The sequence below is a fragment of the Macaca mulatta genome, chromosome 12, assembly GCF_049350105.2.
Source record: "Macaca mulatta isolate MMU2019108-1 chromosome 12, T2T-MMU8v2.0, whole genome shotgun sequence".
NCBI classification, from domain to species: Eukaryota; Metazoa; Chordata; class Mammalia; order Primates; family Cercopithecidae; genus Macaca; species Macaca mulatta.
The window spans coordinates 129,205,239-129,349,417 of record NC_133417.1 but is presented as its reverse complement, the minus strand read 5'-3'; the positions used below and the strand labels follow the sequence as shown (position 1 = coordinate 129,349,417).

General features: G+C 42.4%; 2 protein-coding genes across 3 annotated transcripts; one reads left to right on the top strand and one right to left on the bottom strand.

Moving 5' to 3' along the window:
- The first annotated feature begins 51,283 nt into the window (after positions 1 to 51,283).
- On the top strand, positions 51,284 to 116,593 carry SERPINE2 (serpin family E member 2). 2 transcript variants are annotated; one of them, XM_015111172.3, is made up of 9 exons: positions 51,284 to 51,468; positions 89,316 to 89,596; positions 92,908 to 93,135; positions 99,250 to 99,447; positions 106,497 to 106,695; positions 108,624 to 108,724; positions 111,002 to 111,088; positions 114,129 to 114,212; positions 115,847 to 116,593. In XM_015111172.3, exons 2-9 carry the CDS (start codon positions 89,338 to 89,340, stop codon positions 115,882 to 115,884), a joined length of 1,194 nt encoding a protein of 397 aa, XP_014966658.1. In that variant the 5' UTR covers positions 51,284 to 51,468; positions 89,316 to 89,337; the 3' UTR covers positions 115,885 to 116,593. The 2 variants fall into 2 exon arrangements, with proteins under 2 accessions (XP_014966658.1, XP_077813840.1); XM_077957714.1 differs by having other exon boundaries at positions 51,459 to 52,087.
- A 6,043-nt stretch (positions 116,594 to 122,636) lies between these two features.
- Positions 122,637 to 134,742, bottom strand: MRPL44 (mitochondrial ribosomal protein L44). Its single transcript, XM_015111171.3, has 5 exons — positions 134,534 to 134,742; positions 132,183 to 132,651; positions 127,908 to 128,086; positions 124,654 to 124,864; positions 122,637 to 122,867 (listed from the first exon to the last, which is right to left on the bottom strand). The coding sequence occupies exons 1-4, from the start codon at positions 134,710 to 134,712 to the stop codon at positions 124,693 to 124,695; spliced, it is 999 nt and encodes a 332-aa protein (XP_014966657.1). The 5' UTR covers positions 134,713 to 134,742; the 3' UTR covers positions 122,637 to 122,867; positions 124,654 to 124,692.
- Between the last annotated feature and the right edge of the window lie 9,437 nt (positions 134,743 to 144,179).

Genomic DNA, 144,179 nt, shown 5'->3' with positions numbered 1-144,179 from the left:
ACAGTACCAGACAGCCCAGAATCTCTAATGCAGTGAGACTGCTTGATTTTCATATCTATTTTCTCACCCACAGGAACCTGTTAGTGCAGCATAGGCTAGATAGACCTATCCATGGGGAAAAGGGGGTCCAGTTCTCATTATAGATCCATGATGTGTATTTTGAATCTGCAGCAACACTAAAGGTATATCTCAGAGCATCTTTTAAGAGCTCTGAGAGTTTGTTTCCATGGCAGGCTTGCTGATGGTGCCTACTGAGACGTTGCATCATAAGTCTGTGCCAGAAGAGCTTGATGCCAGAGCATTAACCCTTTATGGGGACTATCACTAACTCTTTAACACCAAAGGATAAGTTTGCAACAACCTCTGAGAGAGGTGAATTGGAAAGCAGCTGTCATGTGCTCCTTAGGCTGAACATATCTCACTTTTTTTTTTTTTAATGAAGATGATTCTTTCTTTCTGGCCAATGGCTGAATAAAGAAGCTGATGTTGCAGTCCTGGTTTACCAACCAGGAAACTGATATTGAATAAATTGTTTAAAGTCGGGTCACGAAGGAATTAAAATGAGAATCAAGATGAAGAGTTGAGAAATTCAAGCTAATGGTCTTACTTTTAGTGTCATTTTCAACAATTTCATAGCAAGAATATAAAAACTACCAACTAAGAGTCCACATTAAGGGACCATTTCTAGCTTTCAAACCAGAACGTCCAGCTCAGTTTCCTCTTATCAAACCATTTCTCTGCAAATCCACCATGAACTCCTAGGAGAAACCTGAGAGATACAGAAAGTGGATCCACAGAAACAAACTTGACAGGCACTCTGCATTAGTTGCTTCGGGTCGCCATAACAAATTGCCATGACTTGGTGGCTTAAGACAACAGAAATGTATTCTTTCACAGTTCTGGAGGCCAGAAGTCCAAAATCAAGGCATCGACAAGGTTGGTTTCTCCTGGAACTTCTGAGGGATAATTTGTTCTATATCTTTCTCTCAGCTCCTAGTGGCTCTGGCAGTCCTTGGTGTTCCTTGTCTTATGGACACATCACTCCAATATCTGCCTCTGTCTTCACAAGGCTTTGCTCTCTGTATCCATTTGTCTTCTCCTTTCTATCTCTTACAAGGACATTCATCATTTGGATTTAAGTGCCCATCCAGATCCTGGATGATCTCATCTAAGCCCCATACCTTCATTACATCTGCAAAGACCCTAATTCCAAATAAGGTTACATCTTGAGGCTCTAGGGGTTAGGACTTGGGCATATTTTTTGCGGGGAGACACTTCAACCCACTATACATTCTTAACCCGAACTCTCAGCAGGCTCCCAGTCTCAGTCACAAATATTAGTCATTACTTGATTCTAAAGCACAGACAGAATGGAGAGCATTGAGCCCTCTCTAATCTGTAACACCTCGACCCCTCTCTAAAGTACTATTTAATTTTTATTCAAAGCTCTTCTTGACTTATATCTTCCCAAATACAATCCAATAATTTCTATAAATATCAGTCATCCCCTCCTAAAAACCCACTTGTTCTTCAGACATCTCCATTTCCATACATCTGTATGTAGTTACAGAGTATGTTGAAAAGCATATGGGCTTTAGATCCTGGCTCTGTCACATGCAGCACCGTCCCCATCACCATGGGAATGGGGTACCCACCCTCTCTCAGGCTCAGTCTCCTTATCTATGAAATGGGAGTTGCCACAAGAAGTAATGGAACTGCATGTAAAGCACCCAGCTCTGTGCCTTGCTCATAGATAGTAAGAGCTCAATCAATGCTGGCTAGTATTTTGTTCTTCCAGGAAAACATATTTCATCTGTGTGTTACTGAGTGCTTACTCTAGGTATGGCACAGTAACAGGCATTATGGGAGCTTTTCTGAGGCCAAAAAAGAAACATCGTTGCTCTTAGAGAACTCACAAATGGATTTTTTCCATTTTCTGAAATTCTTAGAGGAAGGTTTAGTAATGTCCTCAAATCAGAATGCATAGATCGTGATTCTTTCTGTCTCTACAAAGGCTTAATGTTCTACCATTACCAATAATGGGCATTTATCCTAATTTAACATCTCTAAAAAACAAATTACCTTTCAAAAACAACCATTTCTCTCCTTAAAATCTGTTTTCTGTCACAGCTTCCTAGCTACTCCTGTGAACTAAACAAGCCCATCTCCTAGTTTTCTTTGTGATTGCGGATTTTCAACCATTGGGCACTTTTTAGCAATCTTCTGTTGTTTTAAGTTGTGGCATTTTGATTTGGCCAGCAAATTCCACAGGTCTAACCTGACCATGGCAAACTCATTATTAGCACTTGTACTGTTCAACAAGAAATGTCCCACTTTGAGTCTCTCTAGTATAATGTGACTGTTGGTCAAAATAATGTCAGGCCTCTGAGCCCAAGCTAAGCCATCATATCCCCTGTGACCTGTACGTATACATCCAGACGGCCTGAGGTAACTGAAGAATCACAAAAGAAGTGAAAATGGCTGGTCCCTGCCTTAACTGATGACATTACCTTGTGAAATTCCTTCTCCTGGCTCATCCTGGCTCAAAAGCTCCCCCACTGAGCACCTTGTGACCCCCGCCCCTGTGCGCCAGAGAACAACCCCCTTTGACTATAATTTTCCACTACACACCCAAATCTTAGAAAACAGCCCCGCCCCTTCACTGACTCTCTTTTCAGACTCAGCCCGCTCGCACCCAGGTGATTAGAAAGCTTTATTGCTCACACAGAGCCTGTTTGGTGGTCTCTTCACACAGACGCAAGTGAAAAAATAATGCCCCAGAAGCAGGGTTCCTCTAGAGTTCTCTGAACTATCAAACAAATCAATAATGATCAGGCTAGTTTGGATGATAAATATATTTCCTTCTCTGCTAATTTCATAGGAATGGCAAATCCGCATATTGTTTGTAAGATAAAGCTCACGGATTGTAATCTTGAATCCTAAATCCTGACACTGATATGCTGTTTCCTCTGTTCCCTGATCCTACGAGGTAGCAAAACGGCACAGTTTCCTAGGATCACTCTAGCTGCTATTGCTGAAATCATGCCTACACTTTTAAGGCTAACACAGAGCACATAGTCAGCCCATGTAACAATTCAGCTCACAAATGAATCTTACTTGGATGATATAGTGTAATTTCTTTGTTTTGCTTTTAGGGGGCAGGTGGTCCCCAAATTGAAATGGTCCTTTCTACTACTTCCTGTGTTTTTCTCAATGTATGCTATCGCCCGGTCCCTGAAGGCATAGGAATTGCATATCCTCTAGTGAAATATAACAATTTCACTAGAAGACGTGTGATAGTATTGGCTAATAGGCCCATTTAGTGTTACTAATAATTCTTTGTCTACTAGGCACACCCATGTAGAGCTGGCTTGGTCATCGTGACTCATGGGTTCATATTTCAAGCTTGCTCAGACAGTTAATTGTCAGATTGTTTGATTCCAAAAACCGCAGGCTAAATTTCACTGAGTTATGGCACTTTGGTATTTCCTAAGTTATGGCATTTTGGTATTTTGCTGTTAAAATGCTGGAAACAATATGCCTGAAATTTTCCCCTAGTAGAATATTTAATTTTTTAATTTAGCATTTTTATAATTTAAGCTGGCCCAATAAACCTCAGAACAGAGTTAAAAAAATGTACCCAGAAGCTTGAGTTTATGAGGCAGAACAAATACCAAACAGACTTACAAGTCTTTCTCACATGGAAAACTTGACCTACTGTTGAGTGAGTGTTCCACAGAATAAACTTTCCTTGGTCAAATATTCTGGGAAAACTCTCTGATAAATATAGGTAAATAACCTTTTTTGTTGGTCTTCAGCATGCTCCAAGAAGAGCTACAGTACACGTTAACTTCCCAAATACATTTGTCTAGTAAAGTCTTTTTGTACAAAATATAAAGTCTTGTACAAAATATAAAGTCTTTTGTACAAAATATCTGTTCACTAGTATTCTAAGGCACATGCTTTGAGAAAGGCTAATGGAAGCTGGTGAGTAGAAGGGGTGACAAACACTTAATAAACACTTAATCTTGGTGCCTGAGCTACCCCTAAACAACAATCAGACCTTTTGAGCAAGTCTCACAACTGCTATGAGTTACTCTTCCTTCATTTAGAAAGTTAATAGGTTATATTCTCTTCCAGCTCAAATAGTTTCTGACTTGCCTCAGAGATTCATAATATTATATTTGGTCATTTTCACTAAATGATTAATGGAGACAAAGAAAAAGAATACTACTGTATTGAACAGAATTCTAGGACTTTCCAGGCCAACCTGATTTTGCAGAACTACAGTTAATATTCCAAGGCAACACGGTAACAATTTCCCGAGACTCATGGCATTTTCTCTAAGTGGTGTTTCAAGTTGTGAAGCGTTAAGATCACTAAAAAAGTCTGCTGTTGGCTGCTTTATTAATCCAAGATTTTTCAATGGAATTATCACCAGAACCCTTAGACAATCTCACTTGTAGTACAGAAACTGAGAGAGGCTAAAGAATTTTATTATTCAGTTTCTTAACCTTGGTAGAAGTAGGTCTAAAGTTAGGACCCCCAGGGTTTCCAATTTATCCATATGGTTGGGTTTTCCTTCTTTACTGCAGTGAATGAGGATGGAAAAGGAGGTCACAGGCCCATCTCCTCTCCTTCTGAGTCTTCACTTCCTAGGGTTTAAATCTAATGACTCATCTTCGGTATTAGCTTAAGTGGCCTGGCAACAACCAGAACACTATTTTCAACAGCAGTTTGTCTTTCAATGGCTCAGGAAGTGGGAGCATTTTGTACAAGTCACAAATACAGGCCACCGAGCTCCCCAGTTTATGACTTTTCTTTTTAAATTCAAGATATAGGGAAAAAATATTCACTTGTTTATCAACCTAAGGAAAAATAGGTTTTCTTGTTATGAATAAGAACAAAGAGTTGACTGAAAATACCACTTCTAATTAGGTAATGAAGTTGTAACAAAGTACATTGAAAATGAAAATTAATTTCCATTAAGCAACTCACTCTCAACACTGTTTGTTCTTATCACAGATACAAACATATGCTTTGACTTTTCTTCTGGATAATAATCTGTGCTTGAAGAACGGAAAGTTTTCTGTTATATATTTGAGTCCAGAAAAACTTTCTAACTGTCCTACATGAGAAATGGCCAATGTTTGGTGGTGGATGAAAAGCATACGTGAATTGATATCTAATTTTTCCAACAAAGTTTGGTGGAAATGAATATGTGAGTGTGTGTGTGTGTGTGTGTGTGCACAAGAGATGGAAACAACTGAAACTAGCACTGAAGCAAAAAAAAAAAAAAAAAAAAAAGTAATATATTGGCTGGGAAATCTGAAATGTATGTCCAGTTTCAGTATGATAAGATCTGGGCCCCAGTTTGTGATTACTGTACTCTCTCCTCCCTCTCTCTCCACATACCTCTGCTGTGTTTCAATCTTAGGCTCTCTCTCCGTCTATCAGCAAGATGTCTGCTCATAGCCCCAAGCCCACCTTGTCCTTATAACTCCCGGCCCTCAGAGAAGACAGAGACTCTCTTTCTGCTTTCACAGATCACATCTCAAGGCATGGTTTTGGTGGGCCTATTTGAGTCATGTGCTCATGACTGAGCCAATCACCACAGTCAGAGTAATGGGCTACTCTGATTGGCCAGTCTTGGGTCATGTGCCCACCCTAGTGTCAGGGCAAAATAGGGCCCTTATCCTACCAACATGGAGGGAAGGACAACTTTCCAAAGGGAGAGAGGCTGGGAGCCACATACAAGAGACAGCTAGTCCAAAATACACAAACTTCCTGGCAATCACAGCACCAGAATGCTGAATGTAACCTCCAAGCTCAGTTATTCTCTTTCCTACACAAGGTCCTACTGAGGCACACAGCACATTTCCAAACCTCTTCCCCCCACTGACTATTCCCCTTCTCTGAGGTGCTTGCTAATTGGAGATGGAAACCCAGACACTCAAAAATGTAATAGAAACAGAAAGAGTAGTGAGACAAAGTTTCTAGAATTCAAGAAAAGCAAAAAGCATTCTTTATTTATTGGGAAATTATGTTTTGCTTAGATTTCAGGAATTTTCTATCTTTTTTTTTTTCTTTTTTCTTTTCTTGGCCTCTGATTTGCAATAGTACAAAATAAGGATAAAGAAAAAAATTAAACATAGCATTCTACTATCCTACACAAATGTTCCCCAGCCTACTAGTCAACTGGTTGGAGAACTATAAAACATAGTTTATAGTCCATAGTTCGTAGGTGGAGAACTATAAAACAAAGAGATGAATAACTGAGCTTGGAGGTTACATGTTTGTTTATTTGCCACACACACATACACACACACCCCCTCACATACACCCTCACATATTCATTTCTACCAAACCTTGCTGGAAAACTTAGATGAGTGAGCACTGACTTCTGGAAAACATTTGCTGAAGACTCAGGTAGAATCTATGATTCATGATTTTTATTTTTTCTTTTCTTTTCTTTTTTTTTTTTTTCGAGACAGAGTGTCACTCTGTTGCCCAGGCTCAAGTGCAGTGGCCCTGATCTCAGCTCACTGCAACCTCTGCCTCCTGGGTTCAAGCAGTTCTGTCATTCAGTCTCCTGAGTAGCTGGGATTACAGGCGCTGGCCGCCATGCTCAGATAATTTTTGTATTTTTAGTAAAGACAGGGTTTTGCCATGTTGGACAGGCTGGTCTTGAACTCCTGACCTCAAGTGGTCCCCCCGCCTCAGCCTCCCAAGGTAGTGGGATTACAGCCACTGCACTCGGACTTTTTATTCATTTTTCTTTAAATTCTGGCTTGCCCTCTGAGTCATGGTTTTCCACACTTGCTGGTGGCCCCATCTGGAACACCTGTTTTCCTGCCCACATGTGGCCTCTTCTATCCTCCATCTTCATCTCCACAGAGAAGCTCTTCTCCCCGGTCTATAATAATGACTCACTCATCGGTTTTACCAATCACAGAACCCCATTTGTTTCCCTCATGGAGAGAATCACAGTTGATTTGCCTATTTATTATTGGTCCTCGATAAAACTCCTTCACTGTGTCGTATGTGACTGAAAACAGCTTAATATGGTAACCCATGCCGGGGCTTCTTGAATTTTCATACAGACCAAAGCCTCAAAATCTTATCAGTCAATTTCAGCCATGGGACTGGGGAGGATAGGAGATATAAGGGGTGTCCTTAGAGTTTGGAAAAGAAGGCAAATATGCATAAGGTTGTCTATGATATCCTCAATGTGTAAGGTAATAAAGTATTATCTATGTTTCTATACTTCGTGGACTTAATCCTATATTTCCCATTATGTACATATTTTCTAACATATATACAATATGTAATGTATATGAGAGGAGTGAATGTTTAAAACTGACACTTTTAGAAGGTTCTAGGGCTAAAATGAGAGAAAATGGATTCCTCTTGACCAGACATAAAGAAGGGGCAAGACAAATCGCCTAGCACTCTGGAAAAAATGGTCATAAAATGCTGTGGGGTAAGACACCGGCAGAGAAATGGGAAGACACAAGGGGAGAATGAGAAGGACGAAAGTCCTCTTAATCTTAGACTTCTAAGAGTGAGAATGGAAATAAACATTTTTGCCTGGGGTAGATGGACCAGGATCTAGAGTGTGTTTACTTACACGTAGGAACCTATTTTGTTTTTGTTTTTATCGGGGATTGAAGCTGAAGTCGGAATAAATCCATCCTTAACCACTGTAATTTGGCTGAAAAAACTATCTAACCAACATTTGTGGAATTCAGGCTTCTAAAGAAAGATGCTTCTGCTGGGACACACCCTGTTGGATTACAGGTTTCTAATCTCCCTTGAAACAAAGAAGTGCATTTAATCTCTCTCTGGATGTGGAACCAAACTGGTGGGTAAGGCCCCATCATAGTGTCCTGTTAATAAAGGCACTAGGTCACCATGGTCACGTAGACAAAGTCTTTGCATAGTGGCCTGACCATTTTGTGTAAGAACTCACACTTCCAGACTGGTCATTCTCAGCTAACCAGGTCTTTTGAGTCCTTGCAGATGAGCTCACTTCCAACCTGTTACCTACCCCTGCACCTCAGCTGTTCAGTACTGTGAGTAGTATTTACACTACTGTGTCAACAAAATACTTGAATCCAACTTACTTAAGAAAGTGTAAATAATGCTACTAACAATTATAGGTGCTGGGCTTTAAATAACGTAACTTGCTTTTGAGTTTTTCTTTCTGGAAGTCCCCACTAGAGACTTAAGAAGGATGAAATGAATAGTTGGGTATTAGCAAATATCTTAATGCCAGAAAAAACTTTTTGACACCACAGACACCCAGAAAATCAGACCAGATATGACGTGTGGCACATATGAAAATGGCATCGACCTGTACAAAGGGACTGAGCCCAGTGTTCAACTGGTATCTCATATCTGGGTCATAAGTTTCCTTAAGCCAAGATGACCATTTTTCTGTGGTTTTCTGCTAGGCCTTGGATTAAAGAACAAATATAATGGTAATTTTATGCCCTTGTCCCTGCCAGTGAGCCTGTCAAGGGGATTTCTCAAGTTTCAATACCTCTGTCCTTAGCATGAAATAACAAGTTGATACCTCAGTCAATACTGTCATTTCTTCAAGCATTTGAAATATTTTGAATGGACCACAAAAGCTTTGGATTTCTTGTATCGCTTGTAACCATTTCAAATGGACCCTAATGCTTAATTTAATTTGTATTGGGGATTTCTACACTGACTGATCATATTCTCTCTGTAAAGTGGTTTTGGAAATTGTGAATACTGGAATTTAATTACACAGACATATTTTTCCAATAAGGGCTTGTTCAATTTTGGTCATAGATATGCCTCGGGTCAAAACAAGCTGCTCTGTGAAAAATGAGGTACATAAACCAGTTAGAAAGAGAAACTCCCGTCTTGAGGCTACAGCACAGAGTAATGCACTTACACAACTCCAGAATGTACACAGAAAGTTCTAGCTGCATATCCCTGGAATTAGAATGAACTCTTCTTAATTCCCATTTTATAGGCGAGACTGAGAGATTGAAAGTCTTTTCCAGTCACAGGGCTGGTTAATGGCAGAGTAAGACTGAGCTCTGCACCATGACTTTAAAAATGAAGCATTGCCTTTACCTTATGATCCTTTTTAAGTAAAACCTGTTAATTTTCTCAATCAACAGAAACATAATGACTCACTGATTACTAGGTTCCAGGTACTAAGATTTGATTGTGAAATAATGTAGACTGGGTCCCTGCCCCCCTGGAGCTCACATTCACATGGGTGAGACAGACAAGTACATAAAGTAATAACACGCTGGGATATGTACCATAAAGGAAACACTCAGGGGGCTGAGAGAGAATAATAGGGAGTATCCGCTTTACCTACCTAACAGTAACTCCTGCCTTTTGACAGAAGGGGCATTTAAGCTCAGAAATCTGAAGGATGAAAAAGAGATAGCCATGGGAAAAGTTTGGATGGCATAAGAAGAAGATTCCAGGCATTCAGAGGTGTCTTCAATGATGGTGAACATGAAACCAGTCTAGACTGTCTTCTGAAAAGGGCATGCCTATTGTTTCCAAGGATGGACCAACTTGCCTGACCTCCAGATATATTTAATACCTGGTCAATTCCTCCTTCAGTCCAAGACAATGCTTCTTATATCCATAAGAAGGGAGCTCCTCTTGTTATTTAGAATGAGATGCACACACTCTTCCATCTTCTCCCCACCTCTGCTATCTATCTGTAAAGTAAATGCACCTGACAGTGGTAACTTAAGCATAGCCTTCAAATAACGCTGTATGGCCAATGCACCTTGTATTAGTCTGTTCTCACACTGCTATAAAGAAATACCTGAAACTGGGTGATTTATAAAGGAAAGAGGTTTAATTCGTTCATGGTTCTGCAGGCTGTACAGGAAGCATGACCGAGGAGGCCTCAGGAAGCAGTCTTGGAGGAAGGTGAAGAGAAAGGAGTCCCATCTTACATGGTCAGAGTAGGCGGAAGACGGTGACGGTGGAGGTGCTACACACTTTTAAACTACCAGATCTTGTGAGAGCTCACTCACTATCATGAGAAAAGCAAGGGTTGAAATCCGTCCTCATGATCCAATCACCTCAAACATTGGGGATTACAAATCAACATGAGATTTGGGAAGGAACGCAACCCAAAACCATATCACACCTGAATGTGTGTTTTGAGTTAGGGAATTGGGTGTTGGCAATCCAGAGATTTCTTCCTTGTCCGTGAAGAATATCTGAGCCCTGGGCCCATCCCATGGAACACGGGCCATCCAGGGGATTGAGGCCCTGAGTCTGGGTTGGATGGAGGTTGCCAGGTGGAGGTGGTAAGGGGAGGGGTTAAGTGAACTGCGACATAAACTGCATGCTGTTTGCAAGTGGTTGCAGTTCTTCTGCCCAGCCCATTGTCACACCACTGGGCTATGCAGTAATCTAGTTCAGCCTGCTGCCATTGAACTGTAGGTAAGGTGGATACCTTGTTCTGCTTTCTGTCACTGGATTCTCTTGCCTGTATGTAAGCCTCTAATAAAACCTCTTGTTTGCTGGCTCTGGGTCTCCTTTTCTGCCTCTTGAAACTGGGGCCTTCCCTATTGAAGTTAACAAGGGTTTGGCACAACAAGTAATTGACAAGGCAGGCAGGAGGTCGGAGAAAATCCTGTGAGCACCAAGACAATGGGATCAGGGAAGGGGAAATCAGTGGGGGAAATCCCAGGTTGGCCATCCACATCAATGTGGGGCCCAATAGCTGCTATCTTTGATGGATAGGGCCCACCACATGAGTACAGGATGCCCTGAAAACGCTGAAGGATCTTAAAGAATTGTTGCAGGGGGTGGATCTGACTGAGCATGGGTCAGATGCCTGAGCAGTGGCAGCCACGGTTGGCTGGCTACTTCTGACCACTCAGAGGCTGAGCTCCTGGCACAGGCGAGGAAGAGTTCATCTATTACAGAGTGAACTGTGATTACCACGAGGTGCCAGATACCGCCGAGACCCTGGCTTGTTGGTTGGCCCATTTGAAGGGCCACCACCTTCCCCACACTCCCAGGGAGCAGACCCGCAAGATTTGTCCCTACCTGGAAGACAACAGCACAGCACACTGCAGGACTGCACCACTGTGGAACTGGTGGAGCTGAGGAATAGGTTCACGCAGAAGGGGAGAGTCAGTCATGGGGTGGCTTCTCCATCTATGGGACATGGGGGTGGAGGGTTTTATACTCTCTGAACTAGAGATGAATAAAATGGCACAGTCCACCCCGCCCTCAGGCAGTGCTGCTGTGGCACTGGTAATGGGGATCAAGCCATCCCCCTCAGCTGGGGGATGCCAGTGGTAAAGCAGCCGGGCTAAATGAGGGAGATGCCCCCACCTCCTTCACAAAAGCAGACTATGGAGGAATTGTGGGAAATCCTCCAGGAATAAAGGATGAAGTATGCTCTCTATGCTGAGCCTTACCGAGGTCGTCATGATGAATGTCTTCCTGCTGGCATGAAAGATGCTATTTTGCAGTCTGCACTTGGATAGAGCACCCTTGACATAACTAACTACATTTTAGAAAAAGGCTTCATTTTATATTTCATAGCATACTTTGCCAACAAGATATTTTGCTTAATAAACAAATAAAAACATAAAGACTGCATCCAACCAATAAGAACACAAACAAGTTCACTCTTCCACCAGTTCTCACCAGAGGACTCCATGACTGAAAAAGAGCAAGCCTTCAGCTCAAAACGGCTGTCTTAACTGACATCATCTTGCAGCCACTCATAAGAATTAAGCGTCTGCTGCCTAGGGCTCTGCCACATCAAAGACTCTTTCTTGCGAAACAGATAGCCTAGACCAGGACCCTTTTTGTCTTCTTTGGTCCCCTGGACTGGTTCATTAACTCTTTCTCCTGTATCTTTTTCCTCTTGATGTTAAAAGTTACTTTGTTATGGAATACTTAATCTGTAACGTTTATATTTTACACATACTATTATGTTTGGTTTGCAATATTGACTGACTGGTGGAGTGGCTTGAGCTGGTGCCCATGGCTCTGACCACTGAGTGAATGGGAAGTACTAAGAATTGCCTCCTTTGGAACTCCATGCAGTTCGTGACTTTTGTGACTGAAATAGCATCAGTAAAGCCTGACATTGTGGAAAGACACAAATATGCACAGACCTGGTTATCTCTAACCTTGCAACACTCATGTCAGTACTCAATCAATGGTTTGATTGAGTACTGGTCTATCCTGAGCCTCTAGTGTCTATCCTGAGCCTCCTGGTAGGACAACCATTGTCTCAGGTGGCCTTGGTGGCCACCAAATTAGGAAAAATGAAGAAACTTGTGTGGATGAGGGGTGCATGCTGCTGGGATGAAAGACAAGGGATCCAAAGGGAAGGAGACAGCCAAGAGGCCTGTTGGAGTGACCTGCAGACAAATGTGATATAACCTGGTAGTAGCAGGGACACCTTTTCATTAAAAGGCTTAAACAGCCTAATGCTGTTCTGGGGGACAATGGCCAAAGCTCAAGCCAGAAAACAGTGCTTCACTAAAGAGCTTCAGATTCAGCCAACTGCCCCTTGTGCAGAGGGAATGGCAGGTGCCAGCCCCTTTAGACTAGGATGAAGGCCAAGGCTCCAGAATTCCAATAAGAGAAATGGTGGCCAGGTGTCTGGGGACCAGAGGCCACAGGTAGCACTAACTACATATTGGTTCCCTAAAAATAAACAGACTGTGCTGGATACTGGAACCGAACACACTCTCACATATGTTAACATTCATCAGTTCCAAGGGTCTCTAACAGCAATAGATTGGCAGGGCCATGAAGGTCAGACAGGCTGACTAGTGTGACAAGTTGGGAGACTGCCACCAAAACTCTATTTAGTATACACAGCTCCCATCCCAGAATATATTTTGGGAATGGCTATATTATCATGCCTGAGCCTCCAAACAACTGCTGGGGGATTCCGACTGAGAGTTGGGTGGTGAAGCATGTGATTGGGGGAATGAGGAATGGACACCAGGACAGTTGCCAGTCCCAGGGTGAGTAGTAGCCCTGAAGCAGTACCGTCTGCGGCAGGGCATGATGAGATCACCGGGCTGTTAAGGAGCTAGCCTGGGTGGGCACTGGAAGGCCAGCGTTCAGCCCATACGGCAGCCCCATGTGGCCTCTGCAAAAGCATGATGGGACGTGGAGAATGAAAGTAGATGACCAGGAATTAAATAAGATGGTCTCCTCAATGTATGCAGCTGTTCCCAATATCACCTCCTGTATTAGGCCATTCTTGCATTGCCATAAAGAAATACCTGAAAAGGGGTAATTTATAAAGAAAAGAGGTTTAATGGACTCATGGTTCTATAGGCTTTGCAGGAAGTGTGCTGACATCTGCCCAGCTTCTGGGGAGGACTGAGGAAGCTTACAATATGGCGGAAGGTGAAGCAGGAGGCACATCACATGGCCAGAGCAGGAGCAACAGAGAGTAGGAAGGGAGGTGCCACACACTTGTAAACAACCGGATCTCATGAAAACTCACTGTCAGAGGATAGTTCCAAGGGGATAGTACTAAACCATGTGTGAGAAATCAGCCCCCATAATCCAATCACCTCCCACCAGGCCCCACCTCCAACAATGGGGATTACATTTCAACATGAGATGTGATGTGAACACGGATCCAAACCACAGCACCTCCCTCCTGACGAGGGTAGGAGAGGCCCTGGGCACATATGATTGTGTTATCGATTTAGCCAATGCCTTCTTCAGTATCCCCATTTCCGCAAAGAGTCAAGGCCAATGTGCATTCGCCTGGGAAGGAGAATGAACCTTTACCCTCTTATCCTAGGAAACTGTCCCAGATGGGGTACGTGATTTCCATTACATTGATGATACCATGCTAACTTCAGAGTATTTTTCCAGTTTACCAACTATGCCCCTGACCCTGCCACCTCAATTGGCTAACAGAGGGTGAGCAATTGGCACAAAGTCCAGGATCCAGGCTTGTCAGTCAAATACTTGGATGTCATCTTGTCAGGTGAGACTAAAGTCATTCTGTCTGAGGTTATGGATATGGTGCAGGCCTATCCACATCCCACCGCACCAAAGCAGAGCAAACCTTCCTAGGCCTTCTAGAGTAAGGGCTTCCTTCTATTCTTCATCTGGCCCAATTCCTTAGGCCCCCATACCACTTAGTCAAGAAGAGCACCTGCTAGGAGGGGCCCACGAGAAAGGATGCAGCTTTTGAATGAGCTAAAGCGCAGTGAAACAAACACAAGCCTGTGTGTTCTAGTGCAGGGACAATCCCTGAATTAGATGTGGCCAGTTACCCTGAGGGGTCTGAGTGGGGCTTGTGGCAAAGGCAAGGACATAAACGTGTACCTTTAGGATTCTGGTCCCGACTCTGGAAGGGGCTGAAGGTGGATTACGATGTCATGGGGCAACAACTCTGTGGCATGTCATGTCTTGCAACTGGTGGAGGACAGTGTGGAGGATGTCCTCGTGCTGATGCACATTCAGGACCCCATGGCAGGTTGGCTGGAGGATGCTTTTCAGAGACTGAGGTCTGGGAATACCCAGACATAGACTGTGGCCAGTTGGCATGCATGCCTGCAACAGAGGAGCATATTGACTGGTAGCCCCTTGAGTGCCAAGTTCCATTTGGTGCTTGTCCCTGTCATCTTGTGTGACAACTGAAGGATAGTCTTTGACAGAGACCACTGGACTCTACAGGATCCCCCCTTCATACAGGAGTTCAGGGCCCAATTCCTGACACACCTTTGCCCCAGCCTGGGCTCAAGGCAACCTGCTGTTGCCCTTATCACATGACCTGCCCACCAGGGAGCACATCATTAAGTAGCCGCAGAAATAGCAAACCAGCTCCTACCAGTTCAGTTTTCTTACCCCATGGTGGAAAGGCCTAGAACAAGTGATATATGTCACACCTATTTTGTACTCTACTCCCACTCTGGGATGGTGAGTCCCCTCATGCAGGAGGCCAATCATCCTCTCATTGTGGAACATGCAGTGTCCCAGTATCTTGCTCTGGCCTTCCACCACATGTCAAAGAAGGGGAACAATCCATTTGGACAATAAGCCAGGCATCAGGCCAGGGGTGATGTTCTCTCGGAAAGACATAATGAAATGGTTTGGCTGTGTCCCCACCCAAATCTCGTCTTGAATTGTAATAATCCTCACGTGTCAAGGGTGGGGCCAGGTGGAGATAACTGAATCATAGGGGTGTTTTTCCCCATACTGTTCTCATGGTAGTAAGTCTCACAAGATCTGATGGTTTTATAAATGGGAGTTCCCCTGCACAAGCTCACTCTTGCTTGCTGCCATGTAAGACGTGCCTTCACTCCTCCTTGCCTTCTGCCATAGTTGTGAGGCTTCCCCAGCCATGTGGAACTGTGAGTCAGTTAAACCTTTTTTCTTTATACCCAGTATTGGATATCTCTTTATTATCAGTGTGAGAACAAACTAATACACATAACTTCTTATGTCTTGCTAAATGGCCATGTTTCTGGTACCCACTAAACTTCTCACCTTCCACCCATTGATGGTGTGCAGCGAACCTCTTTGCCAACTGGTCACAGATGATGGCCTCTCTTGAGAACAAAACCGAATATTGGGCCTGCAGAGAGCTGCCCCCTCCTCCTCCACAGGCCTGCTATGGCGCATCCAAGATCGACACCCTGGTGCTTGGAAGAACTTCATCATTATTGTGTTTGTTGTTCTTTTTGTATTTGTAGTTTGTATTGCTGCTGCGGGCACCTGGCTGCAGTGCTCCTCAGCATACCTGGCCCGAGGAAAGTTGCAGAAAGATGGCATAATAAGAATGTGAGAGTCATGCAAAGGTATGCTGGATTGGAATGTAGGGTAAACTTCACCTGATGGCAATGACTTGAGCATGGCCTTGGAATGATGCTGTCTGGCTGATTCACCTGAACATGTGTTCTGAGCTGGGGAATCCAGGAGTGGCCAGCCTGAAGATTCCTTCCTTGTCTATGAGAAGTATCTGAGTCCCCAGCCTGTCCTGATGGACAGGGGATGGAGGCCCTGAGTTTTGGGTTGGATGAAGTTTGCTTAGGTTTCCACTACATGCCCTGCTTAAGGAGTCTTGACTCCTTCCTGATTTAATTGAGGACCCATCTTCCTGGCAGGAAAAAATATATATATGCAACAAAACTTAGGATTTGAGAAATTATTCAAATAGTTTCTGAGTTGAAGAAAATTCCACTTGCCCTCATCAGTTATATTTATAGCACAGTGAGCTCGTTCTCCTTATTTTACAGACTAAACTGACGTGTAACTGAAAAATGATGTTAAGAAAGTACTGTTGCATTGGGCCTGCTGATTTGATGACATGGAAAGTCCTGACCACATCCAAATCCATTGCCCTTCTTCAGATCTGTCTCATTAAAATGTCCTAGGGCCCATGATGCTCATCTCTATTTAAATATTTTGTTGTTCCTTTGGGACATAAATAGGAAAGGTTTCTCAAAGTTTCAGCTGACCGTCCAGGTGCGGTGGCTCAAGCCTGTAATCCCAGCACTTTGGGAGGTCGAGGCAGGTGGATCACGAGGTCAGGAGATCAAGACCATCCTGGCTAACATGGTGAAACCCATCTCTACTAAAAATACAAAAAACTTAGCTGGGCGTGATGGTGGGCACCTGTAGTCCCAGCTACTCGGGAGGCTGAGGCAGGAGAATGGTGTGAACCGGGGAAGTGGAACTTGCAGTGAACCGAGATCGCACCACTGCACTCCAGCCTGGGCGACAGAGCAAGACTCCATCTCAAAAAAATAAAATAAAATAAAATAAAAAAAGTTTCAGATGACCACACTCAGATCCCCTCGTGCCAGACCTCACATCCTATGATGTAGTGTTTTGTAGATAACATGGACAGACACCCACCCTGTCTGCCTGATGTAGTAAATAACTTTATCCATCCGCTGATCTTGGATTTGACTGCTGTTGCTTGCCTGAAGCCTGGGTACTCTCTAGCCAGTTGGTTCAGCTGGGATGATACTAATGAAGCTGTAGCTACAAACTCAGTTCCCCTGGGGACTCATTAGCTTTAGCAGAAAAAAAAGTTCCAAATTTTCCTCATAGCCCCAGCCATCTATTTTGGAAGCACACCCACTGGGGAACAAGGGGCTTCTACATCATTCTCCCTCTATGTAATCCCTCTTCTTCCCAATAAAGTTTCTTGCATGAGAGGTTTAGACTCGCCAAGCCACCTTATCTCTCAGTTATTTCTTAACTGTCTGGATTTCTTCCTCTTTCCAACATCATTGAAACAATTCCTACCAAAACCATTAGCAATCGGCTAACTGCCCTGAAATAAGGACTCTTCAGGGTCAATCCATTTCTCCAGAGAGGAAAGAAGAAAAGACAAACATAGTTCCTTCACAGAAGATAAATGAGCCCTAGTGGATGCTATGCAGCCAGAGCCCTCCCAGCTGCTGGGACATCTGGGGGCTGAAAGCTGTCAGCTGAGTTGGTCTTTGGCATCTGTGTCAGCTAAGGAACTTGCTGCTGTCTTGCCCAGTTTTTTGCCTTTCTTGGGACAGCCAGCATCCAATAACTGGTTGTTGTGGCATGGGTATAAAAGTCCAGCCCTCTTGCCTTAAATCATGACAACTCTGAAGGGCCATTCTTGCTCCCAAGCTCCCTGTAGGATCAACCGAAAACTTTGTCATTACTGCCCTGATATGACATCATCACTTGAGGAGACTGGCCATATAGTGACAATGTGAGTATATTGGTCCCTATAGGACATGAGTCGTATATAACATCACATTGGACCAAAGAACATTATTATGGTATCTCTGGGTCCCATTACTTACCACACTTTTCATCAGCTAGAGGCCCGATAGAGCAATAGCATGGACTTTTGAAGGTGCAATTAAGGTGTCGACTTGGAGATTATACCCTGCAAAGGTATCCCCTCCCCCAAGGTTCAACATACATTCTAAATCAGTTATGATTCTATAATGTTGGGTCTCCAGTATGCAGAATACACATATCCAGAACCAAGGGATGGAAGGAGAAGTGCTCTGGCCACCCTCGTGCCCAGCAATGTACATAAGTCTAGTTTCTGTGGATTAAAAGGTCCTAGTTCCCAGGGTGGAAACACCTGCACCAAAAGGCAAAGCAAGAGTCCCATTAAACTTTAAGCTACTGGGCTGTATGAAGGCACTTCAGGTTTCTCATGCCAAGAGACAAGAAAGCACTGGGAAGAGTGCTGGATTCTGATCCTCAAGAGGCAGTAAGGCTGCACAGTGGAAAGAAGGAAGAATATGTTCAGCACCCAGGTGACCCACTAGAGTGTCTCTTCACACTTCCTTGCTCGATTTTGACAGCAAATGGATACATGCAGCAGCCACAGCCTGAGAAGGGCATATTGAGCAGTGTTCAGACCCCTCGGGGTTGAGAGTCTGGGTCATTTACTAAGCGAACCACCTAAACCAGCAGAAGAGACAGCTGAGGGTGAGATACACCTAGCATGGGCAGATCAGGTGCGGCTTCAAGACCACCTATAGTGATGAAGCCTGTCATTCATCCCATTCACCTTTTTCTTGTACGTTTTCTCAGAGAAAAAGATCAACCAGAATTCTGAAGGAGTTGTTTCCACAACTTGTTATATGAAAAAAATCGGATCCCAGCAGCATAGGGGGTGGACTGGAAAGCATGTTTTAATGAAGCACCCAGATCCTCCCTCTCAGGGTGGCCACCCATTCACTTAATTGCTTGGAGTGGTGGAAACTGAAGACTTTCAGTTCAGTTGCCCTCCAGAAATTATCCTGTGTTAAGTAGAGCAACCCCACACCAGGGAATGCTGTCTTCTCACTTGCAGTGCATGTCCAATGACTACTTCATCCTAGGAGGGTATAAAGAACCAGCTCCTCTAAGCTGGGCGAGGTTGCTCATGCCTGTAATCCCAGCACTTTAGAAGGCCAAGGCAGGCAGATCACTAAGGCCAGGAGTTTGAGACTAGTCTGGCCAACATGGTGAAACCCCGTATCTACTAAAAATGCAAAAATTAGCTGGGCATGATGGCGCATGCCTGTAATCCCAGCCACTCCGGAGGCTGAGGCATCAGAATCACTTGAACTCAGGAGGTAGAGGTTGCAGTGAGCCAAGATTGCACCACTGCACTCCAGCGGGCAGTAACAAAAAGAAACAAAACAACAAAACAAACAGCCCCTTTGCCTCAAGACATGACAACTCTGAAAGGCCATCCCAGTTTCTGAGCTCCCCATGGAATGGGACAAAGCCTTTGTGCCTGTACCACAGTCCAACTCCTCCCTCTGATCAACCCTGCTTTCGTCACTCCCCTGTGAGTATTGATATTGGCCACACTCCCCAAAGAACTTTTTACACACCAATCTCTTAGAGTCTGTTTCTTAGGGAACCTAAGACTGGAGTTTTAATATTGGAAGATGCTACAATATAGTGCTCAGGGGCATTGATTTTGAAGTCTCATAGAGCTAGTTCAAATCCCAGCTTTCTGTTGTTTTAAGCTACCAAGTTTCTGGTAATTTTTATGACACTCTTCCATAAACTACAAACCTGTGAACGCTTAAACTTAAAGAACGCTTTATTTTCTAAGCTTCTGTTTCTGCATCTATAAAATGACAATAATGTGGGACTCAAAGGGCTATTGTTAACAAGCAAATTAGATACAATGAATTTCTTAGCACAATGCTTGGCCATAATACTCCAGAAATGGAAGCACATATATTTAAGTGCATCTCCTGTTGCATCCCCTCTGGAGCATACCCTGTGCCAAGTATTGAGTGCAGGTAGTTTATTGCAGAGGTGATCTCAGGAAGCATCCATAGTGGAGAAGGGAAGTGAGATGCAGAAAGGAAGGAAGCCAAGACTGAGTACATTAATGTGAAAGTTACTGCTGTGGACAATTAAAGCTCGGTCCCACTAGGGACCTCTGAAAGACTGAATAGAACTTGCTTTTCTCAAGTGGAACCACCAAAGTAAGAATCTAAGGTATTGGCCCCCAACTTCTATTCAATATCTTTTCCCTGGGGCATTAACGCTTTGATATTTTTAGCCGACCTCACCTGCCCCCGGGCCAAACACAATGCAGCAAGCAGAGAAAGCCCTTAGGCAGAGAGCGAAAGGTACTTACAGGTAGAAGCCATTGGCGGGCATGAGAGTGGTGAGTGCTGAGGGAATATGGATAGGGTGATGACAGCATTTGCTGTGACATGTGTCTGCACATATTATATAATACCAGAAACCTCATAGCTTTCACTGTATTTATTAACTTTCCTCTTCCCTTGGTTCCTTCACTGTCTTATATTTTGGGGGTGTAGTGAGTTGGATGATGTCTCCCCCAAAAGATATGTTCATGTCCTAACCCCTGGAACCTGTGAATGTGAACTTATTTGGAGAAAGGGGCTTTGCAGATGTCATTAACTTAAGGATCCTGAGATAAAATCATCCAGGTGGACCCTAAATCCAATGACAAATGTCCTTATTACAAGAGAGAGGCAGTGGGAGTTTTGAGACAGAAGAGGAGACGCAGTGTGACCACAGAGGCAGAGTCTGGAGTGATGTGGCCGAAAGCCAAGGAAGTCTTGGAGCTACCGGAAGCTGCAGGGAAGAATATTCTGCTGGAGCCTTCAGAGAGGACCTGCCAAGTCTGATGTCTCACTTCCAGAACTGGGAGAGAATGGATTTCTGTTGTTTTAAGCTACCCAATTTGTGGTAATTTTTATGACAGCCCTGGAAAGCTAATACAGGGAGTTTCCGGGAACTTGTTTCTGACCCTTCTTCAGAGTGCCAGCAGCCTTTATAGCAATTGAGCTTTCAGGGAGTGGCTTGCACACAGACTGTCTCTCCAGTCATAACCAAGTTTTTTGCTTGGGGGACCTGCACCAACTGTATTTCCCAGAAGTACTTTAGGAATTGAGATCCAGGAGGTTCTAGACCCTGGGCCCCTGGCTCTGAGCTATAGGTGTAGCCCTTCTGTGAAGTTCACTGGACATTTCAGAGAAGCCAGAGGACACAAGATCTCTTCTATACTAAGAAAGCTTGAAAAAAAATGAGTTAAATTAAAGCTAATCAATGAAGCTGATTATTCAAAAACACTTCAAAATTTTTCTTCAAAATGATGCACAAATTGGATACTTATTCTACAAACACTTATCCGCTTCTGCAGTATGCCAAAAATTTTGCTGGGTGCTGATATCTCACAGGCAGGAATCCCCAAGGAAAAGTAATCATGAGTTTATTAAATACACAGGTACTGAGGCTCATATTTCTACTCCAGGCAAAGGCTATGCCTGTGGTACATCAGGGTGGAGAAGATCTACTTTGGCTCTCTTCAGAGAGTTCCAGCTGTCTGGCCCTTTACCTGGTGTTCCTGATGTTCCTGAAATCCATCTAGTTCTGGATGGGCCATCTGAGATGTACTGGGAAAGCACTGTCCCCAGGCGACACTGGATGCAGAGGCCACAATGCTCCCAGAGCCCCACTCACATTTTAGAGGATGGCATCTCCATACTTGAAATAGAAGAAAAATATGACCCTTCTCACCTGTCCTTCCTGGACCATCTAGCATCTCCGAAATGCTTCCCAGACTTTTCTGACCCAGTTAATCCATCCACCTATGGTACTCTGAGCTGAACTACCAATGCTGAACATTTAGATTGTTGCTTAACTGCTTTGTTAACTGTTATCCGCCCCAGACAGTTGATGAGCACCTGGAAAGCAAGAACATTGTCCTAGCTCACTTGAATATTAATAGGTATCCAATAATTTGTTTGAATGAGTATTGAATGAAATTCATTCAACAGTTGAAAAAAATGAATGAATCTTGACACTTCTCTGCTCTAAGCCTCCCACTGTTTCCCTTCACACCCACAGGAAAAGCCAAGGTCAAGGTCATTACAGCTGCCCACAGGGCCCGCTGTGACCCAGCCACCTGCTCCCATCAGGACCTCACCTCCTATCAGTCTTCCCCTTGCTCACTCTCTGGCCTTCTTGCTGTTCCTTGAACACACCAAGCACACCCTTTCCTCAAGACCTGGTGACCCTTGCTAGATACAGCAAACCAAAATACAGCATTCCCGTTTCAAGTAGAATTTTAGATAAACTGACTTAATATATCTTATGCAACATTTAGGATACACTTACACTAAAAAATACTCGCTTTTTATTTGAGATTCAACTTGAACCAGCATCTTGCATTTTATCTGGCAGCCCTATGTTCTGGTTCCTCTGCAGGGAACACTGTTTTGCTAGATGACCACATGGCTCGGTCCCTAACTTCCTTCTGATACCACCTTAGTGCAGAGACCCACCCTTTGTGGCATGTCTAAAAGGGCACACCACCATCACCAGCTCTATCCCTCTTCATCCCTGTTTCCAGACTTAATCTTCTTAGCACTATGAAAACTGGACAGTATATTTCTATAGGCTCTTGTCTGTTTTGCTTCACTCTCAAGTCAACCCCATATGAGCAGGGACTTGTGTCATTTACTGATGTATTCAGTAAACACCTGGGACAGTCTGGCACAGTGAGCCCTTAGTGATTACCTATTGAATGGCTTTAAATTTGAATGGCTTTTAATTTTCTTTAAAAAGTTAATTCCTTGGTTATTAAAAAGTCAGATGATGCCAAGGTGGCAGAGAAAAGAAAACTTATTTCATTTTATTTTACTTTAAGTTCCAAGATACTTGTGCAGAATGTGCAGGTTTGTTACATAGGTAAACATGTGCCATAGTGGTTTGCTGCACCTATCAACCCATCACCTAGGTATTAAGCCCTGCATGCATTAGCTATTTGTCCTGATCCTCTCCCTCCCCACGCCCAACAGGCCCCAGTGTGTGTCATTCCCCTCCCTGTGTCCGTGTGTTCTCATTGTTCAGCTCCCATTTATAAGTGAGAACATGTGGTGTTTGGTTTTCTCTTCCTGCATTAGTTTGGTGAGGATGATGGCTTCCAGTTTCATCCATGTTCTTGCAAAGGACATGATCTCATTTCTTGAGAAAAGGAAATATTTATGCACTGCTGGTGGGAGTGTATATTAGTTTAGTCATTGTGTGAAGCAGTGTAGTGATTCTTCAAAGAACTTAAAACGGAATTACCATTCAACCCAGCAATCCCATTATTGGGTATACACCCAAAGGAATAGAAATCATTCTACCACAAGGACACATGAATGCGATTGTTCACTGAAGCACTGTTCACAATAGCAAAGACATGGAATCAACCTAAATGCCCATCGACAGTTGACTGGATAAAGAAAATGTAGTACATTTACACCATGGAATTTTATGCAGCCATAAAAATTAATGAGATCAGGTCCTTTGAAGCAACATGAATGGAGCTGGAGGCCATTATCCTTAGCAAACTAACACAGGAACAGAAAACCAAATACTTCATGTTCTCACGTATTAAGTGGGAGCTAAACAACAAGAACACATAGACATTAAGAGGGGAACAACACACACTGGGTCCTACTTGAGGGTGGAGCAGGGAGGAGAGATAGGATCAGAGAAAATACCTGTTGGGTACTATACTTATTACCTGAGTGATGAAATAACCTGTACAACAAACCCCTGTGACACGCAATTTACCTGTATAACAAACCTACGCATGTACCCTCAAACCTAAAATAAAAGTTAAAAACTAAAAAATAAACCAAAAACATGTTAATTCTTATAGAGACTCCTGGCAGGTAAATTGCCAAGTTTAAAATGTTAGTATGATTCCCCCTTTAAGAGAATGACTCCCTCTCAGTCTCCCCTTCATCCAGCCTGACAGACCTTCTCAATAAGAAAACATCTCAAGTGAAAACGGAATGGGCTTTGCCTCTTGGGCTTCTTCTGTGCAGTCTTTTCCCTCCTTTGTTCTATGCTGAACACCAGCTTGGAAACATAGATATTATTTATTTAGAAGTCACAGGAAAGCATTTAAGTTCTCATCCTTTAGTTGGCAGAAAAGTCCACCGATACTTGAATCAGAAGATGTGTTGGACCTTGAGTTTTCCCTGTGATGCTGTGTGAGCCAATTTATCCGTAATTGACAATCTGAAGAAGGCAATGATGAACATTAGTGATTGAGGGGATGACCATGCTATTCCATCCACCATGTTCCACTTTTCTACTTGGCCCTTGCCCAGAGATACGAAGAGAAACTCTTCTCTGTTTTATTATAGAGTTCAGCTATAAAGGAAATTTTAGCTATTATAACAAGCTGCCAGATGAGGCACACATTCTCATTTCTGTTTCTTAAACATTTGAAGGATGAGGCATTGCTTGTAAGCATCTAACAGGCAATACTCTGGCTTTGGAGAAGTTGGCAATAAGGAGAGGCAATCTCAGCTCACCGTGCCAGTATCCAACAGAGGACCTTTTGCCTTCTGAATCTTTGCCCAAAGCATATGAATGAGCCAGAATTGTGTTTGGCTCAATCTGGACAAAATGGGCTTAGAATCTACAGCTCTCTGATACTCTAATAGTAAAGTCTTTGAGATTTTCTTGTGCCCCTACCACCACCACCACCACCACCACCACCACCACCACTACCACCACCACCACCATCACCACCACTACCTCCATATTAGGCCAGGTTTCATCACCATATGCTTGACATCCTGCCAATCAACACATGATTCCAGGCTCTGAAACTAATCATGATTTCTCTCACTTGTTCAGCAATTGTTAGTTTGTGGTACTCTAGGTTTCTGCCCTATCAGGAGTCTTCTGCCTGGCTTTCAAACCTGCCATCATCTACCTTCTACTTACCTGATCAGCCCCTGCCCCCATCTCTCTAATTGTTAGCATCTTTTCTAGTCTATATTCACCTCCAGGTATCTTTCAGAGTGTTTCTTTTGCCACCTTTATACACTGAAAACCTGTCTAGCCTTCAGGATGTACTTCAGCCTTTACTTATCTCTCCTTGCCCTAAAACTCCACATTTATCATTTGAGTAGATACTTGCTGCATTTTAATGTTTTCTGTTCCTTTTCTCCCCAACTAAATTGTAAGTGTCTTAAGATCTGGAATAAAGATATGAAAAATGAAAACTATATCTGATTATTGATTAATTTCCAAATGGTCCCAATGGCACAGTTAGCCCCACACCTAAGTTGATAGCTATGCCTTTGGTTCTCTCCTACAAACAATAAGTAAAGGAAATGTCATTGTGGGTTCAGTGGCTTTCTGACACGGGACTTTAAACAAGCTTATGTGACCATTTGGAGAATCCGAAGCAACTTGACCCCAGCACAATAAAAGATGGTCTATAGCCTCTTTTGAGGAGTCTAAACATTTATGTGATCGACACTGATTATACGTCATCCTAATTTCTTGTAATAATCTTGAATTGTTAACAAAAGGATGGTTATTTCACTCTAAGGTTAAAAACAAGCTTAGACAGGTTAGAAAATGTGTCCAAGTTCACATAGTTGGTCAAGTGTGGATTTGAAGACATGGTGGGTTAACTTTCGAGCCTTTAAGCTGTGGCTTCCAAGGCACCTTCCATTCATACCACAGGTATTCTAGATTTCAAGCACCGACACTATCAGGGTAGAAACGAGTAAACAAAAGTGTGGACTCAGAGGAGCTATCTGCCAAATGCTGAAACACACTGGCAGCATTGTACACCTAAGAGCTAGTCAATAACATTATTTCTTTACATTTCCATGGATGTTTGAAAAAACTAAATTCACAAAGCCTTCAGAGAACACTGGATTTGCTCAAAATTTTGACGTGCTGAACTTGATAGTGCTCAGGAAATATTAAACATCTAAATATGATTGATTGTTCTCCTGAGGAAGGAAAAAAATCAATGTTTTACTTTTCCTCCAGTTTGGTAGAGTTTTCTTTTTTCAAGGCCTTCCTTTAGATGTCTAAATGCTTCATACAAATAAGTCCTAGAAACCTATATAACTCTCTCACAGTTGTGTTAAAAAGTAGGTGGTTCAGGCCGGGTGCGGTAGCTCGTACCTGTAATCCTAGCACTTTGGGAGGCCAAGGCAGGCGGATCACTTGAGGTCAGGAGTTCAAAACCAGCCTGGCCAACAGGGTAAACTCTGTCTCTACTAAAAATACAAAAAAGTTAGCTGGGTGAGGTGGTGCGCGCCTGTAGTCCCAGCTACTCGGGAGGCTGAGGCAGGAGAACCTGTAGGCAGAGGTTGCAGTGAGCCGAGATCGCGCCACTGCACTCCAGCCTGGGCAACAGAGCAAGAATCTGTCTCAAATATATGTGTATATGTGATTCAGTAGTCAAAAAGTAACTTAATGGAAATTCTACTCTTTGCTTGCATGTCTCAGAGAATATCAGAGGGGATCAAATTGCTAAACCACGGCCTCTCATCCCCATTTCTTTTCTATACTGAAGTTGCACCAAAGCCTCTCATTTGCCACATCCCCAAAATTCTTTCTGACATTCAACCCACAGCAATTCTCTGTGTTCCAGTTCTCTCCTCTCTAGTTGAGTATCCCTCTCCACCCATTCTTCTAGTCTGGCTTCACAAAACAACAACAATCAAAACCAGACTAGCAGAGTTGTTATATTCCCACCTACAGGAAATTAATAATGGCATCAATTTTGCATGCCTCTGTCTATCCACACTGTTTGCAATGTGATTTTGTAGCGCCTCCTGACAAGGGGTGGAAATGACTACATGCTTGCTCTCAGCTCAGACCTCAGAAGGCCTTGCATACTTCCTCTTCATTTCTCTCTCTCTTCTGCTCTTCCTCTTTCTCTCCCCTTCTCTTTCTCCGTCTCCCTAATAACCCTGACATCGCTATCGAAGATGAGTAGAGGACAGCCTACTTGTCCCAGCTGAAAACATCCCAGACCAACAACCAACCAACAAACCCAAACACACGAGAGCCCGCCAGCTGTCAGCTGGTCCACCAGCTCATCACAGATGCATGAGCAGGTCCAGCCAAGAGCAGAAGCAGCACTAGGCCAATCCACAGTTTCATGAGCTAATTAATGTTTAAGCTGGTTTAAGCCATTCCTTTATGGAGTGGTTTGTTACACCGCACTAGAAAACTGATATATTTGTAAAAGAAGAGATAAATCAGAGCTAGGAGCAGAGGGGAAATAGGGAATACTTGCCTGTGAATAAATTGTGTTTGCATTGAGTGGAAGCTGATATTTATCAGTGAGAGTTTCTAACAGCAACACGAGGGTTCGGTGTTATGTTTTTTTCTTTTAGTGTCACCTACCAAACTAACTCTGGTAGAACTAATGTAAATGTAAAAACTATCCATAGACTTCTTATTGCAAATGTGGAATTTTTTCTAGCCCTTACTTGACCATAATAATTTAATCTGCAATCTTGTCTATAATCCAAAGCAAAGGTCTTTTTCCACCACTCATGTGGCTTTTGGTCAGAGTCCATTGCTTAAGGATTTTGCTGAAAGCAATGCCTACTCTATCAAAGAAGCATTTATCACAATCTGTGAAAGGTTTATGTGTAAGCAACAGCAATGTGTATGTCACTGGGTCCGGACAGAGCTGTAATAAAATCTACATGTTGGCTGTATCCACTTAGGATATATTTCCCTTCTGAGAATATTCATTTGCTTTCAGATATTTTGGACATAAATTGTTTTGAAGTTAGGGTATACCCTTTTGAGGCATTGCCAAACAAGCTGCTTTCATTACATCCAAATTCTATCCCCATAAGAAAGTCTATAGCTATGTTTTTAAAAAGTAGAGCTACAACATAATGATGATGATAAAACATTTTCTCAAGATTTAACAAACACACAAACTTCAAGATAAATTGGATTAGGAAATTCTATGTAATGTCACCATCTGGTTACTCCTGCAAAATGTTACAACTAGCTCGACGCCAATAATCAACATTTTATTAATGCCTTAAAGCAAGAAAAGATCATTTTTTTAAAGGACCTAAGAGAATTGTTTTGCGGTCTTTGATAGTCTCATGAAGGACAACATATCAAAGTATCTTTGGGGATGCTTTGCTTCCAACACAGAAATCAACTGTAACTAAATTAACAAAAAGAAAAACTTATTGAAAGGATACAGGCTCTCATAATGATAAAGGGGAAAGCTTGAAACACACACACACACACACACACACACACACACACACACACACACACACGCAGATTTCAGACAGGGTAAGCAACAGAGCAGCTCCAGGTACGAAAGTGTCAGAAACTATTTAATGTGTCACCTCAAATTGCCATTGTAATGATGAACAATCTCCAGCTGTTTTCCATCTTTTTGTGCCATATTGTTTAAGATTCCAATTGCAGGAGGAGAGTATCTACTTGGCCTAACTTCTGTCAGCTACTCAATCTTGCCCAAGGGAGGGCTGGGCCACCTTGATTGGCAGACCCCCAGGACTGCTTCCAATGGAATCAAGTATCTGGGAGAGAAGGAGGTAGTTCCCTAAAGCAACATCAAGGTTCTGTAACTTGAAGAATGAAAAATGAGCACAGGAAAATGAAGCAATAGAAGCCAACCACAGAAGCCCATGCTCAAAAGACTGGCAAACCGATAAAACCTGAAGTCAAGACCCCATCTCCCATTCCTCTACCATCTTCCACTCTATGTGGAGACTTGTAAATAGCCTTAAAAAATACTCCATGGACAGTGCCTGGGGTGGAGGTGGGAGATAAAATATTTTAATGGCAATTTAAAAGAAAAGAGGGTATTAATTTTCAACTTAATTGGACCCTAACTCTCATTATCATCACAGAAGCAGAGTGAAAAAGAAAATAGAGATTATGGTGAGGTGAAAGTGAACACAATGCAAGGCAAAGAAGAAAGAAATAAAGTCATTATCAGAAAAAAAAAAAACATGATAATTATTACTTCCCTGTGAAACTACACAGACTAGGTAGACTCAGAATGGGTATTTGCCAGTGTTAATGTCACTGCATTCTATGCCTTAAATGTACCTTCAAGGATCCCTGGGACAATCCCAATTTTTGTATCTTCTGGGCTGGGTCTATTTGGACTATCTCTTCTTTGAATCTAACCTGACTCCTCTTATAACTTTACTTAATTTATTCTTGTGCTGTTATTGGCAATGGTGGAGAATAACATGTCACAAAACTTCCTATAAATATCTTCTCATATGCTTACGGTTCCTAATCCTATTGTCAATCCTGCTATGAACCAAGCAGCATCATTCAACAGCCTTCTCCCATCAGTCCTATGTACTGAGCCTTTAACAAGGTTTTCGGAAAAAAGAGGTGTCAATTTCACTGTGTTCCCAGAAGAGACAGGGGTCTGTTTGTTCTCCATTCAGAGTGGAAATAATAAAAAGAGGAAGAATCTCAGTGAACTGACTTGGGCGTTGATCACCAACCCTCCCTTAAAAATGTGTACATGTGAATGTCCTTTCACACAAACGCAATCACAGAATTTCCCTGGAGCACATTAGACCTGGAGATATGTTAGACTCTCAGCATCCCAGATTGGTGGGGAAAAGGCTAAAGTCATAACAAAAAGGAGCCAGAGCAAGGCCAGGGACAGCTCCTACCCCAGTTAACCAATTATGAAGCATACCAATATCAGAAAATAGTTAGATGTGCTGGACCTTATGCCAAGTGTTATATATGAACGATCTCATCTAATTCTCTTACCCACTTTTGCTTTAGAGTTATTTTTCTTACCTACAGATGAAGAAACTAGGGCTCATAAGGTGAAGAAATGCATTCAAGATTAGACTTGCAAGAAGTATCAGAGCCAGAATTGACACCAGGTCATCTAGTTCCAAGGCTTGGGCTGGAAAAACCAACATATTCTCAAGGGCCATGATACCCAATGCTGGAGCTGGAGAGGGAGTGCCCAGTCTGGTAGGCAGCTGCCTAGGGGATCTGGAGGAAGGTGGAAGGCCAGTACCCCAGGAAGGGATAGGGGGTTCCAGTTTAGCCTGCCAGGGCTTGGGCCAGCCTCACATCTCAGCAGGAAACTATATGCCAAGCAGTGTCAGAGCCTGACTGCCTTAGGCATGCCCATTGTAAAGACTGGAGACCTGTTACCTGCTGGGCCAACTCAGGCAGAGTTTGCCAGCCAATGAGAGGCAGCCTGACAACACATCCACAGCTCCCAAACCCTAGGGCCATGCTCAGTATCTGGCCCAGAGCCTAGATTAAAAAAAAAAAATTACCAAAGAGTCCCTGAGCCTGCTGTGTACTTCCTACACGAGCTACAGTGCCACTCACAACCAACACTACCTCCCAATCATTACGTCCAGCCAGGTTCCTAATGAGTCCTCCATTTCCTGCTGGACCAAAACCCTAAAAATATCCCCAGCATCTTCCTACCCGTTTCCCTCTCCAGTGAGCTGAATCCTGGCCCTCAACCCAGCAGTCATTTGTCAGTAATACTGGTTCATTCCAAAAGCACCTTCCCTGGACTCAAAATAGTACTTTCTATTGATGCTGGCTGCCATGACCACTCAGAGATCTTACTACCCGTAGCCATCAAACTGGACCACTTGGTTCCTGTTATTAGCCCAGATTAAATCCCATCTCACTCGGTGATTAAGGTGGCTGGCTTCCTCCCCTGGGCAGGCTCCCTGAAAAGGTCACTCCCAATTCTATCAGTCCCAGTGACCTCAGTCCAATCTGACTCAGTTTACTCCCCCCCTCTACCAGTCTGCTGGTTTGGGAGTTTCCAAATGCCTGAAGGCCAAGCTCAAACATGTCATCATAACACAGGAAACAAAGCAGTGTGCAGTTTTATTGACTGGCTCTACACAGGATGGGGCAGGCTATCGTGAGCAGCCACACAGGTTCACAGTAGTCACCTGCATGACTGGTCATTAGCAGATAGGCCAGGATAAGCTGCAAAAGAAGCCCACCTGACTCTTGCTATCAGAGCTAAGGATCACAAGAACTAATATGCCTCACTCCCTGTTGCATGCCCTCCCACTTCTCAGCGTCTATACTGGATGTTTGCTTATTGAGGACCTGCCTCCCCTTGCCTCTGCCCCAGGAGATATGGTTTGACTGTGCCCCCACCCAAGTCTCACCTTGAATTGTAGCTCCCACAATTCCCATGTGTTGTAGGAGGGACCCAGTGGGAGGTAATTGAATCATGGGGGTGGGTCTTTCCCATGCAATTCTTGTGATAGTGAATAAGTCTCACAAGATCTGATGGTTTTATAAAGGGGAGTTTCCCTGCACAAGTTCTCTTCTCTTGTGTGCCGCCATATGAGACTTGCCTTTCACCTTCCACCATGATTGTGAGACCTCCCCAGCCACGTGGAACTGTGAATCCATCAAACCTCTTTCTTTTGTAAATTGTCCAGTCTCAGATATGTCTTTATCAGCAGCATGAAAATACACGAGGTTTCCCCTGAATATCCACTAGCTTTTCCCATTTTGAAGCTGCATCTCTTCTCTGCTCTTGATTTGGAAAACAGTTATAAAAGCCTTTTTTGTGGCTGTCCCCATGGACCATCTCTGTGTGGGTGGCACTGCTCCATTCAGGCACCAGGCTGTTAAAACTGATGGCTTCACTCATTCTGGGCAACACTGGACTACTCCAGGCAACCCTCACAGTCTCAACCTGGCTGCTGCCCAGTAGCTCTCAGAAACTTGAAAGAGAGGTCTATCGTTCATTATTCCAGAGGTCTATGATGATTTCTCTAGAGTCAAGGCTATGAACCTCAGGACTGAAAAAGGGCTTCAGGAGTCTGTAGACAGGAGTCACCTGTACTAGTAAAATAATTTTTGGATGTGCATTTTTCTGAAAAGAGGCTGCATAGCTATGAGGATATTTTCTCTCTCACCCGCTCTTCCTAAGTCCTAGCAGTATTATCCCCTGGGATATTTTGCCACTGGCATTCCTCCATCATCATTCTGATCCAAACTCTGAGAACTGCTACCACAGCTTCCCAGTGGCCTTCTGACCTATGTTCTTGCCTGCCCCCTACAATCAGACTCAGACACTACAGGCAGAAGGCAAATAAAAATGCAAATTTGGTTGGGAAGGCCTGTTAACTTGAGTGTGTTCTTGTCTTCCACATCCATCTATCCACTAAAAAATTTTGCTTTTGCTGCCTAATTTCCTCCCCTTTGCTCTGCCTTCTAATGCAGTTCTGCTTTTCCGGCCCAGTTCCCGTGATTGTTGTGATACTGAATCAAGATGAACGTATGGAGAGGTGGTACAGAGAGATGTGAGGAAAAGGGGAGGCAATGGTAGAACCGTGGCCATTCAGTCTGAAAGCTGGGAAAATACTAAAGGTGAAAGAGGGACAGGGGAATGAAGTGAGAGTCATACAGCTGCCATGGGGGTCTGAGAGGAGAAAAATGGTATCTTTAAAGCAGCACTGCTATGTGTTATAAATCTGGGGTACCCAACCCTTGGGCTGCAGGCTGGTACTGGTCCGTGGCCTGTTAGGAACTGAGATGCACAGCAGGAAGTGAGTGGTGAGTGAACCAGCATGACCACCTGAGCTCTGCCTCCTGTCAGATCAGCAGCAGCATTCAGTTCTCACAGAAGCATGAACACTATTGTGAAATGTGCATGCGAGGGATCTAGGGTGTGAGCTCTTTATGAGAACCTAAGCTCTAAGATCATCATGCCTGATGACCTGAGGTGGAAGTTTCATCCCAAGACCATTCCCCTCCTCCTCCACTCCATGGAAAAATTTATTCCACAAAACAGGTCCCTGAGGCCAAAAAGGTTGGGGACTGCTGTTATATCCTGTATCATTCATTGTAGCAGGTAGAATAGTGTCCCCTCTGGAATGCATGTCCACCTAGAACTTCAGAATGTGATCTTATTTGGAAATGGAGTCTTTGCAGATGCAATTACTTAAGTGAAGATAAAGTCATACTGGATCAGGGTGGGCCCTTAATCCAGTTGCTATGGTTTGGGTATTTGTCCCCTCCAAATCTCATGTTGAAATTTGATCCCCAGTGTTGGAGATGGAGCCTAATGGGAGGTGTTTGGGTCATGGGCATGGATTTTCCTCATGAATAGATTAGTGTCCTCCCTAGGGGATGAGTGAGTTCTCACTCTACTAGTTCCTGAGAGGACTGGTTATTAAAGAATAACTTGGCACCTCACTCCTCTCTCTCTTGCTTCCTCTTTCACCAGGTGATCTCTGCACATGTTGGGTCTTTTTCTGCCTTTGGCCATGAGTGGAAACAGCCTGAGGCCCTCACCAGATGTAGATGCCCAATCTTGAACTTTCCAGCCATCAGAATCATGAACCAAATAAACTTTTTTTTCTTTATGAAGTACCCAGCCTCAGGTATTCCTTTATAGCAACACAAAGTGGACTAAGACACCAATACTAGTGTCCTTATAAGGTCATCTGAGCACACAGACATACACAGAGAAGGCTTTGTAAAGATGGATGCAAAATTGAAGTAAAGAAGCTACAAGTTAAGGAACACCAAGGATTGCCAATAACTGCTAGAAGCTTGGAAGAAGGAGGGAAGGATTCTTCCTTCCACCCTTCAGAGGGATCATGGCCCCAGTGATACCTTGATTTCAGACTCCTAACCTCCAGAACTGTGAGAGAACACAGTTATGGACTATATAATGACTTTTAGGTCAAAAACAGACCACATATATGACAGAAATCCTGTAAGATTAAAATGGAACTGAAAAAATCCTATCACCTAGTGATGTCATAGCCATCATACATTGTAGCCTAATCTTTTTATTTTTAAGTAAATTTTGTGTAGCCTAAGTGTATAGCACGTCCTCAAATAACATCATTTTGTTCAAAGTCATTTTGTTATAACATCGATGAGAAAAAAATAAAGTCTATTCCCAGCTCAGGCCACTGTCTGTGCGGAGTTCCCACATTCTCACCAGGTCTGCATGGGTTTTCTCCGGGTACCCCAGTTTCTTCTCACATCCCAAAGATATGCATGTTTAGTGAAGTGGTGTGTCTAAATGGTTCCAGTAAAGTCTACAGTCATGTACAGTTGTGTCTTAAAAGCCATCGTATTCATTTGCCACTTACTTAGTGACTCACCCAGAGCAACTTCCAGTCCTGCAAGCTCCATTTGTGGTAAGTGACCTATACAGGTGCGCCATTTTTTAATCTTTTATACCGTATGTTAGTGTGCTTTTTCTATGTTTAGATATAGTTAGATACACAAATACTTACAATTGTGTTACAGTTGTCTACAGTATTCAGTGCAGTGATATGCTGTACAGGTTCATATCCTAGGAGTAACAGGCTATGCCACATAGCCTAGGTGCATAATAAGCTATACCATCCAGGTTTGTGTAAGCACACTCCATGATGTTTGCACAATGAAATTGCCTAATGATGCGTTTTTCAGAATATATTCTCATTGTTAAGTGATGCATGACTGTAAATTTCTGTTGCCACCCAGTTTGTGGTAATTTGTTACAGCAGCCCTGGGAAGCTAGTGTAGTCATGTTACACTGCAGTGACAAACGCGGTGAAAACTCAGGACCTTAAAAGGGGTATTTTCTTGGGCATGTGGGGAATAACCCTTCTCCAGCTTCCAGCGTGAACTGAGAAAGCGAAACCCTGCTTTTGGAGAAGCTGGGATCTTCCCAGCACCAGAAACTTCCTCAGGCCCCTGACTGGCTCCCGGCTAACCTTTGGGTGGGACTGGAGTTTCCTGAACAAGGAACAAGGGAGCCTTCCGCAGAGCTCTGACAGGCAGGCCTCTGAGGGCCTGTGCTGTGTGCTGTTAGGATAGCTTGGTGTTGTCTACACCCCATTATTAAGTTCTGTCTGAGTGTGTCCTCGCTGTTCATTGTCTAATTTGGTAACATTTATTTTGGTCCTGACCCCTTCTGCTGCCGCTGGGTTTGAGTTTCAGGGCAGGTGGAATGACATTCAAATAAAGAAATGCTTTCTATCAAAAAAAGGGGGGGGATTTTATTTCTGATTCACTGAAGTCTGCTGCACATCACCAGCCATCTTACACCTTGAAGCTATGCCACTTGGAAAGATGGCCTCCAACATCACTGTGGCAGATGAAGCAAGGGCCACAGCATCATACAGAATATTTTTAAGAAAGAGACCTGGAAATGGCTTACATCACTGCTACCAGAACCCAGTCCCATGATCCCAACAAAACTGCAAGGAAGGCTGGAAAATGCAGAGAGGCACATAGATATTGGGTGAGCTCTGATATGGTTTGGCTATGTTCCTACCCAAATCTCATCTTGAATTGTAGCTCCCATAATTCCCAAGTATTGTGGGAGGGACTAGGTGGAACATAATTGTATCATGGGGACGACTTCCCCCATACTGTTCTCATGGCAGTGAATAAGCCTCGGAAAATCTGATGGTTTCATAAGGGGTTTCCCCTTTCACTTGGCTCTCATTCTCTCTTGTCTGCCGCCATGATTGTGAGGCCTCTTCAGCCACATGGAATTGTGCATCCATTAAACTTCTTTTTCTGTATAAATTACCCAGTCTCATGTATGTCTTTATCAGCAGTGTGAAAACAGACTAATGCAAGTTCTAATATTCTCTGCCCTTTAAAAGGCACAAATAATAAGAACTATCTTTGATTGCATTTCTCAATCCAATGATAGTGTTTTGCATTTGAATGCAATATTATGGCAAGACTGAGTCTTAAGGTACCCAGAGGGTACCTTAGAATATATTAGATCATATAATCCTATCTTTCCCAGATTAGAGTACTTCACTGTATTTCTTTTTTCTTCTAGGACAGAGAGAACAATGCTTACTATGGTCTCCAAGGTCTATCCTATGTCATCTGAACCTTGCCAACCTCTTCAGTGTTAGATGTGCTACTCCTCTCTCTGTCTTTCTCCTCCTGTCCCATAGATCTTCTTCAGGTTCCTCCAGGGCACCACGCTACTTCCCACATGGAAGCTTTGCACACGCTGCTGCCCGACACTATTGCAAGGACACTTTCCTCCTTCTCTTCACTTTCTGATGTCAGTTCATTCATTGCTTACTCAGTGAAGTCTTACCTTAACAGGGCTTCTTCCCAAGCTAAATTCTATCCTTCAGTTGTTCTCATAAAGTTTCTTATATTTTTTGTTCTTCTTACTGATCATACTTTGTCATATGTACGTGTGATTATTTGATCAATGTCTCTTTCTCTTACTCCCATATTTGAGTAAATATTTGTTTAAAATCAATGAATGAACGAATTCTAGAAAGGGCGTAGGATCTAAAAATATTTGGTGACTGCCTTAAAATATTTTAAAGTAGTGTGTGTTCATTAAGATGCTTTTGGCTGCAAGTAAGGGAAATAATAACTCAAAATTGCCAAGACAAAAAGGAGTATTTATCTTATCCAATGAGGGGGACCTTGGTAGGAGGCCTCCTGGGTTGGTTAACTCAGCAGCTCAGTGACATCATCAAAGACCCAGAATCTTTCTATCTTTTGTCTCTTCCATCCTTAGTATGTTGCCTTAGTTCCTCTCATGGTCACAAGATGGCTGCTGTTGTCCTGGGCATCAAGTTGAAGAATGGATCTCCTTTTTGCTTGAATTTTTTTTAATCCTCAACACAACCTTTCTCAGAAGGTGTCCAACCAATTGCCCATCATATACACAATTGGCTTAAATTAGGTCACATTTCCACCCCTAAGCCAAACATTTGGCAAAGAGAATGAAATGATCATGATTGGTCAAGATTAACCAGGATTTTCTTTTAAGGCAATTAGCAGAAGGATAGATGGATAAATGCCTCAACAAAATCCAGATTCTGCAAGCAGAAAATGTGATAGTATTTACAGATAAACAACCCTATCTCCTACACACTACTATAATCAGCGTTATAGAATAAAATAAGCCTTCCATGAATGTATTGCCAGATTTTTATCTGAGTATATAATTTATTACATGGATACCCATCTTGATGTGTTAAAAGGTATCAGCTAGAATGCTATATTGAGCTAATTGTCTTGATGTGGTCTGGCACTTTTTCATGACTAAGAAGCAGGAAGCATAAAATACTACCAAGCTATATGTACCGACACACATAAAAACCTTTTCACGAGTAAATAAGAGTAAGCGTTCAGAACAATGGAGACATAGGGATAAAGAGGGACTAAGTGGATTATTTCATACTTATGTTCATGACGTGTGCACCGAAACCTTGACATTCAGAAGTGTGCCATGCCTCAGTGGCAGCAAACACACATAGGATCCAGATCTTGGTTTCTAAATTACTTTTCTCCAATAAAAGTAGCCCAGGCTCCTTGGAGAAATGTCTGATTCTAGGGCTAAGGTAGAGAAAAATACAAGCTAAGCCTGGAACGTCTTGTAGATCCAGAAAGCAAAGAGTGGTCAAAACACAAAAGAATATTCTGTAAAAGTTAATGGATTCACAACATTTAACCTAAAAAAAAAAAAAAAAAAAAAAAGACAAAGAATGAGGGCATATCAAAGGGACACAAGAAAAGCCCCCAGTGGCCAATGCTGGAAAAATTTGAGCAATAAATGAATAGTGTGGTATTCTATTACAGCTCATAATATGAAATAAACATAAATGAGCCCACATTTATATAAATATATAATTCAATTAAATAAATGAATAGGGGAGAGGATACAAATCTTTCCTACAGAAGAATTCCATCTAATATAAGTAGACGGTAGCTATTCCCACCTCCAGAAGGCAGAACGAAACCTCCCTGTGTGTGAGCTGAACTTAGTGACGTGCAACCAAAGAACAGAATATGGAAAGGGGCAAAATAGTAACTTTACAGTAGAGAAACATGGCAAACACTACCTCAACCAAATTGATCAAGGTTAACTCCATCACTGATGAGTCGTATTGATATCATGTGCCTTGATTTGATGTGATGAGGACACTTCACCTGTCTGGTAGCCTTCCCCAGGACCCCTAACCCCAATCAAATCATGAGAAAACATCAAACAAACATATATTAAGGGATATTGTGCAAAACACTTGACCAGTACACCTCAGAGCTGTCAAGGCCATGAAAACCTAGAATGAGAAACTGTCACAGACCAGAGGAGACTAAGGAGACATGACGACTAAATGCAATGAGTATTCTTCATGGAACTCTGGAACAGAAGAGGATATTGGGGGAAAATCTGTCGAAGTCCAAATAAAAGCTGGAGTTTAGCTACTGATAAGGTGCCAGTGTTAATTTCCAAGCTGTGACAAGTATAAGAGAGATTCTCCATATTATCTTTACAACGTTTATGTTCATGTAAAATTACCTCAAAGTAAAAAGGTTTACTTTTTTTTAAGATTAGTTTTTAAAAAAAAATAGGTTGACAACCACTGCTCTAAAAGATCTATCCTTGGATTAGGCAACCACATCAATGTGGTTGGCTGCCTAGGTGCATGAAATAAATGATATTGCTACTCTGCCTCCACTCTCTCCATTACAGCATTTTCTGATTGTGCTTTGGTATAATGCCATCATTAGAGACAAATCTGCAACCCACCTCCAGGAGTTTCAGGACTTCAGACACAAACCTGTGTACCATCCTCATTCCTAGTTTCATGTCACTATCTTCTCTTTATCTTTTCTTTGTTCAGATTTACATATATATCCCTGTAGTCAAAGGGAATAAAAGATAAATCCATATACAGGAATTGGGTCATTCATCTCTGGGCCCATAGTACACAGCTCAGCTTTAGGCTCACAGTAGCAACAACTCACACATCACTTATTCTGAGCCAGGCACTCTTCAGACACTCACCAAATATGCATGCCTTTCCACTTTATAACAACATGATAAAGTAGCTACTGTTCTCAACCCCATTTTACAGGTAAGGAAACTAAGGCTCAGGGAGGTTAAGCAACTTGTCCACATTACAGAGAAAGTAAATGACAGAGTGTGGATTTGAACCCAGGAAGTCTGACTCCAAAGTCTGTGTTCTTAATCTTATAATGTCAAATGGTTTGCAAAATGAAAGAGAGGGAGCTAAAAAGGAAAAGAAGGTAGGGAGAGGAATAGATAGAGTGTGGGTCTCTAGAGACCATTTTGATGGAAGATGGTGCTAGCTGCTGCTCACAGTCACAGGATTTGAGGAGTGCTAAAAGATTCCCATTGTCACTCCACTCAAACACATCTGTACCATTGAATGATACACTACCCACTCTTTGGGGGTCTGAGATAAGAAAAGTTGTCATTGAAATGCAAATATTTTAACCAAGGAGGTGAAAGATCTCTACAATGAAAACAAATGAAAAAACACTGATGAAGGCAATTGAATAAAGCAGAAAAAAAAAAAATGGAAAGAAATCTCATGATCATGGATTAGAAGAATTAATATTGCTGAAATCATCAGATTGCCCACAGCGATCTACAGATTCAATGCAATTCCTATCTTAATACTAATGACATTCTTTATAGAGATAGAGAAAACAATCCTAAAATTTGCATGGAACCACAAAAAAACACAAATAGTCAAAGCAACCCTGAGCAAAATGAACAAAACTGAAGACATCACATTACCTGACTTCAAATTACACTAGAAAATTAGTTATACTATTAACCAAAACAGCATCGTATTGGTATTAAAAACAGACACATAGACCAATAGAACAGAATAGAGAACCCAGAAACAAATCCATGTATTTACAACTAACTGATTTTTTTTTCACAAAGTCTCCAAGAACATACATTGGGGAAGGATAGTCTCTTCAATAAGTGATGCTGGGAAAACTGGATATCCAAATGCGGAAGAATGAAAGCAGTCCCCTATCACTCACCATATGTGTATAAAGATCAATTCAAAACGGATTAAGGACTGAAATGTAAGACCCAAAACTAACTACTAAAAGAAAACAGAGAGAAAATGCTTCAGGGCATTGGTCTAGACAAAGATTTTATGGCTAAGACTTCAAAGCCACAGGCAACAAAAATAAAAATAGACAAATAGGACTAAATCAAACTAAAAAGCTTCTACATAGCAAAGGAAACAATCAACAAAGTGAAGAGACAATTTGTAGAATGGTAGAAAACATTTGCAAACTAAACATCTGACAAGGAACTAATATCCAGAATATACAAAGAACTCAAATAACTCAACAGCAAAATACCTAATCCGATTAGAAAATGAGAAAAGGATCTGATGGATATTTCTAAAACAAACAAACAAACAAACAAAAACAAACGGCCAATGAAAAATGCTCAACATCACTAACCATTGGGGAAATGCAAATCAAGATCACAGTGAGATATCATCTCACCCTAGTTAGAATGGCTGTGGTCAAAATGACACAAAAAATAAACACTGGTAACAAGGTGGAGAAAAGAGAACTTTTATACACCGTTGGTGGGAACACAAATTAATACAACCATTATAGAAAATAGTATGGAGATTTCTCAAAAAACTAAAAATACAACTACCATATAATCCAGCAATCCCACTACTGGGTATTTATTTAAAGGGAAGAAAATCAGTATATGGAAGAGATATCTGCATGTTTAAATGTATTGCGGTACTATTCACAATAGCTGAGATAGAATCATTCTAAATGTCCATCAACAGATGAATGGATAAAGAAAATGTGGTACACATACACAATGGAATACAACTCGGCCATAAAAAAGAATGAAAGCCTGTCATTAGTGGCAACAAGGATGAGTCTGGAGGACAATTAAGTTATGTGAAATAAGTTAGGCACAGAAAGATGTGTACATGCAAGTTCTCATTTGTCTATGGGAGCTGAAACATATTGAGCTCACTGAACGAGAGAGTAGAATAGTTGTTACTAGAGGCAGGGAAGGGGGAGGAGAGGGTGGCTAGGGAGAGGTTGGTTAATGGGATACAAAATTACAGGCAGACAGGAGAAATGAGTTCTAGTGCTCTATAGTGCTGTAGGATGAACACAGTTAATGATAATTTATTGCATATTTTCAGTAAGCAGCAAGAGAGGATTTTGCATGTTCCAAACACAAATAATCAATCTTTGAGATGATGGATGTGCTAATTACACTGATTTGATTATTACACATTAATACATGTATCAAAATATCACACTGTACCCCATAAATAAGTACAATTATTACAAGTCACCTAAGAATAAAAGAAAAATAATACTCCATCACAGAAAAATGCAAATATTATTCGAAAGGAAGTAAAGCCAGTGTTAAAATTGATTAACTGGCCAGTCCTGTAAAATAAGGCAAGGGACGGGTAACTTTTTTTTTTTTTTGAGACAGGGTCTCACTCTGTTGCACAGGCTCAGTGGCACAAACACAGCTCACCGTAGCCTTCACCTCCTCAGTGCAAGTGATCCTCCTGCCTCAGCCTCCACCTGTGTTGCTGGGACCGCAAGTGCATGCCAGCACACCTGGCTAATTTTTTGATTTTTTGAAAAGATAGGAATCTCACTATATTGCCAAGGCTGGTCTCAAACTCCTGGGCTCAAACTATCCTCCTGTCTTGGCCTCCCAAAGTGCTGAGATTACGAGTGTGAGGCACAGGTGACTCTTGATATGTGGTAGAAAGGCCCAGAATTTGTGGGGTTTCCCAGGAGACAGGAAGAGGTAGAGCCCCACTTTGGAAGGCTGTGAGAAGCCTGCATGAGAACACTGAGGTGGCAAAGGGAGGCAAGCACTCAGAGGTGAGAGGAAAGAGGGTGGGGAGAAGCCCCAGAAAGCTGTGGGGGAAAGTGTGGGCAAAAGCCTCACCCACCTGGACATTCCTCCAGTGGTTGGTTGGTTCTGCAGTTCTTCATGCACAAACCAAGCCAGAAAGAGTCAGGCAAGCAAATATCTGCAATCTCACAGCTGTACAGTTTTCTATTCACTTTCCTCTGGAAGCCTCTCTTCCTTGTCCTCATTCTTACAAACCACAAAATCTAAATTAGATATAACACTAGTCTCAGAAAGACCAAATGTATCTAAGTACACGATTTCCCATTTCTTCTATGCATCATGGGATGCTTATGAAGCAGCACAGAATGTGGACATCTAAGTTAGAATAATGATTCTAACAGCTGATTATTGAGAGTTCTCTAGGTGCTTTCTACCTACTTTTCATTTTAACTTCTCAATGAGCCTCTGAAGCAGCATTGCTGCTCCTTTAACAGAAAGTAACTTGAGCCTTAGAGGTATTCAGGGAATTACCAAGATTTCAGGCTGGCAAAGATGAGAGCCTGGATTCTTGAACTGGCCTGTATAATTCTAAGCACAGGCTCTTACCCAGTGTTTCACGAGCTCCTCATTTACCTATGCAACCTTGGGCAAGTCATTCGGTTTCTTGGACCCCGGCTGCCTTGTACATTAGATAAGCAAGTTAACTCAGTTTTTAAAACTTTCGCGTTCATATGACTTCACTGGGGATCTTATTAAAAGCTGTCAGGCTGGGCATGGTGGCTCACCCCTGTAATCCCAATACCTTGAGAGATTGAGGCAGGAAGATCGCCTGATCCCAGGAGTTCAAGACCAATCTGGGCAACATATAATGAGCCAAACACTATAGGAAGTGTCTCAGTTTGCTTGGGCTACTGTAACAAAATACCTTAGACGAAGTGGCTTATAAATAACACAAATGTATTTCTCGCAGTTCTGGAAGCTGGGAAGTTCAACATCCAGGCACCAGCAGATCCAGTGTCTGGTGAGGGCCTGTTTCCTGCTTCCAAGAGAGCAGTCTTCTTGCTGTGTCCTCACATGGCGGGGGGGTAAGGATCATTCCTGGGTCTCTTTTATAAGGGCCCTAATCCCAATTATGAAGACCCTGTCCTCATGACTTAAGCACCCCCCAATGCCACCCATGGGTGATTAAGTTTCAACACAGGAATGTTGAGGGGACACAAACATTTAGACCACAGCAGTTTGCATAAGGCAGAGCCAGCAAGGAACTAAATTGGACCAATGAAGATCAAATGTGTGCTTCAGAATTAATAATAGCAGTAATCTGTGAAGGTTTTTAGACTTTACAAACTACTTAACCTATCTTATATTCTCTCAATAGCCCTATAGTAGATATTCAATTATCTCTTTATTTATTTATTTATTTATTAGACATGAGGAAACTGAGCCTCAGAGAATTCAAATGACTTGCCCAAGATCACAATTAAGAGGCAGTAGAAACTGGATAAAAACCAGGGTTTTCCGGCTCCCAGTGTTCCGTTTCCTGAGTCCTTCCCATCATGCAATGCTCTAAGAGTTGGAAGAGGTAGGGAACGTGGGATGCATAAGGAGGAACAGAAGCTTGCAAACTGCCCGGGCACCAATTAGAATAGTAAAATTAATTGCATTTTTTGTTCATTCCACAAATATTTATTATGGACTTCTCTGTGCAAGGCACTGTATGAAAACATGAAAATATACAAGACATGGCCCACTGCCCTGAGGTTGGAACCTAAACCAAATGCTTACATCCAAGGCCGGATGTGGTTGTGTGGAATATTTAGCCCACACTCAGAACCACAAGAGCATGGAGTAAGGGGAAATCGACACTGGCTAAGCTGAGAGGGGAAAACTGTGAAGGATGAAAATGATTTCAGTGGCAAAGAGTGGTGGCAGATTATGTCCAAAAATAGCCAAAGTAATCCCACTCCTCCAGCACGCCTTTTTGAAATGTGACTTCACCGCTCCTCTTATGAACTAAATTGTGCCCCCCCAATTCATATGTTGATGCCCCAATCCCCTAATGTGACTATAGTTGAAGATAGTCTTTAAGGAAGTAATTAAGGTTAAATGAGATCATAAGGGTGGGGTCCTAACCCAATAAGACTGGTGTCCTTTTAAGAAGGGAAAGAGACAGCAGAGGCTGAGCTCCATGGTTGACATATGTAATCCCAGCACTTTGGGAGGGCAAGGTGGGTGGATCACGAGGTCAGGAGTTTGAGACCAGCCTGGCCAAGAGACCAGCCTGGCCAACATGGTGAAACCCCATTTCTACTAAAAATACAAAAATTAGCTGGGTGTGGTGGCATGAGCCTATAGTCCCAGCTACTCAGGAGGCTGAGGCAGGAGAATCGCTTGAGCCCGGGTGGTGGAGGTTGCAGTGACCCGAGATTGGGCCACTGCACTTCAGCCTGGAGTCGGTGAGAAGAGTGAGACTCCATTTCAAAAAAAAAAAGAAAGAAAGAAAGAAAGAGAGACAGCAGCAGAGATCTCTCTATATATATATGAAAAAAAAAAAAAAGAAGCGAAGCCACAGTGAGAAGGTAGCCATCTGCAAGCCAGGAAGAGAGGCCTCACTGGAAACCAACTCTTCTGGCACCTTGATCTCCAGCCTACAAAACTGTGAGAAAATAAACATCTATTGTTTAAGTTACCCAGCCTGCAGTAGCTACTTACGACAGCCCGAGATGTCTAATACACCTCTCATCAAGAGGTAGAGTCTACTTGAATCTGAGATAGCCCTGTGACCTGCTCTGAATTGTGGCAGCAGAAGTGATATTGTACCAAATCCAAGGCTAGTCCTTAATAGAACTTGAGGCTTCTGTTTTCCCCACCTTGGAGTCCTGAGCCATCCTATAAAGCCTGACTACTGCTGGAAAACCATGTAGGAAAGCCTTAGAGCTTGAAATCCAACAAGGTGAAAAAGGCCCGTAAAGATGAAAAACTAGAGAGAAGACTGAGGGTTCCAGTCCTTCTCTCTGAGAGTCCACATGTATGAGTGTGGCCATCTTGAGTCCTGCAGCTGCACGAGTGAGGTCAGACAACAGGAGGTGGAGCAGAGATGAACCATCCCAGCCAAACCATGCCCATTCAACCGAAACAATCACAAACAAATAAAATGCTTGTTATTTTAAGCCATTAAAATTTGGGATAGTTAGGGCCAGGCACAGTGGCTCCTGTCTATAATCCCAGCACTTTCGGAGGTGGAGGCAGGCAGATCACCTGAGGTCAGGAGTTTGAGACCAGCCTGGCCAACATAGCAAAACCAAGTCTCTACTAAAAATACTAAAATTAGCCGGGCATGGTGGCATGCGCCTGTAATCCCAGCTACTCAGGAGGCGGAGGCAGGAGAATCGCTTGAACCTGGGATGTGGAGGTTGCGGTGAGCTGAGATTGCGCCATTGCACTCCAGCCTGGGTAACAAGAGCAAAACTCTGTCCCAAAAAAGAAAAAAAAAAAAAAAGATAGTTTGTAATGCAACACTAGATAACTGATACAGGTGGAGTAAGAAAAGGGTATTCAGGTCGGAGAGAATGGTTTAAACAATGGCATGATGACAGAAAAATACAATCTTGATATAGGTGAGTAATTCTGATTGGGAAAGCATTTAAAAACACAGAGAAAATGAAAAGATAATGCAAGAAAGGTGGGTGGGGTTAAATTGTAGAGAGCTTTCATTGTAGTAAATTTTTATTAAGCATTTACTGTGTGTCAAATACTCAGTTCTTTTTATGAATTAACTACACAATCCTCACATAGCCCTATGAGTGGGTTATTCTATTATTATCCCCCGTTTTACAAAATGGACACTGAGGCTCACAGGTTAAATTACTTGAAAAAAAAATTACATAGTGGTGAGACTGGGATTTGAACACAGGTAATCTAACTTCAGAGCCTATGCTCATAACCTCTACAGAAGACTGACTTAACCAAGGAATCGGAATCTTTGAGATAAACGGCGGAATTATTTTAAGCTGGGGAATAGCGTGACCGAAACAGCAGTTTAGAAAGACTAAGCTGGCAGTTACAGATAGAATCTGGAAGCTGAGAGAATAGTTAGGGTGCTATTGGAGTGGTAAGAGTTTGAACTGACTTGCAAAAATGGAAAAGGGGTGACTCAGAGGGACTTGGGGGAAAGAATTTAAAAACTACTAACAGCACCCAAGGAATGGCTGGAAATGGGAGGAATAAAAAGAAGAAAACGGGCTGGGTGCGGGGGCTCACACCTGTAATCCCAGCACTTTGGGAGGCTGAGGCCGGTGGATTGCCTGAGGTCAGGAGTTTGAGACCAGTCTGGCCAACATGGTGAAACCCCCCTCTACTAAAAATACAAAAAATTAGCCAGGCATGGTGGCGCTTGCCTGTAATCCCAGTTACTTGGGAGGGTGAGGCAGGAGAATCACTTGAACCCAGGAGGCGTAGGTTGCCGTGAGCTGAGACCATGTCACTGCACTCCAGCCTGGGTGACAAGAGTGACACTCTGTCTCAAAAAAAAAGAAAGAAAGGAAGGCAGGAAAGAAAGAAAAAGAGAGAGAGAGAGGGAGGGAGGGAGGAGGAGCGAGAGAGAGAGAAAGAAAGAAGAAAGAAAGAGAAAGAGAAAGAAAGGAAGGAAGGAAGGAAGGAAGGAAGGAAGAGAGAGAAAGAAAGTCACAATTCATTCCCATCTTTGTGCTTTGGTGACTGAGATGGAAGTCATGTCTGTAAAACACACGGAACACAGGAGGAAGAACTGGTTTGGGGATGAAGATAATAAGTGGGTTTGACTTGTTAGGTGGGAGGTGATGGTGGGATATTAAGTGGAGGTGTCTGCCAGGCACTTGGAGATAGATGAGTGGTACCTTGGGACGGTGGCCAGGGCCATCTGTAGATACAGGCTTAGAATTCATCCAGAACTAAGCAAAGTTACATACATTTAAGATATGTCAGTTAGGCGTCCTAGGTTGCTAGCAACAGAAACTGAATCTGGCTAACAAGTAGAAAACTCTCACAGAAACAGAGTTCACTGTGGACCTCTGCTCAGACGGGATAGGGTCTAGGGCAGCTCTGAGGTCCAGATCGGAAGAACTCACAAATTCATCATTCATCAAGCTGAAATGAGTCAGCTGCAACTACTTTTTCCTTCTTTTCAAGAATCAAAGAACTGGGAGGGAATCCAGTGAGCTTGGTCATACGCCCATCCCTTGGCTAGTGAAAGTAAGGATACCTTGATTTCCTTCCCAATAAAATGCTGCATAAAATAGGAGAGGTGTTTCCACTATCAAAATGCGAGGAGGGGAACAGGTGTTGGTGGCCACAGATAAATCAATGTTCATTCCATTAGGAGAGAGTGTGGAGAAAAGAAGAGGGAGCTGAGGACAGTCAACTGCATGGTGCCCACCTGTTGGAAGATTTGATGAAAAAAGGAAAAAGGCAAGTTAAGGCATCGGAAGAGAGAAAATAGGCAAAGGAGTTTCCAAAAAATGGGCCACACATGAGGGTGAAATCCTGCCAAGGACTCAAAGGTGATAAAGAATGTTGAAAAACTACTGGGTTTGCCATTGGAAGCTATTGGTAACCTTTGGGAGAGAAGGAGGGCCCGAGGAAGTGAGGGAGAAAAGGAGGGGAGCCCGATGACGGGGTAAGAAGATACACGGAAGAGACCCATGGAAATAAGGTGGCAGCATCTATTGTTTGGTGGTAAAAGGAAGGAGAGGAGCGGGGTTATTGTTTGAAGGGGTCAGTATCACAATGACTCTCAGAACCTGGCTGTTACATCCTATTTGGTCACATATTAGTAGAAAATAATACCCAGCCCAGGGCCAGGCGTGGTGGCTCACACCTGTAATCCCAGCACCTTGGGAGGCCAAGGCGGGCGGATCACGAGGTCAGGAGATCAAGACCATCCTAGCTAACACGGTGAAACCCCGTCTCTACCAAAAATACAAAAAATTAGCCAGGCAGGCTGGCGGGCGCCTGTAGTACCAGCTACAGGCTGAGGCAGAAGAACGGCGTGAACCTGGGAGACAGAGCTTGCAGTGAGCCAAGATCGTGCCACTGCACTCCAGCCTGGGCAACAGAGCGAGACTCTGTCTCAAAAAAAAAAAAAAAAAAAAAAAAAAAAAAAGAAAAGAAAACGGAAATTAATACCCAGCCCAGCACTTAGTAATACCTTTTCTCTGAAGCTCTTGGTGAAAACTAGTGACGACAATAGCAAAGTGCAAATTGATGCTCTGGTTTAATCTGTTTCAGAAGTTACAGAAAGAGAAAATTGAATTTATTAGAAAGCCAACTTTAAAGGGAAATAAAAAGACAAATGCCTTTTCTAAGCTAAAAAAAAAACAAACCCCAAAGCAATGCAACAGTTTCAGAAACTAATTGTATAAGTGTACTGTCATTACCAGTCTCTTTTCCCCTGGTTGAAACAATCTTCCATAACAACATTCGCAACTATAATATTGTGTAACAAGCAGTTACGGTGTAATGTCTTTTAAATAGGGGTTAAATAGGAGAGAAGTGAGTATCCATTATCTTATTATCATAACATCCGTCAGTCTTCCAGACAAAACACTATCATCCCACTGAGAGCTAAGGACAGTTTTTACTTAAACACAAGGTCATACTGTTTGGGTGCATGGGACAGCAGTGGAGGTGGGGTGGGGGATTTTCATTTATTCCAAGGCACTCAACACTGGACTTCTTCCAAGAGAGGAAACAAGACTAAATAGATCATTTGTTTTATTCTGTTTGGGCATTTCTTGCGTTTCTCCCAACTGTGGCTTATGGACACAAAGCCAAACTCAGAGCCTGGCTGGAGCTGGCTAAACTCCAGGTCAAAGGAATAAACAATCTGAAGCTCTATTTGCAGATTAAGGCAAGCCACACAATTGCAGGACAAAATGAAATTCCGCTGTGAATGTGAAGTTGCAAAGAAACAGCCAGGTAGAAGTGTTAAATGATTTGGATTTCTCAAACAAAACTGAAGTAGAGGTAGGAAGGAAATGTCGATGGGAAGTACACATCTATGAGAAACGCATCTCAAAAAGGGTCAAATATTGGAGAATACTGGAGGAGGAACCTGCTGCTTGTGGGGACCAACTGAGGTAGAAACACAACATCTTTGGAACAGCCCCTCATGGTGGGTGTCAAAGAGCCTGGCCATTTGAGTGTCATGGAAAGTGTAGTTTGGGTTATTACTTCCGTTTCCTCTTGCTGGCATCAGCAAGGTCGGCCAACACCAGTCATGCACACTCAGTAACAAGTATAGTTGGTATTCCCAGCATATCCCACTGGCAGAATGGGTCTTTGTCTTGAATCACTTTCCTTTGGGAGACCTCATGGTCGGCCTCATCGCATGTCTAGCGAGAGAGAAAGGAACATTAGTGGCTAGGCTTAGTTTAGCATATTAGTTAGCACTGCATCTTGTCTGATTTCGGAATTGACAAGTCATGTGCAGTATTGCTCAAAATGTTCCTTCGACAGTACAGGAAAGAAAAGGAAGTGAATGTCAGTCATTAAAATGTAACCCAAAGAGGTAAGTCCCAAGGACTTCCAATCTCTTTCATAGATGAAGAATTTGGACCCTGTTTATACTCTAATTGGAAAAACAAAAAAGGTTTTCTTTTTTTTTTTTTTTTCGAAAAACATTGGCTCCTTCAAGACAAGAGACTGAAACTCTTCAAAATAGCTATTTTGTGCATTTCTCTCACTGGTTTAACTTTTGAGTAACTTTACTAAAAATTTAAAGTTACACATAATTAACCAAAGTGTGTGAGATAGGAATCAATGTATCAATGTTAATATCCTGATTGTGATATTATACAATGGTTTTGCAAAATGTTACCATTGAGGAAGACTTGGCAAAGCGTAAAAGAGACCTCTCTGAATCATTTCTTAACAACTGCCTGCCAGCCTACAATTATCTCTATTACAAATTTTAATTTAGAAAGGTGATTGAGACAGAAATGGATGCAGGGATTCTGACACATTTTCATAATAATCTGACTTCGCCCACATTTTCAGTTATTTCTCCAGTAGTTTCTTGAATGACTCCCTTCCATCTGGAAGAGGATACTCCCAGCTTTTCAACCACACTGAGCAAGCTCATTCACACCTGTGGGCTTTCCCCCTCCTTTGAATTGTTCCCAGCTCCAGCCTACCCCGCCCTGACCGGACCAAGCACAACACTGTCACTGGAACAGTTCTTAGCATGTCTAAAAGTCACTTGGCTAGTAGTTTATCCACTCATCAACAAAATTTACTGAGTAACTGCTATAAGTGTGGTATGGCTCTAGGCAATAGGGAGAGTGAGTTGGAAACAATATTGAAATTAGTTTCTCTTCCCTGGTCTCTGGGAGTATATTCCAATGAAAGAGAGTAGAAGAAAACTGGCAATAAATAAGGTTAAAAAAAAAAAATCAATTCATGATGAGGGCCATGAAGGAAGTCATAGGTTAGAGGGGATAAAGTGACTTTATCTCAAGTGGCCAGGGAAGGCTTCCTAGGGGAGAGGACATTTGAGTTGTGATCTAAAGTGTAAGGATGCAGACAGACATAGAAGATTCTGGGACAAAAAGCATTTCAGGCACAGAGAACAAGAAGGATGTATACCATGCCCTGTAACTGAATATAAATATTTGGTATGACTGTAAAATGATTAAACATGCTCATTTTGTAGACTGTTTGCTCCTTATTTTAGGACCAAGCCTCCCATAACCTGTTTCCCTCTATGACAGACTGAGAACAGTTAGGCTGGTCCAGATTTTACACTTTAAGAGCAACCCCTTCCCCAACACACACGTGCACACTCTAGCACGGCCACCTGCATGCCAAGGGGTGACTGCAGGCTGATCTTTCAAGTGACTCATCAGTAGCTGTACCCTTAATTAAGGGCTGTGTATAGGGAGATTTACATTTCTTCCTCGCTGTTGGGGCCGTCTGCCAGCTAGCAAGGATTCTACACTAATGGCAACATAAATTATTGTCATTAAAGTTGGGTCCTTGGGTCCCCAGAAACCTAACTAGATGCAAAGGAGGAACCAACTAAGAGAGATCCAGGTAACAGAGCCCGGAGCGGGACGGTCATTTGTTGCAGGCCCCTGGGGTATGCGCCTGTCTACCGCGCACCGGGTCCCAGCAGCCGTGGTTACTGGCTGAGAAGGGCTGAGTTCCCAAGACGCTGCGGGTACCTCATACTGTCACATAGCCAGGAATCCAGTTTTCTGGATCCCTTCGTCTGTATTTGCCTAAGGCGACCTGCCGCCGCTCCTCTGTCCCCTAGGCAGGGAGAAGTCAGCTCTAGGACACCCTGCAAAACGCCTCGAGGGGTTATCCGCCCCTTCCCGGCCGCGTCCTGGCACCGTTTTCCCCATCACCCGGAGGAGTGAGCACTGTCTCAGGGCGCCCTCTGTCTCTTCCAGGGGGCAGCCAAGACGACATGCCCTGGGTCTCAGGGACGCGGTACAAGCCCCGGTATCCCCCCCCGCCACCTCACACACCCCCATCCGGGAGACCCACGTGCAGCCGGGCCCGGGCTGGCGCTGCACCTCGGGGTCTGCGCGTCTCCCCGGCGCGTTCCGGGCACAGCCCCGCTACAGGGACCCCTGGGGGAGCGGCATCCGAGAGGTCGCGGGCGGAGAGGGGGGGTCCCGGAGGCCGGGCGCGGGGACGCTGAGGCCCGCGGCCACACAAAGGAGGCGGCGGGAAGGCGGGGCGAGGCGGGCCGGGGGCGGGGGCGGCAGGAAGGGGCGGGGGCCCGCGCGGCGCAGCCGATAAAGCCCCCGCCGCCGCGGCAGCCAGCTCGCGCTGTGGGGCTGCCCGGGCTGCGCGGCGTCTGCAGGCGCCACCGCTGCCTCTTTCCGGCTGTGATCCTCCTCGCCGCCGCTTCGCTCCGTCCTCTGACTCCCCGCGCCGCCTAGACCAAGCTCCCGCTCCAGTTGCGGCCGCACTGCCCTCCGCGGCCGCCCCCTGGGGATCCAGCGAGCGCGGTGAGTACAGAATGCGCCGTGACTCCCGGGCGCGGCCGGCGCTGCCCTCGGCTGGGGACGCTCCCCGGGGCTCCGCGCGCCGCCGGCCCCGCGCCCCGACCTTGCGCCGGGCCGGGAAGCTGCCGGGCCTGCGGGGCCAGTGGCACCCGGGGGTGCCGACGTCGGGGAGGAGTGAACTTTCTCAGCCTCCCGCGGGCCGCCTTGGCCGGGGTTGGGTGCGCGCCGGGCATCCCGGTCCCGCCCGCGGGGAGCCTCGAGCGGGACCCTGGCAGCGCAAGGCGGGGCCGCCCCGGAGTGGCGTCCAGAGGTACCCGCAGTGGGGAGCCCCGGGGCCGGCGTGGCTCCTGCCCGCCCATCCAAGCCGGCCCTGACCCTGAACCTGAGGTTTCCAGCTGCTTGCCGGCGTCCCCCTACCCCGGACTTAGGCTGCGCGCCGCCGGATGGGGAGAGACTGGCGCACTCTTACTTGTTACCTCTGCCTGTGCAGGGGGAGGTGACGCGTGGTGTGGGGAAAGCCTTTAACTTGGCCTCTGGCAGCCGATTTAACCCGAGCAAGCAGGTCTTTGCTATTTTCATCATCTGTAGAAACGGGAGTTGCGAGGCGGATGAGTGACTGCAGGTAAAGTGAAAGTACAGTACTCAGAAATTCTGGAAGGAATTAGGCATTTAATGTGTCCACAAACTGAGCGGCGAAGGAAGGCTTCTATTACATAAGACAGCACTCCACCTTCAGGTATTATGGAAGATGCTATTGAAGGTTTTAGTATTTTAATGAACGAAACACATTCTTTGTGTGTGTGTGTGTCTGGAGAAATCTCGAATGCTGCTGTCTTCCTTTGACTACTTTGCAGGGGACGTTCTTATATTTAGCATCAGCATGAAAAGGTGTTCGAAGGTGTGAGATTTCCTCTTTCAAGCCAAGAAGCCGTTTACTTGTCTGAACTGTTGTGGAACAATATATGTGATAATTGTGTACTTTGAAGATTTTATATCAGAACTTGAGCACAGATAACTGGAAGAAATGTCTACATTGCTAATTTGTATATCCTAAACCACACTTCAAAAATTGAAGGCAGTTTCAACATTATCTGAAGGTCTAAATCAGTAACTGTTTGCTATTGCAGTATTTCAATAGAAAAAATTTTGGCTATGCAAATGAAGGTACTAACCTAAGTAATCTAAGGTTTCTTTTAACCCCCAAATTTTGATTCTTTGTTAAAATAATGTTTGAAAATATTGTACCATGCAGGGCAATTACTGAAGGTCATGAAAATGTCATCATGTTTTATTCTAAAACAAAAATGAATCTATGCAGAAAATTTCTGTGTCCCATGGACTTCATATTAGTTTAATTTTAAAATTACTGTCTCCAAAAGAAACTAATTTTCACTTCCACACAAGGGTGATTAAATACCAGTGAGAGATTGTTTGAGGTGGTAGAGTTGGAAATAAGGTGGTGACCTGGCCACGTCACTGGGTGCATCTCTGCCTTGCGGTCCTCTTCCAGCCAGTTCCTTTCCCATTGCATGGGGACTTTGGCTCTTGGGCTATTTCTCCACCTCTAGACCTAAAGTCCACGCGGGGGATGCTCTAGATGTGCACTTCCTTGACTGTCTCAAATCCAGTGTCTTCCATGTACTCCAGCTACTAAGTCCTCTAAGTACCTCCAAGTCTTGCCCTCTCTGAGATGCTCAACTTCTGAAAACTCTTAGTGCCTCCATCCCGCAAGCTCTTTCCTTCTGAGTTGCAAACCGGACTCCCACTGTAATCTTCAATGCATCGATCTCCAATCCTTTTCCTCCTGCGGGTTTGGCAGATGACTTTGTAGCCCATTCTACCAAGAAAATAGAGGTCATGAGGGTCTCCTCACGTCCTCCCCCATCTCCCCTGTACAGACTTTTCTGTGTTTACCCAGTCATCCAATAAATCTTCTTAAGCTTCTACTGTGTCTCGGTACTTCGCTGGATACTCATAGGTGGTAAATAGAGCAGATCCTTGCTCACTTGAAACTGTCATTCTTGTGGGAGAAAACCAACTAAAAGCAAACACAATATATTGTAAATGTATGATAAATGAATAGGGTAGAATTATAAAGAAAAATCAAGTTAGACTGAGAACTTAGAGAAATTCAGAGAGATGACATCCTTGGGGCATGACTAATGTCTCCAACTGTGTCCTGAATCCCAACTCGCAATGCCTCTCTCTCCTTGTGAGTGTTACTCCCTTTTCTTACTTTTATCTTCAGTCTCTCCCTATGAGCTTTTTTCTTTTTTAGTATTATTTTAAGAATGCCTTAACCTCCCTTGTCCCTGCATCCTCAGCTCACCTGTAATGACCACCACATCTCTCCAGGCTTCTTAAACTGGTCTCCCCTTCCCGTTCAGCAATTTGCAAGCCGGCCAGAGTCTCCTCAAAGGTCAAGGCCCATGACTTCCTGAATAAGCCATCTTTTTTAAAAAATTTTTATTATTATACTTTAAGCTCTGGGGTACATGAGCTTATACTTTAAGCTCTGGGGTACATGAACGTGCAGGTTTGTTACATAGGTATACATGTGCCATGGTGGTTTGCTGCACCCATCAACCTGTCACGTTAGGTATTTCTCCTCATGTTATCCCTCCCCAACACCCCCCTGCCCCGGCCACAGGCCCTGGTGTGTGATATTTCCCTCTCTGTGTCCATATGTTCTCGTCTGAACAAGCATTCTTATGGATACCCACTAGGCTTCTCCGTGGCATTTGATGAGGTTCTTCCATTCCTTTCCGATGGTTTTTTTTTTTTTTCACCCCTGGTTGCCACCTTCTGGTTTTCCTTCTTCCTCCCTGGCATCTCTGCTACCTTGCTACCTCTTGAGGTTACCCAGGGTTCGCTGTCATCCCTCTTGTGCCCTGTGTATTTGGGTGAACTATGTTCCCACAGCTTCAACTGTCACCAATATGAAGTGAGTCCTAGATTGGCATGTAAGCTAGCTTGAGCATGCTCCTGTGTTCCAATCAGTTACCTGCAGTCTGGTGCGCTTACCCATGCCCTTTAGACCAAAAAAACGTCCCACAGTAAATCCAAAATTGATTTTAGTTTTCACCACCCACCCCCTATTTGCTTCATCATTAGCCAAGATTTGTCCGTTTTTTTTGGCAGCGGCGCCACCATTCATGGAGGTATTGGAGCAGGAGCCTCACAGTGATGCTGGGTTCCTGCACTGCCCACATCCAGGCCGTCACCAGATCCTGTTGCTTCTCTATGCTGTGAAATTCCACAAAGGTCCGCTCTAGTCACGCTGGCCTTGCCTTGCTTTAGAGTCCAAAAGTGGCAAAATGGTGGCTGGTGTGCCACTTCTAGCAGTAGGCAGCGGTGTTGTTGGCCTGAACAAATTATATAAAACTTGAGTTAATATTTAGACATCTGGAGATGCCACTTGGATGTATAGCTTCTCTTAAAAGCTAGAAGACCTGGAATAGGCAGAGCACAGTGGTTCACACCTGTAATCCCAGCGCTGTGGGAGGCTGAAGCAGGCGGATCACTTGAGGTCAGGAGTTCAAGACCAGCCTGCTCAACATGGTGAAACCGCGTCTCTACTAAAAATACAAAAATTAGCTGGGTGTGGTGGTGTGCGCCTTTAATTCCAGCTACTTGGGAGGCTGAGGCAGGAGAATCACTTGAACCCAGGAGGCAGAGGTTGCAGTGAGCTGAGATGGCGCCACTGTACTCCAGCCTGGGTGACAGCGTGAGACTCTATCTCAAAAAACAAAAACAAAAACAAAAAAACCCCGAAAAACCTGGAATAGGATGCTTACATTTCCATGTGGCAACACTCAGCTGCTGCTGGCTTTCCAGTGCCTGTCTATACTGGAGGTCGGTTGCTTTCTGGTTCCCCTGGACCTGTGACCCTTGCTTATAGTAGTGTTCTGACTCCCATGGGCTTCAGAGCTAGAGACCCTAGGCTGAGATGACCATCGACGGCCTGGGAATGCCTAGTGCTTACTGCACAGCATCGTGCACCTCCTGTTGCGTCCCTTCTAACTCTCTTCCATGTTGTTGCTGGTGTGACTTTCCTCCTGCTGCCCCAAATCCAAGTCTTCTTGGGTCCCTGCTAATAAAACTTGATGGCTCTCTCTTGATCTGGGCTTAAACCCCTGACTCGAAAGAAGTGGCCATGTCATATCACAAGTTGGGTATCTCAGATTAAAAGATGAGCTCTCCGCTATCTTTATACAGTGTTGTACCTGAGTTTCTGAAGATGCTTTTGAGCTTCTGTAGGGTAATTAATACAGAGTTCTAGTGTTGATGGCAGTCCCTACTGTTTACAAACCATTTCTACAAACCTGACTACTGCCCCACTTCCTTGCAGCCCCTCTGGGTGGAGATAGGGCAGGGTCGATTCTACATGCCAAACAGCAGTGGGAAGTCTGTAAATATGGAGGCACAGGCCATCCCAGGGAGTCCCCAACCCTGGGAACATGGGGAACCTTGTTTTACATGTGGTACCCAGAGTCATACAGTGTGTTCCCAAATGATGCCTTAGAGTCCTGACCCAGAACTCAGTTCCTGTCAGTATGCAGCCAGGGAACTTTCCACAGTGCTCCATGGGCTCACCAGGCTGCTGGCCGTTTGTAATGACCCAACAGAGTCAAAGCTTTCTTCACTCCCTTCCCATCTCCCTGCCTTGCCCTCTGCCTGAAACATTCTTTTCTTGCCAAACTGTACCTCCTGTAAACTCCACTGGTACTGCCTTCGTTCCTTCTGTTCCTCTGCCTGGAATTCCCTTCCTCCTGTGTTCACCGTCTGGCTGATTTCTCCTTTTCAAGACTCGGGTTCAAAAAGGCCTTGCTGGCAGTCACCACCCCAACCCTCTGTGACACATGTGCAGTGTACACCCCTCCCCGGGCCTACCTCAATGATGGCAGTTTTTTTGTGTTGTAGCAACATGCCCTATCCAGTAGACTCTAAGCTCCGGAAAGACGTGCCTGTGTTTTAGTTTTATTTGCACCAGCAGTGGTGTGTGGCCCAAAGGCAATTACCAGATGTCTGAACTAAACCATATTCATATTTTTTGTACGTTTACTACACGCTTTATGGAAGAGTGTGTGTATTCCAGACTCAAAGGGGAGCTCTCCCTGCCAGACCGCCAGCCCTCATTTTGGTACTAGCAAATTTAATATATATCCTCAGACATTTTAAATTTTTGATTAACCTCGTCTTTTGAGATGAAACATTACTAAGAGAAAAGCGGAAGTCTAATACAGAAGCACTTCTCTGCCGGTGTTCACTTCAGTTATCCTCATCTGAACCTTCCTTTGGCATGGTTCTGCCCTCCTTGAGGTCTGTTGGCTGGGGGTGCACTCTGCATTTCATGGTTTTACAGGGCAGGAGGATGTATTTTGGTTTATTTCTGTTAACCTTGGTGATGGTGATATATGACCTCTTGGTGACTTTTTTTTTTTTTTTTTTTTTTTTGGCTGATATCTTCAATCAAATTAGGTAGAAAGAGCAGGCTGGGAGAGGATATGCGCCGCACCACCAATAGAGTGTGTAGGTTACCATCTAGAACTCAATTTCTTTGTCTATATATTGGGTATGTTGAAATAAATGATCTCAAAGGTGTCTTATTTTTAAAATCTATAAATTATTGGCTCCCTTTCCTTTTGATGTGGCTTTCTCATAAATGTCAAGTCTAGATAAATTTTTTTCATAAAAGCATTATCCTGTGCTTATATACCTTAAAGTTCTTGTCTCTCACTTTTTTAAGCCTATAAAATCATTCAGCATTAGTATTCAGAAAGAGCATTATGGGCCAAAGTGAAGATTTAGTTTGTATTCCTTAGAGCATTTATAAATTTTTAAATAAATTAGGTCCCATATACTTGAATCTTGTCAACCTGTTCTCCACACATAAATGTGCCCATCTTCTCTTTTCAAACCATCTTTCCTCATGAGTAGATTGCATGCCTAATCTGAAAACCAATGTTGGGTTTTTAAAAAATACCCTTAGGTACAGAATGGAGTCAAATGCAATAAACTACCTCTTTAGGTTATCTCTTGTCTCCAAGTTCCCAATTTAAGAATACTGAACGATTAGTACGATTTTATTTCTCTTTTGAGAAATACCACCTCCCATCCAACAGGCCAAGTCTATTTCTACAGTCAGTGAGTCTTGTCTTTATTCTGTTGTTAGATTTCTAGGTCTGGATGTAAGCCCAGTCCAGGAAAGTCGGCATCCCTTCTGGGATTCTTTCTGTGCATGAGGATGGCCACTGAGCCCAACCAATTCTCTATTTGTAATTCCACTCATATGTTTTGACAAACATGTCCTGGGATTTCTCCAAAGGTTGGGGTGGGCACCCTAGTTCAAGATTAGATCAGGAACACCCAGGCTTTTGCCACAGTTTGACCTAAGACATTATCCTTTGCTTCGGAAGATCATTTGAGAATTGGAATTTACAACCATTGTGCCTTTCCATTTTTCTTATTTATTTCTTTGAAGAATAATACGAGGAGACTTTAATATGAAAGAAAAAAATCCCATCAAGAGTCAGAAAGGATTTCCTGTTAGGGCTGCAAATCTTGGTAAACGCACTTTGTTTTTGTAAACCATGCCCCACCCCCAACCCCTATTGGGAACTCTGGTAACCTGGGGAATTTCTCTTGAGAGCATACCAAAAATAGCGTAAGTGCCTTCTCTTACCCCTAGCCCTCCATGTAGTGCCAGCAAATATAGCTATAGAAAAAATAACCACTTGTTTTTATCCTAAGTTTTTATGGGCCAAATCTTGAAGGTGGATGTGGGTATGTGAAAGAGTTTAATGCCAAATACAAAGCCCACTCGGAAATGAATAAGGTGACTACAAATGAAAACGGATGTTTCTTTCTTCCTTTGGTGAAAGTGCTATGTAAATAAAGGCAGTGTTTGCTTCCTCTACTAAAATTTATTTCTTCAGTTTTTAAATAAGAAATTCACTCAAGAAGTTATTCTTACTGAGGATTTGGTCACTGTTAAGATTATAGAAACTATTAACTACTGCATTATCTTTTGCTTACAAGAGCACAAACCCAAATCAAAATAACTTGGAAACAAGGTGGAGAGCTGTTGGCTGGCACTGCCCACTCTCAAGCATGGGAGAGGTGACTCTGGCCCTGAAGTTGGCTGGAACCAAAGACTGAGGACTTGGAGGCTTTCTTCTCTCTCTCCTTGCCTCTCATCTCTGCTTCTGTCTGCTGGTTGTGGTTGTCCTCTCCGGGACCATGACTGTAGGTAACTCCAGGCTTACCTCCCTACAGCCTCTTAAGACAGGAAGAAAGAGCTGCCAGTTCCAGCTGGTTGGGGGGGCGGGGGGCAGAATCCTAGAGAGGAATTTGATTAGCTCAGTTTCAGTCACATGCCCTTCTCTGTACCAATGACTGGGCAGAGGAATGAGGTCTTATGATTGGCTGATGCTAAGTCACATGGTCACATGCCCTTCCCTGTACCAATGGCTGTTGGAAGAGGAGTGAGGTCCTATGATTGGCTGATGCTAAGTCACATGGTCACATGCCCTTCCCTGTACCAATGGCTGTGGGAAGAGGAGTGAGGTCCTATGATTGGCTGATGCTAAGTCGCACGGTCACATGCGCTTCCCTGTACCAATGGCTGTGGGCAGAGGAGTGAGGTCCTATGATTGGCTGATGCTAAGTCACATGGTCACATGCCCTTCCCTGTACCAATGGCTGCGGGCAGAGGAGTGTGGTCCTATGATTGGCTGAATTCTGGGTCACATGGTCGATCTTTGGTTAGGAGGAAAGGGAGTGTGGAGAGGACCGTGCTGCCTGGCGTTCCCCAGCTGCCTTTCCTTCTGTTTCCCACCCAGCAGAGGCTCTGTGTGGTCTCCTAGAGCCTCGTGCCTGCCTCTCGGCTAGATGCTGATATCATTCCCACTCATGTAGTTGGGAAGGAAGGGTGTGGCAGAGATAAAGGGTCCACAGTCACACAGTCTGTATGCCAGGGTCGCACAGCCTTTATGTGTCAGTGCCGGAGCCTGGACCCGGGTGTGTAGATGTGTGAACTGTGAGCTGATATCATGGATTTTCAAAGATTTACATCCCATCAATGTTTATACCTTCTTGAAAAGAAATTCGTGTCACAGCACACTCCTCCTTTCAAGACTACCTGCTCGCCGTACTGCGTAATATCCCTAGTATCACAACCAAAATACATGAGACAGAAAGAGGCCGGTATCTCTGTGGTACGTTTGAATCATGGTTTTATGCCTTTGGCCCCCTAGTTCCTTCCTTAGACACTTGTTTTTTTCTGGGACTGAAATCTAAAATTAGTACTGACCTTTGGATTGAGAAGGTAGAGAGATTTACACAGAGTCCAAGCGAATAACTGAAGCTGAGCTGGATGAAACTCAGCAGAACCACAGAACAAGTGTGCCATGACTTTTCAAAGATGCCTAATTGAATTCCGTTTGGGATTTAACTTCTTTTTCTAAGGTTTATAGTTACCTTTATTTCAAAATTTGTCATTTTAAAATACATGTTTCCTCCTCTTCCTCCACTGTATGGTAATTAAGAGTGTGGAGGATTTGGAGGCCAGCGGGCTTTGGTTTGAATCTAGAGGCTACAGGTTGGAGGCCATGAGCCAAAGCCAAATTTCTAAACATCTCCAAGCCCATCCGTGAATTGGGTTAGTGAGGTGTTTAGGCTTAAGGGCCACCCCTTAAGTGTTGTGAGGATGAAGCGAAGAGTATATCTTAGGCGCTAAGCACAGTGGCAGGAATGGAGCTGACTTTCGGGACACAAGGTGGCTGTGGTTGTGACACTGGGTAGTATTTGTCACACAAGTACAGGTGGGCACTTCTCCGAGACTCATGTCTTCCTTGTGTGTTTGACTTGATGAATGAGAGACTTGCTCTGTGTCTTTGCATGCTTTGTTTCCAGACCCCTTTCCTACAGCACTCTCAGTGGGCAGTACTCCCCAATGATCACCTGGTCATCTGTCCTGCCTGCAGGCTTCAGGCTCTTGTGCGTTGGCCATGAGGCAAAGGAAGGCTGTTGCATGAAATAACCTCCTTCTGACTCCACCCTTGCATTTGTGAGATGTAAACAACTGTGTTACCAGGAGATCTTCCAGGGAGCACATTGCAGGTAGCCCTGTCATGCTGGCTGCTTTTTTCCATTAGGTTAGTTGTGAATAACGAATAAATGTCTATGCAGGGCCAGGCGTGCTGGCTCGTGCCTGTAATCCCAGCAGTTTGGGAGGCTGAGGTGGGCAGATCACTTGAGACCGGAAATTCAAAAACAGCCTAAACATAGTGAAACCCTGTCTGTACTAAAAATACAAAAAATTAGCTGGGTATGGTGATACACGCCTGTAATCCCAGCTACTTGGGAGGCTGAGGCATGCGAATCACTTGAACCCCGGAAGCAGAAGTTGCAGTAAGCGGAATTGTGCCACTGCACTCCAGCCTGGGTAACAGAGGCAGGCTCTGTCTCAGAATAAAACAAAACAAAAAATGTCTATGCAGTAGGAAAAATAATCTATTTGGTTTAATATTTAGGTCTCTGCAAGGGTAGCATCCAGAGGCTTCTCTTTTCATTCTTGTTTTTCTGACTGTGAACAAATCATTCTACTGTGTCCAGTGATGTCCAGATACCAACAAATAACTATTTTAAACATGTGAATATTTTTAAAGCACATGATGATGGTCATTTAATTGTGAGTTGATTCCATCAATATACAAAAGAGTTCTAAGAATGTTGGATTAACCTTAGCAAGCATTCCCAGATAAGAAATGTGTTTTCTGCTTCCAATGATAGGATTTTTTTAAGGATCTTTCTGGCAGTTAACCACTTTGGACTTCATACAGCAGTCTGAGTATATGCCAACCCCTGAATTGTTGCTCTAACAGTGAGATTGGGGGATGCCAGGGAGAGCCTGTGTGATGACTTAATTGTAAGGGAGAGCTTTCTGTCTAAAGGTGTGGATTTTTCTCTTTGAAATTTATATACTAAAAGACTCCTATTATCTTATGCCAAACCTGTGCTAATTTCTTAATGACATGTTAGTTAAAATAACACTTTGGAGGATTGGCTAAGGATGCCACAGTATTCATAATAAACCTGTTCTTGTGCAGCAAGGTGGTAAATCATGAATATCAAAGTGCTGATCATACTAATTTGAATTAATTTAGCATAGTGGAACGTATGAAGACATAGTTTTTCCAATGCATATGTCACTTTTTAGCCTAAAATTTCAATGAGTGGGATAAGTACATTTTTTACACGTACAGTGGCAAAATTATGCTTATGTACTACTCTCTACCTTGTGTTCTGGTTCTGCGTGTGTTTTCTCTGCCATGTTAGGAACCTCCAAGTGGGGTATCTTATTCTTTTGGGCTCCTGCCACCATACCTGGCATAGAAGAGCCCAAAAAGTACTTCAAAGGGGAGAGGGAAGTGGAAAATTATGCATCATGAGTGTGTCAAGTACTATTAGGTATATTTTATACATGATCCTGTTGAATCCTAACAACCCTTGTAAGGTAGAAATCATTCCTAGTTTATAGGCGAGAAAAATGAGATTCAGATGTGTAGAACACCCTGATCTGATTCCCACTGATGGGGTATAGACTCCAGGTCTGTGTCTCTCTGGGGTGGAGACTTTGGATCCTGAAACACTATCTTTAGTAATGATTGAGGCTAAGCCATGTGGCTGAGCAATGATACATGGCCCCACAGATTGAAGGTCAGAGCATTGCTGGGCAGAGGATGAGTTGATAGAGGTCAAATAAACTTGGTTTCAAACCCCAGGTCCACACTTAGTAGTGTGTGTCCTTGGGCAAAATACTTCCCTCTCTGTGCTTTATTTCCATGGCTAGGGAATAGAGAATGATGAGGATATTACTCTCCTTGCAGAGAAAGATCATAGTGTCCCCAATTAACAAGCAGGGAAGTAGGAAATACAGTGACTCAAGTCACTTGGCAAAGTCAGGGCTGTGGCAGGTTGAGAATTCACATCTCTGACTCCTGTCACCTGTTACCTCTCCAGATGTCAAGTCTGGGTACAGTTTGATGACAGAACTGCCATCACCTGCCACTCACCCTTGATTAGCCCTTAGCAGCCCCCATAACTTGGTGGCTCTTACAACCCGATCCTAGAGCCCCATGGCTGATTCATGCTCTTTTTCTCTATTGTGTCTTTTCTGTATTCACTCCTATGTTCTCGAGGAAGATTCATTCCAGAGGGTAAAAGAGATTCCACAAGCCTTGTTCTTAATGTGTACACCCCACACAGGACATGAAGGAAGTTGAAGGCAGCATGCTGTTGTATTTGGGTGGCGTGCAGCTGAAGAGCTAGTTTTTGAGCACTTACTCTGTAATAGGTGCTTAGAGGGACACAGAATTATTTGCAAAACAGGCCAATCTTTGAGGGGTTTATCTATTTAGGTAGAAAGGGCACATCCATGATACCTAATAACAATTCGAGATCATCTAGAACAGTGGCATATGGTCTGAGGGAGGGGGAGGCAATCAGGGTGCATTGTCTATGTAAGATCTGAAAGCAATAATGAAATTACCTCAGATGAGATTTGCTTTTTATTGTCATCATGTACCGTGGTGATAAAATATTCCTCCACCAGAGCCAGCCACTTCTACCACTCCCACCTTGTCCCTAAGTCCTATACTGGATCAATAATCAGCTGCCAAAATGAGTTGATACCAGTGACATGTTTGGGAGGTCAAGCTGGCAGTGGTCAGTGTGGCCTGAACTGTTGGGGAAGGCTGCATGGAAGTCCCTTCCCCTCCCTCTCAGTTGGGACAGGACATCAGGAGAGCAGTCTGTGACCCTGAAGACTGGAGCAGTCCCTGATGCCCGTGCGAGCCATAGGTCAGGAAAGTGCTTTCTGTGCATTGCCTCACCGTGTGAGAGGCTGGTAGCCCGAGATGGTTCTGTAGCTGAGGAATCTGGGTGAGTGGTAGGTGTCCTCCTATGTGAGATTAGGGGAGTAACCCCCAGCTTTCAGACAGCCAACAGAGGGGCTCAGTAGTGCTAATGCCAAGCCCTTCATGCAGAGAAGTGTCTTAAGTGTCAGACACTGCTTTGTGCCAGAGGTAAATCTCTCTGCAGAGGGAAATGTTGGCACATAGCTGATAAACACCAGTGTCTAGATAGCCCTCCTGGGCACAACAGTCCTCATTTTTTCTTTTACTTGACTCTCCACAAAATCCTTTTTGCCCGAAACTTTGTAGAATTGGTATTTATTGATTTCTATCAGCTGAGAGTTGGCTGTTTAGTCTCTCACGTGCTCTTTATGGCCAAAGAAAAAAGAGGTAACCCCTTCACAGAGGAGAGATTGATTCCCTTAAAAGGAAGACAGAAGTTTTAATGGACAACTTTGGAAAGGTGTGAAACATTAAATATCTATGACAGCAAGACACAGGAATACACAAGCCTGCGTTAAGACCTGATCCCTTCTGGGCCAGGCACATAAGCTGAAAATGGTACCTGAGCAGTTTCTGAGTACATCATGAAAAGGCACTGAAATACAGAATTTTTTTCTATGAAAGAGTGTCCCAGCTTGAAAACTGTGTGCCTGAACATGAAGCAAAAAATTTCCTCAAAATTGTTCTGCAAAAAGGGAGTTGCTATCTAGTAGGGTCCTTACAAAATCATTAGAGTTCACAAAAAAAAAAGCTAGATAGATGAGATCCATGAGAGACTGACTGAGAACAGATGGGGAAGGCACATTCGCCTGAAATTCTCTCAATCAATGCATATAATGAATGCTTATCGAGATTGCTTCATGAAAAGGGGTTAAGTTTTAAAAAGAGAAGCAGAGAAATTGAATACAGATTTAGTACTTGTTCCTGAGGTTATAACTTCAGAGTTGCCAGATACTGAACATTGTATTAGTTAATATAGTGCTAGTTCTTATAACAAATAAACCCAAATATGTACTGTAACTCAAACATGAGGGAAGATTATTTTCCACTTGTATAAAGCCCAAAGTGGGCATGTTTGTGTGAAACCTGGTGATTTGGCAACCCAGCCTCTTCCTGTCTGTGGTTCCACTTTATTTAACAGGCAGTTGCTAAGGTCACTGTACTGGTCAACATTGAGCTGGTGGAAGCAGAAAGATCACCGAGGACTTCATATGGGAGCTTTTGATAGGCCAAGCCTGGGAGTGGAATGTGGCACTTCTACTCCTATTTCATTAAGTACAGTTCAGCCTTATGGTCACACCCACCTACCTTGAAGGCTAGGAAATGTAGCCCAGCTCTGTGGTTGGCAAGAAGAGGAAATGGGTTTCCTGAGGAGCTAGCTGCCTTCTGTCATTTGAAATTTTGTTCAGACCATTGAAGGTCACTTTAAAAGTAACAGCATCACTAATATGCTGTGCGAATCATGAATGTGTTTTTACCTCTGAGGGCAACTTTCTTGATGCACTCTGAAGGGCTTCTGATGGGCTAGGGTGGGCGTTTCAGTGGCAGTGTCACACATCGTTTGAAAAGTGCTGTATCATAGGCAACTTGGAAGGTAAGGAGGTGCTGTGCTTAGAAGAACGGTTAGACAACTCAAAAATTGAGGACAGACAACTCAAAAATTGAGGACAGGCATATGGACACTAGCTGGGAAGACTGTGAGCTAAATTGCTTCATGTAAGGTGGACATGGAATGAAAAGTACTATTTCTGACTCATAGTGTATATTATTTCATGTGTGTCATAAAGTGTATTCAGGCAGATTGACCAAAACTTGTAGGGGGTAGGGATTTTCTCATTGGGAAAAGAAGAGGGCTGTCTTACCTGGGGGATGCCCTATATCCTAGCACACATGGGAATTAGAAGCTAATCAAAGAAATAAAGAATTAATGCTGGAGGAGGGGAGCCTCACTCTTACAATGTGGGAGAAATTGGTCAGATGTGCTGGAAACATACTTCTGCATCTGGGGGGAAAAAGAGAGGTAAAAGCTGGGGAATGGGGTTAGTGCCAATCCTGCAGTCTGACTGAGGGAATGAAAAGAGACCCAGGGGATTGGGCAGGGGGGAGGCAGGTGACCTGTCCCTGGGATAAGCCCCTGGCAGTGCCAATCTCTTGGTGGTGGGCACCCCCGTGTGCTCTTTTTTTCTACGTGATGTGGGCAGGTTCCCCAACCTCTCTGCATCTCTGTGTGTAAGAGTCTGTGAGATGATGTGTTCACAGAGCTGTGCACATAGTAGGGACTTCATGAAAGTTTCCTCTCCCATCTTCTGTGCAGCTACTCACCAGCCCCATTGTTGGGGATCATTGTCTCCATAATTGGCTATGAGTAACTGGGGAGATGTTCTCCCCTATAAAATGCAACTTCATGACAAGAAGCAGCTCAGTCCCCTTCATCCCTAAAGATTCATTGGTGCAGTTTCTTATACTAGAGGTTAGATAAAACTGAGAAGGAGAACTTCCATTGTCATTGACTTTTCATTCTAGAAGTCCTTGTTCTCCTACCTTAGCTTTGGGTGTTGGGCAGTGGGGCAGCAGGCTGGTCTTGTGAAGAAAAGTTCTGTGGTGCCTAGGAGTTATTGACTTGTTCTTCAGCATCGCATTTCATGAGATCCTCATAGCAGCTCTCTGGAGTTCAGGGTAGGGAAGGAGGCTTGTCACTGATCTTATAGATGAGGAAACTGAGTCACAGATCAGGTACATGGCTTACCCATTGCAGACAGGCCCAGGACTAGACAACAGGCCTGTTCCACAGTAGTATTAAATGGGCATAGGTTTCTTCTGGGAAATAGCTAATGTCCCCCGGCCCTTAAATCCCTTCACAAGGCGTTAGCATCAACTGTAGCAAAGGAAATGGAATCAGGTTATAGGAAGAAGCTCAGTAGCTGGGTGACTAAAGCCCAGGTTCGGAACTGTGTTTCCCATCACTTAACATGGTTTCTGAGCTTTGAAGAACTTTTTTCGTTTGATAGGTGCTTGCTTGGCAGGAAGAGGGGGACAGTGATCACCTTTTAAAAAAAAATTTTTGAGATTTTCTTTGCAAACTCTTTGTACTGAAGGAAGAAAGCAAAAGGAGCAAAGAGTTGGAGACAAAAGCACAGGAACCTTTCTTAAAGTGGAAGTTGTCTTCTCACATCTTCCCCATCCCTCATTCCCTTTTCCTGCTTTAGAAGTATTTCTACATCCTGTGCCTATAGATACATATATTTTTATTTACTTACTGTATTTTGGAAAATAGCTCATATAATTTTTCCCCAGAAGTCAAAATGTGGGAACCAGGGACCACCCACCTCTTGTACCCAGTTCAGACTCTTTCTGGGTCACTGTTTTTCATTAATTCATGCCAAAAAATTACACTGAAGGATATGGATGGACCAAAGCTGCATGGGTTTCTTACAACAGGCCTGGGTAGAGAGGCTTGGTATAAGAAACCCACCTTGATTATAAGAGCCAGAATGGAAAACTGAAAAAGAAAAGAATGTCTACCCAGTGTCACAGGATTACTTTTGTGGGCGCCAAAACATATCTCAAAGTAGCCCTTTAGTCACCTAATAAAAGATGGAAAATATTTATTCCACGTGTACTGCTGGAATCCATGTATTTTAATATGACACCTTTGATATATTTGGAGGGAGGATAGGAAAGATGTTCTCTGTTTTATTTCTTCTGAACCTTTTTAAAAGTTTCTGAACTGCTTAAATGAACCTACCTGTAGACTAAGTGTGTTAGGAAGCTGATTTAGCTACATTGAGCTCTTCCTCTCCCTTACTTCCTCCTCAGGTTCTAGAATACAAGCTCAGTACTTTCCTGCCTTCCCTCTATTGCCCTGGGAAAGATAGTAAGTAAATAGTGTCTGTTGCCAAAGGGAGAAGAATAAACATAGGCTGGATCACCAAATGGTGCTGCATTTTATTTGTGTGGTGTCAGAGACACTGGCTGCTTAGATGGCATCGCTGAGGGAGATCCCCAGCATGAAGCAGAGAAGGTAACTTGGAGTTTGGCAGGATACCCAGGGTCATTGCAGGTCAGAGAGACTGACTAACAATTACCCGACTTACAAGAGACAGATAAATAACAAGAGGGTCCTCTGACCAATAAGGACTTTCCCCACCTTAACAAAATCTTCATGGGAAGCCCACATGTTATAGGAGGCTTGATTGGTGTATTAGTCTGTTCTCACCTTTCTATAAGGAAATACCTGAGACTGGGTCATTTATTAAGGAAAGAGGTTTAATTGACTCATAGTTCTGCAGGGCTGGGGGGGCCTCAGGAAACCTACAATCATGGTGGAAGGCAAAGGAAAAGCAGGCACCTTCTTCACAGGGTGACAGGGTGGAGTGAGTGCCAGCAGGGGAAATGCTAGATACTTATAAAACCATCAGATCTCATGAGATTCACTCATTATCAGAAGAACAGCATGGGGGAAACCGCCCCCATGATCCAGTCACCTCCCACCAGGTCCTGCCCTTGGCACATGGGGATTATGGAGATTATAATTCAAGACAAGATTTTGAGTAGGGACACAGCCAAGCCATATCAGTTGGTAAGTACCATGTGAAAGCAAGTTAATGGCCCATGTCAGAGAGCTAAAACCATTTGTTTTAGTTCTATGTGGCCTGTAGGGAATTTCCTAGTCAGTCAGCCCAAGAGATTTAGTGGTTCAGCAAAGTTCCACATACTGGGGCCCTTCATTTCCAGATATTGGGAGTGTCTAAAGGATGAATTTTGTAATATCAGGTAATGTAAGAGAATAGCCTCTGGTGACAGGTGATTGAAATAGATAATTTCTGAGTCCTTTCATTATTTCCTATCTGTTTCTTAATTTGTGAAATAAAAGTCAAGGGTTATCTAAGGAAGAACACTAAGTTATGACTAGTACTTTCATTTGTTGAATAAATACATATCTAGTGTTCATTATGTCATTTAACTTTTTTTCTTTTTTTCTTGAGACAGGGTCTCACTCTATCACCCAGGTTGGAGCACGGTGGTGTGATCTTAGCTCACTGCAACCTCTGTCTCCCGGGTTCAAGTGATTCTCCCACCTCAGCCTCCTGAGTACCTGGTACTACAGATGTCAGCCGCCACACCTGGCTAATTTTTGTATTTTTAGTAGAGACTGGGTTTTGCCATGTTGGCCAGGCTGGCCTCGAACTCCTGACCTCAAGTGATCCACCTGCCTTGGCCTCTTAAAGTTGGGATTACAGGTGTGAGTCACTGCACCCAGAATTAACTTTAAATGTGGATACTTTAATTCTTTGGTTATGGTTTGTTAGGTGCTGCCACTGTGGGTCACTGTCTTATCCTTCCCAGTAGGGAGAGAGAGGTATGACTGCTCTTCTGATTTTCACCTCCTCTTACTAATTTATCCTACGGTGGGGCACACATAAACTGATAGTGTTGTTTCATGTTAAGTAAAAGCAAATAGCCAACTTCGTTTGACCGAAACTCAACGTGTCACTTTCTACCTCTTTTGTTAGTCCTTAAGGACTTCTGTTATCTGTTAGTCTGCAGGCTCTTAAGGTTGGGCTCTGTCTTCCCTTCATCTTTGAAGCTTCTACTCTTGTGCTTCCCTCTTGACGTAGGCCCTGAGTCACTGTTTTGTTGACTAGGAGAGCATATGAACTGTTTGTGCAACCTCTCAAGCTCTGTTAGAAATGGAAGATGATCATACATCTTGTGGCACCCCTTTTTCCCAGATCCCAAGCTTCTGGGCACCCTTTCTTTCTTCACCTCCACAGATGAATGTCGAGGGCATTTCTAATGCCAGGGCAACAGCTATGAGCACTTACGAGACCACAGGTTTGACTCCTGAACGAAGGATGTCCTTATCCATGGTCTCTCTTTCCTGGCAGGCATCTTATTGCTATTTTGGAAATTTTTCTCTGGGCCATAGAGGTTTGAACCAGTCATGTCTAGGAGTGTTTGTTTTCTCAGGAAAAGCAGCCCTGTTAAAGCCATTGTTTTAAAAAGTCACTTGGAGCATTAAAAACCTTCAAACATCCATTCATAGTGCTAAAATTTAGGAGTGGTTGGGGCTTCAGGCAAGCAATATTGAATTAAATGTGTGGAGCACTTTAAGACAGCGTTTGATTGTACATTTAAAATAGGGAATGCAAATCAAAATTCCTCCTGGGTGCTTTAAATCATACATTATATGTGCAGTATTTTCAATTAGCTGCAGAAAAAAATATGTTCGGTGTGGCTCTATTTTTACAGCTGGGAATTGCTCAGAGAACACAATTGACTATTTCATACATGTGAAATTTATTTAAATGACTCGTGGGGCATTTGCAGTTTAGCCAATAATTGAAAATACTGTTGCAGTGTGGCAGGTAAAACTAGGAAATCATTTTGCATTCCTGAAGAGGTGTTCCAAGCTCAGCAGCATATTATATTAATTGAAGAGAGGCAAACAGGGAGTGAGATCAGTGTTGAGTCTTAGTCTTTCACATTTCATTCCTGGGTTTTGCCCCACCATGGAAATATATGGGATGGTGCTTTCCAGAAGGACCCAAAACACTAAGGTGTTATCTTGTTTCTATTCTGTTTTTGTATGCCAAACATAAATGAACGGTCAGACCAGATATGAAAAGACCCATCCATCCCCCAACTCTCTTCTGACTCCTATACCTTCCCTTCCATCCTTGGTACCATTTCACTTCAGATGTCACCTAGAATACTGATGCAGCAGGCTAAGCTGAGACTCTCAGGATAGACAATTCAACCTTTCCATGGTGGTTCATAAATATCGCTAGGGATTTGGAATGCATGCTCCCACTAAAATAATGTAAATGGCGGTCAGGTGACACCATATTAAAATGGATCATTACTTGTGTGATTCAGACAAAGTATGGGTTAAGTAGGCATTTTGAAGGCAGAATTAAAATGCGAACCACCAATTACTAACCTTCCTCTGTAATAGTGGTTCCCAACCAGGGATGATCCTTCCTGTCTCCCTCAAGGACATTTGTCAGTGTCTCCAGACATTTGGTTGGCACATCTGGGTGGGGTGCTATTAGCATGTCTTGGGTAAAGGCCAGGAATACTGCTAACATTCTGCAATACACAGGACAGCCCCCTACAATGAATAATTATCTAGACCCACATGTCAAGAGTGACAAGGTTGTGAAACTTTGCTCTAGAAATAAGTATGCATTCTTTTTTTTTTTTTAAAGACTTCCCAAATATTTTAGACCGTACCTGCTTATAAGATGGTGGCTACTGTAATTGACCTTAATACATGATAGCAATCAACAGATCATTGAAAGCTTTCCTTTTTCATCAATGCCTCCATTATATATCGAGCACTTCAATGTCCATGTGCCATGCTGGACGCTGGGGTGCCATGGTGAACAGGATGGACAAGGTCCCCAGTGGGCTCACAGGCACAGAGACAAGGGAAGATGACAGTGATCCAGTCAGAGGGAACATAGGCATGAAGGCCTGAGGCTAGGAAGAACCGGGCATGTTCTGTGATCTGCAAGGACGACAGAGCACTGCAGTCCCCACCTTATTAGTGGCCTAAGTTACCTGCAGTCTGAAAATTGGTACATGCAGTATAGTAAGATGTTTTCAGAGAGAGATCACATTCCAATAACTTTCATTACAGCATATTATCCATATATATAATATATATAACAATATGTTTTTATTATTATACTATTTTATTGTTGTTCATCTCTTATTATGCCTAATTTATAAATTCAGCTTTATCATAGGTACTTATGAACAGGAAAAAACATAGTGTATATAGGGTTCCACATTTTCCATGGTTTTGGCATCCACTGAGGGTCTTAGAACGTATTTCCTGCGGTTGAGGGGGGCTTGCTGTCTGTGGAAAAGGAAGCCAAATCCAGATGAGGCAGGCCGACTCAGAGGCTGTGGAGAGAGGGTGCTGGATTTTCTTCAAGAGCGTGGAGAAGTCATCGGAGGGATTGACTCAGGTTTTGGAGTCACTGGGGCAGTGCAGGCAGAGAGTTGGGTCTAGGAGACCAGTGTCCTCCTCCGGAGATGTTGGTGGCTTGGGCTGGAGATAGAGGAACTGGAGAGGGGTGGATCATTCAAACGATAGAGAGCTTTTTGCTTGTTGATGGTTCTGTGGGATAAAGGAAAGGATGAAGGACAGTTTCCAGACTTTGGCTTAGGTTCTTGGATGGATGGTTGGTGGTGTCACTTAGGAAGATGTGGAGCCTGGGAGAACAGCAGGGTTGGGGTGAGGAGTACTTTTTCCTGTCATCGTGGTTTTCTATGATAAAGGGACTTCTATATATCTTTCTGCCCTTTTTTGGAGAAGCGCTGTGTTTTAGAGTCTGCTTGCAAAAATGGAAGGTTTTCCTCCTGGATTACCTCACCTTCCAGTTACCATTGTAATAGGCTTTCCAACGGAGCTCGGATTTATTTCTAAATGATCTCTTTGAGCAATGATCAAGCATTTTCTATATGAGGTATTTCATTCATCTAAACAAAACTGTGATGAGAGTTGGCCTAAACTCTAGACTTCTATCATGGAGTCTGTTGACCACTGAGGCAGGGCTGGTCTGGCTTTGACACACTAAAACTTCTTTAAAAATTATGTTAATGTAATCCCACCCGATTTCAGTTTCAGGCTGGTAGGAAAACACTTCCTTATTCATGAGGTTGGCAGCCTTGGAAAGAACACAAGGAAAATCGCCAGAGCCTGACGCCCATTTCCTCAGTCGCCAGTGACCATCAATCATTTCTTGAGCCCATCACTAGGGCTGTCGATGGAGTCACAGGGCTGAGCTGCTTCCCCCGGGGAGGGCAACGCCTCTCAAGTCACCTTCGCTGAGGACCTGTGACCAGATGTGAAAGTCTGATAAAGTCATATACTAGAGATCCTTGACTCCCTCTAATAGCAAAGAAATAAAGGAAATTGAAAAAAGACCAAAAGTCTTAAAGACAGCTTTAAACATTCGTTTTGATTTTTAGAAATTATAATATTTGAACATTTTGCACTTGAGGAAATGTTAAGCTGGACTGTAGCGTAGAGCTTCAGAGGCTGAAGAGAGGACCCCAGGCCTTCATGATGATGGTGGTAAATGGGGTAACAGCAGAGGCCAGCTTTGAGTGGGGCCTCAAGAACTGTCTTAAGAACCTGAGACGTAGTACTTTTTAAAATCCTCATAACAACTCTTAAAGTAAGAACTACTATTACACCAGTTTTCAGATGGAGGAGCTGAGGCACATTGAAGGCAAGCACTTGTCAAAAGTCATACAGTTAATTGGCAGTGGAGGTGACATCTGAACTTGGGTAGTTTGTCTTAGGAACCTGCAGGAGCCATGTATAGTGTCCTAAATCCTTTTGTTAATTTCTTATAGAATAAGAATTAATACTGTTATACGTCAAATAATTATGAAAATGTACAGTTATGCAAGCACACTAAAACTGTAGCTATTCTTTTTAAAAGGACCAAAAATATTACATATTACATTTTTGCATAATTGTACATTTGCAGTACAGGGAAAAGTAAGAAATAAAAAGATCTGTCTTAAGGTACATTGGCATTTGTTTGCTGACTAAAATTTTACAGTAGGGTTTTTTTGTTGTTATTTTGAGATAGTTATATAGATTCATATGCAGTTGTAAAAAAAAAAGTAGTAATTCAGAGAGCGCCCATATGCCCTTTACCTGGTTTCCTGCAAAGGCATTGTCTTGCATAACTGTAGTACAGTACCACAACCAGGAAACTGACATCACACAATCCACCCACCCTATTCAGATTCAGATTTCCAGGTTTACATATACTCACTAGGGTGTGTGTATTTACTTCTATGCAGTTTTATCACATGTGTGGACTTGTATGGGCACCACCACAGGCAAGATACAGAACAGTTCCACCACAGGGACCCCTCATGCCTCCCTTTTACTACCACACCCACCCCTTCCCTCTCTTGTTCTCTAACTTCTGGTGCCTACTGATCTGTTCTCCATCTCTGCACCTGTGTCATTTCAACGGTGGTACATACATGGAATTACACAGTATGCGTCCGTTTGAAGTAGGCTTTTCCATTCAGCATAATTCTTTGAAATCCAGCCAAGTTGTTCAGTGTATCAGTAGTTTATTTCTCTTTATTACTGAGCAGTAGTCTGTGGTATGGATGTACCGCAGTTTGTGTAACCATTCACCCACTGAAGAACATCTGGACTGTTTCCACTTTGGGGCTATTGAAAAGTAAAGTTGCTGAGAACATTGGTATACAGGTTTTTATGTGGAATGATTTTCATTTCTCTCTAATAAATGTCCAGGGTTGCTGGAATATACAGTTAAGTGCATGTTTAGTTTTGTAAGAAATGGCCAAACTTACATTAAAAATAAATAGATAAATAATAAACAGAAACTACCAAACCAATTTTTTTTCTTTTTCTTTTTTTTTTTTTTTTTTTGAGATGGAGTTTCATTCTTGTCACCCAGGCTGGAGTGTAATAGCGCAACCTCGGCTCACTGCAACCTCCATCTCCCAGGTTCAAACGATTCTCCTGCTTCAGCCTCCTGAGTAACTGGGATTATAGGCACCTGCCACCACACCTGGCTAATTTTTGTATTTTTAGTAGAGACAGGATTTCACCATGTTGGTGAGGCTGGTCTTGAACTCCTGACCTCGGGCTCAGGTGATCCGCCTGTCTTGGCCTCCCAAAATGCTGGGATTGCAGGCATGAGCCACCTGACCTACCAAACTGTTTTCTAGAGTGGCTGTGCCATTTTATATTCCCACCAGCAATGTGTGAGTGATCCAGTTTCTCTGCATCCTCACCAGCAGCTGGTATTGTCACTAGTGTTAGCCATTCATCTGGACATGTAGTGACATCTCATTGTGGTTTTAATTTGCATTTCCCCAATGGCTAATGATGTTGAACATCTTTTCATGGACGTATTTGCCATCTATACATCCTCTTTAATGGACTATCTGTCCATGTCTTTTATTTCCTAATCCGATTTTTTTATAGTTGGGGTTTAAGAGTTTTCCATGTAATCTAGATACTAGTCCCTTGACAGATATGTGATTGGAGAATATTTTCTCCTAGTCTCTTCATCATCTTTGTGGGATCTTTTGCAGAGTAAAACTTTTCATTTTGATGAGATTCAATTGATCAATTTTATAGTTTATCAGTTTTTCCTTTTATGAAACTCAGGCTTTTAATGTCAACTCTAAGAAAAATTAGAGTTTTGATTCTTGCTTGTTGTCATGCGCAGTGCTGGATGTTGAGAAAGAGAGCCATGGAGCAAGATAGACACTGGAGTGTGAATGATTCTTCCAACTTCTGTCCGGTTGGGTTCTGCGGTATGTCTTGATGAGCTGCCTATTTGTTGGGGCCATGGACACAGGGTCGCCCTTGTCTTGCAAAGGCTGTAAGGTGATGATGGTATGAAAAGAAAAATATTTCCAGAATAATCCATGGTACCTCCCAACACAAGGTTTGTTTGCACTTGAGAGCCTCTATCTGGAACACTTTTCCCTGCCCCCATCTCTCCACCCCTTTGTCCAGTCACATCCAGCCCATCCTCCAATGTCCACCCACGTGGCCCTTCCTGGGAGCACTTCCCTGACCACTGCCTCTCACCCTGGCCCAGATGTGCCTCTGCTTCCATTCTTGCACACTCTCCTCAAGGTCAGATCATTTGTAAAGTAAATATGTGAAAATGAAAGTAAATACCAATTAAGTAATAAGACGATTTGATTAAGGTCTGTTTCCCCTCTATACCAGGCTTCCCCAACCTTGGCACTGCTGACATTTCGCTGGGTAATTTTTTGTTGCAGGCGGCTGCCCTGTGCATTGTGGGTGCTACTTGCCAGCATCCCTGGCCTTCCCCCTTCCAAATGCCATGGCACCACCCTCCCTGGCCCCCCCGCCTACCAGATACCATAGCACCACCTCCCTGACCCCTACCCAGTGGTGAAAACCAAAAAAAGTCTTCAGATATTGACAAATGCTCCCTGAGGGACAGAGTCACCCAGGTGGAGAACCACGCCTTGAGACTCTGAGAGGTGGGAGGGCATGTGCCAAGCCCCTTTTCATGCCTGTTCTCTCCCTAGCATCCCAGCACTGGGCCTGGTACCACAGTGCTTCATTAATATTTGTAGGATAAATGAAGGGATAAACCAACTTGATAGGGCACACTTGTTTACACGGCAACCTTGGAAATACTACCCTGACATCAAAGGAACAAAGTGGGTTTTTTTGGGCACTTGGGCCCCAGGAATCTTGAGTCTTCTGTATGCTGTTGGGTGTGGGTTTCCTTGCCCTTCTGCCTGGCTCACTGAAATAGGAACGCAGGAGCTGCTGAGTTCCTGCCTGATAAAACCCGACATCCTCCATGAACACTGCCAAAGCGGAGTTCTCACAGCCCAGAAAAGGCATCTCTGTTTATCCACAAGGCGTGGACTCCCCTTGTGAGAAAAAGAGGGCCGCCCAGCAGACAGAACAGGCCCTCCTTCAGGTGGCCTTTCTGGGGTGATTTGCACAGGGTGGTTTGGAGACCTAATGCAGCATTCACTTGCTGATTCTGCTTTCCCTCTAGCTGGGCCTTACTCCCTTTTCAAGAGGTACAGGAGGGAAGTAGGGGTTTGGGCTCCGTTTTGCCTAGCTAAGCAGGTAACTGGGTAGAACCAGTTTAGAAAGCTCCCAGGGAGTAAGAACAGTGGTTGTAAGAATAATTTAGGTTATATGTGAATATTTTAGGTTTTTCTCTCAGTGTCTGGCTGTTCTGTTTCCTGAACCTGAATGATAGAGCTGGCTTTGGCTTAATAAGAAAAAGGCAGCCTATAAGGAGTGACCAGGCGGTGGGTGGGGAGGACTGATAATGCCATCCACGGTTCCCTACTGCTGCTTTGTCGGTTTCAGGAGGTGCACTGTGTCGGGAGGCTGGGGCTCCTCTATTCCCGCAGAGGAACAGCTGCCGAGTCACTCAACCTGGGGTTCACACCTTCCCCAGTGCTTCTTGAAGGAGGCTCAGCGTGTTATGTGCATATCCACCTCTAGCTGCCAAACTTCTCAACAGGCTATAGATGAACCTGGGTTGACAAATTGGATAAGGTGGGCTGGCAGGCCAAAGCTTCAATTACCGGTACCATATCCTTTCCCTTCTAAGATGCACAAAAGTAACTGGCTTCATTCCTTCCTCTCCCAAATAGAGAAGGCTTGACTTGAAAATTCCAGGGAGTGGCCACGTCAGGTGGCTCACGCCTGTAATCCTGGCACTTTGGGAAGCCAAGGTGGGTGGATCACTTGAGGTCAGGAGTTCAAGACCAGCCTGGCCAATATGATGAAACCCCATATCTACTAAAAATACAAAAAGTAGCCAGGCATGGTGGCACCCAGCTGTTATCCCAGCTACTCGAGAGGCTGAGGCAGGAGAATCACTAGAACTGAGGAGGCGGAGGTTGAAGTGAGCCAAGATCACGCCGCTACACTCCTGCTTGGGTAACAGATTAAGACATTGTCTCAAAAAAAAACCAAAAAGACAAAACAAAAAAAAAAAAAAAAAGGAAAGAAAGAAAATTCCATGGAGAACCACTGTGTAAATTGGTATCAGTGCAGTCATAGATTTGATGAGAAACAGTCTAGGACTTCAGATGGAGACTTTGGTTTTAAACTAAGGAAAGTCAGAGGTATCAGTGTGTGGCACCTGGGGGGAGAGTGGGAATGTGTGTTCTCTTGTGCCCTAGAGCAGGCTTTCTTTATTTTGGCACTACTGATATAACTCTTTAGTGTGGGGGCTGTCTTGGGCACTGGAGAAAGATTAGCAGCATCCCTGGCCTCCATCCACTAGATGCCAGTAGCACCTCCTTCCCAGGTGTGCAACCAAAAACGTCTCTAGACATTGCCACATCTACTCTGGGGGCAGAGGGGCAACGTCACACACCACCACCAGTTGAGAGCCACTAGAGTAACAAACATTATGTTCAATTCTAGTGCCTTGTAAAACTGGTCACTTGTTTACTTAGAGTAGTTGATGATTTAAGCAAAGGACAGAGAGGTAGAAGGAAGACAGTGTTTCTTCACCTTTTTTTCAGTTGACCCTTTAAACTGTCACAGGATGCAGTGTGGCATACAGAGCACTGGCTTTTAGGCATCAGGTCTTTTTACCATGTACCATTTATACAGTCTTGCCAGAGTCTTTAATTTTTCTGGGCCCTGGTTTTTATTATCTATAAAATATAAATACTAATGCCTACTTCTTAAGCTGAGGGTTAAACTGGGTGTTGAAAAGGAAGCTCCAGGTACAGTGTCTGTCATATAGTAGATGTCTTATTCTGTTTTAGTCTGCAACAGAATACCACAGACCAGGTAGTCTATAAAAAACCAATTTATTTCTCACTGTTCTGGAGGCTGGGAAGTCTAAGATCAAGGCACCAGCAGGTTCAGTGTTTGGTGAGAGCCTGCTTTCTGGTTCATAGATGTTGCCTTCCCACTGTGTCCTCACACGGTAGACGGGACTAGCTAGCCTTCTGAGACCTCTGTTATAAGGGCACTAATTCCATTCATGAGGCTTCACCCTCATGATCTAATTACCTCCAAAACACCCAGCTTCTAATACCATGGGTTAGGATTTCAACAAATGAATTTTGGAAGGACATAGTTGTTCAAACCACAGCAGCAGGCATTCAATAAATGATGGCTATTATTCTTAGAGGACTTAAGAAGGTATTCCACAAATTTTAAGCAAACTGGAATTTTTTTAAAAGTTAGCAATAATAGTTGCTGCTGATACCTAAAATAGTAATGAAACAGTTACTTTCCATGGAATTACAATTTATTTCATAAACCTATATTGAGTTACTACTATATACTAGGTACTATGCTAAACATAGAGAATAAAAAAATTAAGTCATAATCCCCACCATTAAATATCTAATATGTAGATTTGGCCACATAAATAGGTCAAATCATGTTCACCAAAATAGCACCACCATTTACTGAAAGAACTCAACATGAAATAGTCTGTGGGTTGTAATGGGGTGTAACATTCATCTTAGTGTATATAAAAAGATTCCACTCTATTATTTTTCAACTATTTCTCCTTTTCCAATAAATACTATTTTTATTAAAGTTTTATGATCCTTTGATTTAGCCACTGTTGTGCTCCATAACCTCCTCTCCTCCTGTTTAGAACACATTTCAGCTATTCCAGAGTATAAGTTCCTGATAAAAGGAAAAGGGATCCTTGTTGTAAGTGGCGATTTCATTACAGAAATTTTGAAGGATACAAACAGTATACAGAATAATAAATAATATTCATATTCCCACCACCAGAAATAACTATATAGATATTTTAATATCTGTCCTGTTCGTCTTTTTTGTGCCTGTGTATAATTTTTACATAGTTAATTATACCGTAGATTTTTTTCCAATTAAGATATATCCAGAATATATTACCATGTCTTTAAGTTTTCTTCAGAGATAGGTTCTTAACAGCCAAAGAATATTGTGTTGGATGGATGTCATTAAGTGTTCATTATTGTTGGACATTTTAGGTTATGTTCTTCCAGAAGCAATCCCTGAGCCAAAGGATTCATTAAGGAAATGCTCCCAGGTGAAACAGTAAGGGAAGGGGAAGAGTGGGAATTAGAAAGGGAAGAAACCAAGCAAGAAATATCAGGCAAAGTCCTACATTCAGAGCTCATGGGGAGCTCTGGAGAGTCAGTGAACAACCAGACCAGTAGTCAATGGCTGTTAGTCCTCAGGAAGGGAATGGTGTTTGTGAACTCTTAACCACTTAAGGCCAACTAAGAAAGTGGCTTTCAACTCCCACTAGTAATTGTCCGAGGTAACAGGTATAAACCGTTAGCAACAAAGCACATAGAAACTAGGGGATAAGCGCACAAAATTGGTAAAAGGTCACCCACAGTGTCCCCTCCATTGGAGATTCAATTTGCAATTATAATTGCTGTTGCCATTATTTATTGCAAAGAACATTGCAATGCTTTTACACTGAAAATAATAGTAAACATTTTTGGACCGGAATCTTTTTTATTATTACATTAGGATTGATTGATAGAAGGGGTATTAGTGTTCCAATAGGTAGATACATTATTAAGATTATTTATGCATACTAGGGATTGCCTTTAAGAAAGATTTTTTAAAAATCAATTTACACTCTAGCACTTGATACTCATTTTTTTATTGGCAAGAATCCAGAGAGTGTTAGTTTCTCATCTCTGAATTGAGGGCCCATAGCCATATGAGGGTTATTCTAAAGGATCAGAGAAATCATGTTCATGGCCCAGTTTTGAGTATAGATTGATAAATAATATCTCAACATACGATTTTTTAAAAATGTACCTAGATACTGATAAAAAGAATTTGCATTTTATTAACATGTTTAAGAATTCATGGTTTTTTATTATGTATTTTTACAAATACTAAAAACATACATGTGTAATATTTTTTATGTCTAAAAAAGGTACTTCCGTGTCTCTTACTGAAGAGAGAAGTTAAAAAGGTATTTCCTTGTTTCTAAAGATTGAGAACCATTGGTCAATATGACTGTAATGTCTTGGGTCACCTCTTGGTTGCTGGATTAGGAAATCAGCCATTTGGACCATTACATCTTAAAGACATGTCAAAAAGAAAAGTCTGTAGGACTTGATACGTAAGTAAACCAGATTTAATGATCTGTCAGCAGACTGAAAAACATATCTCAGCACTATTATAGGTTTTCTGGGACACACTTATCCCCCTTCATTCCCATAGTAATGTACCCCTCAGTTCTCTTACAGAGACAGCAAAATGCACCAGCATTTTCTTAATCTATTTTTGAGTCTTAAATAGTCTAAGGAAGTTACAAAGATACAGACAGGCCTTCATCAAGGTAGCAGTGTTTGACTGTTTTCTTAGCTTGATTCTTGAGACTTTCTAAATAGTTGCTGAAATACAAATCAGAGTATTTCAGGTCTTGAACACTGAAGAAGACCAGAAGAAAACAGCCAGCATTTACTGAACACTTGCTCTGAGCCAGGTATTAGGCTGGTTACTATGTCTTTCTGTTTGCACCTATTGAATTCCCATGGCCACCCTTGAGATAACGATTTCTGATATGGCAGAGGACAAAGCTAAGATGGATAAAGATTGTGACTTGCCTTGGATCTCTTGGTTAATGGGTAGTAGTAGGATTGGAATTTGAACCTTAGGTGTATTTTCCCGGAAACTTAGAGGAATATAGAATAAATATCCTGTAATCTTGAATTTTAAAAGACAGACTGCTAACAAAACTAATCCCCTCCTTCCCCCTAGCCTTTTCCCATCAACCCAAAGAGATTTCAGAACATATAATATGTGGATAAAAGGCACTTGACGTCAGAGTGTACTTCACAATAAAATATGTGTCTTTTTGTTGCAGGAACCATTTGGATGTTGCTGCCATACTTTTCAGCAGCTGAAAAGTTATTTCCTAAACATTTTAAGGTTCCTTTTTGGCCAAATTCATTAGCGTCATAGAATGAGCATACACTTTGAAGGCAGACAAAAATTTAAGAAAAAATTCCGACGTCTCTTTCTCCAGTAACCTGAAAGAACCCATTTTAAAACTATCAAGCTGCTGTCTCCTTGATAAGTTGGCATTTCCCATTTGTTCTCTAAATTTTAAAGACGCTGAGTCATTTTGATAATACTCAGTACACTTCCCAAGGATAACCAAGAGACACTCTAGTTTGCTTGTTCACCTGATTTGGTATCATAAGAAAATGTGGTGGATGTTTGGAAAATGAAGACAGGTCTTAGTGGACATTATTTCAGTATTGCTTATACAGGTTTGAGAGACAGAGACCATATGTGAGGCTTAACCCCAATTACTTGTCCATTAACAATTACTGTCAACTTACAGAGACAGGCTTAATCTCCATGGGTCACCTCCTGAAGAGTCTCTAGAATGCCTCTTGCCAAACACCCTTAAGAGTATTGGCAAAGTACTGTTGGGAAACATTTGGTCTGAATGCTGGACAGCACGATTCTACTTAAGGCCATTCAGAAGTCTCAGTTTGGCAGCCCCAAACCTTTCCTGTACATTTTTATTGATTCATTTATTTATTTTTGAGACAGAGTCTCGCTCTGTCACCTGGGCTAGAGTGCAGTGGCACCATCTCAGCTCACTGCAGCCTCTGCCTCCCGGGTTCAAGAGATTCACAAGCCTCAGCCTCCCGAATAGCTGGCATTACAGGCATGTGCTGCCACACCTGGCTGATTTTTGTATTTCTAGTAGAGACAGGGTTATGCCATGTTAGCCAGGCTGGTTTCGAACTCCTGGCCTCAAGCACGCTGCTCACCTCGGCCTTCCAAAGTGCTGGGATTACAGACGTGAGCCACTGTGCCCGGCCTGTACATTTACTTCTTTGGGAAGCCGTGACAGGAAAAGCTGTTGAGGGATGTCATGATTCGGACACAACATGCCTGCTGTTTTTCTCCACCTGCTCTAGCCCGTATATATTAATAAGGGGTCTTAGGTTCCAAGAACCAGGATCCTAGCAACACGAGGCTAGGATAGCAAGACTTTCCTAGTGCCTGAGAAGGTGTCAGCTTTCACTGAGGGGCAGGGAGGGGAGAGGCTGAGATAAATGTGGGGGCTCTCCTTGCCGGGCTGTGTGTCAGTTGTTTATCGCTGGCATCTGCACTGTTAGGATTCCATTTTTAGGCTGGGCTTGATTCAGGAGACTCTGCTGTCACACGAGGGCAATGCACTTTGATTCTGCCAGCCCAGCTTTTAATGCTCAGCGGACTCCTTTTTCTCGTCATCATCCAGCGAGCCTCTCTCCGTCTAGATGGCCATGGAAGGCAAACCGATTCAGTGTCAGCAGCTGGTCTTTCATAATTTGATTTTCCAGTGATGTGTGAACCATCAGTGTAAAACAGTGTCAGCAGTCTGGCTTTCATAATTTGAATTTCAGTATTTGGATATAGTCCAGAGAGTGGTGCAAATGGACTTTGGATTTTCCTTATCACTGTAGCTCAGCATTTCCACAGTTAATTTAGAGTTTATTAGATAAGGGTGCTCAGTGCTACTGTTTCTCACTAAAAGGAACCAGAGCTCCCTAGAGACGTGGCTGATTCCATCTGGAACAGAAGATACATAAAATGAGCCTAAACCTCTAGTCAAACTGGAAAGCAAGGAGGCTAACAAGACTTTAGGGTTGTATCAGAAGGTTTAAGAACCAGTGTGAAGAGGCTCATTTTGAGCATCAATAAGAATAGTATTTGCAGTGGATCAAGACCCTTAAAGTCTGTTGAAAAACATGAGTTTATAGTGATACAGAAAACAAAACAAAACCCTCTGGTCAATCAACCTATTTTGAATTATTTTGAAAACTGTTAGATATGGGAAATGAATGAAGAATTTATCCTGCCCTTGTAACACAAAATAAACCTCAGGGCAACCAAGTAGTTGATTATGGAAAACTTCTTTTTATATAAATATTCTAATTAATAAGTAAGGAAGGAAAGTTAGAATTGTAACAGCACCCACATTTGGTAACTTTTAATAAAACAGTGCACTTAGGCGGTCATCATGAGCAGCTGATAACACCACAAAAAGAGACGGTCAGCTACTATCTACTGATTTCACCACCCTCGACAGCACCTATACAAAATATGCTTGCAAAAAGAGAAAATCGACTTGAATCTGATCAGTCCCTACGGTTGGGGTCAGCAGGCTTTTCACGTAGAGGGCCACATGATAACTGGGTTTGGCTTTGCAGGCTATACCGTCTGTGTTGCAGCCAGGCACCTCTGCTCGGCTCCCTATCATAGCACAAATGCACCCATAGACAAAACAAAAAGTGTGGCCAGATCTGGCCCATAGGCCGTAGCTTGCAGACCCCTGCTCTAGCTCTAACAGTTTACAGGAGGGACAGAAGTCAGAGGAACTTGTTGAACAGCATCACATCAATGCAGTTAGTAAAATCTACCCTAGGGAAACTCTACAGGGCAAATAACCTGGTTTCTTCAACACAAAAGTTCCAAGGGAAAAAAAATGAAGCAACTAGAAGATGAAAAACCAAACAAAACAAAGGCAGGAGATGTAACCAGTTGCAATATATGGAGCTCACTTAGATCCTAATTCAAATATACTATTAAAAAAAAGAAGACAATTAGAAAAAACGCGAACCTGGGCTAGATATTTAACGTGTTAAGGAGTTATTTTGCGGTGTGATAATGATGTTATGGATATATATTTGAAATCCTTAGGCTTAGACTATATGTTGAAATTATTTTGAATTATATGATGTCTACAGTTAACTTCAAAATCATCTTTGATTTGAGTAGAAATAAACCAAGGCATGAGTTGATAATTGCTTTTTCTGTATGTTGAATATGGGGGGAGTATTAAATATTTGCATATATTTGATAATTCCCATGATATAATGTTTTTAAAAATACACATTTTATAAAACATGATCACTTTAAACCTTTTATAGAGAATGAGAGGGGATGGAGAACTTTTCCTTCATTAGACGCTTCCGTGTCCTCCCAAAATACGTGTGCACCCTCCAGCTATGAATGGACCCAGAAGAGTCTTTCCAGTGGCTTTTCCTACCAAACTGTCTGCCTACAACTTATTTATTTTGCTACATAGAGCAGACTAGTGTCATATTATTTATCATTTGTTCGTATACTATATGTAAACTATTTTATTTCATAAAAAGGAGAATTTGTTAGGTCGGAAGTGAGCTTCTTGTTTTGTGACTGTCTATCCTGGTCTCCACTGTTCAGTTGTTCAGCACCGGTTCCAGGCTAAGGGGTCTGGTCACAGGTGCTCAAGCAGCCTGGAGAGGTGATGGCAGTGGCGGCGATGGTGGGGTGTGAAGCAGCAGGGAGCAGCGGGAGCGAGGCATGCTGGGAAGTGGGTGCCCAGCCCATAAGGGGTGGCGGCTGTGCAGAACGTTTGCCATGGGGGGTGAGGGCCCAGTAGTACCAGAACTTTCATTCCTTTTCATTTTTCCTGAGAATAACCCTAATCTAAACTTGTGACTTTTTTGACTTTTAGTTGCTAAAATTATTTTTAGAACACTCTGTATTGCACAGCAAACACTTTCTGGATTAGTCCCACAGGTCAACCTCTGATTTTGTGTCTACCAATGAATGGTAAGCTTAGCCCTAAGCTGACCCTGTGGGCACCAGGATTCTAAAGTCCCTGCTTTCCATGAGCTTCCAGTCTACTTGGGAGAAAAGAAAACACACTTGGAAAACAACCAAAATGAGGCATGCAAATGGGAAATGCTATAGAAATTCAAAGAAGGGAATAAAGAACCCCATCTTTAACGATCAGGAAAAGTATAACACACCGTGGAAGGAGTTGGGTAGAAGTGTCACGGTTGCTAGGTGGGGGCTAAGGGAGAGAAGCAGAGGTGCAGGCTTGGGTAAGCAAGCTCTATCAAAAGAAACTATGACTCTTGAAAAAGAGAAGATTTGGTAGATTTTTGGAGACTAGTGCCCCTCCCCACCAGTGGATAATTTTTCTGAACAATGAATTGAAAACAGGTAGCAAACTGTTGAAAAGTATAGCACTGAAATTCAGCAGAGAGTTTGAGGATTTGAGCTGCATATTTGAGCATCACCTGTGTAGAAGAGAGGGTGGACACCATTGGGTCTATAGAGAGTGGGTTCCTCTAATGTCTGCAATTGGCAAGTGGTCTATTTATAAATGCTAGGGATATATTTGGAGTCTGGCATTTGCAAAACTACCATCCCATTATTTACTACATTAAATCATGGTTAAAGTTCAAAGCAGTACCCAGCTATTTCGTAAACATTCCCCATACTGGAAAGGAGAAAGGTGTGAAGTAAGAGAAACTAGAAGAACATAGGGAAGGAGATACCTGGCATTTGGAAGGATATGCCTGTGGCGATGGCTCTATTGATGGGCTTATGATCTTCCCTCCAATGATGGCCTAGAGACTTACTTTTACTGTTGGAAAACAATATTCAAGCAAACGATAATCTTCCATTTTGTTGCTATGCAGTACATTTGGGCAGCACTTATTTCTCTCTGATTTGAAAGTTTAAAAGTGTAATTTCTCTTAAAAAGGAAAATAAACAGGAGGTTTCTATGTACTTCCCATTATGGCATCTGCTTGTTCCAGAGATCAAGCATTTCAAAGCTTGATAACTCCAAGTTACTTCATGTAAGCGACTGTCTATTTGGACATGAGTGTGTTTCATTGTTAGGAATTATGCGGGCCTAAAGTAATTTATAGATCAACACCCCCTCTCCTGGCTACTGAACTTTGGAGAAAAATGAAAGCTTATTCTTAGACACGTATATAAGCCAGGTGAGTTTAGACGAGTGAGCATTTGGCCAAGAAGAAGTTGTGCTCAGCACATCAATCAAAAATAGCTCTGATTCCAAGTTCTGCATAGCTCTAACACTGTCCCAGTGCACTTTTATGAAATTGTACATAGACAGCTCTCAAAAACTTCCCAAGTCCAAGAAACCCAGAAAAACACCCATAACAGCTTTCTTCCATGTCATAGTAAAACTGTTCTTTTAGCAAAAATTTATAACCAAGCAGAATTCTTCTAAATAAGTTAGCTATTTATTTGGGAGACTGTCCTTGTGACTTTAAGACATTGGAGCTGTTAGATTTCTCATTGTCACTGATCCTTTCACCCTGTTTTTACAATGTTCTCTCTCTGTCTCTCTCTCTCTATATATATATAGATAGATGATAGATAGATATGGGGATATATATAGAAAATATATATCTGTAGTATTTGAGATATATATATATAGAGAGAGAAAATGTATATCTATATATATAGAACAGATAGATATATGTGTGTGTGTATATATATCTGTAGTATTTGAGTCTATCAACTTTAAGCTACCAGAGGCAAAACCAGTTTAATGTCCATGCCTTGGGAATCCAAATTCTGATATTTATTCAAATATTCACTAATCTAGGAGGATTTCTTTGGGGAGGCTTCAGGAATACAGATTATAGCGGGCTGAATGGAGACACCAGAATAGACTATAATGCAAGAGTCAACAATTGAGATGGATGAAGTTGGTCACTGGATTTGGCCATTTGTAACAAAGATTGTACACAATGTTTTATACTTGTGATGACTTTGTGCTATATTAAATTTTAAAGGGGATATTTATTGCCCAAAAGAAAGAAAAGGCAAGAGGGAAGAAGGAAGGGGAGAACACCATTTCTAGTTTTTAGATGAAATGAATAAAGCTTCCGCGGTCATGATTTGGATGCTCTCCAAAGTCCAGTAGGCTCCAGGAAACTCAAGGGATTGTCGTGGCATTAGAGCCAGTCCTAGGTGCCAAAGTCAAAATAGGCCACGCCGGCCAGTTGAGCCCAAGCGGGAGCAGCGTATGTAGGTCACTTACATGTTTTGAATTTAGACAGGCTGGGTTTATACAATTGTTGTACAATTAAGCTCTGGAGAAACACGGCACATTCTAAATCTTTAGCAAAGCGCTTGTTTCACAACACATAAGAAACTTGCAACGTCAAGTGGAATGATGGCCTCAGTGGTTCACGGTGGGGCCCCCTGTGTCGGGGGGGCCGGGCAGGGAGTTCTATGTGAGCCCACAGTCCTCGCTGAATGTAGTGATGGCTCTTCCCTCAGAGAGTGTCTTGAGCTGACTGTGAGGATCAGAATTAAACACAAGCATTTTCTTAGCCATACTCCATAAACACTATTTTGATGCAGTGAGAAATTAATTAATAAAAATAGAAAGTATTTACGAGCCATCGGATTAATCTGACAAGTGTTTATTGAACATCTCCTACTCCCTAGGATGGGAAGCACAGAAAGTGCATAGAAAGGAAGGCAAGGAGACACCAAATACGGGGCCAGTTCTGCCTAACACTGTGGTTGTGCCCGTGCCCTCCCCCAGAGCACACAGAGACACGATTTCCCCCTCCCTCCAGGTCACCTGTCTCTTAGAAGGCTCCCCTCTGTTTTATTCTCTGCAGTCACCCCCAACCTCCCACACGTAACAACAGAGAGGGACACATTGACTCCACGGGAGACTTGTGCTCAGCAGGAGCTCGGGCCTCTCAGGGAAGAACCGAATTAGCAACATCACAAATGCTGCTTTTGTTTTACCAGATGCCACTGTTAAGTTCTTACTTAATGAAAGTATTTGCTTTTCCATAAATACATGCAAATTTCCTACCTCTTACTTGTCACAGCCAGAGAAAGCTCTGTAAGTGGTGATTAAGGAGGGAAGCTTCTTTAAAACAAATCACTGTAGTTGAGAACATCCATGTAAGCAACACCATCCTCAAAATTGATGAATTTACCAATTGTCCTACCCTATTGTAACTTTAAAGCAGTCGCTTAACTTTATTTTAATTAATCATTCTTTAATTTTAAAAGCAGTGTGCTTATGGTAAAAGAATCAAGCACATGTGATTATAAGATAATAATAGCAACCCAAGGGATTCACTCCCATGTTTGAAATCCTCCAGGGGTTTCTTGTGACCCTTGGAATGAAATCCCAGTGCCTTTCCACGCTCTACAGGACCTTCCCAGATCTGAACTCTCCTTTGGCTTCACCCACCTGTCTCCCTTCTTTACTCCACGACCTTGACTTCACATCCACACTGGCTTCTAATACACCAAGTTTATTTCCATTTCAGGGCCTCGGCCCTGCTCTCCCTCTGCCCAGCGTACTGTACCCATCAGAGTGTGGCTGGCTCCTTCCCCCATTCAGGTCTCATCATCCATGTCCCTGCCATAGAGGTGGCTTCCTGACCACCCTATCTAATGACCACCTCCCGACCCCGCCAGCCCTTCGTCCACTCACGTCCCTGTATTTTATTATTGTGCTTTTTATCCTTTTCTGAAAATGCTTTATTGCTTGCTGGCTTATTTTCTGTCTCCCTTCTAGATTGTAAGCTCGGTGAGGGTGGGAGTCTTGTCCAGTTAGTTACGTCATATGCCTAGCGCTTATAAAAGGGCCCAACATACAGTGGACCCTCAGTAAATATTGGTTTAATTGGATGAAAGGCGTTTATGAGAATTAAATAATGATTAGGCCAAGCATGGTGGCTCATGCCTATAATCCCAGCACTTTGGGAGGCCGGATCACTTGAGGCCAGACATTCGAGACCAGCCTGATGAACATGGTGAAACCTCGTCTCTACTAAAAAGAAAAAAATTGCCAGGTGAGTTGGCGCACACTTGTAATCCCAGATACTCAGGAAGCTGAGATGTGAGAATCACTTGAACCTGGGAGGTGGAGGTTGTAGTAAGCCAAGATTGTGCCACTGGACTCCAGCCTGGGCAACAGAGTGAGACTGTCTCAAAAACAAAATAAAAATAAAAATAAAATAACCGAGAATTAAATACTGATTAGTATAGGACCTGGCACATTGTAAGGACCCAAGAGATGGAAGTTTGCTTCTTTTCCCTCCCCACCTCCCCAAGATGTGTTTTGAAAACTGATTTAATTACACTGTTCTGTCTTAAATGTATTCATATGGCATTCAATTATGCTGAGTACAGTCAAGCATACCTAGGTGAGTACAAAATGGTCTCCCAGGCCAGGTACAGTGGCTCATGCCTGTAATCCCAGCACTTTGGGAGGCTGAGGCCGGCAGATCACTTGAGGTCAGGAGTTTGAGACCAGCCTGGCCAGCATGGTGAAATCTCATCTGTACTAAAAATACAAAAATTAGCCGGGCGTGGTGGTGCATGCCTGTAATTCCAGCTACTCAGGGGGCTGAGGTAGGAGAATTGCTTGAACCCAGGAGGCAGAGGTTGCAGTGAGCCGAGATGGCACCGCTGCACTCCAGCCTGGGCAAAAGAACGAGTCTCCATCTGGAAAAAAAAGAAAAAAAAAAAAAAAAACAGAAACAAAAAAGTAGTAAAGTACCCATTTAAGTATAATTTAAATATTTTTTAACTTACTTTTTCAGGTCGTCCTTGGCGGAAGGAACCATGAACTGGCATCTCCCCCTCTTCCTGTTGGCCTCTGTGACGCTGCCCTCCATCTGCTCCAACTTCAACCCTCTGTCTCTCGAGGAACTAGGCTCCAACACGGGGATCCAGGTTTTCAATCAGATTGTCAAGTCGAGGCCTCATGACAACATCGTGATCTCTCCCCATGGGATTGCGTCCGTCCTGGGGATGCTTCAGCTGGGGGCAGACGGCAGGACCAAGAAGCAGCTCACCACGGTGATGAGATACGGCGTGAATGGTGCGTGTGCACGATTGCTCACTGGCGGGGCCTTTGCCTGAGTCTTGTGACCGCAGGGTTTATGGCTTGGTTTTTGCTGACAGCCCCAAGAAGCAGAGCAGCCAGAAGAGGTTTCGCTGGTGCCCCTTGGGGCTTGGGGTCAGTCTTTTCTAAAGAACAAATAGCGTGGTGCTGGCAGTTAGGAGAACTAGACTCTGGTCCCTTTTCTGTACTTTCGGAGCTTGGGGTCTGTCACTAGGTCTCCCTTCCCAAGGCTTCAGCCCTCATTCCTGCAGGGGACGCTTCCTGGCTCACCACCTCCATGGCGCCCAGGGCTGAGTTGCACTGTGGTTGTAGGTGTGCTTGTAAAGCATGTGAGAGGAGCTGGGAAGGGGTGGCTGTGGGGGACCCAGGGGCCTTGTGGTGGTGGAGCCATCCTGGGTCCTGATTGTAGCGGTGGCCACACAAATCTGCACAGACCCCCCTCCCCAAGCCTACAACAGGAGTATATGGAAAATGAGTGAAGTCTGAATGCACCCTGTGGACTGACCTGATGGAAATTTCCTGATGCAACGACAGTACCATTGGGAAGACTGGGTGAAAGGCACGTGGGACTTCCCTGCATATTGTTTTGCCATTTCCTATAAATCTATAATTATTTCAAAATAGAAAGCTGAGAAAAGACTTGGAACCAACCCACATGCCCATCAATGATAGACGGGATAAAGAAAATGTGGCACATATACACCGTGGAATACTATGCAGCCACAAAAAAAGAGTGAGTTCATGTCCTTTGCAGGGACATGGATGAAGCTGGAAACCATCCTTTTCAGCAAAGTAACACAAGAACAGAAAACCAAACACCACATGTTCTCACTCATAAGTGGGAGCTGACCAATGAGAACACATGGACACAGGGAGGGGAACATCACACACCGGGGCCTGTCGAGGGGTGGGGGGCAAGGGGAGGGAAAGCATTAGGACAAATACCTAATGCATGCGGGGCTTAAAACCTAGCTGACAGGTTGATGGGTGCAGCAGAGCACCATGGCACATGTATACCTATGTAACAAACCTGCACGTTCTGCACATGCATCCCAGAGCTTAAAGAAAAAATATAGATAGATAGATAGATAGATAGATAGATAGATAGATAGATAGATAGATAGATATGTAGCGAGAGAGAGAGCTAAAAAAATGTTTTAAAGTAAGGCCCAATGAAAAAGGTTTAGTTTGATTTAACGAAAAACCTTTCTTAAATGACCCGTTTAACTGCACGAGCTTCATCCTCTGGCACTGTTTTGCTTCAGCTGAGGGGTCTTGCCCAGAGCTGTGTCCTGTCTGCTGTCTCCCTGACTGCAGCTCGCAGGGGAGCAGGACTGGCTCCCCCACTCTTCCGGGCCACCAACACCCTCTGTGACCTTGCAAAAGTCACATTCACATCTAGGTCTGCTTACTTTGTTGGAAACAAGGGAGTCTTCCTGCCCATGTTCTTCCACCCAGGCTGGCCCGAAAGTTCTGAGAATCTTGACTGCACTGGCATCGTCAGCTGGAGAGTAAGATCAGGGAGGTGGCGATTTGTGTCCTTCAGTGCCTCGCTCTGCACCCACCTCCAACTCTGCTCAGCGTGGCCTCCAGGGCTGCCAGCACCAAATGCCTAATCTCACTGCTCTGTTGATGCAGCATTACACTTCTGCATGAGTTTGCAGTTTGTTCACCTGTTGGAAGCATAGAAGGACTAAATACTTGGAACACACTGTTCTGCCCCTTGCTTGGAAGTTCAGAAAACTCTTGGTGATTTATAACTTCGTGGAGAATCACTGCTAAAATTTATGGCCTTTCCTAGTGTGATCCAGGCCGTGTCGGCCGAGACAATTCCAAAGTAGCAACTGGATTTTTGTTGTTTATTTTAATGCTGAGCCACACTGATTTTAAGCCATTTTATTTCTGAAGTTCTAACAATATTGGCCTGTTGGCCATCCACCACTGCCTCACCCCTACCCCAAAAGGGCCAGGAGCTGGCAATTGGCCTTGGAAGTGTCTTTCAGCCTCTAAAGGCTGCCGTTTTCTTACTTGTAGAATGGGCCTGCACCGTAGAACAATTGTAAGGTGTGGTCATGAGCGTCTAAGAGAGGGCCATGCACTTTGTAAAGTCCTACACACGCCCCTCTTTGTGGGCCCTGAGAAGACAGCCCCACCCTGTGTAAAGGGTCTGAAGAGCATGTACATTCACAGTGACAAATTGGCTCTTTAGGGGACCATCAAGGTGACTCCGGCAGGATGTTTTAGGACAGTGTCATTTTGAAGAGACCCCAAGCGATGAAGAAGGATCTGTAATTTGAGCTCTCTGTAGAAACACATTGCATCCTTATAACTTATTTGCCTCTTTTTCACCCTCTCAAACTAAATGGAGCATGTATGAATGGCTCATGTAAAATAAAGCTTATAGTGCCATAAAATTAATCTCCTTACTCTTTGAGCTTGATACCAAGTAAAAACCACATTGTTCTGGATGGTGGCACATGGTAATTTTTTATAGTCTTTCTAACGCTTATTTTATTCATTTTTTTTCCAAAATAGAAAAAACGAAATTACATTGTTAAATCTTTGGCAAGAAAGGAAGTAGCGCTTAATAATGTTAGACAAGAGAGAAAGAATTAGGAAGTTCGCTTTGATTTATTCCCCCTTGGCTATAGAACTGAGGACTGTACCAGCATTCATACTGATCTGGTGCCCAGAAAGGCTACCATGAGAATGAGGTCTGCATTGGGAAGGTGGCAAGAGCACGTGGAATATCCCTGTTTTGATGCAGAAGCACAATTGATTTTTGAGAGCTTCAGTGGTTAGACTTTAACCCCATTCTCTCCTTTTCTTAAGAAATAAGCCCCTGAGAGGACAGAGACTTAGTTTCTTGCTACTCATAGCTATCCTGTTTGTACTGTTCTTTTATTTTTATTTTTGAGACAAGGTCTTGCTTAGTCACCCAGGCCGCATGCAGGGACGCGATCAAGGCTTACTGCAGCCTTGACTTCCTGGGCTCCAGCGATCCTTCCACCTCAGCCTCCTCAAGTAGTTGGTATCACAGGTGTGCTACCATGTCCAGTTAATTTTGTATTTTTGGTAGAGACAGGGTTTTGTCATATTACCCAGGTTGGTCTTAAACTGCTGAGCTCAAGCAGTCCACCCACCTCAGCCTCTCAAATTGCTGGGATTACAAGTGTGAGCCACTGCATCTGGCCTGTACTGTTCTTACTTGCTGCAATATAAAAGATTTTTAAAACTTTTCTAGATTCTTATGGAAATACTGCAGTATTTTCTGGTTTCTCTTTTAGGAGTTGGTAAAATATTAAAGAAGATCAACAAGGCCATCGTCTCCAAGAAGAATAAAGACATTGTGACAGTGGCTAACGCCGTGTTTGTTAAGAATGCCTCTGAAATTGAAGTGCCTTTTGTTACAAGGAACAAAGATGTGTTCCAGAGTGAGGTCCGGAATGTGAACTTTGAGGATCCAGCCTCTGCCTGTGATTCTATCAATGCATGGGTTAAAAACGAAACTAGAGGTGAGTGGCCACAGTATGTCATATGATTGTGTAGTTTGTGAATGAAAGCATGAGTTAGACTCCAGGGTTCAAAGTGGCGTCTGCAAGTCCAATCCAATAGCCTGTCGGTTGAGAAACTTCTGGACCCAGGGAAGCTCTGTTCGGTCTCCCACCTTCCCCTTCAATCTGCCATCGCTCACTGTGCTCCTGGGAGGTTTTTCTCCTGTAGTTTGGGCAACAGAACAGAATCCAGCCCCTCCACTGTCTCCTCTCCTTGCCGTATCTGGTCTCCAGCGTCCTTGCCCACAGGCTGTTGTCAATTTGGAAGGTTTTCGTGCTCATTCCTTCCTGTTTTTGCATCTGCCTCTCCCTTTACCTGGAATGTCCTCCTCATCCTTCCAGATTGATTGATCTCTTTGCCTTCCAGGCCTCTTGCTTCTGCCATTGCCAAAGACATGGGTACCCTGTTGTCCGTTATGATTGGCACGCGATTACAGCTTTTACACATCCCTCCATTACAGCCCTTTCCACATCTCAAAATGATTACGCATTTGTAGGTGTCTCTTCTCCCATTAAATAAAGTAAAGTCTAATGTTGGTGTTTTAAAACTTAATTTGTAGGCCAGGCACAGTGGCTTATGCCAGTAATCCCAGCACTTTGTGAGGCCGAGGTGGGTGGATCACCTGAGGTCAGGAGTTCGAGACCAGCTCGGCCAACATGGTTTATCCCATCTCTACTAAAAATACAACAATAAGCCAGACATGGTAGTGGGCACCTGTAATCCCAGCTACTTGAGAGACTGAGGCAGGAGAATCGCTTGAACCCAGGAGGCGGAGAGTGCAATGAGCTGAGATTGCGCCCCTGCACTCCAGCCTGGGCGACAGAATGAGACTCTGTCTAAAACAACAGTAACAAAAACAAACAAACAAAAACCTTAATTTGTAACCTGGAGGTCCAGGTGGAGACATGCAGGAGGAGCTGTAGGTCTGAAACAACAGGAGAATGTGAAGACTGGGAGTACAGACTTGGGACCCTTTTTTCTTTTTTTTTTTTTTTTTTTTTTTTGGAGACAGGGTCTCGCTGTATCTCTTATGCCAGAGCGCAATGATGCAATCATAGCTCACTGCAGCCTCAACCTCCTGGGCTCAAGTAATCCTCCCACCTCAATATTTCCAGTAGCTGGAACTACAGGTGTGCACCACCACGCCTGGCTAATTTTTTTTATTTTTTGAAGAGATGGGGTCTCACTGTGTTGCCCATGCTGGTCTTGAACTCTTGGGCTCAAGCAGCCCTCTCGCCTCAGCCTCCCAGAGTGCTGGGATTATAGGCATGAGCTCCCGTGCCTGGCCATAGAGCCTTTTTTCATAGAAGGGAGAGAGTCTATAGGGAGAAGCAGTCCAAAGACGAAATCTAGGGAAACTGGCCTTTCAGGGTGTGTTTCTTAAAGTGTGGTTACTGGTGTCCCTGCAGCAGAATTATCTGGGCTGTGTGTTGAGAAGGCAAATCCCTGGAGCCCAGCCCACTGCATTGGAATCTCCGAGGGAGTGGCTGGCAACTCCCAGTCTGCCTCTGCCTCCCATCACCATTCTTACACACCCAAATGTTGGAGACCCATTAGCAGAACTAGTGAAGGGGTGGACAAAGAAGGCTCAGGGAGGGTGGAGGAGATCCCAGGTGACTTGGGTAAATTCGTGGCGTCCCTTCTTAGTGGGGCCTGGACCATGCAGTCTGGGTGCCCTTCCTAAAACCATAAACCATCAGGAGGCCAGCACATATGAGGGTGTTCAGTGGAGTTTCCGGGTGTCTGGCATCTGTAGGCTTGTGAAGAGTGGTCGGAAGCAGACGTCCTCAGGACTGGTTCTTGGTCCCGACTCTGTGGCTGGAGCTGTGTGACTGTGACATGTCATGTTGTCCTCTTAGCCGCTGCCTTGATCTGTAGAATGGTAATATTAAACCACATTAGTTAGACCATGTGGCAGTCTTCAGAGCACCTGGAGAAAACCCCCACGTGTGCTGGGAAGAAGCATGGAGACCCCTGCAGCGCTTTGCAGCCCTGTCAGCCCTAACTCCCCTGTTTGTAACAAATATTTTTAATACTCTTTTTACTATTCTGAAATGAAATTCATACATCATATTACCCTATGCACACACACACATTTTTAAAAATTTGAGACAGTGCCAAACTCTAATACAAAGGAAAACAAAAGAAATGTCTATATGTAGTTCAATAGGTAAACCCTTGGGTACAACTACACTCAAATACATAATAAAGTAGTCAGAGTCTCAGAATAATTGTGAATTGACAGCTATAAAAGCAGACAGACAGGCCTGTTGTACTGGTGACTCATAAACATGAACTTTGTTACTATTGCTGATGCAGTTTTTCTGTAACGGTGCAAGACTCTTGATAAATTTCTGAGCAAAACAAAGCACAGGCTCTGCTTGATTTGCATGGGAGTCACATTCCTGGCAAATTCAGCATACATGAAAAGGATCCAAAAAAAAAAAAAAAAAACCCACCCTGTGTTTACCCATGAAAAAGAACGAGGTTCTAGGCTCGGATAATTATAAGTAGGTGTCCTACCAATGCAGAGATCCAGTGGGGTATTTAAAAGCCATGGGAGAAGCAGCACAATTCTTCACTGGATGGGACTGTTTTGAACATTGCAGGACAGATAGCATTTCTGGCCACTGGCCACTGCCCACTCAATTAAAAACATCCCTGCTGATTTCCAAAACTGCCTTTACCTGGGGGTGAACTGCCCCCACTGAAAGGTACATGACCACATGGTAGAGCTCAGAAGCGACTTGGAGCTCAACTGTCTGTGTCCGGAAGATTGCTGGGTCTGTCTCATGGAAATTATAGTTCCTTCCCTACAGAGAGTGGGAGAGCCCAACACACAGGCCTTTTGCAGTACATCAGGGATGGGTCTGGCCTGTTGGCCTCTGCAGCCTCAGCATCTCATCCTTGTACTCTATGTTCCAGCCACACATGCCTCTTCCCAGTCCCCTTACTCACCATCCTGTCTCCTGTTGGAGAACCCCACACACACAGTCCTGCTGCCTACAGAGCTTTCTCTCCCTCTTCCCTGGTTAAGGTTGACTCGTTTCTCTACCATCCCACAAGTGGCAGGCATGAACATTTAAAGCACACGTTCTGAATTTGAATCTCGGTTCTGCTACATACTACCTGTATAACCTTGGGCAAGTTATTTAACCTTCCTGTGCATCAGCATTCTCATCTGTAAAATGGAGAGATGTAATAGTGATACCTATTAGAATAATTCTGACAATATTAAGGCTGGTGTGATGATATGAATAATACATATAAAACATTTAGCAAAGGGCCCTGCACTTAGTAAATGTTCAGCCAGTGTGAGCTATTTTTATAGCCATTATCTGAAGTCCCATCCGTCTCAGACCTCGCCGACTAGGTCAGGTCACCCTCTTCTTATCCCTCCAGAGCCTTGAGTAATTCCACTTTAAGGTATTTATTAAAATTGCAGCTGTATACTTTTCCAAGTTATTTTATGTCAGCCTGCACCTCTCTAATTCATAGTTTTTGAGGCCAGATTTCCTTCTTGGTTTCTTATTTAAGAGAGTACCAGGCATGTGGTAGGTAGGTAGGTATCCAAGGACGAACAGATGGACGGATGGATGGATGGATGGATGGATGGATGGATGGATGGATGATAGATGTCTATCTGTGGCAGTTACTGATGGCAGCTTTCCATGTGCCTCTTTGCCTCTAAACTATGCATTTTCTTTTTATTTCTTCATGTCCCCATATTATATCTTAGTCCTCCCAGGGGCAATTGGAGGCATTATTTGTCTCTGTAAAAAGGGGCTAAGAACATTTCTTCAGACACTTATTGAGCACTGCCTGTATGCTCAGTGTAGTGCTAGGAGTAAGCAAAAAGTGAACGGCAGAGTCTCGTGCAGGTCTCAGTGTAGTTGGGGGAGACAGACACATTAAAATTGGCTAGAATAAAATACTGCAGGTGTCATGGTGGGCCAGGCACTGGGCTTTACAGAAATCGAGAGCAGAGGCATCTCTTAGGAGGTGACGAGGATGATCAGACAAAATTTAGAAGTCCAGGGGACCATTGAGCTCTGTGTTAAGGGCAAGTAGGAATTGAACTTGGTAATGTTCCCAGCAGAGGCAAGAAACAACATTCACTATTGGGAAGTCAATTACGAGCTTGCTAGTGGGATGTCATAAAGTTCTAACTTCGTTCCCACAGGACAGCGTGTGTTTGCAGCCAGCCTTGTGCTGAGTTGAATGATGGCTGTTTATGGCTTAGGTATTTTCCTTCCTTGTCCTGACTTAAGGCGGTGTTGGTGCCCCCTTGTGGAAGTAGTGAGTGGTGATGGAACTGTCTTAGCACACTGTGGGAAACGTCAGTGTTTATTTACCATGACTTATGTAAACACTTGTTTATTGTACATCAGAATCTTCTTGAGTTTCATTTAAAAGGACTTAATGCTGTCACCCCTGAATTAGATATTCTCGCTTCTTCAAAAGCTATTGGTTTTACTCTCACCATGTAAAGTAGTATAACTTGCATTTATAGTATGCATTTATACACATACACACACACACATATATATTTGAGCTAATAATGCAGTGAACTAAGTTTTAATAGCTTTGGGCATTAGTGATCCCTATTTAAAAACACACACACATACAGACCCACACTTACACAACTGAACCTTCAAAGACCTCAGAATAATTGTGAAGCTACCTGTATAATAACTGTATAATAAAAGGAAGCTAACTGGAAGACCAAACCTTCAGCCACAGGTAGCATTTTGGAAGACTCTCTCAGCCACAGGTAGCATTTTGGAAGCATCCTGAAATGATAAGAGTTGTGTTCACTCCTTCACTTCTGATACAAGTAAGATGGACCATTCCCAACATCTTGTAAAGAGCATTTTCCTCTAAAAGTAGGAGTTCTAGGACAGGCCTTATTTTTTCCTGTCTTTTTAAAGATATACTTTATTTTATTTTGTGTTTTTTAGAGACAGGGTCTCATTCTGTCACCCGGGCTGGAGTACAGTGGTGCAATCATAACTCAACACAGCCTCGTACTCCTGGGCTCAGGCGACCCTCCCACCTCAGCCTCCCAAGGAGCTGGGATTACAGGTGCCTGCCACCATACCCAGCTGGCTAATATATTTTTAATTTTTATTTTTTGTAGAGATGGGGTCTAGTTCTGTTTTCCAGGCTGGTCTCAAACTCCTAGCCTCAAGTGATCCTCCCTCCTCGGCCTCCCACAGTGCTGGGATTACAGGCATAAACCACTGTGCCTGGGCTTTATTTTATTTTTCATTGACCCATAACAATTGTACATATATGGTGTACAGTGGTAATGCTTTGATGCATGTATACAATGTGTAATGATCAAATTAGAGTAATTAACATTTCAGTTACCTCAAACATTTCTCATTTCTTTCTGGTGAGAACATTCAAAATCCTCTCTTCTATTGCCTGTAATATTAGCACCTTGCTTCATGCCTGATCCATAAACAAAGACACTGATTTTTTGTTTCCATTCTTCTTTAAGCAGTTAATGAGGCCTTGTGATATCCAGAGATTCCAAAATAATGTTTGACGTTTCTAAAATCTTAAGAGAAATGAAGCATTCACCCTTAATAACATACAGGCTGAAGTGTTTATTTTTGACTGGGATTGAATTAAACCAAGTGGAGCAAAACAGAACAAAATTGCTTATCTTGTACTGACCAGAAACCCTTACTACCATTTATTGGCGCAAAAAAAAAAAAAAAAAGAAAGAAAGAAAGAAAGAAAGAAAGAAAGAAAGAAAAGAAAAAAGAAACAATTCATTATCAAATATACCTTATTTGGATGAGTAAGATTTTTTTAAAAGCATGGACTTGCAGGGAATTGATAATAAAAGAATTCTGTTTCTCTTTTAACTTCTTTTTAACTTTAATATTTAGTGGGGGAGGGGGAACCTAGAAAGTACAAAGGGGTAGTTTTAGAAGATTCTCTTTAACATTCCTTAAAAATCCTTTGATTTTTCATTCTACTTGATGACAACTGCCATTTGCCCTCAAGCCGGCCACCAGTCCTGAGGTTATTTTTCCCTTGTTTGTTCTTTGGCTTCACAGATATGATTGACAATCTGCTGTCCCCAGATCTTATTGATGGTGTGCTCACCAGACTGGTCCTCGTCAACGCAGTGTATTTCAAGGGTCTGTGGAAATCACGGTTCCAACCTGAGAACACAAAGAAACGTACTTTCATGGCAGCCGACGGGAAATCCTATCAAGTGCCAATGCTGGCCCAGCTCTCCGTGTTCCGGTGTGGTGAGTTCATGCTCGGCAAGGCCTGTTCTAGGATATGCTGGCGGCAGAAAGGCCCTTGAGTGCTTTAACTTAATTCAAGAGCAAATCTAACTTTTCATCTTTTAAAAAAAGTGGGAAACAGAGCAGGGTGCTGAGAGGCAGGATTTTTATAAAGCTCACGTAAATCCGTGTTATGTACAAAGGTGACTATGCATAGCATAATATGCATAATGTATGCATATGTTATGTACAAAAAGTATTAATGCATGGCATGTGTAGGCTTTTTGGTTGAAAACTTAAAGACGAAAGGACAATTCATGAAATAAGTATAAGTGAGCAGTAAACATATGAAGGCATCAGCAACTCATTAGCAGTCTTACATTACCAAATTAAAAATTGGATTTCTTTTTTACTTAGCAGATTGGCAAAAATTAGAAAGGTTGATAAAATCCCTTGGTGGCTTTGGTGGGGAGGAAGCAGGACCCTTGGGCACTGTTTGTGGCAGGGATCTGTGGTCTGAGGACTTCCTCGGGGTCCTGGCTCTGGCAGTCCCACTCCAGGGAATCTATACTCTGAACATAAGCACACACTGACAAATAAATATAAGCCAAATACAGATATACAGTGGAATGTATATGTGATCATGAGACTTAGATTTATATAAGTGGAAGGATTATGCAATATATGGTTGATTTCAGAAAACGAGATATAGAACAGCAGATGTCAATCTCACATGTAAAATTCTTTATATTCACATGTCTATAGAGATAGGTCTCAGAGGATGTTCAGTAAAAAATGTTAATGGTAGGATTTCAGAAAAATTATTTCTGAATTTGAAAAAAAAGTTATCTGAGATAGAGTCTCACTGTGTCACCCAGCTATGGTGGCACAAACATGGCTCACCGCAGCCTTGACCTCTTGGACTCAAGCAGTCCTTCCACCTGAGCCTCTCATGTAGCTGGCACCACAGGCATGCACCACCACGGCCAGCTAATTTGTTTACTTTTTGTACAAATGGGGTTTTGCCGTGTTGCCCAGGGTAGTCTTGAACTCCTGGGCCTAAGTGATCCACCTGCCTTGGCCTCTCAAACTGCTGGGATTAAAGGCATGAGCCACCGCGCCAGGCTCAAATGAACTTCTAAAATCACTTTGCCTGGGATATGAGCAGGTGGCTGTGCTAGCATTTCAATGAAGTGATTTTATTTTAGGTCAATCTTTTGTACACACTTTATAGTCCATAAAAAAATAAAATAAAAAGTGAGGGGGCCCTCATTTACTGTATGTTTCTCTTGCTGAAAAAAAAAAACAACAAGTTAATAGTTCAAGATTAAAATGCAAGGATTCCATTAACATTCCTATGGAAGATTTCAAATGTTTTTTTTTACAGAAATGTAACATGCATTTCTTGAGTAGACAGGCTGTTCTCAGAGAGTTACATGTCACGGTAGCTCTTCATTTGGAAGCTGTTTTGCCTACGATGTATGTGTGTTTTATAGAAAATAATGCACAAATACGTTCTTATTGTCAAAGATTTAAACCCTACAGAACCCCCATAGTGTGTTGGTATCTTCCCTCTTTCCGTGATTCATGCCTTGCTTCTTCACCTGCTTCCATCCTGCCCTGGGCCCCCTTGCTCTCTGGCTTCTTGCTGGGTTGGCTGGTGAGAGCTGGCAGGCGATAGGAAGGACAGAGGAGAAAGGGGTCAGGGTATTTACTTCCCAGGCCTCCGCTTACGGAGTCATGGGCCAGCTGCATTCCTCTACCAAAGGTTTCAGCTTCTGCCAGGGGATGTGCCCAAGAGCTCTTTCTCATTGGGTCACCACCCCCTCTTCCTCCCTCCCAGCCCAAGGCTAGCCATGGTGCCCACCGTTTCTTGTCCAGGGTACTGTCCATCATGTTTCTCTGTATCCTGTCTATGCTTTACAAGTGGTCCTTTATCAAATTCTGCCTAAATGGCCCAATTTGATGTCTTATCTGTTTACTTTCTGCCCTGACTGATCTGTACCTAATTCAGACCAGAATAAGAAAGTCTCCTGCTCACTCCTTTTCTCATTCCCTCACAAGTAAACATGGCGAACGGCTTAGCTCACCCTTCTCAACCTCCTTTCCATGCCTGTCATCGGGTTTCACTGAGGAACCTGGAACTGGACGCGACTCTGTTCTGGGCCATGCAGCAGAGCGTGAGAGTGTCATAAGTTCCCTGTTTTCTTGCTTTGGCCAAAACCCAGCTTCTCATGATAAGACAGGGAAGGATTGTCTTGACAGGGCTGTGAAGAAAGTACTACCATTTACAGTGACCCCAGGTGGCTGTTCGTTTCCGTTTCCACAGACCGTCCGTCACTTTCTGCCTGTTTCCTCACGCTGACCTACAGGAGTGGCCTGGCTCAAACTGCTCTGTCCAAACCCACAGGGCCCAGGGTGCCACCTGTCGGATGCTTCCTGGGCCTCAGCCATGCCTCACTATTCCGGGTCACTTTGCCAAAACATTGTCATTCAGTTTATCTGCCTTCTTGACTGTTCTCCCCAAGATATCATTAAGGGCTCTGAGAATATTTGCTTGATCACAAAAGGAGAGTGAACACTAAGAAGAAAACCTTTCTGATTTATGCCCCATAAAGTAGAAGCACTTCAAGGGTAGAAACTTTTCTATTAAGAAAAAAAGAAGCCTTAAAATCATTTTTAGTAGAATTCTATTTCATGCTCATTGCAAAATCCTCAGTATACCTCAATATATATGTGGCAGAAAGTAAAAGTTCCCCTAAAATCCTGTTTCCTTGGATAAAAATTCCTATTAAGTATCAAGTACATCATTTGAGAACCTTTCTAGGGATATGTAAAATATGTCTGAAACTTTTTGCATACATAGGATTGTACTGTAATTTCTATTCTATAATTGGCTTTCATTAGACAGTGGACAACTTTTTGTGCCAATTCATAAGGATTTACTTGATTCTTTTATCAGCCACGTAATATTCCATAATATAAATGTATCTTAATATCCTGTGGAAGGCCATTTGCTTTTTTTCTATAATGATACTGCAGTGAGTATTCTTGTACATACATTTTTCAATACTTGCATCAGTAAATTTCTACAGGTAATTTCCTGGAATAGGAATGAATGGCATAGGAATCTCCAAGTCAGCTGTTACAAATGTTTTATGGTTATGAATTTAGACATTTGATACTTTATTTTGGAAAAAACCCCACAAAGAATAACATTTATATTTCCATCTTCTTTTCTCCTGAGTTTCCAGCTCATACCTGTCTGTTCACATTACGTCTTAACTTGGTTGCCCGCTGAATTCTAGTCGCGTAGATGAAACTCATTTATGCCAGGCACCGTGGCACACACCTGTAATTCCAGCACTTTGGGAAGCTGAGACAGGAGGATCCCTTGAACCTGGGAGTTCAAGATGAGCCTCGGCAACAGAGTGAGACCCTGTCTCTACAAAAAAATGTTTAAAACTTAGCCAGGCATGGTGGTGCTCACCTGTGGTTCCAGCTGCTCAGGAGTGTGAGGTGGGGGGATCACTTGAGCCCAGAATGTTGAGGTGGTAGTGAGCCCTGATCACATCACTGCTTTCCAGCCTGGGGAACAGAGCAAGACCCTGTCTCCATAAATAAATATACGTATTGCCCTTGCCCATTTAGTTCTCAACCCACAGTTCCTTAGCAGCAAATGGCACCGATACTCACCCAGCTGCTTGCACCACCCCTCCTTCCCCACTACGCTCCCCGAACTCCCTTTGGACTCCAGCCTAGAATGCAGAGTGCTGCACACGGCGGGGCATTTTGCTGTTGTTTTTCCAAAATGTCCATTTCAATTTCTACTAAAGTACAGTCTAAAAAGTTTCTTAAGTTCTCAGGAAATCCATATTTACTTGTAGTAGAAGGTAATTGGAGGGACTTTCATCTATGAAGGCTTTCTGATATTAAATATTTAAGATACCCTCCCTGATTGTACCGGCTGAGTTCCTAACATTTCAGTGAGCCTAGTTACGTCTTCCCTAGTAGCACTTAAAGTGGAAATCGGATTACTTCAGGGGCTTTCTGGAAAAACTGGGTCACCCGAAACACCACTTAGAGAAAGTTCTAAATCTCCTCCACATTTTTAATACTTGATTCTTCACTTATTATCTCCCACCATTCATCTAAGAGAAAATCCTTATTTTCTCTTTTTCATCTCTGCTCCTTTTCAGAGTTAATCAACATATTATATACTTACGTTTTTATACACTGCAGAAATGATCCTTGTTAAAGAATACTCAGTCTGCCTTCCAGAGGTTAAAGAATAGAGAGCATCGGGTAGGGGATTTCAAAGGGAAAAGCTCTGGGATGACGAGAGGCTCCATGCTCCAACACAAGGCTCCCAAGTCCCCTTCCTTACTTGATTCATTCTGCTTGGGAGTTATGCTTTTATCAGCTACGTAATACGCCATGTGGTTTACCTGGGTGGGCCAATTTTGTGTTTAGACTGTGAGCAGGGACCTCGCATTGCAAGAAGCGAGGTATTTTACACAGCGTCTTACATCACTAGATGGCAGTTTTTGCTGTGGCCCAGCTTATGCTGAGTTCTTGGTATGTGTTGTCTCATTGAATGTTCCCATTCTGTAAAGTAGGTGCCATTATTATAGCTTTTTACAGATAAACTAAGACTTGGAGTCAAGGAACTTGCCAAAGTCTCAGAGCTAGTGTGCTGCAGGTGCAGGATTTGAATACAGGTCTTATAACCCCAGATCTCGTGGCCTTGGCACGTGCCCTCTATAAAAGGATGCAGTGCTTGAGTGACCAGGTAGACAGAAAAGGTGTTATTTTATCTACCAGCTCCTCAAGGCACCAAATAAAGGTAAGTATGGACATGTCTGATGCACCGTGGCTACCACTGGTCATCAGCTTCTGTGGTCAGAAGCAGAAGGAGTGGGGGGAACTCAGTCATCAAGCAGAGGTGACTGGATGCAGAATGGTTCATGGTTATTAGTGTTACTTGTCAGTTAATGATGGATCCAGCCAAGGATGGATTAACTGGTGAAGCTGGATGATCTCTCTCCTCCCTCAAACACATTCCAGCTCATAACTTTTCATTATTCATTACTTCGATCCTTCTTAACAGAATAGTAAACATTTCTAGAAGCAGTTAACACCTCCAGGTCCTTATTTCATGCCCTGGAGCCATCACTTATTAACCACTTCCCAAATTTCACTGTTTCAGAAAATTAGCTCTGCCAGAATAGGGACTTAATGTTTTCTTCAAGGATTAAAGAGCTCATTAGGAAGTGATTTTTTCCTCACTTTCCCATTGATTTTTCTGTTTCTGCTGAGACCATTTTGTTATGCAGGCTAAGAGTAAAGACGAAGAATCCTCTCTTTCATTCTTAGGTTGCCGCAAGACAGAAGCCAGGCTCGGGTGAGAGTTCGAAGCACATGGGAGCTGAGGCGGGCTGCACCTGGGTTACTGAACAGCCCTGCAGGAAATGCAGTGTGCTAGGACCAGGAGAGCCCCAGTTCCTCTGCCAGTTGTCTATGTTGTTTCTTCCTTAGGGAAAAACTGTAGTGTCATCCTGTAGTGCCATATATTCTAATAACCTCACTATTTTTATCATATTTCAGTGTTCCTCAAGTTCACTCTCTTTCCCTCCCTTGGTGTCTTTCTCTTCATCTCTCCCTCTGTCCATCCCTCCCAACCCTGTTCTATGGAGAACTGGCATATTGAAGTTCCCTGTCTTAAAAGGCAGTGATTGGCACATGTCATCTCCAAAGAAAAGATCAGTGAAAATCATGCAGGAAACTTGCTTTCTCTCTTCTTGTTTGCTAAACTCCCGAGGATGTGGAATCTGTTTTGTCTGTAGAGCATCTTGTAGGTAGACTGCTCTCCAAATAACATTTGAGAAATGCTGGCTTACATTATTCTTGGGTTTTCATTATTAAGTAGAAGTACCATAAATTATCTAAAACCCCAATGGTGATTCCTGGAATGGGTGAAGAGTGAATAGGGCAGGGTGGTGAAGTAGGAGGAAGACAATCCTTGGTCTCTAAACCTCCACATGAGCATAAGCCCTTTATGGTACTGAAGGGACTTTTTGACATATCTCATTGTATTTAAAAGACTGAAAACACATCTGTGTCATCGTAGTATGGATGAAAGTACAGTGACGTTTAATAGAACTCGATGTGCTTTCATAAGGAGCTTCATTTTAGTTAGTTATTTATTTAGCTAGATGTTCATGAAGACCACGGCAGCCAGTTTTTCTGTTATACCCTAAGAGTTAGACTCTCCTGGCTCCTCACTTCTTAGCCATGCATCCTTTGGAGGTTACTTCATTTCTCTAAAGGTGGCTTCCTCAATTGCAAAATAGTGCTTCTTATGCCTACCCCACGAGGTGCTGTAGATCCTCAACCTGTTGCAGGATATAGGCCTGGCACAGAGTGGGCCCTGTGGGTGCTGTGTATCCCTCTCTCTCTTCACATGCACATGTAGGCTTATCCAAAATGAGGACTATAGGAAATAAAATTGCACCATGTTGGGATTCCTGCTCAATGAGTCAATTTTAGCTGGTCTTGTCCCCAACACAGCAAAATGGGTAATTACGTGAGATAATGGATATGTTAATTTGCTTTACCATAGTAACTATTTTACTATCTATACGTATCCCATAACATCATATTGTGTACCTTAATATACACAATACAGTTTATTTAAAAAAAAAAAACTAAAAGCAAAAAGGAATGATTCTAAGGCAGCTTGAATGTATTCTTTTATTCATGTAAGGGTCAACTTCTTGCAAAGCACTGAATTTTAAGCACTTTATGATTTAGTTAAATTCTCCTCAACAGAATTAAAGTGATTTCAGTGATACCCAAAGGCATTCTGTCTAGACTGAAGAAAGGAGAATTCTTCACCGGGAAAGGAAGAAATAATTGTCCTTATCTTTGTCCTTCTAAGGAAGCTATTTGTGGAAAAGGGAAGTTCTCCAACTGAGTTGCTCTCTGAAGCTATCCTGGTGGCCAGCAAGCACTCATGCCACTTCTAGAAGTCAACAAGGATACACTGAACTTGCTTCTGATTTCTTTAGGGTCAACAAGTGCCCCCAGTGATTTATGGTACAACTTCATTGAACTGCCCTACCACGGGGAAAGCATCAGCATGCTGATTGCGCTGCCGACCGAGAGCTCCACTCCGCTGTCTGCCATCATCCCACACATCAGCGCCAAGACCATAGACAGCTGGATGAGCATCATGGTGCCCAAGAGGGTGCAGGTGATCCTGCCCAAGTAAGTGGCCCCTTCCCCTCAAAGAAAACAGTGGCATTGTTCAATCAGCAGCTGTTATGTCGGACACCAGACAACATGAGGCAAAAATATGGCACATCATGAAGCCTGTTCTGTTCTGCAGAAATTTCATGGTGAGATTACGAGGCCATGCTTTTCTAAACGCTTTTATTCAATGCCTGTGCTTCCTGTATGGTAAGATGTGGATCGTCAGAAAGGAGAGAGGGCAGCCTTGGTTTCTAAACCTTCACATGAGCCTAAGCTCTTCAGGGTACTGCAGGGGCTTTTTGACATATCTCATTGTATTTAAAAGACTGAAAATATGTGTGTCATCATAGTATGGATGAAAGTACAGTGACGTTTAGTAGAACTCCATGTGCTTTCATAAGGAGCTTCATTTTAGTTTATTTATTTAGCTAGAAGTTCATGAAGACCACAGCAGCCAGTTTTTCTATTATACCCTAAGAGTAAGACAGAGATGGAATTTGAGCTGTTATGACTTGAAGCCATGGGAAAAGTAACCCCAAATCCTGTATGAATCTTCATGTTCTAACAGGTCAGCGAATGCTTTGTCCAGAACTGTGAAGAAGCAATGAACGTTGTTCCCTTTCTATGAACTTCTCAACATTGCTGCCTTCCTACCATCCAGAGCTTTTAACAACCCAGGTCTTGGTGGTAGTGGAGAGTTCTAATAGCTTTTGATTCTTTGGTCACCGAGTTAAGTAATCAGAGTAACACATTCACAATAAGTGTTACTAATCCTTTCAAGATTTTTATTTTTATTTTTATTTTTTATTTTTTGGTAAAATAAGCCTTCAGGTAGGCAATGCTTGATATAAATAAATAAATAAGATGGTGGCATCATAGGTCTCAATGGGTGAAGAACAGGTTCTTAACCATTATAGCCCATCTGTGGTGAGAATCTGCCCCCCTCTCCTTGGTGCTCTTCCACAGGATGAGATCAAATCTGATAAAGCATCCTCTGATGATAGTAACTGACATTTACACATCTATATCCATGTATCCCCAAGGCCAAGTAGTTCACAAATATTCAGGAAACCTGTTATACCCAAATATAATATCATGTCACCTATGCCTAATCTTTGCTCCTGTTTTAATAGTAAAATACTTTGAGAATCTCAAAAGGGGCTGGGCACGGTGGCTCACGCCTGTAATTCCAACACTTTGGGAGACCGAGGCAGGCGGATCACGAGGTCAGAAGTTCGAGACTAGCCTGGCCAACATGGAAAAACCCCGTCTCTACTAAAAATACAAATATCTAAAACCCCTAGCCAGGCATAGTGGTGGGTGCCTGTAATCCCAGCTACTTGGGTGGCTGAGGCAGGAGAATTGCTTGAACCCAGGAGGCAGAGGTTGCAGTGAGCCAAGATCGCACCATTGCCCTCCAGCCTGGGCGACAGAGCAAGACTCTGTCTCAAAAAAAAAGAATCCCAAAATGAACTATCAGGAATGTTTCTCCTCTCTTTTGACCATCTCCAATCCCGATAAGGATGGCAGGTCTTAGAGCAACCAAGATGAATATGGAGAAACTTTAGCTGGATATGGGGAAGAATGATAGATCTTCCAGAGTACTGGGAACTTGTTAACACTCAGCCTCCACGTCAGTATAAAAGAAGTATGTTTCTGTTTGTAGATCTTCCTAAGTATTGGAACAGGGGGCCAATTACACCTGAGGGTGGGAGTGCCCATTCTTGCCGTTAGTATGTACGACTCATTTTGCCAACTGTTTGAGAGATGAGGTGTCCTTTACTTATCTGGTATTTAAATTTGGAATTCAAATTTAAGATGCAATTCAGATCGGTATTCAGATATTACTTTAAAAGAATCAGTTTGTAAACATGCACCGACTCTATCATGTTGCGGCATTTATAGCCTCGTGATGTTCTTCTCCATTTCTGCTTTCATGCTAGGTTCACAGCTGTAGCACAGACAGATTTGAAGGAGCCGCTGAAAGCCCTTGGCATTACCGACATGTTTGATTCATCAAAGGCAAATTTTACGAAAATAACAAGTATGTTCAATTTGAAATGTATCTGTATACTTGAAGAAAGTGTTACAAACCGAGACTGATTTGTTCAGAGGAAAAAGGATCCGAATTAGGAATGTGCTGCCCTAAAACTGTACGAGGTTTCGATATATTGCCAAATGATGCTATTGACCTTTGTTTATTTATTTATTGACCTTCGTTTATTTTTTTTCTTTTATCTTTTTATTTCAATAGTTTTTGGGGTACAAGTGGTTTTTGGTTACATGGATCAATTATATAGCGATGAAGTCTGAGATTTTAGTGCACCCCTCCCCCAAGTAGTGTACATTGTACCCAATATTTATTAGTAGATTTTTAGCTCCTCACCAACCCACCCTCCTCCTTCTGAGTCTCTCTAGTCCATTATACCACTCTCTATGCCTTTGCATACCCATAGCTTGTCTCCCATTTATAAGCAAGAACATACAGTATTTGGTTTTCCATTCTTGAGTTACTTCATTTAGAATAATGGCCTCCAGCTCCATTCAAGTTGCTGCAAAAGACATTATTTCATTCTTTTTATGACTGAGTAGTATTCCATGGTATATACATACCTCATTTTCTTTATCTAGTCATTGCTCTTGACCTTAAATTTAAGTAAGCATCCTTACATTTTGCACGTACATTTCATGGGAAGCCCCAGTGACTACATAAAGGAGTATTTCATGTATTGCTTTTGTTAATATTGGCTCTGACTTAGATATTGTCGCTCTGTTTTCAAATGCCAACTTTTTCCTTTTGCTTGAAAAAATCAAGACTGCAGGCATACACTATACCCAGATATGTATTTTGGCATTTCATGCTCATTAATCTGAAACAATATAAATTCAAATGAATCTGATGAAAATTTTTCTTTGCCAAAGCAATTAAGGCATACTTTTCATTTGCCAGCAGTGTATGTACCTTTCTCTAGAGTTATGTTTGAATGGTCAGTCCTTTGTTCTTTAAATTTAGAACATAGCAATCTTTCCAAGGAAAAGTCATGGCTTGAACATGATTTGTACTCCAGTTTGCAAATAACCTTGAATGGTAAGAAATTAGCTCATTGCCAGCTTCAGTTGCGTGCTAGTAAACACCTAGTACCTGTTCTGGGGACAAACATGACTGCTCTGGTGAACCTGAGCTCCGTGGATATTCTCATAGCCGTTAATCCCTCATGACTGAAACTCAGGCCTCCAGCCCAACAGCATTAACATCACCCGGGAGCTGGTTTGAAATGCACAGTCTTGGGTGTAACCCAGACCCACTGAACCAGAATCCATTTTAACACAGTCCCTCAGCCCAGCAAAGCCTGAAAAGTACCATTTTCATCTGCACGTTCCCCTTCGAGGTTATTCATAGCAGCTGAAATGCTAAATAGGGGGTATTCACAGGAAGAACCAGGTGCCCCAAATTCTCCTGGAGAGTTCTCTTTAACACTGCATGTAACTTGGGCCCTATAAATGTGCGTCTCAGTCACAATTTGGTCATATTAGAGCTGGGCATTGGTGCAGATAGTTCAAAAGCAGATGACACAAAAAGCACATTTTCCCTTTGCATCCAGACCTATGTCCCATCCAGACTAATGTCAACTTCAGTTTGCATTCTCTGTGAAAGCTATACCCAGTGGGTGCTGCTGGAATGGTCAGAATTTGCTGAGAAGTAAAGTGAGTTCACCAGAAGGTCCCTGAGACACAACTGCATTTATGCCTTGGCCCTTCCCGGAGAATCTAAACTCTTCTCTTGTTCAGCACTCTTCTCTCACTCCTATGCCCATGAGATGAGTGGCTGTTGTGAAGAGCCCGGACTTACTCTGCCACTAACTAGCTGTATGATTGCAGGGAAGATTACTTAACATTCTAGGGCTCAGTTTCCCCATCTGTCAGTGCTGTCTGAAATCCCTTTTGCATCTGCATTCTGTAACTGAAAAATAATCTTGTTGCCTTGCTGCTTCCAGAAAACTGGGCTTCCTTTTTATAGCTCTGCTCTTTTCATTTTTTAAATACAATTCTAGTGATCAGAATTGAACTGATAGAGGCAGTAAATCATTTGAGGGCCTGGGCCCCTCTCCAGAAGTGAGTATCACAGTTCACCTAGCAGGGACTGAAATTCACAAGTAACAGCTGTCTGCAGCCTTCAACACCAGGACTGTCAGAGGTCATGTCTTCTGACACTTTAAAAATTGGAATTTGCCATGGCTTTGAGCTTTGAGGTTACTTCCCCAACCAACCAATGGCCTGCCGATCAAACAAATGCTGATACTGTTTTATTTTCTGGAAACAGGGTCAGAAAACCTCCATGTTTCTCATATCTTGCAAAAAGCAAAAATTGAAGTCAGTGAAGATGGAACCAAAGCTTCAGCAGCAACAAGTAAGCACTGGGTCACGTGGCAGGACTTCCTCTAGCAGGGGAGCAGACACACTCCTGTATACTCATTGGTTGAGCAAATATGTAACGCACCCTCTTTCCAGCCAGGCACTGTGTGTGGGTTGACCCTCGGGAGACAGCAGTGAGTACAGACAGATTGAAGACCTGTAACCACAAAGCTCAGAATCTGTTTCATTAAAGAAAAGCATTTCAGTGAGAGAAACTCCTCTGGGACAGGAGTCAGCAAACTTCTATAAAGAGCCAGAAAGTATGTATTTCAGATTTGTGTGTCATACCGTCTCCATCACAGCTTCTTAGCTCTGCCATTGTAGCATGAAAACAGCCAACAACAATACAAGTAAACAGATGTGGCTGTGTTCCAATAAAACTTTATTCATAAAAACAGGATTTGGCCTGGGAGACTTGCCTTGAGGACAATGGTTTGCTGACCCCTGCTCTCAGGAGGATAAAACATGTTCTGGCTTCTTACTGGCAAAAAAAGACCAATCTTCAGATTTAAACATAAAATAAACAACAAATACTTAAAAGAAAATAGGCAATCAGGTCTATCCAGGATAAACTGAAGAATCCGCCAGCATCTGTTCAATTGTGGCAGGATTGCTTTACAGCCTTCCTTGATAATTAGAACATCCACATCTGCTTCCTCCTCAGTGGTTTACATAATGAAGGAGAAAACAGAACAATCGTAAGTCAGTTTTTTTCACCCCTCGTTATCTGTAGGAAATTAGATGAATAGATTTGGCCAACTCTGTGAGCCCATAAAGTGAAAATCTTAGCTACACTTGCAGCTGGGTCAAATATCCTGGTTACTGAAACATACCAGTTATACTCACAATAGATGTGTTACTGCCTTTCTCAAATAAATATATATATATATTATATATATATATATTATATATATATATATCTCAAATAAATAAATATATATATATATATATTTATTTTTATTTTTTTAAGACGGAGTCTCGCTCTGTCACCCAGGCTGGAGTGCAGTGGCCGGATCTCAGCTCACTACAAGCTCCGCCTCCCAGATTTACACCATTCTCCTGCCTCAGCCTCCCGAGTAACTGGGACTACAGGCACCCGCCACCTCGCCCGGCTAGTTTTTTTGTATTTTTTAGTAGAGACGGGGTTTCACCGTGTTAGCCAGGATGGTCCCCATCTCCTGACCTCGTGATCCGCCCGTCTCAGCCTCCCAAGTGCTGGGATTACAGGCTTGAGCCACCGCGCCCGGCCTCGAATAAACATTTTTAAAATTCCTTTAAAGTAGCATTTAAAACAAAGACCCTGGAATAAGAGGGTTGGAAATTTTAAGATGCTTTTTGTCTTTTCTAGGTAATTTTAAGTAGTAACATCTAAAAGTCATTGACCAATTTTGCCGAGTGTAACTATCAGGACCAGCTACATAGTTTGTGGGGTCCTGTGCAAAATGAAAATATGGAGCCCCTTGTTCAAAATGTATTTAGAGTTTCAAGATAGCAACAGCAGAGTATTAAACCCAGTGCAAGGCCCCATGTAACTGCCCAGGTCCTCCTGTCTTGGTCTGCCTGGGCTGCCATGACACAATACCATTGACTGGGTGGTTTAAACAACAGCACTCACACTTCTGGAGACTGGGAGTTCAAGATCAAGCTGTTGGTGTTGGCAGGTTTGTTTCTCCTGAGATCTCTGGATCTCCAGAGGTTGCCCCTCCCTGTGTCCTCACATGGTCTTTTCTCCATGTGACACATCCCTGGTGTCTCTCCCGTTTCAAATAAGGACAACAGTCCTATTAGAATAGAACCCTACTTAACCTTCATTGCCTCCTCAAAGGCATTATCTCCAAATATAGTCATGTTAGGGGTTTGGGGTTTCAGCATATGAATCTGGGGGGAGACACAGTTCAGTCCATAACACCTGCTATTTAATACTTGTTTTTAATAACCCTGGGAAAAGGCCTTGCTCCAGCATAACTGCAGGTGTTTCCTTTATAACATCAAGCCCAAGTGTTCAATACTTTATGGGGTTTGAGCAAGAGGACTGAGCCATTGCAACAGGCATGTGGTAGTAATGCCACACGCCTACCCTTCCTTGAGGCCCTGGCTCAGGCTTATTAAGTGGAAGCAAGCCTGGCAGACAAGGAATGACCAAGACCCATGAGCCTAAAGAAGTTTGCTTTCCAAGTCAGATGCCTACACCTGGTGAGTTGAACAGCAGAGGTAGTAGGTCCTGGATGAGTGGTCTACATTCCAGTGCAAAGGAAACCTAAATAGTGTGCCAAAGGAGAAGGCACAGACACGAAAGCTAAGAATTGGGCTGGGCCTTTATATACAGAAAAGATTTAGAGAAGCTAAACAGGACCAGGGGCCGGGCGCGGTGGCTCATGAGTTCAGTTCAACTTGAGGTCAGGAGTTCGAAACCAGCGTGACCAACATAGTGAAACCCCGTCTCTACTAAAAATACAAAAATTAGTCGGGTGTAGTGGCGCACGCCTGTAGTCCCAGCTACTCAGGAGGCTGAGGCAGGAGAATTGCTTGAACCCGGGAGGCGGAGGTTGCAGTGAGCCGAGATCGTACCACTGCACTCCAGCCTGGGTGACAGAGTGAGACTCCATCTCAAAAAACAAACAAACAAAAAAAGAAGCAGGGACTTTATCAGCAAAGCAGATGGTGTGAATAAAAAAATAGCTAATAATAACAATGAATATGCATTAGGTGTGTTTAGTGACAAACACTGTTCCAAGAGCTATAATATATCTTATGTCATTTAATTCTCATCAAAACTCTATGAGGAGTAAGTACATTTATCAGAGATGGTGCTTCTGTAGAAGAGATGACACAGTAATGTAAAGGGCCTGGCCCAAGGTAGGCTTAGTAAATGGTGATCATTGAGCCTGTTGTAACATGGTCAGCCTATGGGACAAACATTAAGTGTGTCTTCAGACACCAGCCTCTGAGGGTCCATGAAGCTAGCTAACTTGCTGGCCTTATGCTTACATGGCCTCATGTAATGTGCACAACATATTTTCCTTTTCTTCCCATAGCTGCAATTCTAATTGCAAGATCATCGCCTCCCTGGTTTATAGTAGACAGACCTTTTCTGTTTTTCATCCGACATAATCCTACAGGTAAGTGACTCTCCTCTTCCATCATTCCCTCTTTGTTAGAATTTCAAAAGGTATCTTGCACTCTTCATTATATCCAACAGTGGTGCCCATAATCCATTTCCCTAATGTCAGTAGTTGCAAATGCTTCGAATATAACCACCCATGTTAAAGAGATAGGAAAACAAGGCTGTGTTTACAGGTGTGATGGAATCTTTTACACACTGACAAGATTCTAGGTTTTGCGGATTGTTGTTTTTAACAGAGAGGCTCAGCATCCCTTAGGAACACTTTTGACATCTATTGACTTTTCCATATTTATATAAATGTGGTCGTTCAATTTTGCTAGAAGCTATATAACTTCAGCTTTTGTGTATTAGCCTGTTCTCACGCTATTATGAAGAAATACCCTAGAGTGGGTAATTTATAAGGAAAAGAGGTTTAATTGACTCACAGTTCCACATGGCTAGGGAAGCCTCAGGAAACTTACAATTATGGTGAAAGGCACCACTTCACAGGGTGGCAGTAGAGAAAATGAGAGCCGAGCAAAGTGGGGAACCCCTTATGAAACCATCAGATCTCGTGAGAACTCACTCACTATCACGAGAACAGTATGGGAGAAACCGCTCCTATGATTCAGTTATCTCCACCTGGCCCTGCCCTTGATAAATGGGGATTATTACAATTCAAGGCAAGATTTGGGTGGGGACACAGCGCCAAACCGTGTCACTTTATAAGCCCACTCTATTGAAATACCTCGGGAACTGTTAATACAGTAGATTTTTGCTCTGGGAGTCATGGTTCAAACTTGGCTCTGGCCTTAAGCCTCATCTTTAAAATGAGGACAACAGTAGTGCTGACTGCTTATTACAATTATGAAGTATAAGTTTATCTTTGTAGAGAGGTTGGCTTCTTGTTGGTACAAGAGTAGGCACTAATATATATATTTTAGCTTTTACTATTTTATGTAATCAGTAATACAAGATAGTTCCTTATCCTCTTATCTCATTGCATCTGTGATGTTCTAATTGGCATGCTCCAGAACTGAGCCAGCCAATGAGGGAGCTTCTGGCCACATGTGGCTACTTAACATTAACTTTAAAAATTCAATTTCTGGCCAGGTGCGGTGGCTCATGCCTGTAATCCCAGCACTTTGGGAGGCCAAGGCGGGTGGATCACCTGAGGTCAGGAGTTCGAGACCAGCCTGGCCAACATGGCAAAACCCCATCTCTTAAAAATACAAAAAATTGGCTGGCCATGGTGGTGGGTGCCTGTAATCCCAGCTTGTTGGGAGGCTGAGGCAGAATCGCTTGAACCTGGGAGGCGGAAATTGCAGTGAGCCAAGATTGCGCTATTGCACTCCAGCCTGGGTGAGAGAGCAAGACTCTGTCTCAGGAAATAAAAAATAAAATTAAAATTCAATTTCTTAGTCACACTAGCCACATTTTAAGCACTCTCTGGCCACATGTGACTAGTGGCTACCATGCTGGACAACAAAGATATAGACCATCTCTACCACTGCAGAAAGTTCTAATGGGCAACACTATTGAGCAAGAGGTCAAACATGATTGTTTGTTTCTTATTTTTTATTCATCCTTGTTGCTTATTTTAAGGATTATTAATTTAGAGTCATGCATTGTTTTCTTTTAATTCTGTAGGTGCTGTGTTATTCATGGGGCAGATAAACAAACCCTGAAGAGTACACAAAAGAAACCATGCAAAGCAACGACTACTTTGCTACAAAGAAAGACTCCTTTCCTGCATCTTTCATAGTTCTGTTAAATATTTTTGTACATCGCTTCTTTTTCAAAACTAGTTCTTAGGAACAGACTCGATGCAAGCGTTTCTGTGCTGGGAGGTATTGGAGGGAAAAAACAAGCAGGATGGCTGGAACCCTGTACTGAGGAATGACTAGAAAGGCTTCGAAATGTCTAAAAGATTCTTTAAACTACTGAACTGTTACCTAGGTTAACAACCCTCCTGAGTATTTGCTGTTTGTCCAGTTCAGGAATTTTTGTTTTGTTTTGTCTATATGTGCGGCTTCTCAGAAGAAATTTAATCAGTGTGACAGAAAAAAAAAATGTTTTATGGTAGCTTTTACTTTTTATGAAAAAAATATTATTTGCCTTTTAAATTCTTTTCCCCCATCCCCCTCCAAAGTCTTGATAGCAAGCATTATTTTGGGGGTAGAAACGGTGAAATCTCTAGCCTCTTTGTGTTTTTGTTGTTGTTGTTGTTTTATATAATGCATGTATTCACTAAAATAAAGTTTAAAAAACCCATGTCTTGCTAGACAAGGTTGCTGTTGTGCAGTGTGCCTGTCACTACTGGTCTGTACTCCTTGGATTTGCATTTTTGTATTTTGTACAAAGTAAAAATAAACTGTTATGAGTAGTAAAAATAAAGCTATTTCTCTGCTATTTGAAAATACAATAGAAGAAACTGAGCCTTTTAAACATACGTCAGCGTCTTCTTATAAACCTTTGTACTTATGTAAACATCAGGAAATTCAAAGCCCGGAAACTTTTCCTATCCTTTTCCTCTAGACCTGACAATCAAACATTTTTACCCGCTTCAACACGCCTCATTTTATAGATCACTGCAACAGAGTTAACTACTACAGTAATCCTAGTTTTAATCTTAGCTACATTCACTCCAGCAATGGCTAAGAATTCTCAGCAAAGAAACGGATTTTGTAGCAAGTGCAGAATGAAGTTGCTAGGTGCCATGTATTTTGGAAATCTCAGGGAACAGGGACTGTTTCGTTTTTGGTGATTGGTGATAGGCAGGAGTTTTTCGAAATGACAGGTTTTTTGTTTTGTTTTTGTTTTTGGTTTTGGTTTTTTTTGAGGTAACTTTCCAAGTTGAACTCAAACATCGTAATTCTTTTTTTTTCCTTTTTCTTTTTATAGAGATGTACCTCGCCATCTTGCCCAGGCTAGTCTTGAACTCCTGACCCCAAGTGATCCACCCACCTGAGCCCCACAAAGTGCTGGGATTACAGGCATGAGCCACACTGCGTTCAGCCTACAAAACATCCTAATTCTGATGTTACCATTTGCCTGCTTTTTAAAAAACGAATTTCTTACAGATTTATGTGGTCTAACCTAAATCAGAATTTAAGTTTAAAATATTTACCAAAACTTAAAAACAGTTTTTCTTTTTAGCCCTTGAGTCCTACTTGCCTTTATACATTAAAACCTCACATTCGGCACTCCATCAGTTTGCCATTTGGAATTATTTGTCAAGTGGGCTGAGCTTTGCTGTTCACAATTATGTATGTGTACTTTGTTTTTTTCTGTTTTTCTTTTTTGAGACAGAGTCTTGCTCTGTCACCCAGGCTACAGTGCAGTGGCGTGATCTCGACTGGCTGCAACCTCCACTTCCCGGGTTCAAGCAATTCTCCTGCCTCAGCCTCCCCAGTAGCTGGGAGTACAGGCACGCACCACTGCCCCTGGCTAATTTTGTATTTTTAGTAGAGACAGGGTTTCACCATGTTGGCCAGACTGGTCTCAAACTCCTGACCTCAGGTATCTGCCTGCCTCGGCCTCCCAAAGTGCTGGGATAACAGGTGTAAGCTATCGTGCCCGGCTTACATTTTGATATCTTTAAGTCAATGGTCTGTAGGCCTTGTCTTACTTCAAAATGATCAAATTTATGGAAACTCCTTTCCCTGAGGGAAACTGAAATAAATTTAGACTTGGAGACTGCCACAAAAAGTACAGGCCTGTGATAGATCATTTTTGCTGTGTAGACATGTTTTTTTTTTTCCTTAAAACTTTTTTTGGGAAATTTAAAATTCCATTTCCATGTTGCTATCTAATAATTGTTTTTGTTTAGAGATAGGGTCTCAGTATGTTGCCTATGTTGCCCAGGCTGGTCTCAAACCCTTGGGCCTCCCAAAGTATTGGGATTACAGGAGTGAGTCACTGCACCAGGCCCCTAATAATAATGTTATCTGCAAACATTAGCAGTGTACTTGGTGTGATAAAGAACGGTGATTTCTCATTTTGCAAAGTTCTCATTTACACCATCACTCCAAGATCTCTCAGTTGCCCAGGCTGTAATGCTGTGGTGTGATCATGGCTCACTGCAGCCTTGAACTTTGTGCTCAAGCAGCCCTTCTGCCTCAGCCTCCTGAATAGCTAGGACTTACAGGCATGCAACGCCACACCTGGCAATTTAAAAAAAAAATTATTTTGTAGAGATGGGGGTCTTTGCTGTGTTGCCCATGCTGCTCTCAAATTTCCTGGCCTCAAGCAGTCCTCCAGCCTCAGTATATAGACATGTTTGAGCAAGTAATTTATCATATAGATTAGATGTCACACTGAGTTTGAACAAGAGACAGGCTGCAGTTTTCCTAAAGTAACAAAATGACAGACATTTGTTAAAACAGACAAACCATCAGTGTAGTCATTCTTTTGACAGGTCATGAGATGGGTACTTCCGATTCTGCCTTGGACACCGTGGAGGAAGAGAGTAGGTACTAACACAAATACACTGAAAGCTCCGATTTACTGGCCTTTGACTCTGTCCTAAAAAGGAGATATGACAGGAAATTTTGAAGCAAAAGAAAATCCCAATCATAACAGAAGTTTACAAAGAGGCCCAAGGGAATGGCCTTTGTACCGGGAGTGCTGTTTTCTGAAAATGAAAAACTGAATAATACATGAGCTTCACATGCAGGGGGAGTAAGAAAGAGCAGGAATGCAGGCGTTTCCCCTGGGCCAGCAGATGAGCAATTGCCCACTTCCTAAGAGTGATCAGTGGTGACAGCTGGGAGAGAGTTGAGAGCTGGGTAAGCTGGGAGGTGGCTTCTATGTCCTCGACCTCCTGTGAACATTGAAAGACTATGTCATTTGCCTACTGAGAGTCTGCTTTGGGAGGCCGGAGTAGAAGACACTACTGGCTTTAGAGCCCCATTTCTCTGGGGATTCCCAAACTGTGCCTTCGACCATCTCTTAAATCTTGAAGAAAAAGAGATAGAGATGTTGTGATTTAAATGAGAAATTTGCAAAATGAGAAACAGCTGTTCTTCATCACGCCAAGTGCGTCGTTAGTGTTTTCAGATAAAATTATGGTTAGGTAGCAAAATGGAAGTGAAATTTTTAATTTCTTAGTGCCATACCTCCTTCATCTAAGTTTATGATCCCATCTTGACCCTCTTTTGAATCTTGAAGATAAAAATAGAGATGGTGTGATTTAAATGAGAAATCTGCAAAATCAGAAATCACCGTTCTTCATCACACCAAGTACACTGTTAATGTTTGCAGATAAAATTATTATTAGGGGCCTGGTGCAGTGGCTCACTCCTATAATCTCAATACTTTGGGAGGCCCAAGGGTTTGAGACCAGCCTGGGCAACCTACTGAGACCCCATCTCTAAAAAAAAAAAAAAATACTAGGTGGCAAAATGAAAATGAGATTTTAAATTTCTTAGTGCTATACCCCCTTCATCTGAAGTTTATAATCTCTTGCCAAAGGTCAAGAGAAGAGTGGCAGGCCTCCATGCCTATCCTTCCTAGACAAAAAACAGTAAAAAATCCCAGGACCAAGAACTGAGTCCTGGTGGTGGACGGCCAGGAACCCTGTGAACATCAGTGTCAAGTCAGTTCATCTGAAGATGGTCAGCTGATGTTTTAAAATTAGATTTGTCTTATTAACTGTGTAAGTCTATTGCTAAATGTCTCCTGGCCCTTACTGATATGTCTTCGTGTGAAAATGCTAACATCAATAGTTGATGCACAGGAAGCATCGTCAGAAAGTCAAACTCTTCCCCTCTCGGGAATATTCTTCCAATGACCTCTTTACTCACGTCTTCTGCAAAAAAGAGGATCAGAATAGAGCAAACTGAGTTCATTTGAAATTTTTAAAATTTTAAAAATAAAATAAAATAGGAACAGGGTCTTGCTATGCTGCACAGCTGGTCTCACTCCTGAGCTCAAGCAATCCTCTTACCTTGGCCTCCCAAAGTGCTGAGGTTACATGCAAATGAGCCTCTGTGCCAGGCCTTCATTTGCGATTTTAATATGCAACAGCTCAGATGAAAAGATACTCTGAATAATCAAATAATGTAGTTAGTTCTTCCTCAATTGAAGAAGGAATAAGTTAATGTTTTTAATTTTCCCAATTGTTTTTCTCCCAGAAAGTTTTCTTAAACCATTAGTCTTCTGTAGTTAGCAAACACTCATAGGCAGGCAGATAAATGAACAACAAGTAAGTATTCATGGAAAGCACAAACATCAGCAACGCCAAAACATCTTTCTTTTTTCAGGAGCATGTGTGATTGTGATTTTTGATTGCATAAGTTCCAGGAAAAATTGTGATTAGTTTACATGATGGGATTAGATCTAGTAATCATTGGTATTATACAGAGAGAACCATGGCTTTCAAGTAAGTGCTCTGATACCCAACCAAAGTTAAGAGCCTCTAGGTCCCAGAGGAAACGATTGAGGGGCTTTGCAAACTAAGGCTGGAGGAGATGGAACAGGGATGAACTGAGGGGAAAAAAAACAAAGTGGGCTTAGGATGGAGAACTTGGGCAGCATGCCAGCAGCTGAGCATCCTCAGGGCACACCCCTCTGCTGAGGGATGCTGTGAGCTGGCCGTCCTGATGGGAAGACTGTCTACGTCTGGCTTCAGGAACTGTCCCGATGGACACAGGATTCCCTTGCCTCCGCAGTGCATCTTCTCCTATCAACAAAAGGAAGTAGGAAGAAAGAAACAGCAAGAAGAGGCCTGCAAAAAAGTCTTTAAAAAGTTTTATCTATGGCAGCCCTGCAGTCTTCCTTCTTTTCAGTGAATAGAAAAGAGCTCAAAAATCCATACCTTCACATCAGAGGTGCACTGTTCATACATCAAATTCTTGTAACATCCAAAGGCGAGGGAAGAACAAGGTGAGCTGGCTCCTGAAGAAGTATTCATGGAATATGAGAGCTGAAAGGGGTGTTGAAAAGTCATATTTCATGGTAATCCTGTGCCATATAGACATAATCTTTCCTGTATCAGTAGAAAATAGATTCCCCATAATGGCACAAGTCACATACTAAATTGTGCAATAGGATTACAGCACCATCTTGTGGCCAAAATCAGTACAGTGCTGAACACAAAAAGCTCCCATTTGTTCCATTCTTACTTGGAGTTTAGTATTAGTTTCTAGTTTACTTTCTTGTGACCACATACAACATTTTGAGAAAAATATTCCTCATTATACATATGCATACAATAAAGAGTATGAATTTAAAAGAATAGGGGTTATGTAACTAAGTTTGTAGACATTAATGTTGCATTTTTGGCTAGGGGATGTTTTTGGTACAACTATACTTTGGGCACAGGGAACTAGAGAGTGGGAAAAGGTGGAAAAAGTCGGAATTTCAAAGTAAATGACTAATGGCTTTCTCTGGTGTGAACCTAAATTCAAATGTCAGTGCTTCCTTCCAGTCTTATGACTGTCTTCTCAACATGGACGAGGCATTAGTCAAAAAGCTAGTCCTTCACATGGTCACTGAATGCTCTTGGTCACATGCACCATTTGACGACACCCTTGTACTCACATGTTCCTTCTGCCCACATGTCATATTTATGCAGTTAGGCTCATAGGACAAATAGCTACTCAGAGACTGGTTCCAAATTTCAAGCTATATTTGATACACAATTGAAAATGTATGTCAATTTTTCTAAATTTTCTACATTTCTACCCTATTTTAGTGGGTGCTTTTAAAAAGTGCAACTTAAGTTCAAAGAAGCCTTTACTTAGAAATATGTTGAAATTACATTCTACATGAGGCATATGGATCTCTACTTGCAAAGCAGTTTTATCAACTAGAGCTAGACTTGTCCCACATGTAAATTTGGAAGCATTCAAGTTTTAAAAGCTTGAAAACCTAAAAGGATAGTTCCCCTCCAAGATTGTAGGTTAAGGTCCTGCAAACTCCCCTGAGCAGGCGAAATTTGGGAATGCACAATCAGCACTATTTAGCGGGGATGAAAAAGGATTACTGGGTTTGCAAATGAATTCTCTAGACTTTCTTAATGTTTACCTTAAAAAAATTAGAATCATACTACAGCTAGATTCTGCCATCTCACAGACGCTAAGTGGTCATAAGACGTCTTTTGCTTTCCAGAAAAGTTCGTCATATAATCTCCTTTCTCCTACAGTACCAATGAGATGCTTATCGAATCATGTTTACTTGTGAGTAACACACATAAATGGCATTTTACCACTGGTTTTGGTCTTCTATCCTTGTGTTTCATTACTAGGATTTGAAGTTAACTCTGAATAAAAGGTAAAATATAGTTGACCTTTGAACAATGCAGGGATTAGGGATATTGACACCTTATGTAGCAGTAAATCTGTATATAACTTTTGACTTCCCAAAAACTTAACTCCTAATAGCCTATGGCTAACTGGAAGCCTTACTGATAATATATTAATAAACAATCAACACATTTTGTTATACGTATTATAAACTTTATTCTTACAACAAAGTAAGCTAAAAAATATAAAGGAAATCAAAGGAGGAGAAAATATATTTACGACTCATTAAGTGGACATGGATGATCAAAAAGCTCTTCATCTTTGTCTTCATGCTGAGTAGGCTGAAGAGGAGGAGGAAAAGAGGATGGTCTTGCTGTCTCAGGGTGGCAGAAACAGAAGAAAATCCGCGTATACATAGTGATCTGCAAAATTTAAACCCACGTTGTTCAAGGGTCAACTTTAACTTACTTTTAACCTACCAATTCAGTCAACTAGTTGTTTTTCAAATGTTCCCCTCCAAAAAGTCTCTGCTTTACCTTGGGGAGCTATAAACCCTGTAATATAAGCTCAAGTTCCACTTTCCTAGCCAGTCTCAGGAAAGGCACTTCAAAATTCCTTTATCTTTCTTTATAAAAAAACGTCAGACCGGGCGCAGTGGCTCACACCTGTAATCCCAGCACTTTGGGAGGCCGAGGTGGGCAGATCACGAGGTCAAGAGATTGAGACCATCCTGGCCAACATGGTGAAACCCCATCTCTACTAAAATACAAAAAATTAGCTGGGCATGGTAGCATGCACCTGTAGTCCCAGCTACTCGGGAGGCTGAGGCAGGGGAATCCCTTGAACTCAGGAGGCGGAGGTTGCAGTGAGCTAAGATTGCACCACTGCACTCCAGCTTGGGCAACAGAGCCAGACTCCGTCTAAAAAATAAATAAATGAATTCATGGTAAAAGTGCTGTTGGTTTTAACATTTTACCTCTTTTCTATTTTCAACTCGTAGGTCCTGCTATTCTTGTTAACCCCCGCGAGTGACTACTGGAAGACTCAAACTAAAAATAACTGTTGCCGAAAAGTTTTTAAAAAATGATAAATCAAAAGGAATTTGCAGTTAGGGGATTATTGAACTGCCCACAAAGGATTAGAACACCAAAACCTCTCTACTGAATTAAATGTGTTCCAATACTTAGAAGAGTGCTTGGTACGTACTATTATTATGACTAGAATACTAAATTGAACTGAAATCTATGCTTTATTTTCCCTTCACCATTAACATTTTAAGCTGTTTTTGAGTTTCAACTTCTTAGAAAAGGCAATTTCTGAGAAGCATAACATTTGCCTTTTCCTGCTATTTACAATAGAAACTGAGTAAGAAACATACTAGAAGTATACAGAATTTTAAACTTGGAATTTGGGGATCATGTAAATAGCTGCCTACTTATAATCTATACCATGCATTTCCCAAAGAGTTCTAACATTACTATTTCAGTTAAAATTGTATTACAGAAGCAAAGTTCATCAACCTCCTGCCATTACTGGGTATATCAAATTAAAATGCAATGTAACATGTGGAGAAAAAATGTATTGGTATTACAGCAAAAAATTCACATAAGATACATAAATTATGATACCTCAAAGCTAGAGGCAAATGAAATACACCTAATTATACAAATTCTATACAATTAAATCAAGAACTTTAGGAAAATTTCTTGTAAAAATGTCAAGAAAAGATTTGATCTGGTTGGGCACAGTAGCTCACACCTGTAATCCCAGCACTTTGGGAGGCCAAGGTAGGCGGATCACCTGAGGTCAGGAGTTCAAGACCAGCCTGATCAACATGGAGAAACCCCATCTCTACCAAAAATACAAAAATTAGCCGGGTATGGTGGCATATGCCTGTAATTCCAGCTACTAGGGAGGCTGGGGCACAAGAATCGCTTGAACCTGTGAGGTGGAGGTTGCAGTGAGCCGAGATCGCACCACTGCAGTCCAGCCTGGGTGACAGAGTAAGACTCTATCTCAAGAAAAAAAAAAAAAAGATTTGATCAAACCAAGATTTTAGAAAAACAAAATCAAAAACACTGTGACTTGATTAACATTTATTTAATTTTGGGAACACAGTAAAAAAGAAGAACAAACCAAAAAAAAACCACCTATTTCTTCACAATTTTGAAAATGTCTGGCTTGAAACACCTTTGACATTTAACTCACTTTCAGTCTCAAGTTTCAGGCTGCCACATTCATGGCTGGCTAGCTGGCAGTGATGCTCTTCTCTGCTCTCAAGGTTTCTTTGGGCTTGGAATAGTTCCAAGGCCGTCTATTCTCTGTGAATCCATAAAGTTTTCTAAGGGCCACTCGAGCAGCCTCTTCTTCTGCAACCAATACTGTTTCCCCAGGTCCTTCTGCAATCAACTTTTTATCACTAGAAAGAGAACAAATAGTAGTCTTAAATTACATGGAATATCATAAGACAGTACACAAAGCAGTTATAAAGCAATTATGCCATCTACATCTTATTTCAATAACACACATTAGAAGTAACACAATAGCTTTGATAGATCATCTTTTGGATTTTAACTAGATTTGTTGCAAGTTCATTATATATGGTAATTAGACAAAGATACACTCATGTTTCATTAGAAATATATACAACTCTATCAAGTCAAAAAAGCATCTATGTTTTCAATTGTTGATGAGAGAATTGGAAGAATATGTAAATAAATATCTCCTTATAAAACCCTGAAACTAGTAAAAATATTATCAGGAATTATGACTATTTTTATTTTTAATGTGTGACATAACTTGGGAAAAGATTCTGTTGAAAAAATTATGCCTTTTGAGTTTGTCATCTAAACTTTAACACAAATGAGAAACCAGTTCTATACTTCAAATTAAGAACTTTAGGCCAGGCGTGATGGCTCACACTTTTTTTTTTTTTTTTTTTGAGAAAGAGTCTCGCTCTGTCGTCCAGGCTGGAGTGCAGTGGTGCGATCTCAGCTCACTGCAAGCTCTGCCTCCCAGGTTCACGCCATTCTCCCACCTTAGCCTCCCAAGTAGCTAGGACTACAGGTGCCCGCCACCACACCAGGCTAGCTTTTTGTATTTTTAGTAGAGACGGGCATTTCACCGTGTTAGCCAGGATGGTCTCCATCTCCTGACCTTGTGATCCGCCCGCCTTGGCCACCCCATGGCTCACACCTTTAACACCAACACTTTGGGAGACCAAAGCAGGAGGATTGCTTGAGCCCAGGAGTTCGAGATCAGACTGCACAACATAGTGAGACCTCCAAAAAAAAAAAAAAAAAAATGAAATGAAATAAAAAAAAAGAGCTTCAAAACAGGCTCAGATTTTAAAATTATTTTATATATTTCTAACCCAGTCTAATTTATTTCCAAGTGAGGTAACACTCAATGTTGGCTATGAGTATTCTATTGATAAATCTAAGGTAGGTAGTCCTCTGCTTTACTGGTATTTCTATATCATAATGATTTATCTTCTTAAAAAACGTGAAATGTTCCTTCAAGAGAGCAGAGAATGTAGAATGTGCACATCAAATAACTATAATCCTTTTTGTTTTGCTACTTCTGAAATATATTTAACTACTTCCTAGAAATTTTCTGACCTAAAATTTCATCTGTGCCATTAAAAGAAGCATCTCCAGAAAGTTTCATGCACAGCAACTGCATTTACTAAATCGGATTCGATATAAACTGATTTGAAAGTGAAGACTGAAGCCAAATTAAAGAAAAACTAGTGAAGCTACACAAAGAACAACAATAAATTTGCTAAAAAACATCTGTTATGATAATAATTGGAAATGAAACAAATGTTATATAAGTTAAACTTTATAATAATAAACACAAATTTGCACAAATCTTGAGAAACAGAAAAAGTCATCTTAAAGTGAATAACAAGCATAGAATTTTGTTTTTAGTCTAACGTTGCTGGTTTTATCATTGATCATGTTTTAAAGTCATTATGTAAAATCTACAAAAACACAACTACCCAACAGTAATCACTGTAGTGATACGGCAAATGACTTCTTACATTTTTTTTTTAGATAAAAGATCATTCTCTAAAATATCCCAATCTCATTAAAAATTCTTTTAAAGTGTTGCCTGTAATAGCTGTACTATATATTACATCATGTACATGTATCATTTCCCTCTTGTGGAATATCAAATTTATTTCTAATTGTTTTTCAGTTCAACAACTATTTACTGACCACCACGTCCCAGCAACTGTTCAAGGTATGGAGCATAAAGAGGTAAACAACAAATGTCTTTGTTCACAAAATTTGTCTGCAAATTTAAGGCAAACAACCAAAAGTTGAAATACCAAAATCAAAGAACATAAAAAATTTTAAGATGCTTGGCATTTCGTCAAAATTATTCACAGAAATATGGTACATTGTTTTCCTATCAGCAGTGTATAAACTGATGATAAAAGATATGTTTAAAAGGTTTGCCAAACAGACAAGTAACAAAGAGTAGCTCACTGTTTTTGCATTTCAATAAATAAAACTTTTTACAACACTATCCATTTTCCCCACATGGTAACTTCTATTTCTTTTATACTTATAAAGTCTTTTTGTGATACAAGGATTAGAAAAATATTTACCTAAATCTTAATCTAGCTATTTTAAATATTCACTATTTACATTTAACACTTTAATCTTAACATCTGAGATTAATTTGGGGCAGGTCAACTTTTTACTAACAAAACTAAAAAGCTCTCTGGCCGGGCGCGGTGGCTCAAGCCTGTAATCCCAGCACTTTGGGAGGCCGAGACGGGCGGATCACGAGGTCAGGAGATCGAGACCATCTTGGCTACCACGGTGAAACCCCGTCTCTCCTAAAAAAATACAAAAAACTAGCCGGGCGAGGTGGCGGGTGCCTGTAGTCCCAGCTACTTGGGAGGCTGAGGCAGGAGAATGGCGTGAACCCGAGAGGAGGAGCTTGCAGTGAGCTGAGATCCGGCCACTGCACTCCACCCTGGGTGACAGAGCGAGACTCCGTCTCATAAAAAAAAAAAAAAAAACTAAAAAGCTCTCAACATGGGTTGATTTATACATTTTGATGGATAACTAAGGCCCTTCCTTTCCAGATCTAGGCTCAGTTGAAGCTACTGACAAGAATGGATTAAGGTTGAATCTGTAACATAAGTCAACATTTGTACTTTTACACAGAAAAATTTAAGATAACATACTGAAAGTCTACAGCAAATATTATTGGCTGACAAAAGCCACTATTAGCAAAACTCAGATTCTTCCCCTAAGCATAACTGGCAGGAAGGGAAGTAGTAAATAATAACATGGGGAAGAGATTTTTTTTTAAATCTTTTAATGCAATTAGAAGTTACGTTACGGAATTTGAAGAGGTTATGTTAACATTCCTTATGGAATGTGAAGTCTGTTTTTAGGATTTCCTCAAAGTTATAAAGTTATGATTAAAATTTCACTAACCAGTATAAGCCAACAAAATACAAAGGCAAAGCTGTGGTGCCACCAGACTGCCTTGTAAGTCTTGATTCAGGGGCTGAAATATTCCTTTTCTTCAGTTCTTCTACCAATAGCCCCATGGGATCTATTATCTTCCACATCTCAAAGAGCTCTTTTCCAGTCATTTGAGTAATTAAGAAGTCCTACATATAAAAATACAATTTATACATTTTAATTAGTAGAAAGAACAATAGGACCACAATTCAAAATATATTCTTTACACTTTTTTAAATTAGAGAAGCCACAGAGTACATTTTTAACAGAAATTTAAAACTTAATGGGAAATGAAAGACAAAAATGTACTATTCTTTTTCATTCCCCCAGTTTTTACACACATTTTATTACAAAAATCATAGTTGGATTAAAAAAACTTGAAAGCCCAAGAAACCTATTTCATACTATGATCTACCAAAATTCCACAGAAGGTAGAATCCTGTAATTTTTTTTTTTTTCTTTTTTGAGACAGGGCTTCACTCTGTTGCCTAGGCTAGAGTGCAGAGGTGTGATCACAAGTACACTGAAACCTCGGACTACTGGGCTCAAGCAATCCTCCCAGCTCGGCCTCTTTAGCAGCTGAGACTATAGGTGCACACCACCATACCCGGCTAGTTTTTAAATTTTTTGTAGAGACGAGGTCTCCATAAGTTGCCCAGGTTGGTCTCAACTCCTAGCCTGAAAGGATCCTCCTGCCTTGGCTTCTCAAAGTACTGGAATTATAGGCATTAGTCACCACACCCTGCCCTATCTTATAATTCAGAATTATATTCCTACTAGTAAAAAAAAAAATATTTAAAGAATTGAGTTAACAAATAAAAAGTAGTAACTTCTTACAGAAACTCATGTAAAATGGCACTCAGAGCCTCTAGGTAACAATATTTCCTCCATTAATAATGTTTTTAAAAACTTGGCCGGGCAAGGTGGCTCACACCTGTAATCCCAGGACTTTGGGGGACCGAGGCAGGCAGATCACTTGAGGCCAGGAGTTTGAGACTAGCCTGGCCAACATGGTGAAACCCTGTCACTACTAAAAATACAAAAATTAGCCAGGCGTGATGGTGCACACCTGTAAACCCAGCTAGAAGGGAGACTGAGGTGCAAGAATCACTTGAACCTGGGAGGTGCAGGTGGCAGTCAGCCAAGATCATGCTACCACAGCACTCCAGCCTGGGCAACACGGCAAGACTCTGTCTCTAAAAATAATAATAAATAATTTTTCAAAAATCGCTTAATAATTTCACATAAACTTTTAAAACTGTAACATACTAATAATTATTTATATGACTAAGATAACTGAGAAATTATGAACATTCAAAGCAGAATTGATTTTGCCAGTAAAAAGCATTACGCTGTATAGAAACTATGGAAGCAAACATTAATTTACAGCAATTTACATATTCCAATTAACTTGTATTAACAAACATTAGTAATACGATAACAGGATGGATGGATGGATGGAGGCAGGAGGGAAGAAATTTAAAAAGACCCCTTAGTTCATGAAATGAAGTCAATTCATTACAACACTCCTCCAAGCACCAGAACACTTTCAACTTCATTAATAAAAAATATTAGGCCAGGCATGGTGGCTGATACCTATAATCCCAGCACTCTGGGAGGCCGAGGTGGGAGGATCAATCACTTGAGATCAGGAGTTCAAGACCAGCCTGAACACCATAATGAGATCGCGTTTCTACAAAAAAAAAATTTAGCTGGACGTAGTGGCGCATGCCTGTGGTCCCAGCTACTAGGCAAGCTGACATAGGAGGATGGCTTGAGCCCAGGAAGTCGAGGCTGCAGTGTGCTGTGATTGTGCCACTGCACTGCAGCCTGGACAACAGAGTGAGACACTGTCTCAAAAAAAAAAAATTTATAAATCCATTCTCAGTAGGGGATTTTGAAATGTTTTAATGTACAGAAGTAGATATGCCTTATGGGATATGTATGTATATGCACATATATAAAAATCACTGAACTGCTATCTGTCATATAGAATAACCAAGTGTAAGGTAAGGAAACACAACTCTTTCCCACCATCGAAGATATTAGTAGGAATATAGAAAGAAAGCTCAATTTTTCTTAAGTGATTACCTTCTATTTTTTGCTATTTGCTCCTGGTCTTACTAATTTATTATTAGAACTTTCTAGTAGGGTGTAAGTTGAATACTCCAATCTCACCTCCCCAGAATAGGGAAGGGGTATGAAGAAATGATGTTTCTAAAATGCGCATTTGATCATTAAAAACCTCCCACTTAGAACAACTCCAGCTGTCACTATACAAGATCATCAAAATACATACCCCGTAGCATGGCTAAGAGTGCTGTTCTCATTTCCAGATGCAGAGATACCACCTGGAGAGCTACTTAAAATACAGATTCTGGCTGGGAGCGGTGGCTCACGCCTGTAATCCCAGCACTTTGGGAGGCCGAGGTGGGTGGATCACGAGGTCAGGAGATCGAGTGGATCACGAGGTCAGGAGATCGAGACCATCCTGGCTAACACAGTGAAACCCTGTCTCTACTAAAAATAGAAAAAATTAGCCAGGCATGGTGGCGGGTGCCTGTAGTCCCAGCTACTTGGGAGGCTGAGGCAGGAGAATTGTGTGAACCCGGGAGGCGGAGCTTGCAGTGAGATGAGATCGCATCACTGCACTCCAGCCTGTGCAACAAAGCAGACTCTGTCTCAAAAAAAAAAAAAAAAAAAAAAGATTCCTAGGTCCTACTCCCAGAGATTATGTACTCTGAGGGGGTGCCTGAGAATCTGCATTTCTATCAAGTTCTCCAGTGACGCTGATACTGACGCCCAAACCACTTTCTGAGTAACACTGTTGGCTCTTCTGTACACTGGCTCTTGAAGGTCCAGACTCATCTCTGATCACTTCTCCAAATGCAATATGATTCAGTCACAAAAAATTAACTGTAGTTCCCAAGCACACACTCACCCTTGACATTGTCTTCCCAAAACATCTTTTTTACGGGCACAAATCGCTTCTATAAAACCTTTCCTACCCTTACTAAAGTTGGTTGTTGCCTGAACTCTGAATTCACTCTGCGCCTTAACACCTCTAGGAAAGCACTTCCACACTGCATTCCATCTAACTAATGAGTTGTGAGTAGGATCAAATCCTATTTAGATTGTGGCTCCAGAGCTCAGCAGAGTGCCTGGCCCATAGTAAGGCACTCAACATTAAGTGGATGAACAAATGAAACAGGACAATCCAAACCTGTCAATTCTACTATGAGAGACATCAAAGCTCAACTTATAAACAGATATTTGAATTATCTATGTTTCGTAAGATCTTTACTTGGAACTGTTAAGAGGCATTAAAATATGGTAAATATTTCCAACATAGTTTCATGACTACCTTGTAGAATTTCAAAATGGTGACCAAAAATTATTTAAACTCCACAGAGGTTATAGTAAAGAGAATGGAAATCAAAGAGGACTTTGTCAGAATTTCTATAGAAAAAACTAACTGGGGGGAGAAAGATAGGTCTTACCTATGAACAAAGTCTGAAGTGTCAGTAAATACAGATATTCTCTTAACAAAATTATCAAACTTGGTATCAAAACTAAATGAACAGATTCCAATAGCATGTGATGCTGGTTTAAGGACTGAATGTCAGTCAGATAGATGCTTGAATCAAAACTGTCTTTCTGACTTAAAGAGATTGTGTGGACTCTCTATTATCAAAAAGTGAACAAAATCTCATGTTTTCATCCAATGGCAGAGGATAAAACTTCTCCCAGTTAATAAATTACAAACGGATAGTGAGAGTCAAGTTGTACCAATTAAGAAACCGAATTAGCTAAGTCACTAGCTAACAAAGAGTTAGGCATTAGAGGGACTTGAAATCCAAGATTTATCACTTGGAAGAGCAGACAGCAGCTGGTACTGAAGCACAGGCCTCTGCATACTGTCCTTTGACTTCATTCATTCACCAAACATCTACTGAGTATCTCTCATGCAGGCAGTATCCTTGGCCCTAAGGATGTAAACTTAAAGATGACATGGCTTGTGGTCCTTCAGAAATCACAACCCACAATTTAATATTCACTTTTTATGATATCCATAATAAGAGACAACTGGAATAATTACAGCCCTTCCATAAAAAAGTTTTAGGTTTTTCTCAGTTTTTCTTGGGACAAACATTCACTTCCAAGGTGATGTATCAAAGAAGCGAATTACAAAAGAAAATTTTCCCTTCTGTCTTTCTCAAGCATGTCCAATTAATAATTACGTACCCTGATAAAAAGTGCAGTCCTCTCGGGTCCACTGCTCTGTAACAGGGCTCCAATAACTGCAAAGAAAGTTTGCTGTAATACAGTCGGGGGCACTGGGAATTCCTCACTCAGTGTTAACTGCTCCACAGCCAAGTTTCTAGCCACGTGACACACGACTTCCTCACCAGTGAGAAAGTCAACAAGATTTCTGATGCCTTCAGTGGGCAAGTCTGGGAACTCGTCTTCAAGAAACTGTGTGAGGCAAGTCTGTGAAAAAGATGTCCCTTGTTCAGATAGTTCCTGATTACTTTTAAGATTCAGAAGTACAGCTTCTTTCTCTATCCCAAGTTGCTGGCGCTTGGCCTCCTCACTTTTAATATAGCAGCTATTAACAAATGCAGTTTTGAGAAGATCTAAGGAAAAGTTTTCCTGTAACCGATGTCCAAAAGCTTGTATTTCTGCATGGTAATCCCAGTTCGGCTTCTCGGAACTGAAAATGTAAAGATAGTAAGAGATGGTAAAGAGAACAACCTCTTACTGTGATATAAAAATTTTTCACTGTGTTGTAATGTTATTAATTATATAAAGGAAATGAAAGAAGGTTATATTTCTTTTTAATGCCAGGCTGATATTCTAAATGTTAAGACTGAAGTCAGATAAATACTGGAAGTCCCTTGCTATATTCTACATATATGATCGGATTAATTTTCCCGTTGATCCAATTGTCACATGAAATTGGTTCTTCAACATAAAAGACTAAGCCATTAGCCTTTTAGGTTCCTTATTTCTGCTCTAATCATGAAACTATGTTTTATACCTAAGTATGAAACATAAATGATAATTTCACAGATTCAAGCCATAAACACTAGGTATGTTATATTTATGGTCATCCCTCAATATCCGTGGGGAATTGGTTCCGAGGACTCTCCTGAATACTGAAATTCATGGATGCTCCAGTCTCCCATATAAATGGTGTAGTACAGGCACACTTCATTTCACTGTACTTTGGTCTATTGTGCTTCACAGATTTATTGCATTTTATTTTTACAAATTGAAGGTTTGTAGCAATTCTGCATGTGCTCACTTTGTGTCTGTGTTAGCATTTTTTTGCAATGAAGTATTTTAAATTAAGGTACATACATTGCTTTTTAGACAATACTACTGCATACTTAATAAACTACAGAATAGTATAAACATAACTTAGGTATGCACTGGGAAATTTAAAAAGTCACGTGACTCGTTTTATTGCCGTGGTCTAGAACCAACCCTACAATATGTATGAGGTATACCTGTATTTGCATATAACCTATGCACATCCTCCTGTATACTTTAAGTCATCTCTGGATTACTTACACGTAACACAATATAAAACCCCTTTAAGAAACAAAGGGAAGCAAAGTATAAAAAGCTGGGTTGAAAGTCATAAGATATACATATAATATATACACTTATATAATCTGTACAAACCGTAAAGTTTCTTCCAACTTTGAGAGCCTAAAATACTTAACCTTATAATAAACAAGGGAATGGGAATTAAGAAGAGATTTTATTTTTTGCCATAAACTTATCTGTTAGAAGACCGTTCCTACTGGTAGGAGTACAAAGTGGATCAACATTTTTTGGAGGGCAACGTTAAAGTACTAATAGCATTCAAAATTACATGCTACGTACGCATCCCCAAAGGTGAAATAAAGATACACGCTGTTACATAGGTTTTAATGGCAATAATATGGAGCTCATAAGCCCATAAACAGAGCCATAAAAAAGAGTGAGGTACATCTCTTTGTAATGCCATGACAACATGTCAAAGACACATTATTAAAGAGAAAAAGATGAAGGAATTTAAATTATGTAAAGTATGATCTGATTTGAAGCCATAAAAACCTGTCTCTCTGCCAAACCTGTTACCAGAACAACATTAATTTGGGCAAAAATCGAAAGCTAACTTTTTTTCCTTTTTCTCTAGACAGTAGACTTCAGGTTGTAGATTAATTTTTTTTTCTCCTTAATTTACAATGCTGTGGACTGCTTTCTTCTCGCTTATCGGAATTCTCGAGTATTACAAATGGGGGCTACAACACCCAAGTCCACATAAGGAAGACCCTCCGGCCAGCCCCATTTCTCCCAATTTCCAGTAGACAAAATCCTAAATGGTAGTTTCAAAACGTCGGGAGCAGCCTGAAGCTCTACCACCCGCGGCACAAATCCATTTTCTTTGCCTCAGGCCACGCGCCCACAGCTCACGGGTGTCTCTATCGCAAACTTCCTAAAGCTTAATCCTGGGGCGCATCAGCCGCAGGCACAACACCGCGGGAGGAAGACCCCGTGTCTGCGACCGCCACCCTGACACCCCTTCCCGAGGTGTCTCCTACCGGCGCACGGGCGGCGGCGGGCACCGCAGAAGGCGCAGCCGCTCTAACTCCTTCTGGAAGCGGAAGGCGGCGCGGAATCCCTTCTTCACTCCCCGAACCGGAGGGACCAGCTTGGGGACGACTGGAGCAAGGAGGCAGCGAGGCCCCTGCTGCAGCACTCTTACCAGCCCGGACGCCATTGCACGGGAGAGAGCGATGGAGGACGGAACGAAAGTAGTCGGGCTAGTGTCCCCGTAACACACTTCCCCCGGAACCCGGGACGCGGAGAGAGGACAGGGACGGAGACCGCCCCCAGGGCGGGGCGACTGAGAGAGGGCGGGGGCGGAGACAGCCCCGGGGGCGGGGCGACTGAGAGAGGGCGGGGGCGGAGACAGCCCCGGGGCGGGGTGACGGCGGCCGCCTTGGTGCTGCGCGTGCGTTGATTCTCTCCTCCATTGGCGTTACTTTCCAATGATCCGGGTTTGAGGGCGTTTGCGTCCAAAAGTTTCTGGGAGACGTTGCTTCACCCTGTCAGTTATTCTCTTGTTCCTTCTTCTCTCGTTACAGCAAAACAAACAAAAATCTCTTTCACGTTCAAGTTAAGGAAACATTTAAATCCTCAAAAACGAAAACATTTTTATTTATATTTAGTGTTCCAGACCATCAGTACTGCCATTATTGAGCAAGTATTTACCGAGCTTCTATTTTTGACCCAGCACGTCTCCAAAAGCCTTAGTTTTGGAAACCCTAGACTCAGAAATGTTGGCTTATCCAAAATTAACATTTTTCTTTAAAAGCAATCTAATAGTACATTTTTTTTTCTTTTCTTTTTTTTTGAGAGGGAGTCTCGCTCTGTCGCCCAGGCTAGAGTGCAGTGGCCGGATCTCAGCTCACTGCAAGCTCCGCCTCCCGGGTTTACGCCATTCTCCTGCCTCAGCCTCCAGAGTAGCTGGGATTACAGGCGCCCGCCACCTCGCCCGGCTATATTTTTCTATCTTTTAGTAGGGACGGGGTTTCACCGTGTTAGCCAGGATGGTCTCGATCTCCTGACCTCGTGATCCGCCAGTCTCGGCCTCCCAAAGTGCTGGGATTACAGGCTTGAGCCACCACGCCCGGCCCAATAGTACATATTTTTAAACATCCGGAAAATGACTGGAAAAAATCATAAAACGGTAACGGTAGAATTAGTTTCTTCCTTCTTTAACACTCTGTAACAGTGTAATTCTATTGCTTTCCTATCAAACTGTTAATACAGTACAATTTTTAAAAGAACATATTAAGTCACAAAGGGAGGCTTGTTTGAATTCCCCGTTTTGAGTTGCCTGCTGAACATCTAGACTCTCAAAGGGGCAATGCTTTCTGAGATCTATGTTTTAAAGGCATCTGTGTCCCCAGCAGTCACCCAGATTGAACTCCTGTGTCTTTGATTGTTCTTTCCACAAACCCCCTCTTCGGTCCAGTTACCACCAAGTGGTTTTTCAATTTATTTCCACTGCAGGTACCTAGTGGCTCTCCTCACCTCTCCGTGGTTACTGTAATTGGCCTGGTACCAGCTCCCTTCCCCAGATACAGCTCACCTACATTTATCTCTCTGAAACACAGACCACAAAGCATGCTATGACTTAGCTGGAGAACCTTCAGTGCCAGGATCATACAACTCAGTTTAGGTTTCTCAGCTTGACCATTTCCAAAGGGAGAACCTAAATGGTTCATCTCAGCTTATAAAAGGGTTCCCTTTGGGAAGAGAGAGAGCAAAAGAGGGCCTGAGCACACACGGTTGAAGGAAATTCTCCAAGAAGGGGTGAAAGGAGGTCACAGTTGACCTTGTTATAATGTATGTAAAGTATTGAAAATTCATGGAACATCAATCCAATAAATGGATTAGGAGAAAAGGCAGAGAACTGTCATTTCCGTAGAGTTTCATTTATTAGGAAAAATAATCTAAAGTCCGTTGTAGCACAATCATGTTAAGTTAAAATGAGGTGTTTCCGTGTTGAGAGTTTCTCAGTCATACAACAATGAAAGCATCATTTGCAGATTAAAAAATGTAGGTCCTCAAAAGATTTACTAATGCCCTTCATGGAGCTCAGGAATTAGCCAGTTTTTAAAAATTTGCTCATACATTTGTTAATTTATTCAATAAACACATAATAGGAGGAGCACTTGGTTCTAGGACCCAGGCTCAGAAAACTTCAAGGAAGAAAAAGGCTAATGTGTTTTTTGGCCCTCAAAAACCTGATTTTTCCTTTAACCTGCTGGTAGCCCTAATTTGATTAAAGCTCACAGATGTCAACAACTTTCGAGTTTTCACTGGGTAAGCGTCAGGTGCAAGGGTGGGGAAAAGTCTCACTTAGGAAGAGGAGGTAAGGCGATTGAGGGTTCACTTTAACCCTTGGGGAACACTTCAACCTTTTGTGTTTTGATGCCAGGGATATTGCTTTTATATTCCTTCAGTGATGGTGAGGGCAGCTGGAATACAGGGCACAGAAAGATGGATAACAAAGTTAGTGAATTCTGCTATAGCACCTTCCTGGACAATGAAGCAATTCTGAACCCCTGAGATTACTTGCCACTACTTCATAGATTAGCTAAGGAATAACTACCAAATAGTGGCCTTTAATCCAACTCATAAGGAAAATTACAGACAGAAATAATTACCATAGGATGAAAATTACTATAGTTAAAACTGTTCATACAAAATTGGAGTTACTGATAAATATCGATATAGAATCAGTCTTCACCAAAGTTACACCTGTTCAACCTAGCTTTGGAAAATTTGACTTGATGGAAATTTTGACTTGATAGATCTAAAAGCCACAACAGAAAACTCACGATAGTAAAACTGATTAGCAAAAAGCCCTAGTAAACCTGAGCAACAAACAACATCTTAGGAAACAAATGCGGAAAAAAATTCAAGAAAATACATTAAGTAAGCAATATAAATATGAAAATACAATTAGAAATAGGATACTTGAGCTGTATAGAAAATTGATCAAGACATTTAATTGGTTTCATGGAGCTTATTCCAGAAAACATTTTCTCAAAAAAAAAATGCATCAATATTAATATAACTCTGTTAATTCAGAATTATGGAAGCAAAAACTTTTTTGGTGTGTTAGCAGCCAGCAAGATGGCTCTCAACAAGCCCCACCTCCTGTTATTTACACCCTTGTATATTCCCCTCTCACATTTTGCTGGGTTTCGTCGTGTAACCAATAGACCATGGATGTTTTTATCAATTCTGGGGTCAGGTAATAAAATACATCATGGCTTCCATTTTGGTCAGATACCTTGCATTTCTTGGATTAGTCTTCTATCGGGAAGTCAGCTGCTATGTTATGATGTTGCCTAAGAAACTATGTGGAAAAGCTTATGTGATGAGTAGCTGAGGCCTCTCACTAACAGCCGTGTGAATGAATGAGCCATCTTAGAAATGGATCCTCCATTCCCAGTCACACTTTCAGATGACTCCCTACTGGCCAATGTCTTGACTGCATCCCCACGAGAGACCCTCTGCCAGAATCACCCAGCTAAGCTGCTCCCAAACTCCTGGCCCTCAGGAAATAAATACACATTTGTTGCTTTATGCCACTAAGTTCTGAAGTAATTTGTTACATAGCAACAGATAATTAATACACTTACGGTCAAATCAACTGGATGAAAATGGCAAAATAAAAAATACTCTATATTCATGAGACTTAGGGGATGGCCTCAGAGTGCTGGGTCTAGATGGAAGTGTGGATTTTGCTGGATGCAGAAGAGATGGAAAGGAGGAACGACATTCCATAACATGCACAAAGTCATCAGGCATGATGAGGACTTAGTAAATTCCCCTCCAAAAAGTGAAAGCTGCCTGACCCTTTAACCCCTGTAGGTACAGATCCTCTTTCCTGTCATTAGGGATACTTTTGAGAAACAAGTTCAGGAAATATCAGGGAAGATGTCGAGCACGGTATTTCTACTTTACCCATGTTCCTTGATGTTTCTGCTAAACTGAGCGATGTTTGGATCTGAGAGAGGGATGCCTATTACAGGAAAAAGGAATATTTTAAAGGGTTATAAAAATAAGTAAAAACTGGTAATGAGGGGGAAAGTAGAGATATTAGACCACTATGACTATAATATTGAAACTTTACACTTTTGTTTCGCTTTTTAAATAAATAAAACATTGTAAAAGTGGTTTCAGATTTTTGCAATGTGATCATTATGCTGGTCTGCAGTGTAAACCTTGGGTAAAATCCAGAGGATGGGTTAAAAGAACTCCTGGCAAAACCACTGAACAAAATTACCAAGTCTTCTTTCCTCTCTGGGGTGAAATTGTGTCTCCAAATCTTTTGTGAAGGCCCAAGGAGACGAAGCATGTCCAAAAGCAATAAATCACTGTAGACTTCATTTTCAGTCTATTCCACAGATTTAACATGTACTGAATAGATAAACATTGATTAGGTATACGTTATAACAACTGTTGAAAGACACTGATAAGTTTTTGAAGTATTTCCTCTTGATTGGAGTTAACCAAATTATAGCCATTACAAGTTATAAATTTAAGAATCTGGGCCGGGCGTGGTGGCTCATGCCTGTAATCCCAGCACTTTGGGAGGCCGAGGCAGGCGGATCGTGAGGTCAGGAGTTCAAGACCAGCCTGGCCAACATGGTGAAACCCTGTCTCTACTAAAAATACAAAAATTATCTGGACATGGTGGCGTGTGCCGGTAGTCCCAGCTACTCAAGAGGCTGAGACAGGAGAATTGCTTGAATCCGGGAGGCGGAGGTTGCAGTGAGCGGAGATAGCGCCACTGCACTCCAGCCTGGGTGACAGAGCAAGACTGTCTCGGAAAAAAAAAAAAGAATCTGGATAATCTGGATACTGCATACGAATAAGTTATTCTTTAGGAGACTATCATTTATATCATTATATGGTTTATATCTTTTTTTGAAAATACTCAATTAGCGAAATATTGCCTTATAATTTACATATGTAATGTCATATTCTCAGTGAGTTATGTCCTACAATCCTCATGATGGCGTTAAAAGAAAAACTGTAGAACAATTAAATTTAAGAGTTTGAGCAAAGAACGATGAATCAGGCAGCCCCCAGAACCAGAACACATTCAGAAAGACTCCAGGACTGCCACATGGTCAGATGACATTTACGGACAGTAAAAGGATAAAAGTATGTACAGAAAATGCAAATGAGGTACGGAAACAGCTGGTGTCTGCTTTATTTGAATAGGGCTGCCTGTGGTTGGGTGAGACTCAGCTACTTTTACAAGAGCAGGTGACAGTCTTTTACACATCGAGTTAGGTTATAGTGCACTGTGTACTGAGAAACCTTTAGGCCAAAATTAAAATATGAACAGTGGAAGCTTTAGTCCAAACTTAATTTAACAGTACTGTAAGTTAAGTAACAGTATCACCCTAATTGTATCAGTCAGGGTCTTAACAAGAGAACAAAGGCACACCAGATGGCTCCAGGAAGGAAATTTAATACAAGGAACTAGTTATAAAGGTGTTAGAAGAACTGAAAGGCTTAAGGGATTAGGGACAGCAAGGCTGGAGAGACAAAGGGAACAGATGGCACCAGAGCACAGGAGTTAGGTAAGCCCAATGGGACCAAGAACCCCAGCAGAGACTGCCTGTTGAGGGCTGGGACAAAAGAGGGAAGCTGTAGCCAGTGGTGACTGGAGCCACAGAGAAGGCACACTCCCTAAGCAGAAAAGAGTGGAGGAGAAATACCCTGGTTTCTTCTTTCCTCCTACCTTCCAATGTCCCACCACTGCCTCCATCATACAAACTTATCAGGAAGCAAGTCTGGGATATGTAGTTTGCAGAAGTCAACTCCCTGCAATATAGACCAAGCAAGGTACACATAGAGTGGATCTGATAGCAACAGGCAAATGGCTAGCCTGTGATTACACTCAAAGTATCTGAAATGTGAAGAGTAGAAAGTCAAGGCCACATTAGAATGCTGACCCATGAAGCTAACATACCTTAGTTCATCCAAATGTTGAAGGTAGGAACTTATTTATTTATTTATTTATTTATTTTTTTGCATAAAGGAATATAAAACTATTAACAACAGTTCACCAGTATTTACAATAAAGTAAACAATATACAGTTGGATAACACTCTGATTACTACAAAGTTGTTCTTCCTGGCTTTTGTTGAACCAGTAAAGCAAATAACTGAAGATTGAGCCTACATGTATGGAATGAGTTGGGGTAAAGAAAAAACATGCAGGTCAATAGATTACAAAAGGTTGTTCACACATTTGTGGCAGCAGGTCCTAAACTGCCAACATCTCTAACCATCTGATTAGGTTTATATGAGCCAAGCCTTACATATTCCATTCATCATGACCTTTCAGTCAATGTAGCAACAGGGATTTCAGCATTTTGTTAAGGAATGGCCCACTAGGGAAATTTTTACATATTGATTTAACTTAGTTTTGTTTAGCTAGTTAAAACACACTAGCATTTGTCTAATTTCCTTATCTGGATGAGGAAACCTGCTGTGATGGCAGTGATAAAATTTTTCCTTTTAGGAATTTTGTAAATAAACCACTGCAATTACAGATAGTTTAAAATTATCCAATTTAAATTATCCTATTTAGAATTACTTATTTCACTTGAAATGTATGGCTTCAGGAAAATAGGAACTTCTTATTACAAGAAATAATATTGGCATTTATTATTATCATCATTATCATTCTTACAGTACAACTATAAAATACTCCCTTAAGGAAGTCTAGCATGATACAGGTATTTAGAGTCAGAAAAGGTGATGGCGGGACAGACATTTCGAGATTAAGGTCCAAGGTAGGGGCTAGACACGGTGGCTCAAGCCTGTAATCCCAGCACTTTGGGAAGCCGAGGCGGGTGGATCACTTGAGGTCAGGAGTTTGAGACCAGCCTGGCTAACATGGTGAAACCTCGTCTCCACTAAAAATACAGCAAGTAGCCTGGCATGGTGGCATGCACCTATAATCCCAGCTATTCTGGAGGCTGAGGCAGGAGACTCATTTGAACCAGGGAGGCAGAGGTTGCAGTGAACCGAGAACGTGCCACTGTACTCCAGCCTGGGCCACAGAGTGAGACTCCGTCTTAAAAAAAAAAAAAAAAAAAAAAAGGTCCAAGGTAAGAAGCACGAGTTAACAATAAATACCACACGTTATCTCTGCAACACCACTAAAAGGTAACATTATTATTCTTACTTTAGAAATGCGCAATTGACAAAGATACTAGCTTGTCAAAGATTTCACTGTTAGTTAACAGCAAAGCTCTCTGACTATAAAGACCATGCTGTTTCTACTGGTCGGGTAAAGTGACTTGTCCAAGATCACATAGCTGTCAGTGGATGGTAGAACTTTATTCATAGATTCCACCTTCTAACTCAGCAGAGCAGTTCAGAAATCAATTATCTCTGTGTCTGGGAGCTAAGCTATGATGACGCAAAGGCATAAGAATAATACCATAGACTTGGGGGGAAGGTGGGGGGGCAGTTAGGGATAAAAGAGTACGCACTGGGCTGGGTATGGTGGCTCATGCTTATAATCCCAGCACTTCGGGAGGCTGAGGCTGGCGGATCACAAGGTCACGAGTTCGAGACCAGTCTGGCCAATATGGTGAAACCCCGTCTCTACTAAAAATACAGAAATTAGCTGGGTGTGGAGGGGGGTGCCTGTAGTCCCAGCTACTCGGGAGGCTGGGGCAAGAGAATCGCTTGAACTTAGGAGGCGGAGGTTGCAATGTGTCAAGCGACTACACTCCAGCCTGGGCAACAGAGCGACATTCTGTCTCAAAAAAAAAAAAGACTACACACTGTGTACAGGGTACACTGCTCAAGTGACGGGTGCACCAAAATCTCAGAAATCACCACTAAATAACTTATCCATGTAGCCAAACACCACCTGTTCCCCAAAAGCCATTGATATAAAAAAAAATTCTCTTTGTGTACCTAGAGTCTTTCAGTTCCAAGAGGCTGTGCTAAGGCTCTTCCAGCACCACTTGAACCCACTCCAATCAGATTTTATCCCTGCCATTCATGGAAACTTCCATTCATTTCATTTCATTTCATTTGGTTGATCTGCAGCATTTGACACAGTTGATCACTTCCTCCTCCTTAGAACACCTTCTTCCTTTGTCTTCAGGACAACACACACAATATCTATTTTCCTCCTACCTCATGGAGTCATGGGGAAGGGGAGCAGGAGGAGGCTGGCTCCTCTCCAGTCTTTTTTTCTGGTTCCTCCTTCTCTTCCAGACTTGTTGATGTTTCCAAGGCTTCTGTCCTCGTACCTCTTCGCTATTTACACACATACTCCTTCTTGGATTTCATGTACTCTTACGAGTGTAAATACTATACTTGATAAAATCATTTTGTGTTTAAGCACTGATTTTGCAAAATGTATAAAGGTGAATTAAATTTAGAGCTTAATTTGTTTATGTAAATTGCCTTCAAAATATGTTATAGCTGAGATGTTTTCCATGTGTTTTGGAAGAAATCACACAGAGTAACTGCTTTTTCAATAAACTGGATCTGTGTTACATCTTTGGGTCAGTTCACTGTCATTGTGCAAGATAAGAGTTATGTGGGCCTTACCTTATTGTTCACATTGAACCATTCTGGGTGATGATTTTTCTTATTTGTAAGACAATTCAATACATAAGGCCTATTATAAAGGTAAACTAGGCCAGGTGCAGTGGCTGTCAGCTGTACCAGCCCTTTGGGAGGCTGAGACAGTTGGATCACTTGAACTCAGGAGTTCAACACCAGCCTGGGCAATATGATGAACCATGTCTCCACTAAAAATACAAAAATTAGCCAGGCATGGTGGTGCATGCCTCCTCCCAGCTACTCCAGTGGCTGAGGCAGGAGAATTGCTTGAACCCAGGAGGCAGAGGCTGCAGTGAGCTGAGATTGTGCCACTGCCCCCCAGCCTGAGTGACAGAGTGAGATCCTGCCTCAAAAAAAGAAAAAAAAAAAAAAAAAGAGGACTGGGCACAGTGGCTCACGCCTGTAATCCTCACAGTTCAGGATGCTAAAGCTGATGGATCACTTAAGGCCAGGAGTTCGAGACCAGCCTGGCCAACATGGTAAAACCCCATCTCTACTAAAAATACAACATTACCAGGGCATGATGGGCACATGCCTGTTGTTCCAGCTACTCAGAAGGCTGAGGCACAAGAATCGCTTGAACCCGGGAGGCAGAGGTTGCAGTGAGCTTAGATCCCAGCAGCGCACTGAAGCCTGGGTGACAGAGTAACACTCTGTCTCAAAAAAAAAAAAAAAAAAAAAGTAAACCAAGGCACAATAATATTTTAAAGGGCTTATTTGTGCAAACAGCAATTCATGAATTGGGCTGCTCTAAACCGCAAGTGTTTCCAGGGCTCTGTTGGAGAAGCTTGGAAGAGTGAATGCAGAAATAATGCAAAGAAAATAATTGATTACAGTTATAAAGTGGTTTTATTTGGTCTATCCTGTGGGAAAATCCCGAGTTATTTAATTATAAGTCTGTTGACTGCATCTGAACGGTTGAGCTGAAGTTTTGTTTTTCTTTAATACAGGCATTTACAAGAAATAGCTTAAGTGAAGTTTCACTTACATTTGCAAATCAAGCAAGGTTAAGATCACTTAGGAAGACTGACTGACTTTGTCTCTTCAGGCA

Excerpts from the sequence above, each read along its gene's own strand:
- SERPINE2 (XM_077957714.1), top strand. Across the intron at positions 93,136-99,249 it reads GGTTAAAAACGAAACTAGAG|ATATGATTGACAATCTGCTG; the intron begins GTGAGTGGCCAC and ends TTGGCTTCACAG. Across the intron at positions 111,089-114,128 it reads CAAAGCTTCAGCAGCAACAA|CTGCAATTCTAATTGCAAGA; the intron begins GTAAGCACTGGG and ends TTCTTCCCATAG.
- MRPL44 (XM_015111171.3), bottom strand. The coding sequence starts at position 134,712 with ATGGCGTCCGGGCTGGTAAGAGTGCTGCAGCAGGGGCCTCGCTGCCTC. Across the intron at positions 128,087-132,182 it reads GGACTGCACTTTTTATCAGG|GACTTCTTAATTACTCAAAT; the intron begins GTACGTAATTAT and ends TTTTATATGTAG. Across the intron at positions 124,865-127,907 it reads TATTTTGTTGGCTTATACTG|TGATAAAAAGTTGATTGCAG; the intron begins GTTAGTGAAATT and ends TTCTCTTTCTAG.